General features: G+C 45.6%; 2 protein-coding genes across 2 annotated transcripts; both read left to right on the top strand.

Moving 5' to 3' along the window:
- Positions 1–41976: 41976 nt before the first annotated feature.
- LOC141148335 (interferon-induced very large GTPase 1-like) lies at positions 41977–103369 on the top strand. Its single transcript, XM_073635712.1, has 3 exons — positions 41977–42086; positions 61785–62081; positions 93671–103369. The coding sequence occupies exons 2-3, from the start codon at positions 61799–61801 to the stop codon at positions 98449–98451; spliced, it is 5064 nt and encodes a 1687-aa protein (XP_073491813.1). The 5' UTR covers positions 41977–42086; positions 61785–61798; the 3' UTR covers positions 98452–103369.
- A 5769-nt stretch (positions 103370–109138) lies between these two features.
- On the top strand, positions 109139–136889 carry LOC141148334 (interferon-induced very large GTPase 1-like). The gene is made up of 3 exons (XM_073635711.1): positions 109139–109244; positions 127950–128260; positions 131438–136889. Exons 2-3 carry the CDS (start codon positions 127969–127971, stop codon positions 136147–136149), a joined length of 5004 nt encoding a protein of 1667 aa, XP_073491812.1. The 5' UTR covers positions 109139–109244; positions 127950–127968; the 3' UTR covers positions 136150–136889.
- Positions 136890–144179: the final 7290 nt, after the last annotated feature.

The following is a 144179-nucleotide window of genomic DNA, read 5'->3' as shown; positions in this document are numbered from 1 at the left end:
TATCAAAAGAAAAGTATTCAAACCCTTTATCTAGCGCGTTAACTGTTTATAGGCCTGTGAGTGCTTGAATACAAACCAGGGAGACCAAGTTTTATGATATCTCTCGATAATCTCAGATGATTGTGCTGCTGTATCTTCCATCTCACAGATGTATGCAACTTTATGTAGCCATTCTTTTAGTGTGGGGGTGTACGTGGATTTCCAGTAAAGTGGAATAAGTGAATTGGCTGCATTTATTAGATGTTTAGAAAGAGAGCCTTTATATTTCTTATATGAGAAATTTGTTACATGCAGCAAGCAACAAGCCGCATCTAATTTTAGTTTGGTCTCCGTGATCTGCTGAATAACTTTTCTTACACCAAACCAGAATGCTTGTATCATATCACATTGCCAACATATGTGTAGCAATGTACCTCTAGCCTTATTGCATCTCCAGCATAAATCGGGTGTCTGAGGGTACCACTTATGTAGTTTATCTGGGGTGGCATACCAGTCGGTCAAAATCTTGTAAGCCGTTTCCTGCATCCGTGTACTGATCGATCTTTTATGAGACAGAATACAGGCTGCCTCCCATTGTTTATCAGTGAACTGTGTGTCCAGTTCCCTTGACCATCTCTCTCTGAACCTATCCATGTCATTATTCTTCAAATTCTGTAACCAAGCATAAGAAATAGAAGTAGATTTTTCCACTAGTTCTCCCTTCATGCATATTTGTTCGAATTCAGTAAGATCTCTCGAAAAGTTATTCCTGTGTAGAGCGGAGTTAACAAAACTGCGTACCTGGAAGTATGTCCACTTGGGTATGTGTGGCACTTTGTTATCTCTCCTAAATTGGGAAAGATCTTTTATTGTCTTGTTGGAGAAGCAGTGCCATGCAAGAAGAGACATTTTGGTATCTGTTGTTGTCAGTAGGTGATTACCTATGCCCGTGGGGAAGTCTGGGTTATCTTTTAGCTGGGTGAGAGGGCTTAGCGCTGAGGAAAATTTTGTCTGCTTTGCTAGGTTGTGAAAAATGTCCAAGGAAGTACCTATGAGTGGGTGTGTCTTCACGGTATGGGGGTATTTCAATTTGGAAACCCAAGGCGAGAATTGAAGTGGGGTTGAGCACATGTCATTTTCTATGGTGACCCAATCTTTACTTTTTGAGTGGCAGTGCCAATCAATGATACGGGCAAGATGTGTGGCATAATAATAATTTTTAAAATCAGGTATCCCTAATCCCCCTGAATTTTTGGGTCTCGTGAGAAGAGAGGCTTTAATACGAGGCGGTTTGTGAGCCCAGATTAATTTCATTTGTAGCGCGTGTAATTTTTTGAAAAAGTTGTGGTGTATTTTTATGGGAAGAGTGCGTAGTAGGTATAGAATCTTTGGCAAAACAGTCATCTTACATATGGCTGCCCTGCCAAACCATGAAAAATATGAAGTGTGCCAGTTTTGTAAGTTTTTTCAATAATTTTAAGAAGAGGTGGAAAATTACGCTCAAAAATCGAGGAGAGTTTAGGTGTTAGCCAGGTACCCAGATATTTTATTGCAGAATTCTCCCACTTGAAGAGGCTATTATTCTGAGCTCTAGTCAATTTGTCAGCCGGCAATGTGATGTTCATAGCTTCGGATTTTGAAAAATTAATTTTGAGGTTGTAGATGTAGCCATATAGGGAAAACTCTTTCATTAATGAGGGGATAGATATATGCGGGTCTGTCAAAAAAAATAAAAGATCATCTGCCTAAGCTGCGACCTTGAATTCTCTATCTGTCAGTTTGAAACCACTAATAGAGCTATTTAAAAGGATATGTCTGATAAACGGCTCCAATGCTATGATGAAGAGCAGAGGAGATAATGGACACCCCTGTCTAGTCCCATTTTTTATACTGACACTTTCTGATAACGTACCATTTATTTTAATTTTGGCTGAGGAATTTTGATACAATGCTGAAATCCACGTCAACATATGTGGTCCCAGTCCTATGTGCTCACAGGTCTTCATTATGTAGTCCCAAGCTACTCGATCGAAGGCCTTCTCCGCGTCGGTGGACAAGAGAAAGCCCTCGATCTTTTGCTGATGTGCTGCATATATCAGGTCTAAGGATTTTGTGACATTATCTTTGGCTTCCCTATTGGGGACAAAGCCCACCTGGTCCGGTCCAATTATGTCATGTAGTAGGGGTTTCATCCTATTAGCAATGATCTTAGCCAAAAGTTTGGCATCTAGATTTAGGAGTGAGATCGGTCGATAACTGGCGCAATGTGTTGGGTCCTTGCCTGGTTTGGGTAGTACTGTTCTGTGTGCTGCCAGGAAATCATGTGCAACGGTTCTCTGTTTAGATAGTGAATTCAATGCATTTGTTAAAGGGGAGGTCAGAATATCCGTAAATGTTTTATAATAAATGGCGCTAAAGCCGTCTGGGCCTGGGCTCTTTCCCGTTTTCAAGTCTTTGATAGCGTTTTGAATTTCTGAAGCTTCTATTTGTTTTTCTAACTGTGCAATGTCATCTGTAGCTAAGAGTGGGAGTTTAGATTCTTTTAGTTTTTACATGCCATATTTCTATCTCTCAATATGTTGATTGGCTTATGTTGGGGTGGGAGGTCATATAGTGCAGTATAAAATGCGTGAATGTGGTGTGCAATTTTATCCATTGCTCTATCAATTTTACCTGATTTATTTTAGAAAAATAGTGGAAAAAACTTGCGCTAATGAGCAATACGTGATAACAAATAAATGACAAATAAATAAAGTGCAGCTGCAAAAAAACCTTCAAATATCCATGAAGTGATAAACATATAAATAAAACTTTTGTGCGCTAGCAGTAATTAAATAAAGAATGCCCAGGAGACACAATGAGTGTGTGAATCCCAGCAAGAATAATAACAACAACAAGTGCATAGAATCATAAATCCAACAAAATATTAACATAAACCGAAAGTAAGTAGTCACACATCAAGGCAACTCATAATCAGTCCAAGACAGGATTCAAAAAACAAGTAGAAGGGAAAAAAGTCCACTTGATATATCTCCTCACTGGATCATGGGAAATAATGAGCTATAGTGAGCTGAAGAGACTCTTATCGGATGTGCATTGATTGCAGAAAAAAGAGTAAAAGATGTGCGCTTACCCCAATTGTTGGACCCCCTCTCTGGCAAGGTCGTATGGGCTTGCAGATATAGCCCTCTGCAGGGACAGAATGTTGATATCCGGGTCTTGACAGCATATACCACCGACTCCAATATGGTCCGGACACTCCAACTGCTCCAACATCAGAGGGGGGACTTATTTGGTAATAGTTTGTCTTAGCACTGTACCCTAAGTATATGGTTAACACTATTGTCCCATATTAGATTATAGGTAGGTGTTCAGCAACCTACCAAGTAGAATGAGACCAGTGTTAATGTAAGTGCAAAGCCGTCTTCTTTTTATTATCCTTAGATATCTGATCTCTCTGCCCCACTAAATGGGGGCTTCAAGCAGATTGTGGGATGTATGGAATCACAACCTCCAGCCTGGCATCCAAACCTGGATATGCAGGTGATGATGTCATTTCTGACGAAACGGCCATAGGATTGACACGCTCGTACCGACGGCGCATGCGAGGAGTTTTGTTTTAAAGCTGTATTGGTTCCTTGCAAGGAAAAGTGTTTTTATGGATGCCAGTGAGGCGACTTTTAATAAACAAGAGATAAAACGTTCTACACCATTGGAGTTTTCTCTTTTCTTTTAAACACTTCCATATCAGTGAGAGCTCTCTTCCCTGATTGTACCGCTGTCTGGAAGCCTGTGGCGATCATTTGTGGATCTACATCCATCATCCCAGCTAAAGTTCCAGCCGCTGTGGAGGGCAAACCCCAAGCTGTTAGCTCTATGCCTCTGATCAGAGGCTATCTGGTAAGCCTTCAATCTATACCAGGTGACGGGATTTCAACACGGTGACAGTCACGGATTTATTATTCATAGAAAGTCACATTTAATTGCTTTTTTGGACATTTGTTTTGACATAATTTTTGCATCTTTGGACTTTTTCTAAATGTGTGGATAAAAAACTGGGAATAGTCACGCATATATATCACTATAGTAAAGCATCCATGTTATTGTTCACGCATATATATCACTATAGTGAAGCATTCATGTTATTGTTTATTTTTATTTTTTTCTTTTACCACATATGAAAGTTGTTGGTGCTTTAATAGTAATATCAATTTTTGCAGTCTTGGTATATGATTCGTCTTGAAGTGTGTTTCCTGAAGGAAAACAAAACTGGGCCTACCTTTTTTTAATTCTCTGAGGAGAGTGGATCTTTTCTCAGGGATATTCAGACCGTTAACGTTGTGTGAGATGATAGTAGGGTTGCGTCCCAGACCTGAGTAAGCCATGGTAGGTATTCAGAGAGAGATGCTCAGACACTCCCGTATGCACTACTTGAGAGATAAGTGGAAAATAAAAATAAAATAAAAATAAAATAAAAACGTACAAATAAGTGAAAAATGTATAGGTAACAGATAAATAAATGTTATCTGATGATTCTATCACTTTATACAGATATATGTATATAGAGGAGAGATCAAAGTTAAAGATAAGAAGTAGGTTAAAGAGGTAGGTTAAAGAAGTAAGAATGGAGGGGATATAGGTACTTCTTCCTTGAACGAATAACGCGTCCTGGAAGATCAAATTTAGTGTGTGCGGATGAGCACAAGAGTAGCCCACCGTAAACACTACTGTGGGGTTGGGGAAGACACTCAGTGAGGGGAACCCCTTGAGAATAAATACCTGTCTATAAGTACACGTATGTGTCTAAATACTCTTTGGAATCAAGGTTCTATTCAACAGTGGGTAAACCAAGCCTGGCCAGACTACGGCCTAAAACTCTCATTTAGTGTGCTAAAAGGTCTAATCTGCACTAACAAAACTAATTGAGCAATATATAATGATGATCAATCGTCTACAAGCACCTTATTGCTACCTTGTCAATCAGATAAGTTCAACTACCTAAGGGAATATTAATAGTTATAAAATAATTGTTATAGCTATAGCTGAATTCTTGGTTGCTCTTGGGAAGCTGTAGGGTGAACATGAGGCCATCCTTTCTTCTCAGATATAACCGAAGCATGAGATGTAGTCTATAAGAAGCTTTATATGAGTTGTGCTTCGTTTCCCTGACTGTCTCATGTCAAGAGGGAGAGACGCAACAACCAAGAGCTCTTAAATGAAAAATGAAACCAAAATGGTCATAAAATAAACAAAAATGCTGCTGATTTTTCGGGACATCCAGTTACAGCTGGTGTATGTAGATCAGTTAACAAATAATCTACTCCTGAAGACCATATTGGTGTCTTGAAGTATGCCAAATAAACTGTATTTGGGCAGTTTTACCCAAGATCCTTAAAGATCTATAAAATGCGAGTATATCTCAACTCAACTTAGATCTTGTAGTGTTAGAACATAAAAGCATAGAAAACGTAAAACCGTAAAAAAGAACCAAACCGCTTGTAGGGAAGTTATCCGATAAAGACATTAGCAGGACGCAGTTTCATCAAGCATTTCTAGGCAGGGATGAAGCTGTTGCTATTACTCCCGTTCCTCCATCATGTTTCTAGCGGGGTGTGAGCGACTGCGTGGCGTGCCAGCTGACTGTGCCTCTTGGCGAAATTGCTTCTGTTTTTTAGGGTGGTGCTTCTCAGGTGTATTCAGAGGGGAGCGTAATGGACTCCGTTCCTGGGGTGGTATGATGAATTCCTGGTACCAGTCCGGAAGTTCAAGCAATCCGAGTTGAAGTGCGTCACAGAAATCTGGAAGGTCTTCTGGTGTGCGGAGCGTGTGCTGTCTGCCATCAAAAGTGACCAACAGGGCAAAAGGGAAACGCCATGTGTATCTTATCTCTTTCTCCCTTAGTTTGTCTAATAAGGGTCGCAGGGCCCTGCGATTTTTCAAGGTGATCTGGGATAAATCTTGAAATAGTTTAATGCATTCGCCGTTGAAAATTATTTGGTCGTTTCTGCGGGCTTTAAACATTATTTCCTCTTTGAGTGCAAAATTTTGCAGGCAGCAGATTATATCTCTAGGGGGTAAGGTGTCTGGACCCCTGGCCCTCAGAGCTCTATGCGCCCGAATAAATTCAATTTCTGTGTCTTCTGGTTTTTCTAAGAGGCTGTTGAAGACTCTTTGCAGGACTGAGGGGATTTGATCGGCCAGGACAGATTCTGGGATACCGCGGACTCTTATATTATTGCGTCTTCCCCTGTTGTCAAGATCTTCTAAATGCCTGTTCATGTCTATGAAATGGCGCGGATGAGAGGAGGTAACTTTATAAGTCTATTGATTCTAGTGTCTCTCTGCTTCCCTGCTGTTTCCGCTGTGGCCATCTTTTCTTGTAATACCAGGAGACTGGTTTTGAGATCTGTGATGGCAGCAGAAAACGAGGCCTTAATGTCAGCTGCAAAGCCTGACATGTCCTCATATGTAAGGGGGTGATCGGCTCGGGAGCTTCTCATACCGTTATCCTCTGCTGCTGACTGAGAATCTTCACTGAATTCGTCGTCCGCATGGGCCGGCGCCATCTTGCCTCCCTCCATGTTTCTCAATTCAGCGGCCTGGTTCCTGAATATGTCGGAGATATCTCGCCCAGCACTTGTGGCCATAGATCGCCGTGATCAGATGTGATGAGGGTGCTTGTTTTGTCTGCTCATCCTCCGTGCTGAGTGCAGAAAAGACGTGCTCGGGCCATGTGTCTGACGGAGCTCTGGAGTTAAGCTGCCATCCTCACTGCGTGCCAAGCCGCCGTGATAGTGTAGAGTTTGGTAACATAGGATTTAGTATAGGTAAATTTAGCCAGGTCTGCGTTTTTTTTACCAGGCCTGGTTGTTTTGATTCTGGGTTGGAAGTATCAGAATAGAGGGGGGTATGGCTGTCTACGCTTGGGCTCAGAGATACCTCCTCTGCCTGACGGTGAATTGTTCCAGAAGGAGCGTATTGAGTGGCAGGAAACTTATGTGAGAGTCCTGACCAATCATTAACTTGTTTGGTCGAAAGGAGGTCTCTCATATAAAGGGGGGTCACATGCTTCAAAGGGGGAGGGCCTGGGGGCCCGAGCGAGGAAGGAGGGCCTGGGGTCCGAGCGTGCAGAGGAAAAAGGGCCTTTGGCCCGGGAGAACAAAGAAGGAGGTTGAAAAGTGTTTCAGGAGGTTCAAGTTGGGCGCCTGGAATAGGGCAGAGCCAGCATGTAGCACTGGGGAAGAGCCGGACATTCCCATGTGGGTATGTTCCAGACGAGTGAGGAGGAAGTAGGAGTAAAGCAGAAGAAGAAGACTGGGTGATCGATTTTCTGTGAGTGAAACATGGACTGTTGATCGGGAGAGAACAGGTCAGTGGAAGCCCAGAGAAATGAGTGCAGAAGTGAGTGGAGTGACATGCTGTGGGCCTACGGACCCCAGTATAAACCTTAAGACAGTAACTTCCAAAGACTGTTGGGCGTAAGCGTGTGGGTCATGGAAATAGGTGGTGATGGCCTGTGACTCTAAGTTCAACACCCAAAGGGAATCTGTCGGTCAAGCAGAAGGAATTATTCAGAGTAATGCCCCTTATGTTTAACTTGGGAGTGCTGTACAAGAGGAAGCAATAGACTCGGGAAAGGATCGTCTTAGGGAAGTCCAGTAACAAAGCTACGGCTATGGATTACACCCTCCTAATAGTGGGGTCTGGTGGAGCATCTGATATCTCTCTATGAACAACCCCAGACTGACTCCACTAATAAAGAGTAATAAAACTTGAACTTTGACTGTTTGGTGTCATGTGCGTGTGATGGGAGATCGGGAGCGGAGTGATTGGCAAAATGATGATGAACAAACCAGCATCCCCCATGGGGGTACCGCTACACTTGGAGGTCCCACCAAGATTTGCCTTTACTGCCAACCCACTGGCCCTTGCCCATAACAACCAAACCGGACTTTTCCACCTAGTGCAGTTGACCCTAGCAACCATCACGATTGAAGCGGTCTGCGCACATCCTGCATCCAGTTGTATCATTGGATGCTCATTATGATAGGAAGTCCAGCATTCAGTGACTGTAATATGTACTGTCATACGTGGCAATCACAGCAGCATCGTGCCATCAAATTACAGGTGTCCGGCGTGGGTACAGCGTGGACAACCACACACTGTTTGCAAAAATTTGTCCTGCTAACACAGTTGAGAATGTGGAAGAGGCTTGTGGATGGGGCTGTTGCCCTGGGAAACATGGACACAGGGGGGTGTCATTGCACGGGGACTGCAGAGGGTCGGTCCCTTACAGTGGGACATCGCAAGTAGACATTTTCCTGTGTAATTAGAGACTCCTGCCAGTTAGCTTGCAATTCAACAGTGCCTGTCACCAGGTGTCACTGGGGAGCACAATGAAAATGTAGTGCTACAGTTCCTCGCACGCTGAGCCAACAAGTAGGGGATGGAGTCACGCCCCAGAGGAGAAGCTAATAAATTTCAGCGTGCAACGCCCAAACCACGAGGCGAAAGAAGATGGCGGAGAGTATTCAGAGTGCATCTGCCATGCAGTGGTCTACTGAAGAGCAGGATTGGGTGTTGGTAGATACCGGCATCCGTTTGGAGTTTATTGGAGGACTGGCTCTGGGAGTGATCGCTGGGGTGGAGAGGCTGTGCATGTTATGTCGGAATGTTGCCGGTCCACCGTTGGAGTTCGTGCCTGGGCCCGGTGCGGCCATTGCGGAAGTTCACTGACCCGGCTGGGATCAGTGCAGCGGGAGACGCAGTACTATACCGTCAACCCGACTACTGGACTTTGTGCACCACAGACACAGGTGGCCTGGAAAGGAGAGGGTCGTGTGTCGCCCACCCCTGCGAGGAAGGAGATGTCCCCAGCATCGTCTATCTCTGAACTCTCGGAGGCAAAGTCAGAAGGTAACGCTGGGGAGGCCTATGGCCAGGCCAGGGACCCGGAGGTTGTCACTGATAGTGGGCAGACTCCAGAGGATACCCCTGAGGAGCCGGTTGGTTCTAAGACCTTTGCTGTGCCGGTCTGTGCGGTCCGGAAGGAGCCGCAGTCACGGGAGGGAGATCCCTCGGGTGAGCCGGACCGGGTGAGCAAGGGCCGGGCTTTGGACTGGGGGTCCCCATAGATATTGGAGCAGTACGGTTCCATAGAGAACTTATTCGAGTGGTCATCCCCCGGGGAGGAATCGTCCAGTGAGGATGAACTGAGTAACCCAGTACAGCCCTCATCCAAGGGAGACACAGCAGGGGTGCTGGATGAGCCACTATGCTCACCATCTACCCTCTTCCAAACAACTAAGCATTCTTATAGCTCCCCAAGTATTTCATCGGGGGGAGCGTCAACATATAATAAATGGGTAAGCAAGTCAACAGACTCCTGTGTTCTGCCTGGGCGGGGAAGGCCCAAAGAACTAGCGCGGCTCTCACGGTTCCAGCGTGATGTGCAGAAGAGAGTTGCGCAGGAGTGGGGTCTGGATTACCTGTACTTTCCAGACCAAGTGATGAAGGTAATAGAGGACTCCCGGGAGCAGTGGGAGGATGACTTGGTCTGGGACTATTTCCATGTCCCAAAGCCAAAGCGGACATCGGATAGTGAGGTCTGGGTCCAGTTTCAGGACATTTGTAAGGAGTGGAAGCTCGGGAGAGCCATATACAAGGACAGGGTGCTTGTTATGAAAGCAGGACAGCATACCCGGTCTTACTCCATTTCTGTACGAGGAGAAGGGGACAGTCGGAGGAGATTGCCTGCCCCATGGTACTACTTATGATTGGGATTGCGGTTGAGATGGGTTAGGGTGGGTTTTCCCCTCAAGTGACTGTTCTTAAGCAGGAGGTGGCCACTCAGGGTGCCTGGTAAAGGTCAACACCATGGACACTAGGGTGTGTAATCCCTGTTAAATTTCCCTTTGCCATTTAAAAAAAAAAGGACTTCTGTTTAGGAGCCGAACAGAAAGTGTATTGGCCTACGGGCACATATGTGTTGTATCACTGGCATCTCTGCTCAGGTTGCACTCTGCAGGAGGTCTTGTAGACTCCTTTTGAGGGAGTGACGGTCCTGACAGGGAACTCCATGCCATCTTTTCACTTATGGTTCTGTCACCAGAGGGAGGATCATAACCCCCTACTTCTGGTGAAGTGTAAATGTCAGATACTTCATAGTTAGTTGTATATATTTTGTTTTCCCTTAGGGAAATCCAGGATGTGGCGGCTGTCTATCCTCATTATAAAGAGAAAGAAGAAGACCTGTGGTAAACAGAGTATTCCTCCCCAGGGAGCAGTGCTCTGGTTTCACTTGTAAGCACATGATAGTTGTAGGGATTTGTAGTCAGGATGTACAGTTTGTGAAAATGTAAGTGAAGATATGTGTTTGACGCTATGTAATTTCTTTCATGTAAATTCTTTTATTATCCCTTTTCCCCACTTTAACTCAGGTGATATGAGATGCTCTTCCTCTTTTAACAAAGAGGCATTTTTCAATTTGTTTTTTTCCACAACTGGGGACAGTTGTGATTTTTAGTGGGGGGTCTACTTAAGGCTAGGTGTGATAGTGTAGAGTTTGGTAACATAGGATTTAGTACAGGTAAATTTAGCCAGGTCTGCGGTCTTTTTACCAGGCCTGGTTGTTTTGATTCTGGGTTGGAAGTATCAGAATAGAGGGGGGTGTGGCCACCTACGCTTGGGCTCAGAGATACCTCTTCTGCCTGACGGTGAATTGTTCCAGAAGGAGTGGATGGGCTGAGACCTGAGTGGCAGGAAACCTATGTGAGAGTCCTGACCAATCATTTACTTGTTTGGTCGAAAGGAGGTCTCTCATATAAAGGGGGGTCACATGCTTCAAAGGGGGGAGGGCCTGGGGGCCAGAGCGAGGAAGGAGGGCCTGGGGCCCGAGTGTACGGAGGAGAAAGGGCCTGGGGCCCGGGAGAACAAAGAAGGAGGTCGAGAAGTGTTTCAGGAGGTCAAAGTGGGGCGCCTGGAATACGGCAGAGCCAGCATGTAGTGCTGGGGAAGAGCCGGACATTCCCATGCGGGTATGTGCTGGACGAGTGAGGAGGAAGTAGGAGTAAAGCGGAAGAAGAAGACTGGGTGATCGATTTTCTGTGAGTGAAACATGGACTGTTGATCGGGAGAGAACAGGTCAGTGGAAGCCCAGAGAAACTAGTGCAGAAGTGAGTGGAGTGACATGCTGTGGGCCTACAGACCACAGTATAAACCTTAAGACAGTAACTTCCAAAGACTGATGGGCGTTAGTGTGTGGGTCATGGAAATAGGCGGTGATGGCCTGTGACTCTAAGTTCAACACCCAAAGGGAATCTATTGGTCAAGCAGAAGGAATTATTCAGAGTAATGCCCCTTATGTTTAACTTGGGAGTGCTGTACAAGAGGAAGCAATAGACTCAGGAAAAGATCTTCTTAGGGTAATCCAGTAACAAAGCTACGGCTATGGATTACACCCTCCTAATAGTGGGGTCTGGTGGAGCATCTGATATCTCTCTATGAACAACCCCAGACTGACTCCACTAATAAAGAGTAATAAAACTTGAACTTTGACTGTTTGGTGTCATGTGCGTGTGATGGGAGATCGGAAGCGGAGTGATTGGCAAAATGATGATGAACAAACCAGCAGCCCCCATGGGGGTACCGCTACATTAATATAAACTTTTTAACATTTACAACCATATTAATTCTTGTCCATTTCATATTTATCTTTGCATTGATTTCTTTAGCACATTGCATGACAGCCACATATAAATTATAAATCATTACAAACATCATTATCCATAATGGTTTCATTCATATTCAATTTATTTTATATTTTACATTTTATATTTTATTATTTTTTATTTTTATTTACATTTTTTTTTCCTGCACTGCAATTTATTTATTTCATTTATTCATTCATTCATTCATTATTTTCCTTACAATACACCTTTTCTTTTTCTTGGTTTTAGATTGCAACATATTCTTTGCATTTAAATTGATGGGTTTATGCAACAAATGTACATTTGTATTCCATTACTTGTCTGTACATAAGGGGTTTATGTCACAAGAGCTGATATTCTCCTCCTCCTTACATCCACAAGCCTATTTAAATTTGCCTTTGCCGTCAGCGCCCGTGACTTTGACAAAACGCAGGCACATGAAACATGTTAGTCACGGTCACGGCAACACAACGGAGCTTGCGATCTGCCCAGCATTTGTCCTCTCCTCACTTCCGGCTTTGACCGTGGTTTCTGGCTCTCGGATTCACTGTGTATCATCCACAGTGCCGTCCTGGAAGCCAGGTCTCAGTTCGCCTGATCAGCCAGCCTGACTATGGGTATCCCTTGATGCGTTCTACAGGACACCTCCTGGTCACAGTGAGTCCGGTAATCCACGTCTAGCCACCTGTTGCACTGCATAGAGCGGTGTCTCTCTTATTCTATTTCTGTGCACACTGTATTCACAGAGTCCGCCATTGAGGATTGATACACAAAGCACACTTGCTGACATTAACCCCTTACAATTTGGATTTATGGCGGTATCATTTTTACTACCATTCGGAGTACTTCAATTCTGATAATGATCTGTCTTCAATCAGTTTGATTTTATCTTTTTATTGCCAGTTGTTGTTTTTCAATTTTTATGTGCATCCAATAAATTAACTTGACTGTTCACTCTACTCACAACCATCCTTTATTGCTGGTCCCATCAAGCGCTGCAATTTTTTTTCTATTATGTGGTTAATTTACAACTTGTGTGAGACTCTATATATTACTACAGCCGGTGGAGTGACGGAGACCGGGGTGACGGTAAATATACAAAATATTGTGTTAAAAATCTGTATCATTGGGTATTGCATTAACACTACCACACAGTTGTGCTTAGGGGGTCGAGTCCAATTTTCTGGGGTTGATAGGCAGAGTGCAGGCCCAATTAATTACCAGCAGCTCCTTTGGGGGTCAGTGCTACACGTGGGGGCTCGTCCAGGATTTCTGCGACTCTGCAATCAAACCCTCCCAAGGGTGCTCCTGTAAGCACCAGAATGTACCCAACCCCTGTAGTTCAGTGGTGCGAAGTGGAAGGTGCCTGCTCAGAGGCGAGCGTGGCAATTGAGCTCCCCAGAGAGGCCTGGGAGGAAAAACAAGTCAGGCAAGTTGTGAAGGCGCTGTCCCCTGACAGAAAGGTATGGGTGATTGCTGTCAGACCAGATCGTGGCACCTCTCACACCCATGCACTGTTGGAATGGAGAAAGGGGGTCCCTGAAAATTTCAAAGGTACAAGTGTGCAACTATCTGACAAAACCAAGTTTTACCTGACACACCCAGGGGGGCCAGATGAAAGCCCTACCAGCTCCAGACAATCAGAGTTGGTGGCCGGCAAAGTCCATCTTCAGTCGACTTCGAATAAAAGAGGGATAGAGCCATTCAAGAAGAAGAAGAGGGATCATGCTGAAGCACCCAGCACCCACAAGAAAGATCCTTAACCGGGGCAGCCGTTAGCCGAATTGAAGCAACAGTACCACAGTATCCAAAAGAGATTTCACGAGACCTCCAGACGGATGGTGGAGCAGATCGAAGGGCTAAATACCAAGAGCAAGAGTCCAAGGGACAGTCATTCAAAGCAAGGACCTGGTTCGGTCATGCAGAGACTTCCACATGGTAACATGCCAGAGGTGACGATCAGGAAAGACTTTAAAATTGAAGGTCAGATAGGTGAAAAGGAACAGAAAGACAAGCTGTCCTACACAAACCTAATGCATCAGATCGACGTGGGATTTCAGAGAGGATATCCTGAATCCAAGATTGTAGAAGCTGAAGTTAAAGCAATTAGCCCCGGCCTGAGCCTCAAAAGTATGCTGGATATGAAGAATGGCCTGACCCTAGTACAACTAAGGAGAATACTAAAAAGCCATTATAAGGAGGAAAGTGCCTCTGAACTGTATCACCAACTGATAAATATGGCACAGGACAGTAGAGAGATTCCTCAGAATTTCCTGTTCAGGGCTAGGGATGAGCTTCGTGTTCGAGTCGAACCCATGTTCGACTCGAACATCGGCTGTTCGATCGTTCGCCGAATTGCGAACGTTATGGGCCGTTCGCGCTAAATTCGTGTGGCGCGTCACGGCCCATAATTCACTGCGGCATCGCAGTGCATTGCTGGCTGATGATTGGCCAAGCATGCACTATGACCCGCATGCTTGGCCAATCACAGCGCTGTCAGTAGAGAGAGCTGTAATTGGCCAAAGCCAGGGTGGCTTTGGCCAATTATGGCTCAGGGGATTTAGTACACACCCCACACTATATAAGGCCGCCTGCACGGCGGCCCTGTGTAGTGTGTGTTCCGGTGTGCTGAGAGATAGAGAGAGAGAGAGAGACAGTGTCATTTGATTTGAGTTAGATAGATTAGGCAGAACAGTCAGTCAGTTAGCTGCACTTACAGTGTATTGTGTATATATATGCATCCCAGGTGTTGCATATATATATATACACTGTATTCAGTTTAGCTAGATCCGTTCCTGTTATCTTCTATCTAGACTATTTACATTTAATGCAGTGCGTCCTGCTCACAGTGTTCAGCTAGATCCGTTCCTGCTATTTACATTTAGTGCAGTGCGTCCTGCTCACAGTGTTCAGCTAGATCCGTTCCTGCTATTTACATTTAGTGCAGTGCGTCCTGCTCACAGTGTTCAGCTAGATCCGTTCCTGCTATTTACATTTAGTGCAGTGCGTCCTGCTCACAGTGTTCAGCTAGATCCGTTCCTGCTATTTACATTTAGTGCAGTGCGTCCTGCTCACAGTGTTCAGCTAGATCCGTTCCTGCTATTTACATTCAGTGCAGTGCGTCCTGCTCACAGTGTTCAGCTAGATCCGTTCCTGCTATTTACATTTAGTGCAGTGCGTCCTGCTCACAGTGTTCAGCTAGATCCGTTCCTGCTATTTACATTTAGTGCAGTGCGTCCTGCTCACAGTGTTCAGCTAGATCCGTTCCTGTTATCTTCTAGACTATTTACATTTAGTGCAGTGCGTCCTGCTCACAGTGTTCAGCTAGATCCGTTCCTGCTATTTACATTTAGTGCAGTGCGTCCTGCTCACAGTGTTCAGCTAGATCCGTTCCTGTTATCTTCTAGACTATTTACATTTAGTGCAGTGCGTCCTGCTCACAGTGTTCAGCTAGATCCGTTCCTGTTATCTTCTAGACTATTTACATTTAGTGCAGTGCGTCCTGCTCACAGTGTTCAGCTAGATCCGTTCCTGCTATTTACATTTAGTGCAGTGCGTCCTGCTCACAGTGTTCAGCTAGATCCGTTCCTGTTAAATTCCTACTGACCGGCAGGCTTGTCTGGTTACAGTATATAAAGCTACCTGAAGAAAATTACAGGTGTTCTATTTGATCCTATTAGTACCACGGTCAGGCAGCTAGACTATTTACATTTAGTACAGTGCGTCCTGCTCACAGTGTTCAGCTAGATCCGTTCCTGTTATCTTCCTACTGACAGGCAGGCTTGTCTGGTTACAGTATATAAAGCTACCTGAAGAAAATTACAGGTGTTCTATTTGATCCTATTAGTACCACGGTCAGGCAGCTAGACTATTTACATTTAGTACAGTGCGTCCTGCTCACAGTGTACAGCTAGATCCGTTCCTGTTATCTTCCTACTGACAGGCAGGCTTGTCTGGTTACAGTATATAAAGCTACCTGAAGAAAATTACAGGTGTTCTATTTGATCCTATTAGTACCACGGTCAGGCAGCTAGACTATTTACATTTAGTACAGTGCATCCTGCTCACAGTGTTCAGCTAGATCCGTTCCTGTTATCTTCCTACTGACAGGCAGGCTTGTCTGGTTACAGTATATAAAGCTACTTGAAGAAAATTACAGGTGTTCTATCCCAGCTTAGTGCAGCTACAGGCCATTAGTATGTCTGGAAGGCCAAGAAGGAGAGGCAGACAGTCACAAGCCAATAAGAGAGGGCAAGCAGGCTCTGTGTCTAGTGCTGGTCGTGGAGACGGTGCATCCTCATCAGCACGTGGCCATGGGACACGCTTGGCCTTTTTTTCGGCAGCTGGCCATGTTGAGCCGCAACATGCGGAAGACTTGGTCGAGTGGATGACCAAGCCGTCCTCATCCTCCTCATCCTCTCTCACCCATGCCCAGGGTGCTTTGTCTGGCAAAGCAGCGGCCTCTTCCCTCAGCTCAATGTCATCAGTGACTCCTTCCCTAGCTCCACCATGTCCTCATGAGGATTCCCTCGAACTGTTTGACCACAGTGTTGGGTACATGCTCCAGGAGGATGCCCAGCGTTTGGAAGGCTCTGATGACGATACTGAGCTCGATGAAGGCAGTAACATGAGCGCGGACAGAGGGGGTGCCCAAGAAGGACAGCAATCTGGCAGTCATGCTCCCCCTGCTGCAGCATACTGCCAGGTTTGCTCCAGTGATGAGGAGGGAGGGGATGATGAGGTCACTGACTCAACATGGGTGCCTGATAGGAGAGAGGAGGAGGAGGAGGAGGAGGAGGAGGCGGCAGCACATCACCAACGAGGCAGGATGCCCTCCAGGGGCCAGCCTAAGGGCAGCACATTGACTGCATCACACCCCAAAGCTCCACATGTGCAGGGCGCTGCAGTCTCTGCGCGTTATTCAAAAAGTTCTTTGGTGTGGGCCTTTTTTGAGACGAGTGCATCAGATCGCACCGCTGCTATTTGCAACATATGTCTCAAGCGTATCTCGCGTGGCCAAAACATCTCCCGCTTGGGTACCACATGCTTGACCAGACATATGTTGACCTGCCATGCAGTTCGTTGGCAAGCGTATCTAAAAGACCCACACCAAAGAACAAAGAGGATCTCTCCTTGCTCCTCATCAGCTGAGATTTCCAACCCCACTAGACCTTCAGTCCTCTCTGAGACCTGCAGTGAGAGGAATGAAGGTGTAGAATTAGGTGTGTCACAGCCAAGTACTTGTGGGCAATCTGCTTTTGGTACACCGACGTCAGATTGTACCAGGCAAATTTCCCTGCCCCAGCTGCTGCACCGCCGAAAGAAGTTTGCTCCCAGCCATCCACATGCCCAGCGGTTGAATGCTAGCTTGGCAAAATTGCTAGCACTTCAACTGCTGCCTTTTCAGTTGGTAGACTCTGCCCCCTTCCGTGAGTTTGTGGAATGTGCGGTTCCTCAGTGGCAGGTACCCAAACGCCACTTTTTCTCACGGAAGGCGATTCCGGCTCTCTACCGGCATGTGGAAGGCAATGTCCATGCCTCGCTGGACAGGGCGGTCAGCGGTAAGGTGCATATTACCGCTGACTCATGGTCCAGCAGGCATGGACAGGGACGTTACCTAAGTTTCACGGCGCATTGGGTGACTCTGCTGGCAGCTGGGAAGGATGCAGGACAAGGTGCAGTAGTGTTGGAGGTTGTTCCGCCACCACGCCTCCAAAATGCTGATTGTGACACACCTCTCTCCTCCACCCCCTCCTCTTCTTCTTCCTCCATGGCCTCTTCCTCGGAACCAGCGGTGCTCCGTAGGCATTCAAGGGGCTACGCAAGTACGCAGGCCAAAAGATGCCATGCGGTGCTTGAGCTGGTGTGCTTGGGGGACAGGAGCCACACTGGGGCAGAGGTTCTGTCAGCTCTGCAGGGGCAGGTTCAGAGGTGGTTGACGCCACGCCAACTTAAGGCAGGAATGGTGGTTTGCGACAATGGCACCAACCTCCTCTCTGCCCTCCGACAGGGACAAATGACCCATGTGCCCTGTTTGGCTCACGTCCTTAACTTGGTGGTGCAGCGGTTCTTGGGCAGGTACCCGGGCTTACAGGATGTCCTGAGGCAGGCCAGGAAAGTCTGTGTGCATTTCCGCCGGTCATATAATGCCAGTGCTCGGCTGACGGACCTCCAAAAGGAGTTTAACCTGCCCAAGAACCGCCTAATCTGTGACATGCCCACCAGGTGGAACTCAACGTTGGCCATGCTGCAGCGGCTGCACACGCAGCAGAGGGCCATCAATGAGTACCTGTGCGACTATGGCACCAGGACAGGGTCAGGGGAGCTTGTTTTTTTTTCCCCACGCCAGTGGGCCATGATCAGGGATGCATGCACTGTCCTGTCACCATTCGAGGAGGCCACGAGGATGGTGAGCAGTGACAGTGCATGCATCAGTGACACTGTCCCCCTTGTCCACCTGTTGGAGCACACGCTGCGTGGAATAATGGACAGGGCACTTGAGGCAGAACAGAGGCAGGAAGAGGAGGACTTCCTTAGCTCTCAAGGCCCCCTTTATCCAGACAGTGTTCCTGCGTGCCCGCCGATCACACAGGAAGAGGACGAGGAGGAAGAGGAGGAGGAGGAAGATTGTGTCAGTATGGAGGTGGAGCCTGGCACTCAGCATCAGCAGCAGTCTTTAAGGGATCAGTCCCAAGAAACACATGGACTTGTACGTGGCTGGGAGGAGGTGGCTGCGGACCATGTCGTTCTTAGTGACCCAGAGGACTCCGGACCGAATGCCTCAGCAAACCTACGCTGCATGGCCTCCCTGATCCTGCAAAGCCTGCGTAAGGATCCTCGTATTCGTGGTATCAAGGAGAAGGACCAATACTGGCTGGCAACCCTCCTTGATCCACGTTACAAGGGTAAGGTTGCGGACCTTATCTTGCCATCGCAGAGGGAGCAGAGGATGAAACATCTTCGGGAGGCCTTGCAGAAAGGTCTGTGCAACGCGTTCCCAGAGACTGGGAGGTTACAAACTCCTGTTTCTGGACAACGTGTTGCTGAGGCTTCGGTCAGTCAAAGAAGGAGCGGTGGAGAAGGTGGCCGTCTGACCGATGCGTTCAGACAATTTTTTGGTCCGCAGCCCCAAGGTATGATCGGTTCCAGCAACCATCGCCAGCGTCTGTTTTACATGGTGCAGGAATACCTAGGGGCAAGATCAGACTTGGACACCTTTCCCACCGAAAATCCTCTGGGTTACTGGGTCTTGAGGATGGATCACTGGCCAGAGCTTGCACAGTATGCAATTGAGCTACTGGCCTGTCCTGCATCCAGCGTTCTTTCGGAACGCACATTCAGTGCTGCTGGAGGCGTGGTAACCGATCACAGGGTGCGTCTGTCCACCGACTCGGTCGATCGGCTGACCTTCATAAAAATGAATGAGTCTTGGATCACCACCAGCTACCAAGCACCTGATGCTGATGTAACCGAATAATTTTTTTTGAAATCTCAGATCCCTTCAAAGACTGCCTATGCTGATGCTGAGTGACTATCCCTGAGTAATTATCCTCTTCCTCCTCAATCATCACGCTGATAGCTTGTAAGAACATTTTTGGTTCTGGGCGCCACCACCAGTGCCTAAGGCACAATTTTTCAGCCCCTGTTTAACAGGGGCGTGTAATTACAATTTTTGATGTAATACTTTGCAGCAGGGCTCGTTCCTGCATTCCAACTAGAGTGTCTGTGAGGGGTTGCAGTGTTGTGGCACCAGCACCAGTGCCTAGGGCCCAATTTTTCTGCCCCTGTCTAACAGGGGCGTGTAATTACAATTTTTGATGCAATACTTTGCAGCAGGGCTCGTTCCTGCGTTCCAACTAGAGTGTCTGTGAGGGGTTGCAGTGTTGTGGCACCAGCACCAGTGCCTAAGGCCCAATTTTTCTGCCCCTGTCTAACAGGGGCGTGTAATTACAATTTTTGATGCAATACTTTGCAGCAGGGCTCGTTCCTGCGTTCCAACTAGAGTGTCTGTGAGGGGTTGCAGTGTTGTGGCACCAGCACCAGTGCCTAAGGCCCAATTTTTCTGCCCCTGTCTAACAGGGGCGTGTAATTACAATTTTTGAAGCAATAATTTGCAGCAGGGCTCGTTCCTGCGTTCCAACTAGAGTGTCTGTGAGGGGTTGCAGTGTTGTGGCACCAGCACCAGTGCCTAAGGCCTAATTTTTCAGCTCCTGTTCAACAGGGGCATGTAATTACAATTCTTGATCTAATATTTCACAGCAGGGCCCTGTGAGGGCTTACAGTGTTGTGGCCACAGCAACACCTAAGGCCCAAATTTCTGCTGAGTATATAGGGCAGGACCCTACTTTCAAACATCTAACTTACAAACGACTCCTACTTGCAAACGGAAGGAGACAACAGGAAGTGAGATGAAATCTACCCCTAGGAAGGGAAATTCTCTCCTGTAAGAGTTAATATGGGAAAACAAGTTCTCCTTTCCACTGATGCTTTCCAATCCTTGTTCCACAAAAAAACCCAAATTTTCAAAAAACATTTTTCATTGGGACAAAAAAGTGAGGTGAAATCTTCTGAAGAGGAGGAAAGACAGCAAAACAAATGTCACAGGGGTGATAACCCTTCCCTATGTTTTCCAAAAAGCTTAGAAAAGATTTTTTGGCTGGAGCTAAACACGTTAAAAATGTTCAAAATTACAAACAGATTCTACTTAACAACAAACCTACAGTCCCTGTCTTGTTTGCACCGCCTGTATACTGCTGTTCAGAGTATATAGGGCCTGGTGGCCCCACACCTTTCCTTATTTTAATTTGGGTGCGGGGTTCCCCTTAATATCCATACAAGACCCAAAGGGACTGGTAATGGACTGGGGGGTACCCATGCCGTTTGTCTCACTGATTTTCATCCATATTGCCATGACCCGACATGACATTAAACCCGCAAGCAGTTTTAAATGAGATTTTTTCCTTTAAAAATGACATTTGGTGCAGGGACTGTTCTAAACATGGGAAACACGCGTCACTTTACAGGCATACTATAGACACCCCCCAGGTACGATATTTAAAGGAATATTTCACTTTTTTTTTTTTACTTTAAGCATCATTAAAATCACTGCTCCCGAAAAAACGGCCGTTTTTAAAAGTTTTTTTTGCATTGATACATGTCCCCTGGGGTAGGACCCGGGTCCCCAAACCCTTTTTAGGACAATACCATGCAAATTAGCCTTTAAAATGAGCACTTTTGATTTCGAACGTTCGAGTCCCATAGACGTCAATGGGGTTCTAACGTTCGTGCGAACTTTCGGTCCGTTCGCGGGTTCTGGTGCGAACCGAACCGGGGGGTGTTCGGCTCATCCCTATTCAGGGCTATTGAATTGAAGGACCGCCTATTAGTCTCACAGGGAGAGGACTCAGATGAACACTTCGGGACTGAACTGATACAAAATAAATTCTTAAGGTCAGTGAGTAAAGGACTGAGAAGTGACTACATCAACTTCCAATTAAGGCAGTGCTTGGACGATTCCTCCATCTCAGATGAAGTACTAGAGGAAAGTAATGAAGCAGCCAACATGGAGATGGAAAGGGAGAAGAAGCGGAGGAAAGTTCAGCCCAACAACTCGCTGAAAGGAAATGAATGTCAGCTGAATGTCTCCCAGTGTCTCCAAGAACCCGGTGTCCTGACAGTGACCACAGACCCAATGGTTTGGTCTCCTTGTACCCAGCATTCTTCAAGGAATGATTCTGAATTGGAGAATCTGATGCTTCAAATGCAAAGAGAGATGTTAGAAATGATGACTCTGGTGACCGAAAAACTAACTATTCCACAGAGAGATGAAGCTTCGGTACCCAAGAAGCCTTTGAAAATATACAGTTGCTCGGGTAAAAAAGCCAGACAACCAAGGGACCTGCTTCAACTGCGGAGGAGTTGGACACTATCGATGAGTATGCCCAAGCCCAAAGCCAGAGGCACTGCATCAAGGGCCGGCGGAAAACTCCAGAGGGCCCCAGGGAAGGAGTCAACCGGGCGCCCTGCTGCATTAGCTAACTCCAGAAAACCAAACAGCACTAAGAAGCAACGGGAGCAGTCAAAACCCTCAGAGAAAGTTCCCATTTTTGACTCTGAGCAACTCAGTGACTCAATGCCCACAACATGGGATACCCGACACCGGAGAGTCAATACATACCAGACTCCCAGAGCTCGACCTAAGCCCGAGCTGGACCGGAATCCCCGAAAGATATGACTCTCCGAACAGGCCCAACCTGCAACTTCCCACAGGTTCCCTGCCAAGCTAGTGGGACCTTCTCCAGTTGTCTCCATCCAGGTAGAAGGAATCTATACCAAGGCCCTCTTGGATACCGGAGCTCAAGTGACTCTTCTCTACAGGGACTTCTCCGACAAGCACCTCAAACACTTGCCGCTACAGAAGTTAGAAGAACTGGAGATTTGGGGCCTCGGGACTCAGAACTTCCCCTACGATGGCTACCTACCAATCAAGCTGGCCTTTGACCCCTCAGTAGCAGGAAAGGCAGAGAGCTTTGATACCCTGGCAGGGGTCTGTCCCTCCAGGGGCTGATAAATGTTCCCTCATTATAGGGACTAATACTGATCTTGTAAGAAGGCTGCTAGCACCTCTTATTCAAGAGCAGAGCACTTCAAATCCCAGTGTGCACCCCATGCTGAGACAAGTCTACCAGCACCTGGTGCAGGAAGAAAAGGCCCCAGCAGAAGAAGTGGGAAAGATCTGGCGGTTGGATCGGTGTGAGAAGACGTTACAACTCGGTGAGGTAGTTTGTTTGAGAGCGTCCGTCAAGTTGAATTGGAAACAGCCAGGCCCTTTTATTGTCCTAGAAGCGAACAGTCAAAAGGAAGACGGAGGGTTGGAGATAGTCCCAGAGGTGATCTCAACCCGGGCACTACAAAGAAGTCACGGAAGGGTCTCAGTTAGTATTCGCAACACAACAACCTCACCTGTGAAGATGCCAGCACGCATGTTATTGGGCCAAGTAAACCCAGCCACCCCAGTCTCCCCATGCAATTTGGGGTGTGGTAGAGGTGATGAAATCCCTGTAGAAGAATTCTACCCAAAGAACACCCCTCTCACACCTGCCTGGATGGAAAGGGCCAAGACTCAGCTCCTAAGATGGCGAGCTGCTTTCTCAAAGAGTGAGTTTGATGTTGGGCGCGCCAAAAGTGGCCAACACCAGATCCGCCTGGAGGAAGACAAGCCTTTTCGATAAAGAGTCAGACAGATTCCTTTGGGGGACTTGGAAGACCTGCGAGAACAACTGGCTGAACTGAAGAAAACAGGAGTTATCCGCGAGTCTCGGAGTTCATATGCCTCCGTGTGGTACTGGTAGTAAGAAAAAAATGGGTCGTTGCGGTTGTGCATTGACTACAGGACACTGAACTGAAAGACCATTCCTGACCAATATACCACCCCCAGGATAGAAGATACCTTACAGAGCCTGTCAGGGGCAAAGTGGTTCAGCGTGCTGGATCTAAAAAGTGGATACTATTAAATCCCCATGCACCCTAAAGATAGGGAGAAGACTGCTTTTATTACCCCTGTTGGATTCTTCAAGTTCGATCGCATGCCGCAAGGTCTGTCTGACGCCCCAGCCACCAGAGATTGATGGAGAAGACTGTGGGTGACATGAACCTGATTGAAGTGTTGGTATACCTAGACGATATCATCGTGTTTGGCAAGACTTTGGAAGAGCATGAAGAGCGCCTGGAGAAGGTCTTGAAGAGGCTTCATGACAAAGGCCTGAAGCTCTCTATGGAAAAGTGCCAGTTCTACCAACCTTCAGTCAATTACCTGGGTCACATTGTGTCTGCCGAAGGAGTGGCCACAGACCCTCAGAAGCTGGAAGCTGTCACCTCCTGGCCGAGACCCACTAATGTGACCGAGCTCAGGTCATTCTTGGGATTCTGCTCGTATTACCGGAGATTTGTTGAGGGATTTGCTAAGATAGCTCGCCCACTGACTGAGCTATTGAAGAAGGAGGAAGGCAATGATCCAGACTCATTCAAATCTGTAAAACCAGCAGGAGGGGCCAGGAAGCCCAAAGAGTCCATACAAGAGCAGTGGACCACCCAGTGTGAAGAGGCTTTCAAGCAGTTAAAGTGGAGCCTCACAACTGCTCCAGTTTTGGCCTATGCAGATCCAGCCAAGCCATACGAACTGCACGTAGATGCCAGACAAGATGGGCTGGGTGGAGTGCTGTACCAAGAACATGACAGACACTTAAGGCCTGTTGCCTACGTGAATAGGAATTTGGCACCTGCTGAGAGGAATTACCCCACCCACAAGCTTGAATTTCTGGCCTTGAAGTGAGCAGTAGTGGACAATATGAGAGACTACTTATATGGCGCAGAGTTTGAAATCAAGACAGACAACAACCCTCCCACATACCTGCTCACAGAGGCGGCTCTCCAATTATGCAAATTAGGCGATCGCCTCAGGCCTTGCCATCATAGGGGCCTCGCCATCGCCGAATTTGCCTGATATGTGCCGCCGGCAAATGACAGGAGCGGGTCCGAGGAGACCTCCTTCACCCCCCTGCTCGAGCCGCTGCTAAAAGACTGGAGGGCATTCCCTCTCTCTCTGCTTCCTACCCACTCCCCCTCCTTCCTCCTGTCAGAGTTGAGCAGAGCAGCAGAAAAACGGAGCAGCTGTCTGTGTCTGTGTGGAGAGAGAGAAGCTGCTGCGGGCTCTTCTCCCCCCCTCTCCTCCTCTCAGCACTGTACTCGTGTTTCTTCCCCCTCCTTCTTATTGGACAGGGGGAAAAAAACACTAAAATGAAACAGAGGAGGATTGTAGGAAATGTAGTCTTGAGTGGTGGACATTGCAAAACTAAGGGAAGAAACTGCAGCCCCCAGCATGCCCAGCTGAAGAGGAGGGAGAGAGATCCAGAATCCCGAGGGAATTTTGGGGAAGTGCACCCAGAACTCCATCAGAGAGAGAGAGAATCCCACTGCACTGCACCACCAGAGAAAAGTCCACACTGCCTAGAACCATCCCTTCTGAAGAAAGGCATGAAGTTATTTCCAGAATACAGATCTGGGCACTACCCAGCGGAGTCGCCACAGGCAACGCAGAACGAGCTAACTTCTGATCAGAGGAACCATTGTTGCTGTATCCCCAGGTCAGGTAAGAGGGCCAGTCGGCCATTATCTACTGCCATCTATAGGAACTGCCCACCCTGGTATTCTTTGTCCCTAATACTGCCCGCAGGTCCTATTCACAGCTGCAAGAGATAAAGATTTAGGACTTAGTGCTAGTTCACACTGCAGCGATGTTCAACATCGGATGTGATTTGTACCACACTGCAGTGCAAATCATATGCGACTTCTATGCGATTTCAGCCATACAGATTGTATGGCTGAATTCCTATTGCATTCGGACCAAACTCGCACAGGACCTCTTTTCTGATCTGCAGCAGAATCGGAACGCATGGGTGTTCACATCCATGTGATCTGATTCCTGTCCGAATTTGCAGTTCACACTGCGATATGCAAACTGATTTGTATTGACACTCCAAACAGTTCGCATAGGGCAGTGTGAACTGCCACCGGGAGACATACGATGCGGGAACCCGCAGCGGATTCACAGGGTTCCCACATCGCTGCAGTGTGAACCAACACTTAGGCTCGGTTCACACTGGTGCGATGCGAGAACCCTGTGAATCCACTGCCACTTCCTGCATCACACCTGACTCGGTTCACACTGCCTTATGGGAACCGCTGAAAGTGTCAATACAAAGTTAATGACACTCCCAGATCGGTTCACATATTGCTGTGTAAACTGTCAATTTAGACATAAATCAGATCGCATGGGTGTGAACACCCAATGCGATCCGATTCTGGTGTGGACCAAAAAAAGGGTCCTGCATGACGTTGGTCCAAATGCGATGCAAATTCAGAAATACTATCGGTATGGCAGAAATCGCATAGCACAGATTTCACATGTGATTTGCACTGCAGTGTGGTGCGAATCACATGTGAGGTTGCACAGTACACTGGTGTGAACCGAGCCTAAAGACTGCCCTATAACAGTAGTGGCCCTAGGGCTATGGCCAGCACTACCATATGGTGGCTTAAGCAGCCACCTCAGGGCACCAGGATAGGGGGGCAGTAAAATCCTAATCACCAGCCCCTATAGCAGCTCGAAGTGTGTGTACTATAGTAAAGCTGACTGTCGCCTTTCATCTGGAAGTGTTACAAGTGGCTGGGAAGCCGCCTATCACTTCCACCACTGACACAATGTGCAACCCCCTTCACCATATTTACTGTGCACCACTGTCCCACCTGCGGGCCCGGTGCTGTCATAATGTGTGGCACTGGGAAGGGTGGCCGTAGCTCAGCAGACCTTCATCCACTCAGCCACCCTCCTGTACACAGACAGGGAATTGTCATGTATGACGTCAGGGGCAGGTTGGGCCAGGGGGGCAGAGTGCCCCCTAGGCCACTCTAATCTATGTTGAAAACAGCTGGCAGCTGCTGCCCGCTGCCTTTTTTTTTTCTTCTGTAGAAAATTGGGCCGGCGGCCCAGCCGGCTGCTGTTGCATTTCGGGAGTTGTAGTCCGCGCTCAAGCTCCCGATCAGGGCAGAGGAAACTACAACTCCGGTGAGTCTGCATTGATGGGCACTGATGAGGCTGCATGGATGGGCACTGATGAGGCGGCACTGGGGAGACTGCATTGAAAAACCAGGTGTGCATAGATGAGCTGATTTGGTGGTTCAATGGGCCACTTGACTGGACAGGCTGCCAGCCCTCCCCTGTATGACATCACTTCTTGGACCAGGAATAAGTAAACAAAAATCCTTGCACTGGCCATGCACAGTTTGTTGTTGCCATTTAAAGGGGGACCCCACCTTCTCTCATTTTTTCAAGTGCACTCGAAAACAATTAGGAAACTGCTATTCCTTTAAACACGTTTAGATTACAGTTGTGTTGCTAAATATTGATTTACCTTTTCTCGTATTGATTTTTTTGCTATTGATATAGAGCTGCTTTTATAGATATATTTGTTTACCTTTATTACCTGAGGGTAGTTCTACTTTGCTTTGAGAACTGCATTTTTTATCATTTATGCAAGTTCCTAATTCTAGACAAATAGTGTCTACCACTAAACACGTGTGTAATTGTTTATTGCCTATATCCTACAGTAAGGTGAAAGGTACTATACGCTATGTGTGTCTGTAGTGATTCAATCAACCAGGTGTGTCAGAGGGGCTGAAGGTGTTCTTGGAGTTGAGGTGCAGAACAGGGAACCCAAAATTACCAAGCGGCTCCTTCAGGGGTAGTTACATTACCCCAGTTTTGATTGACAGGGGACCTTAACACTGCTGTGCTCAGGCAGCATTAAGAGCCCTGTCTCACTTAAGCATGCCGAACATCTGATATGCAGCCCTTTATTTTAGAGATGAAAGGACATCTTAATGCCGCTGTATGCAGGCAACGTTAAAAGCCCTGTTACACTCACTTCTCGCGTAACCTAAGACTTCTGATGTTCTGCCTACCAGCCAATAAGGAGTGATGTTGCGTCTGCGCACGTCACTTTTCCCATCCACCGCACGAGCATCCCAATCTGGGAAGGCCTGCTGCATAGTTCGAGGGCATCAGTGGGGTCTCATGTCGAAGTTTTGCCTAAGGCCTCACAAAGCCTAGAGTCACCTCTGCCTGCTCACTACTGCAAAGCTGGATGCCACGGGCCATAGATGGTTGGCCGCCCTCTCTGATTTTACCCTCAGTTTGAAGTACCGGCCGGGAGTCGGGAACAAGGATGCAGATGCTTTGTCAAGAAGGCCCCACTGTTCCAGAGACTCCCAACAGGAGTGGACCCAGCTTACTCCTGAAGGAGTAAGAGCCCTTTGTGAGGGGGCAGAACAGCAAGCAAGAGGTTGGGCCAGAGCTGAAGAGATTGGAGTGACAGCTGCTGGAGTGCCCAGAAGCTACTGCAACGTCACCCAAGTTGAGGGTGAAGGTCTGCCAAAGCTATCCAAGAAGGATCTGCGAAGGGATCACCTGGAAGATCCTCTCTGCAGCCTAGCATTGAAGGCCTTAGGGAGTCAGCGCCCTGAACTGCTTCTCACTAACTCTCTGAAGAAAGCCCGGTTGCTACACAAGGAGTGGGATCGGTTGCAGCTACAACAAGGGGTGGTCTACCGAAGGGGCCCCTCTGAAGATCCTGAAGGAAAATGGCAACTGTTCTTACCAAAGAAACATAGAGAGAAGGTGTTGATCACTTTACATGATCATCATGGCCATCTAGGGTCTGAAAGAACTTTCAAACTTGTGAGAGACAGATTCTATTGGCCTCATATGAGGACTGAAGTCGAGAATTACTGCCATTCTTGCCTTAGGTGTATACAAAGAAAGACTTTGCCTCAATGAGCCGCCCCAATAGGCCACCTGGAGAGTCAAGGCCATTGGATCTGGTGTGCATTGATCTTCTATGGAGTCTGACCTGAGTGGGCAGGGAAACGTTCTGGTGATAACTGACCACTTCACCCGTTATGCCCAGGCATTTCCTACAAGAGATCAACAGGCATCTACGGTGGCCAAAATCCTAGTAGAAAAATTTTCGTCCATTATGGCCTACCACAGCGTATCCACTCAGACCAGGGGAGAGACTTCGAGAGTAGCCTCATTAAAAGACTCTTAGATTTGTTTGGCATCCAAAAATCTACAACTACTCCTTACCATCCCCAAGGAGATCCTCAACCAGAGAGGTTCAACTGAACTCTCTTAAACATGCTGGGAACTCTAACCTCTGAGCAGAAACAACACTGGAGCAAGCATATAGCAGCCATAGTACATGCTTACAACAGTACTACAAGTGATGCCACAGGATACTCCCCATATCACTGATGTTTGCCCGGCTACCAGTGGATCTATCTTTTGGCATATCTCTGGACTTTACCTCAGTAACTTCACACAGAGGGTATGTGGACAGACTGCGGAGAAGCCTGAAAACCACCTATGATAAGGCCCAAGCTACATCAGATGCCAGAGGACAGAGGAACAAGAAAAATTGTGACCTCAGGGTGCGAGTACAAGACTTACAACCAGGAGACAGAGCGTTGTTGAAGAATCTGGGTATACCCTGGAAGCACAAATTGGCTGATCGCTGGAATTCACAGCCCTATGTAATATGTAAGCGACTCCCAGTGCTGCTGGTGTACCAGATTCGGCCAGAAGGAAGTACAGGGCCATTAAAGATTTGGCATCAAAACCTCCTTCTGCCTCTATCAGAAGCAGTCCGGGTAATTCCCCAGCAGGATTTACATCCACATCCACAACCTCTCAGAGACCTCGACCAGTGACTAGCTCCCAGTCTAGGCCTCTTGCTACAAATGATGAAAGCAGCGAGGAAGAAGAGATGGGAATATGCTGGTTGTGGCCATCTAGCATGCCAGAGGTTGGTACCAATCTGTTTCCTCACACAAAGGTGACAGACAGTGGAATTCTTCAACCAGAGACCCCTGAGTTTGTGCTACAAAATAAGCCTTCTAAAGATCCTGAAGATTCTCCACACTCTGTGCAGGAAACAGACTCTGAGGGTTCTTTGTCCTCCAGGGAAGCGGAAGTACCAGAGGCTGCAGTGGAGAAGGACAGTGTCAGTGTGCAGATACCACCAAAACCCAAAGAACAGAGAGCAAAGAGAATTATCCAACTACCCAAGAGACTGACCTATGATGTGCTGGGAAAATGCTCCGAGGAGACTTGTACTTTTGCAAAAAGAACTTCCTAAATGCCTGGTTCCTCCTCTGCTGATTTAGTGGAGGGCAACCCCATCTCACCCCCTGGCACATCTATACCAGACACCACGTTGTCAGCTGCAGGTGTACAGAACAGTCTCCCTTCATGTGATAATTGTTGGGAGGCTCCTCTGTCAGTTCTATGTCATCGCCTAAATGCAAAAACATGCAACAGGTCACGAATTTTGAATATCTTTGGGGACCAAAGATTCAAAGCAGGGGGAGTATGTAGCGCAGGGGGTTTTGCCACCTGAATTACTATGAAAATATGTGATGTTTTTTAAATCAGAGTTTTGCTCCCTCTAGTGTCCTTTCTCTTTTGTATATAATGTTATTAAGGCTTTTGTTTGGCTTCTGTGTAGCCACACTCCAATGCATTGTGGGGGATTTAGTGCTGGATCAGCGTGTGGACGGATTGGAGGGATAAAGATAACCCGAAAGTCTCCTGCATTACAGTCACCGGTCATCAGACGGAGAGTGTGGTGTGACGGCGCCAGCTTGGAGCGGGACTGAAATATCAGAAGCGGAGCAGTACAAGCATCTGGGCCCTGTGTGGTGAGCGGGCACTTGCCCAGATTGATATAATACTTTGTTGCTGTGCAGATGGGTTCCAAACGGTTGTTGAGACCTGTAGTCCCACAGAAGGGTTTCACCTATTTAGACTGTGTACAGTGAGGCCTCAGAGTTTGTCCTTATTTTACTACAAAGTGAATGTGGTGTTGTATCCTTCAGTAAGGAAGAAGTTTCATAAGGGTTCTATATAACAAAGCACACAGATACTTATACATCATTGTTACTGTATTTACTATTTACTCATTTCCAGGATTACAAATACTGCAGTATAATAAACTAGCTGAAGAAAGAAGACCAAAGACTTTACTACTCACTATAAAGCGTTCTTACTTTTCTTTATATACACTCTGAGAACTGCATTACAACCTAGGGGGAGCCCTTGAGTATATGTACTGTAGTGCACTGCAGCAAAGTGTTTGATAGTGGACTGCAGGTTTAATGTGTGTGTATGCTTTGAAGAGGGAGTGGAATGTGTTCAATATAAAGAATCTACCATGTTGAGTACAGATTCCACTTTTAGCCTGTCGGCATATGCTCTCAAGTGACCATTGAGTTTGCAGGTTTTTTTTCACACGCACCCCGATTGTTCGTACTGCTATTTTTCTTGTATCAGAATTACCTCTGCGATGAATGTATTTAATCAAGTTCTCCCAGTAAACGGTTTATGTGGTTAATTTACTTGTGTGAGACTCTATATATTACTACAGCCGGTGGAGTGACCGAGACCGGGGTGACGGTAAATATACAAAATATTGTGTTATAATTGTGTTACTCTGTATCATTGGGTATTGCATTAACACTACCACATGGTTGTGCCTAGGGGGTCGAGTCCAATTTTCTGGGGATGATAGGCAGAGTGCAGGCCCAATTAATTATCAGCAGCTCCTTCAGGGGTTAGTGCTACATATATTATAGCAGAAAGTAAAAAATATTGTTTTTTTTTTAAATTGTCGCTCTTTTTTTGTTTATAGCGCAGAAAATAAAAACCGCAGAGGTGATCAAATACCACCAAAAGGAAAGCTCTATTTGTGGGGAAAAAAGGACATACATTTTATTTGGGTACAACGTCGCACGACCGCGCAATTGTTAGTTAAAGCCGTCATTAAGGGGGTAAAACTTTCCGGGGGTGAAGTGGTTACCTAATTTATCGGTGTATAACACAAACTTTTTTCCCCTTAAAATCAGGGGAAAATCGTGGGTGCGTGTTATACGCGGATCCCCGCTGTCAGGTGGAGCGAGCACTGCCGATGTACACCTAGCCGAGTGTACTGTGTACTCGGCTCCGCTCGGCTCTGCTCTCAGTCATGCCCAGCCCGCCATTGGACTTGTGTTATGTCCATCATAGGATCTGGGCCAAGGAGCGGACTGGGCGGGACTGCGAGATGAGCCGAGAGGAGCAAAGAGAAGCCGAGTACACAGGACATTCGGCTCTGTGTATGTTGGCGGCGGTCATTTTAAATGATGATAATAAGGCTGCAATGACACTGGGCAAGAAGGCTGCAATCTGGGCAAGAAGGCTACAATGACACTGGGCAAGAAGGCTGCAATGACACTGGGAAGAAGGCTGCAATGACACTGGGCAAGAAGGCTGAAATCTGGGCAAGAAGGCTGTAATTAAATTGGGCAAGAAGGCTGCAATGACACTGGGGGCAAGAAGGCTGCAATGACACTGGGCAACAAGGCTGCAATCTGGGCAAGAAGGCTGCAATGACACTGGGCAAGAAGGCTGCAATCTGGGCAAGAAGGCTGTAATGACACTGGGCAAGAAGGCTGCAATGACACTGGGCAAGAAGGCTGCAATGACACTGGGCAAGAAGGCTGCAATCTGGGCAAGAAGGCTGTAATGACACTGGGCAAGAAGGCTGTAATGACACTGGGCAAGAAGGCTGTAATGACACTGGGCAAGAAGGCTGCAATGACACTGGGCAAGAAGGCTGCAATGACACTGGGGGCAAGAAGGCTGCAATGACACTGGGCAAGAAGGCTGCAATCTGGGCAAGAAGGCTGCAATCTGGGCAAGAAGGCTGCAATGACACTGGGCAAGAAGGCTGCAATAACACTGGGCAAGAAGGCTGCAATCTGGGCAAGAAGGCTGCAATCTGGGCAAGAAGGCTGTAATGACACTGGGCAAGAAGACTGCAATGACACTGGGCAAGAAGGCTGCAATCTGGGCAAGAAGGCTGTAATGACACTGGGCAAGAAGGCTGTAATGACACTGGGCAAGAAGGCTGCAATCTGGGCAAGAAGACTTTAATGACACTGGGCAAGAAGGCTGTAATGACACTGGGCAAGAAGGCTGTAATGACACTGGGCAAGAAGGTTGCAATGACACTGGACAAGAAGGCTGCAATGACACTGGGCAAGAAGGCTGCAATCTGGGCAAGAAGGTTGCAATGACACTGGACAAGAAGGCTGCAAACTGGGCAAGAAGGTTGTAATGACACTGGGCAAGAAGGCTGCAATGACACTGGGCGAGAAGGCTGCAATCTGGGCAAGAAGGTTGCAATGACACTGGGCAAGAAGGCTGCAATCTGGGCAAGAAGGTTGCAATGACACTGGGCAAGAAGGCTGCAATCTGGGCAAGAAGACTGCAATGACACTGGGCAAGAAGGCTGCAATCTGGGCAAGAAGGCTGCAATAAATATATAAGAACCAGTGCGCAAAAACCCAATGTACACAGAGAGTTACCAAACTGACGGTAAAATACCAGATAGAGAGCTGCCAACATAGATAGGTAAACTCAATTCCCCAAGATAGATAATGGATAAAGATATGTGGCGCTACTCCATCAATCAGTGATAAATAAATAATCCAAAATCACAACTAGAATGAACTATGCTGTCGGACGCCGGTTCAGTCTCCTTGGGGGATCCTCGCGGTGCTGGCGTCTCGGCGACACTCGATGGCGTTGATCTAAAAAATGATATGGTGTTCTCTCTCGTTCGTGTCTTTCTGGTTGTCGTTGTTTGTAATACCAGGGTGACCTACCACCATCATCGTACCTTTGCAATTGTTCATATCTATTGTATGTAGGTACAGCATAATGATCAAAACGCGGAGGGGAATCCCTTCTTCTCCTTTCATCTCTCTCATCTCTCAAAGGTCTTTCTTCTCTTCTTATTCTATCTGGGTAATGATTATTTCTGTCGCCATTGTTCTCATAATTTTGCCATCTCCGATAGGGAGATCTTCTATCCCATGGGGACTGATGGTGAGGTCTTCCTTGGTAATTATTAGAATTTCCACTATTTTTCCAGAATGGTTTATTCCAATTATTGCCTTTCCATCTTTGTTTCTGTTGGGGGGTGTTATAAGTGTTATAATTACCCTGAATGCCCCTACTGGGCAGAGGTTCCTCATTCTTCCTTTCATTTATATTCTCTATCACTTTTACTTCTTTAACCGGAGTACTATTGTTAGAATTTATAACAGTCTCTTCAATTTTATTCTGCCACTTAAACACCAAATCATCATTGAAATCTTTTATATCTCTCTGATATTTTTTCCTTTTTCGTGTAGCTGTTTCCTTGTCTTTCAATTCCATGTCATGATTCAATTGTTTAGACAGTGTCTTAAATTCTGGTAATTCTTTAGAAGGTTCCAGAGTGGTTTTAATTTCCTCAATGGTTTTATTTAGGAGTCTGATTTTCTTTTGTTTCCTTTTCCTCAGGAATTCCAGTAACTCCAAACCCTTCTCATTGAAGAAGTGGAACCATTCATCTGTAGACTCCTTGTCTAACAGACCATCATTTATAGGTACATCCCAACGGAGCCTCCTGGGTACTATTTTATCCTTGATGTATTTTTCATGGGTTACCATATCCCACCATGCATTAATCTTTTTCTCCATCAGATGTCCTATCTTTCTAAAACCACTTTCAACATTTCCTGCCTGATTGGTTTCCTGTTTAGTAAATACTGTATCTATGTCTAAAGTTCTATTATCTAGAAACTGGAAGACTTCCATGGTATGCAGCACTAGTAAGATTTGAGAGTAAACAGAAATAAATATATAAGAACCAGTGCGCAAAAACCCAATGTACACAGAGAGTTACCAAACTGACGGTAAAATACCAGATAGAGAGCTGCCAACATAGATAGGTAAACTCAATTCCCCAAGATAGATAATGGATAAAGATATGTGGCGCTACTCCATCAATCAGTGATAAATAAATAATCCAAAATCACAACTAGAATGAACTATGCTGTCGGATGAAGTACACACAATGGGCTCCACCTTGTATATAGTTATAGGCCTAGAGATGAATATCGCCGTACATAAGTAAATCAAAGAAAAAAATATGCAATAAACACAATAAACGGTGAATACCAGTAATCAAAATGCTTAGAATCAAATATGTGGTTATAGTGCTCACATGAGTTGAATAAAAATAATAATATCAACCACCTCTCAACAGGTTTATTTTTGCCACCTGTTGAGAGGTGGTTGATATTATTATTTTTATTCAACTCATGTGAGCACTATAACCACATATTTGATTCTAAGCATTTTGATTACTGGTATTCACCGTTTATTGTGTTTATTGCATATTTTTTTCTTTGATTTACTTATGTACGGCGATATTCATCTCTAGGCCTATAACTATATACAAGGTGGAGCCCATTGTGTGTACTTCATCCGACAGCATAGTTCATTCTAGTTGTGATTTTGGATTATTTATTTATCACTGATTGATGGAGTAGCGCCACATATCTTTATCCATTAAGAAGGCTGCAATGACACTGGACACTGATCATTCTGCAATGATGGACAAGGCTGCAGATAGACACTGATAAGGCTGCTTCGATGGCCATTTAAATGTAAGTTTTTTTCTTTAACCGGTTCCCGACCGGCGCACGCCGATGTACGTCGGCAGAAAGCCACGGATAGGCGAAAGGGCATACCTGTAAGTCCCTTTGATATTGGCGCCGTGCCATTGCGTGCGCGCCGCCGGCGGCGCACGCGCCAGCCAGGAGCTCCGTGAGTCGGGTCGCGGGTCCCGCGGACTCGATCGCCGCGGGGATACCCACGATCATCTCACGGAGAGGAAGAACGGGGAGATGCTAAGGTAAACAAGCATCTCCCCGTTCTGCCTAGTGACAGTGTCACTGATTTCTGCTCCCTGTCATCGGGAGCAGAAATCAGTGTGTGCCACAGCTAATTCATCCCCCCTACAGTTAGAACACATTCCTAGGACACATTTAACCCCTACAGCGCCACCTAGTGTTAACCCCTTCACTGCCAGTCACATTTACACAGTAATCAATGCGATTTTAATCGCACTGATCGCTGTATAAATGTGAATGGTCCCAAAATCACGGCAAAATTGTCTGACGTGTCTGCCATAATGTCGCAGTCATGATAAAAATCGCTGATCGCCGCCATTACTAGTAAAAAAAAAAAAAATGCCATAAAACTATCCCCTATTTTGTAAACGCTATAACTTTTGCGCAAACCAAAAAATAAACGCTTATTGAGATTTTTTTTACCAAAAATATATAGAAGAATAAGTATCGGCCTAAACTGAGGAAAAAAATGTTTTTTTATTTATTTTTGGGCGATATTTATGATAGCAAAAAGCAAAAAATAATGCATTTTTTTCAAAATTGTCGCTCTTTTTCTGTTTATAGCGCAACAAATAAAAACCGCAGAGGTGATCAAATTCCACCAAAAGAAAGCTCTATTTGTGGGAAAAAAAGGACGCCAATTTTGTTTGGGAGCCATGTCGCACGACCGCGCAATTGTCAGTTAAAGCAATGCAGTGCCGAATCGCAAAAAGTGTTCTGGTCAGGAGAGAGGTAAATTCTTCCAGGGCTGAAGTGGTTAAACTTCCCTCCTAAAAGTTTTTTCCTGGGGGCGCATGCGCGAAGCTCAGCATGGAGGACGCTACCTCTTAGAGCTCCGCATTCCCCGCCACAGAGTCGGGATCGCATAGCGTATTCTGACCGCCTAGCCAAACCAAAATACCGGCGATCATCCCCAGCGTCACCCGAGCCACAACCGGGATGGTTCTGATGGGCCACAGAGGCAAAAATAAGACCAAAGATCAAAGAGGCCCTGGCCCGCGCCTCATCCAAGATGGCGGCGAAAGCCCTTGCCAAACAGCACGCTGCATCTCCAGCTAGAACGGAGCAGGCAGACAGTGAGGAGGATGACGCCACAGACCCTGTATACAGCGGTTCTCCCATCCCTCCACAACAAGGTATGTCTCAGCCTGATTTCTTGAAACACATGGAGAAGATGTTAAACAAGGCCCTGAAAGCTACATCTGACCAAATCACTAATAGACTGTCATGGGAGATAAGGGAACTAGGTCAGCGTACAGCAGATTTGGAAACCAGGGTGGATGATATAGAGCTTACTATACAAGAACATGTTCAGGAACAGGCGGCCCTCCGTGAGGAAAATGCCACATTACTCTCACGTTTGGAGGACGCCGAGAACCGCTCACGCAGGTCCAATTTACATCTCCGGGGTATCCCTGAAGTGGTTGATGATAAACAATCTTTTACTATCCCATGAATAAGTCAACCTATGACGAAACGTCGGGGGCGTGGCTGTGAGACGTGACGTGCAGCACTGTGAGCCACACTGAAGGAGAGGAGCATTGTTTACACGGAGGGACGGAGGACATCCAAGGGAGGGGTGAGATTGATAACCCTGCACCAGCACACCTCGGGTCTGCCGTGACCACTTGTTTTATTTGGATCCACTGGAATTACGTTTGATGTGATTTGCACTTTATTTGAGCTGTATTTTATCATTTTACATGTGAGTGTACTGATTGAAGATTGCAGTGATTTTAATAAATGTGTGATACTGGTTTACACTATTGGAGCACATATTATTTTTTTCATGTGGACCGGGTTGGAAACATTCACTGTGGAACAACGATTGATCCTACTACCTTGGTGTATGGTAGATAAGCGATTATTGCCTTGCATGAGAGTGCTGGCAAATTAAGTCGGTGAGTGTAGGTCTTGAGGGAGTGGAATCACTGCACACAAGAGGAGAGGTGGAGGAGACACAACATCACCTGTACTTTATCAAGATTTATTACCACTTTATTTGGACACATTTTTCTCACGTGTGTGGTCACGTTTTATTGTGGACTGATTTATATATTTTTGAAGTTAATTTGTATTTTGTATTTTTTATTTTTTGATATATTTTTTTCATGTACAGCATGATATGAAGTGGCAGGATAGGTTTATCACTGGAAATGTATTGAGATATGTATTTCCTAAGATTACACTGCATGTAAGGTTTATACACATTAACCCTTTCATGACTAAGCCTATTTTTGAAATTTGGTGTTTACAAGTTAAAATCCATATTTTTTGCTAGAAAATTACTTAGAACCCCCAAACATTATATATATATTTTTTAGCAAAGAATCTAGAGAATAAAATGACGATTGTTGCAATATTTTTTATCACACGGTATTTGTGCAGCGGTGTTTTAAACGCAAATTTTTGGAAAAGTGACACTTTCATGAATTTTAAAAAATCCAAACAGTAAAGTTACCCCAATTTTTTTGTATAATGTGAAAGATGATGTTACGCCGAGTAAATAGATACCAAACATGTCACCCTTTATAATTGCACGCACTCGTGGAATGGCGACGAACTACGGTACCTTTGAATTTCCATAGGCGATGCTTTAAAAAAATTTTACGGTTACCAGGTTTGAGCTACAGAGGAGGTCTAGGGCTAGAATTATTGCTCTCACTCTGACGATCGTGGCGATACCTCACATGTGTGGTTTGAACACCGTTTACATATGCGGGCGCGACTTCCGTATGCGTTTTCTTCGCTGCGCGAGCTCGCGGGGACAGGGGCACTTTAAAAAAATTTTTTTTTTTTTTTAATTTAATTTATTTATTTTTGTACTTTATAAATTGTGTTTAAATTTTTTTTTTTTTTTTTTACTTTTATTGCTGTCACAAGCAATGTAAACATCCCTTGTGACAGTAATAGGTGGTGACAGGTACTCTTTATGGAGGGATGGGGGGTCTAAAAGACCCCCCATCCCTCCTTTACACTTCAAAGTATTCAGATCGCCGGCGATTCTGAATACTGTGTACTTTTTTAAATTCGGCGCCATTGGCAGCCGAGTAAATGGGAAGTGACGTCATGACGTCGCTTCCGCATTTACAAGAAGAAGGCTGGAACGAAGCCGCTCGCAGCTTCGTTCCAGTCCGCCCCCAGCCGCCGAAGGCAGCAGACCGGACACCGGGCCTCCCGATCGCACGGGAGGCCCGGTAACAGCGGCGGGAGGCGGCGGGAGGGGGGGATGTCCCCTCCCGCTCCTCCGGTATAACAACCGAGCGGCTTCGTGCACCTGCGTGCACGCATATTTGTCCGACGGCCACTGATATGCCCCTGACACCTGTCCTATTATGGGAGGCGCACAAACCCGTGATTCGAGGGACCTGCATATCCGTATCCACTCACCTCAAAAGAGATAAAAAAACTCAGAACCCAGAAATTGGAGGCAGATTTTCACCGCCTCTTCCTCCAATTCCAATCCACCCCAACTGAACCTCATAGAATTTTGTTAGAAAAGACGAAAATAGAGTTGGACCTGCTCTTGGCTGAATCAGCAGACAAAGCCATTCGTAGATCCAACCACACAATTTATACTAAAGCTAATAAGCCGGATACCTTCCTTGTATTGAGACTTCGTCGACCGGAAAGGGTACACAATCCCATCAGACTCAAACTGGCCAAGGATAATTTCACGAGTAACCAGGTGAAGGTGTTCTCTGAATTCCGCAGAAAGTTGGCTGAATTATATACCCCAACACGCACCTTCTCGGCAACACAAGCTGAATCATTATTTCAAAACAGAGGCCAATAGAGAATCTATGGAATGCCCCGTTACGTCCGAGGAAGTTCTTACTGCTATAAAGTCTCTTAAACCACACAAAAGACCAGGCACCGACGGTCTCTCTAGCTCCTACTTCAAAAAATTTGCTCCCATCCTAGCCCCCCTTCTCACCAACACCTTTAACGCCCTCCTTAAACAACACTCCTTTGGTCGAGACACGTTGACAGCCATCATCTCCATGATACCCAAGCCTAACACAGACAATTCTCTGTGGTCCAATTACAGGCCCATATCCTTACTCAACCTGGATATAAAGATCCTAGCCAAAATTATGGCGTTACGCCTCAACCCAATTATAGGTGGCCTTATACTCAAAGACCAAGTAGGCTTCATCCCAAAACGTCAGGCCAGTGATAACATCCGTCGTGTCATTCTGCTCCAACACCTAGCTCGAACTCACCAAATCCCTATGCATCTTCTCTCTCTTGATATTCGTAAGGCGTTTGACACTGTCTCTTGGCCTTACCTCCACTATGTACTACAAAGATGGGAATTTGGCCCTAACTTTCTACAATGGGTAGACTCCCTTTACAACCAACCGCAAGCATATGTTAAATATTCAGGATACCAATCTGACTGTTTTCAGGTACAAGACAAGGGTGCCCCCTCTCCCCCCTAATGTTCGCATTAGCGATTGAACCACTAGCAGCTCTCCTTAGAGCAAATCCAAATATTAAAGGCTTAGATATAGCCTCTACATCACATAAATTATGCCTATTTGCCGATGATGCACTACTATTCGTCACCTCTCCACGAACCACACTCCCGAACCTAATCTACCTTCTAGACAAATTTGCTCTAATATCAGGATTGGAATTCAACCAATCCAAATCTAAGGCCCTCAACGTGTCCCTACCACACTCAGAACTTGAACACATAGGAGAACTCTTCCCCTTCACCTGGTCTACAACCTCAATAGCCTACCTTGGTATCAAACTAACTAGCGACCCGGCCCACTTATTTAGAGCCAACTACCTCCCTATGTTAAAACACCAAACAACCCTATTAGAATCCTGGCGCCCGATATGTATCTCTTGGCTAGGCCGGATAGCGGCTGTAATGATGTCTATGCTTCCAAAACTGCTTTATTTATATAGAGTCCTTCCGATCCCTATTCCCTCATACTACCACCGCATTATTCAGACAAGAGTGTCCAAATACATATGGGGCTCCACTAGACCTAGGGTATCTAAAGCTATATTACTTCGTAGTAAACTCAAGCGGGGGTTGGGTCTGTCTAACTTTTTGGGATACTACCACGCTGCTCAGCTAGCCCAGATAACTCTATACCATGCAAAAAATGAAATTCCACTTTGGGTTAGTTTGGAAGCCATAGACCTTCACCCCCTCAAAGTGTCTAACTTATTATGGTTGCCCCCCTCAACCCGTGGTCCAATCAGTAACCCCATTACAGGACACTCCCTTAAGTTATGGGATAAACTCCGAGGCCCATTTAAGTTACAGTCTGCTCATTCCCAGTTACTCTCGTTCCTGGATCATCCGAAATTTTATCCGGCTCAAATCAACCCAAGATCATTTCAAATCTGGCTTAGGGCTGGACTATATTGCATATGTGATTTTGCTTCTGGATCCACTATTAAGACGTTCTCTTCGCTACAAAACCAAGCTGACTTTCCCCCTACAGAAGTCTTTAGATATCTACAGATAGCCCACTTTATCCATACAACTATAGGCACACACACCTCAGTAGATGATCTATCCATTTTTGAAGGGATTTGCAACTCTGACCCTCATGCCCCGGGACTAATTTCCCTCTTATATACCCATCTGACCTCTCCCCCAACCAACCTTCCCTCCTATGCTGTGCAGTGGTTCAAAGACTTCTCATTAGATCTTGATGCAGAGAGCTGGTCTGATATCTGGTCCAATACGAAAATATCATCCCACAATGTAATCGCTCAAGAAGCGAACTACAAAGTACTCATGAGATGGTACCTGGTTCCTGCTAGGATCTCCAAATTTCTCCCAAATTATCCTGCTACTTGCTTCCGTGGCTGTAACGAACGGGGTACCCATACACATATATGTTGGACGTGCGCAATAGTACAGGAATTCTGGGCTGCAGTATTCCGTATGGCCTCCACCTTATTTCAACATCCTATTGATCCTGCCCCGGCTGTTGCATTGTTGAATCTTATCCCCTCAGATTTCACCAGATCCCAGACCCGCCTTCTCCTTCAGCTCACAACAGCAGCCAAACAGACGATAGCCAGGGCCTGGAAAACTCCAAAACTCGCTCTAGCTGAAGTTAAAAACAGGGTCACTCAAGCTATGATCCACAGTAAAATTGAAGCAACAATCCTTGATAGGATTCCCCAGCACCTTAAAATCTGGAATTCTTGGGCTGAACACTTTCTACCCCCGGACTTCGATAAGCACCTTCTAAAACCCTAACCAGGTCACAACAATATTAGACAGACTTAATGGTACTTCGTTGGTTTGTGCGTCCCCCCGACCATTCCTCCCCTCTACACTCCCTACCTCTAGTCTCTTTCTACCTCTTCTTTATCTACCACTCTCCTCACTCTACCTTTTCTACTTAATGTTTCTCCTTCAGATATATCAATGGTAATGTTTTTTACAATTTACAAAACGATTACCAGATTTTGACTTTGTACATACTCGCAGATTTACTTTTCGAGCAAACGAATAAAACTTTAGTTTTTGTTTTAATTTCTCTTTAATTATAAATGGAAACAGTTATAATGCGTCCACAGTTATCTCTGCGAGGAATATCTTCTGGACATTCTGTTTTTGATATGTTCCTGATGTCTGCTGTAATACATATGTCGCTGAAAAAACCTGTATAAATCTCATTGTTACATGTCGCATAAATATTGCCTGTTGAATTCTATGTCTGCTTTTCAATAAAAAACTTTGAACAGAAAAGTTTTTTCCTTAAAATTCCCTCCTAAACTTGGGGTGCGCGTTATACGCAGATAAATACGGTAATAAGAAGTCTGACTGATAGATATTGTTATGTTGTTTTGCAGCACTGAACAAATAACAGGATAAAGACTAACCAAACTTTCAGTTCTGTTTTTAACAACTGGTTTCCCTCTGCCAGCCCCCTTTCTTACTACCTAGGTGAAGCGCTAACTCACATCAGTTGCTGCGATCTCTGCTCACCATACACATACCACGGCTCCAAGGTAAGGAGAAACCTTGTCATTAAGAATAGTGCTAATCCATGTATCCAGAGTGTCTCCTCAGCTATAAACTGACAGTTTGTATTTCTGGAAAAAAAAAGTGAACACTTTAAAGAGGTTTGTACCAGTGTTAAAGAATAATCATGTGCAGGAGTACTAACATGTGTGTCATATTATTGCTACTACAACTCTTGTTTTTTTCTTCTTTTTACTGTTTATTACATCACCCTGTTCCAGCGCTTGCTTGCTGTGCTGTGGAAGTGTTAGATGACTTAAGTTGTGTACTAACTATGCTGTCAGATCTCCTGCTACCTGTTCTTAGTTTGGAGAGATATTGATATGTAAGAGACAGAAAGTGTGGCTGTCCTATACATGTAAACTAACATCTGTTTTTACTGTTTCTTTAAACAGCTGATTTTAGGCTAGCGATGTGTTTGTTACTTTTTTAGTTGTTGATTTTCTTTTACTCGGGTGCATTACACTCCATATTGGGTGTGAGCAGTGGCCATTTTGTAAGCTGAGCCTGTATAAGGAAGGCCAGAAGCCATTTTGTGGCTAAAGATTTATTTCATATTTCTAAGTGTTCTGTCACTAATTGAAATATTTTGTTTCCATTATTCTCTGTGGGCATTCCATTTTGTTCCATTATTCTCTATGGGTATTCAATTTTGTTCCATTGGGCATTCCATTTTGTTACATTATTCTATATGGGCATTCCATTTTGGTACATTATTCTCTAAGGGCATTCAATTTTGTTCCATTATTCTCTATGGGCATTCCATTTGGGCACTCCATTCTGTCATTTCTTTTAGTATGTCCCCATTTTGTAGATGTACTAAACTGCATATTGGGATGATGGGATGATTGGAGTATTGGCTGCAATACTCAGCACTCTCACTAGGTGTCCAGGAGAGGTAACAAGTATAGTACATAATTGTAACCAAATAGCAATGTATAGCGAAGAGTTAAACAATATGTGCGCATACTATATTTTCATATAACATATATACAGTGGGGAGAACAAGTATTTGATACACTGCTGATTTTGCAGGTTTTCCTACTTACAAAGCATGTAGAGCAGTAGTTCTCAACTCCTGTCCTCGGGACCCACTAACAGGCCAGGTTTGCAAGATAACTGAAATACATTACAGGTGATATCATTTGCTGCTCAGTGATTGCAGTATTCTAGTCTGCATCTCCCCAATAGGGATGAGCCGAACACCCCCCTGTTCGGTTCGCACCAGAACATGCGAACAGGAAAAAAGTTCGTTCAAACACGCGAACACCGTTAAAGTCTATGGGGCACAAACATGAATAATCAAAAGTGCTAATTTTAAAGGCTTATATGCCAGTTTTTGTCATAAAAAGTATTTGGGGACCCGGGTCCTGCCCCAGGGGACATGGATCAATGCAAAAAAAAGTTTTAAAAACGGCAGTTTTTTCAGGAGCAGTGATTTTAATAATGCTTAAAGTCAAACAATAAAAGTGTAATATCCCTTTAAATTTTGTAGCTGGGGGGTGTCTATAGTATGCCTGTAAAGGGGCGCATGTTTCCTGTGTTTAGAACAGTCTGACAGCAAAATGACATTTCGAAGGAAAAAACCCATTTAAAACTACTCGCGGCTATTGCATTGCCGACAATACACATAGAAGTTCATTGATAAAAATGGCATGGGAATTCCCCACAGGGGAACCCCGAACCAAAATTGAAAAAAAAAAATTGACGTGGGGGTCCCCCTAAATTCCATACCAGGCCCTTCAGGTCTGGTATGGATATTAAGGGGAACCCCACGCCAAAAAAAAAAAAAAACGGCGTGGGGTCCCCCCAAAAATCCATACCAGACCCTTATCCGAGCACGCAACCTGGCAGGCCGCAGGAAAAGAGGGGGGGACGAGAGTGCGGCCTGAACCGTACCAGGCCACATGCCCTCAACATAGGAAGGGTGCTTTGGGGTCCCCATGTTGATGAGGACAAGGGCCTCATCCCCACAACCCTGGTCGGTGGTTGTGGGGGTCTGCGGGCGGGGGGCTTAACGGAATCTGGAAGCCCCCTTTAACAAGGGGACCCCCAGATCCCGCCCCCCCTGTGTGAAATGGTAAGGGGGTACTTACCCCTACCATTTCACAAAAAAACTGTCAAAAATGTTAAAAATGACAAGAGACAGTTTTTGACAATTCCTTTATTTAAATGCTTCTTCTTTCTTCTATCTTCCTTCATCTTCTTCTTCTTCTGGTTCTTCTGGTTCTTCCTCCGGCATTCTCGTCCAGCATCTCCTCTGCGGCGTCTTCTATCTTCTTCTCCTCGGGCCCCTCCGCACCCATGGCATGGGGGGAGGCTCCCGCTCTTCATCTTCTTCATCTTCTTCTCTTATTCTTTTCTTCTCTTCTTCTCTTCTTCATTTTCTTCTCCGGGCCGCTCCACATCCATGCTGTCATGGAGGGAGGCTCCCGCTGTGTGACGGTTCTTAAATAACGTGGGGCGGGGCCACTCGGTGACCCCGCCCCCCTCTGACGCACGGGACATGACGGAACTTCCCTGTGGTATTCCCCGTGACGTCACAGGGAAGTCCCGTCAAGTCACCGTGCGTCAGAGGGGGGCGGGGTCACTGGGTGGCCCCGCCCCTCGTTATTTAAGAACCGTCAGACGAGGAGACGCCGTCACACAGCGGCCGGGATCTGGGGGTCCCCTTGTTTAAAGGGGGCTTCCAGATTCCGATAAGCCCCCCGCCTGCAGACCCCCACAACCACCGGCCAGGGTTGTGGGGATGAGGCCCTTGTCCTCATCAACATGGGGACAAGGTGTTTTGGGGGCTACCCCAAAGCACCCTCCCAATGTTGAGGGCATGTGGCCTGGTACGGTTCAGGAGGGGGGGGCGCACTCTCGTCCCCCCCTCTTTTCCTGCAGCCTGCCAGGTTGCGTGCTCAGATAAGGGTCCGCTATGGATTTTTGGGGGGACCCCACGCCGTTTTTTTTTTTTTTTGGCACGGGGTTCCCCTTAAAATCCATACCAGACCTGAAGGGTCTGGTATGGAATTTAGGGGGAACCCCACGTCATTTTTTTTTTAAATTTTGGCTGGGGTTCCCCTTAATATCCATACCAGACCTGAAGGGCCTGGTAGGGAATTTAGGGGGACCCCCACGTCATTTTTTTTTTTTTAATTTTGGTTCAGGGTTCCCCTGTGGGGAATTCCCATGCCATCTTTATCAATGAACTTCTATGTGTATTGTCGGCAATGCAATAGCCGCGAGTAGTTTTAAATGGGTTTTTTTCCTTCGAAATGTAATTTTGCTGTCAGACTGTTCTAAACACAGGAAACATGCGCCCTTTTACAGGCATACTATAGACGCCCCCCAGCTACGAAATTTAAAGGGATATTACACTTTTATTGTTTGACTTTAAGCATTATTAAAATCACTGCTCCTGAAAAAACGGCCGTTTTTAAAACTTTTTTTGCATTGATCCATGTCCCCTGGGACAGGACCCAGGTCCCCAAACACTTTTTATGACAATAACTTGCATATAAGCCTTTAAAATTAGCACTTTTGATTTCTCCCATAGACTTTTAAAGGGTGTTCCGCGGCATTCGAATTTGCCGCGAACACCCCAAATTGTTCGCTGTTCGGCGAACTTGCGAACAGCCAATGTTCGAGTCGAACATGAGTTCGACTCGAACTCGAAGCTCATCCCTACTCCCCAAGGTAATACTTAAATTCTGGCCTGTTAGTGGGTCCTGAGGACCAGAGTTGAGAACCACTGATGTAGAGGTCTGTGATTTTTATCATAGGTACTCTTCAACTGTGAGAGACGAGATCTAAAAAAAAAAAAAACATCCAGAAAATCACATTCACGTATGATTTTTAAAAAACAAATTTGCATTTTATTGCATGACATAAGTATTTGATTACCTACTAACCAGTAAGAATTCCGGCTCTCACAGACCTGTTATTTTTTCTTTAAGAAGCCCTCCTGTTCTCCACTCATTACCTGTATTAACTGCACCTTGAGCTTGTTACCTGTATAAAAGACACCTGTCCACACACTCAATCAAACAGACTCCAACCTCTCCACAATGGCCAAGACCAGAGAGCTGTGTAAGGACATCAGGGATAAAATTGTAGACCTGCACAAGGCTGGGATGGGCTACAGGACAATAGGCAAGCAGCTTGGTGAAAAGGCAACAACTGTTGGTGCAATTATTAGAAAATGGAAGAATTCCAAGATGACGGTCAATCTCCCTCAGTCTGGGGCTCCATGCAAGATCTCACCTCGTGGGGCATCAATGGTCATGAGGAAGGTGAGGGATCAGCCCAAAACTACATGGCAGGACCTGGTCAATGGCCTGAAGAGAACTGGGACCACAGTCTCAAAGAAAACCATTAGTAACACACTACGCTGTGATGGATTAAAATCCTGCAGCACACGCAAGGTCCCCCTGCTAAAGCTAGTGCATGTCCAGGCCTGTCTGAAGTTTGCCAATGACCATCTGGATGATCCAGAGGAGGAATGGGAGAAGGTCATGTGGTCTGATAATAAAAAATAGAGCTTTTTGGTCTAAACTCCACTCGCCGTGTTTGGAGGAAGAAGAAGGATGAGTACAACCCCAAGAACACCATTCCAAAAGTGAAGCATGGAGGTGGAAACATCATTCTTTGGGGCTGCTTTTCTGCAAAGGGGACAGGACGACTTCACTGTAGAGGGGAGGATGGATGGGGCCATGTATCGCGAGATCTTGGCCAACAACCTCCTTCCCTCAGTAAGAGCATTGAAGATGGGTCGTGGCTGGGTCTTCCAGCATGACAATGACCTGAAACACACAGCCAGGGCAACTAAGGAGTGGCTCCATAAGAAGCATCTCAAGGTCCTGGAGTGCCCTAGCTAGTCTCCAGACCTGAACCCAATAGAAAATCTTTGGAGGGAGCTGAAAGTCTGTATTGCCCAGCGACACCCCCAAAACCTTAAGGATCTGGAGATCCTAGCGGCCGAAAACCTCCGCAAAATCTATGGTAAAGTGCCGCTAAAAATAGTGGCGCTTTACCGCTGATGCCCCCAACGCCCCAGTGTGAAAGTAGCCTAAGGGACTGAACATAATAGAGATTCTAATTACTATTTGGAAGCCTATATAAAAACCAAAGATCCCATTTTAAGTCAAAAGGTTTTTTTGAATTATGTAAGGCATACCTCCCAACTTGTGAGATGGCAACCAGGGACACCTATTAGCAAAAGTATGTAGGTATAGGACACACTTCCTTAACCGCTTGCGGACCAGCCACCGCAGTTTTACTGCGGCAGGTTGGCTCCGCTGCGCAAAATCACGTTATTGTACGTGATCTCGCGGGGCCTGGATAGCAGCTCTGTGAGTCCGAACGCAGGTCCCGCGGACTCGATGTCCGCGGGGATACCCGCGATCGTCTCACGGAGAGGAAGAACGGGGAAATGCTAATGTAAACAAGCATTTCCCAGTTCTGCCTAGTGACACTGTCACTGATCACAGCTCCCTGTAATTGGGAGCGGTGATGAGTGTCCTGTCACACGTAGCCCCTCCCCCACAGTTAGAATCACTCCCTAGGACACACTTAATCCCTACAGCGCCCCTTCCTGGTTAACCCCTTCACTGTCAGTCACATTTACACAGTAATCAGTGCATTTTTAATCGCACTGATCACTGTATGAATGTGAATGGTCCCAAAATAGCTCCAAAAGTGTCTAATGTATCCGCCATAATGTCACAGTCACGATAAAAATTGCTGATCGCCACCATTACTAGTAAAAAAAAAAAATATTAATTAAAATGCCATAAATCTATCCCCTATTTTGTAGATGCTATAACTTTTGCGCAAACCAATCAATATACGCTTTTTCCGTTTTTTTTACCAAAAATATGTAGAAGAATATGTATCGGCCTAAACCGAGGAAAAAAAAATTTTTTTATATATTTTTTGGGGATATTTATTATATCAAAAAGTAAAACATAATGCGTTTTTTTCAAAATTGTCACTTTTTTGTTTATAGCGCAAAAAATAAAAATCGCAGAGGTGATCAAATGCCACCAAAAGAAAGCTCTATTTGTGGGCAAAAAAGGAAGTCAATTTTGTTTTGGAGCAACGTTGCACAACCGCGCAATTGTCAGTTAAAGTGTTGCAGTGCCGAATAGCAAAAAGTGCTCTGGTCTTTGGCCAGCCAAATGCTGCTGAAGTGGTTAAAGGAGAATTATACAAAAAATGATTAGTTAAATCCACAAGTGCTTTTTTATGTATTTATTATTTTTTTTTTTTTACCACAACTATTCCTTTATATTGGCTTTTGACTTTTACAAATGCAGCAATTTAGAAATTGGATGAAAGATTTAGCATTGGGAAACACTTTTTGAAAGATAAAAATTGCATTTAACTATATAGACCAGACCAAAATGAGGGACAAATGTGGAGGAAAGAGGGACAAGGTGGACTTTGTTCCAAATCAGTCACAGTTGGGAGCTAGGATGTAAAGTACCGTATATATTTTTTTCCATAATCATAATATTATCCAATCTTACAATAATTTGTGGAAATGCAACGGTTGTTGATTTCCAGCGAAGCGCAATAGCTCATTGTGTGGCTAATTGAGGAAGAGGATAATTCTGGGATATTATTAAAAATTAAGCAATGTTTGTAGGTTAGTTTAACCACTTGCCTACTTTCACGCCAAACTAGAACACTTTAGCAAAAAAGGAGGAACGCTGTGGACTCTGGTGTAAAGGGAAACTCTGATGGAAGGGGGTTTCTGCTCACCAAACCTCCCACTTACATCAGAGTTCCCAGCATTCCCTGTCAAATTAGGGTTCCCACAGTCCCCCTTAAATTAGGGTTCCAACAGCCCTCAGTACTCACTCACTTGGAGGCCGGAGAGAGAAGGAAGGGAGGGAGTGGGGGAGACTTCAGTCACAGACAGTGGAGGGTGAGCTCACTCACCCGAGGATGGGGGCTCAGGCATCGACACCTTTCATCCATGATGTATCTGCCGTTTGCTGAGCTTCATGCTTCCAGCCTATGCATCCCTTTCCTGAGGCACAGAACGCTTGGGATTGGAGTGTGGGTGGGCAGACAGAGGGGTAGGGGCAGGAAGAGGAGAAGCAGATCAATCCCTCTCTTTTTTCCTGTCTGTGTGTGGGGGTGGAGCCTGTGTGCACATCTATTTACTCAGTGGTTGTGGTACTTGGTTACTTGGGGAGCCACAGTCCATTCTGAATATTGTGTCAGGGTTTTATTAAGTCTAAAACCCGACACACGATTCAAAACCCGGACTGTCCGGGTTAATCCCGGACAGGTGTCAACCCACTGGTCAGTAGGTTGTAACGCAGAGTTGACTTGTTCCTGTAGAAATATGTGGGTAGTATGTACTTACAGGACACGGCAATATGCAGTAGCAGGGTGGTCAGTGAGTGGCATGTGGTGACAGTGAGCATACAAAATCCTGAAATTGCTGCTGGAGAAGCCTCTCTCCATCTGCCACTTACCAGACCACTGAAGATGAGAGAGAGGGAGACTTCCAGGGCTGTTTTCTCCACACCTTCATCTTCAGCTGCTGGATTATCCATAGCAGCCATTGTGCGAGGAGTGAAAGAGGTGGCCACATCCCTGGTCCTGCCCAACACCTCCAGCTGCAGAGGGAGAAGCTGAGGGAGGAGAGCTGCATATGAAGGCAGAGGTGAGGAGAGCGCCCCCGCTGACCAGTTCCTCCACATCATCTGTGGAGGCAAATGAGGGGAACCCAAGTACGCTGGGTGGGCTCCCGACGGCCTCCTTAGCAACCAATGACGTCATCGGTTGGCAGGATGTGGGCGGGTAGCCAGCACAGTTTAGGGGTCCCGTAGGAGATTTACTGCGATTTTAAAAGGCACAGGACCGGCACTGTGATTAAAAAAAACTTGAAGCGGTAGTTAAGAATATTTCATTTAACTGCCTTACTTAGTTGGGGCAGTTTTTGTGCTCTTGCTGTGGCACCATTGAAGACTCTTCGTGGCACCCCAGGGTGTCATGGCACCAGGGACGTGCGGTGAGGTGAGTGGCTGGTAAGGCACTGGCTAGTACAAGAGCAAGATACACACAGGTTATATACGCTACGAACATTAGAGCGAGAGCAATAATTCTAACCCAGGTTCTCCTCTGTAATGCCGCGTACACACGGTCGGACTTTCGGCAGAAAAAGTCAGATGGGAGCTCTTCATCGGATATTCTGAGCGTGTATATGCCCCATCGGACTTTTTTCTGTCTGTATTTCTGACAGACTTATGCCCCGTACACACGGTCCGACGGAAAATGTGCGATCGGAGCGTGTTGTCGGAAATTTCGACCGTGTGTGGGCTCCATCGGACATTTTCCATCGGATTTTCCGACACACAAAGTTTGAGAGCAGGATATAAAATTTTCCGACAACAAAATCCGTTGTTGGAAATTCCGATCGTGTGTACACAAATCCGACGCACAAAGTGCCACGCATGCTCAGAATAAATTAAGAGATGAAAGCTATTGGCTACTGACATGTTTATAGTCCCGACGTACGTGTTTTACGTCACCGCGTTCAGAACGATCGGATTTTCCGACAACTTTGTGTGACCGTGTGTATGCAAGACACGTTTGAGCCAACATCCGTCGGAATAAATCCTAGGATTTTGTTGTCGGAATGTCTGATCAATGTCCGACCGTGTGTACGGGGCATTAGATATAGAGCCTGTTTTGAATTTTTTCCGTCGGAGATGCCGACGGAGTTTTGCCCGATGCAAAGTCCGACTGTGTGTACGCGGCATAACTCTAAACATGTAACCTGTAAAAAAAAATTAAAGCGTCGCCTATGGAGATTTATAAGCACTGAAGTTTGGCGCCATTCCACAATTGTGCACAATTTGAAAGTGTAACATGTTAGGTTTCTATTTACTCGGTGCAACATCATATTTCATAGTATACAAACAAAATCTGGCTAACTTTAGTGTTTTTTTTTTTTGTTTCTTTTTATTCATGAAACAGTTTCTTTAAAAAAAAATGCATTTGAAAAATTGCTGCGCAAATACCGTGTAACATAAAAAGTTGCAATGATCACAATTTTATTCCCTAGGTTGTCTGCTAAAACAATATATATAATGTTTGGGGGTTCTGAGTAATTTTCTAGCAAAAATGATGATTTTTACATGTAGGAGAGAAGTGTCAGAATTGGCCTGGGTGGCAAGGGGTTAATTACCACTAGTAAGTAATATACAAATAATTATTATATAATGTTTTTTAGGTAATTTACTATATTTTCAAAATCTGTACTCAAGCAGGTATCTTAACGGACAAATTACTGAATTTTGAAGTTATAACTTCCAACCAGTAATTTCACAGTAAATACATAAATAATAAATTATTATCTTATAACATATAGCATAATAATAAATGATTTAGCTTGTACCTTTTCAGCAGGCAGTAGATTCTCATTCTCCCTCTTAACTGTGTGAGAAAAACATGGGATTGTGGGTAAATCCTATACCCATAAACACGTTTTTCCTTGTAGTTAAGAGGGCTGGGCTGCAAGGGCGCATTTGTCTTTTGGACACATGACCCTTCTATGACACTGCAGTGAGAGGCGTGCCTCCACTGCAGCGTTTTTATTGGACAGCTGGGGCCAACGGTACTTTACCATTGGTCCAAGACTCCAAGCTATCCATTGAGCTCAGTGCCTCTGACAAGACGTGAGGAGAGGCACTGTGAGCTCATCCTCAGTCTGCTGCAAACAGAGTGTGCCAGCTTGTATATAAACTGGCCACTCTGTATGTAGCTTCTGATAGGCTGCACAAGGAGCCCCGTATCTCCAAAACCATGGAGGATAGGAGCCCCAAATTTTGGATAATAGTGGGATGGGACTTCAGTTACCTACCTAATTTGGGGTCTCTGTAACCCCAGGGCACTGAGCTATGACCCTCAAAGTCAATCTTTTTTTTATTTTTATGTTCATGGCAGGTGAGGCTCTACCTCACCTGCCTCGCCCTGACTGCACGTCGCTGCGTGGCACCCCAGTTGAAAAACCCTGATCTAGAGAAATGTGAAACCTTTATAATACATGGTCCAATTATCTTTATTGGTAAACATACTTCTCTCCGGACTCCTAAATCCCTGGATTAATTTTACTATGTATATTGTGCAAAAGTAGGTAACCCCTTACATTTAGTTTTTTAAAAAAAATCATTGAACTTTTTTTAATGGCTTCTACTAGAGCTGCACAATTAATCGTTAAAAAATCGTGATCTCGATTCAACCCTCCTGACAATCTGTATTGCAGAGTTTGCCGAATTCTTTCATATAACAAGTGGAGAGACTTATCTGCTCACTTAGCTGTCAAAAGAAAACTACCGGGCAGACTGCCAAGTTTTTAACATGAAACATTTTAACTAACGCTTCCTTCTTAGATCAAAGGGATAAACTTCTGTGTGTAAAGAAAAAATCTGGGCAGCCTGACAAGTTTTTAACCAACGTGTAAATGCAGGAAATTTAACCACTTAAAGTCTAAATCTTTTTCTGACACTTCTTTCTTAAGTTAAAATCAATATTTTTTTCTAGAAAATTACCTGGAACCCCCAAACATTACATATATTTTAGCAGAGACCCTAGGGAATAAAATGGCAATTGCTGCAATATTTTATATCACACTGTATTTGCCCAGCGGTCTTTAAACCGCAATTTTTGGTAAAAAATTACATTTCAATGAATATATATATATATATATATATAAAAAAAACAAAACAGTAAAGTTAGCCCAATTTTTTTTGTTTTAATGTGAAACATGTTACGCAGCGAGAATCGTGAGAGAATCGTGGTCTATCTTCTAAGCAAAAAAATCGTGATTCTCATTTTAGCCAGAATCATGCAGCTCTAGCTTCTACCATGGCAGGCTGCATGTTTGTAGAGAAAGCATGGTTACACAACAACCATACTTTAAAATTTTGCTATAAGACCAAAAAGTGGATAATTCAGGGGCTTCCAAAAGGTAAGCTGCTTTGGACTATTATGATATTACACTTCAAGCTGGTGAGATTGTATCATATTTAGTAATCTAACAATTTGTGGAATATTGTATTAGGTAGCATTTGAAAGCGTTTAAACGTACCCCCTATTCAACTCAAGGCACTCTTTTCTTAAACTTTCCTGTCCTCGCTCCTCTGAAACCTTCACTGTGTGGAAGCCATAGAACTGAAAGTCTGCCAGTGGTGTCTACTTTATCCAAACATACACAACACAATCTATTTTTATTGCTATGGCAGATCAGCCACCACTGAGACTAAGAACATATTTTGCAATATTACTGGGCATCCAAATATGAATATACCTTTATTGGGATGGCTACAGATAATTTTTAACCCTACTGACTAGGGATGAGCCAAACCCCCCCCCCCCCCCCCCCCGGTTCTGTTCGCACCAGAACCTGCGAACGGACCGAAAGTTAGCGCAAACTTTAGAACCCCGTTAAAGTCTATGGGACTCGAACGTTCAAAATCATAAGTGCTAATTTTAAATGCTAATATGCAAGTTATTGTACTAAAAAAGGTTTGGGGACATCCCAGGGGACATGTATCAATGCAAAAAAAAAGTTTTAAAAACGGCCGTTTTTCCGGGAGCAGTGATTTTAATGATGCTTAAAGTGAAAAAATAAAGTGAAATATTCCTTTAAATATCGTACCTGGGGGGTGTCTATAGTATGCCTGTAAAGTGGCGCGTGTTTCCCGTGCTTAGAACAGTCCCTGCACAAAATGACATTTTTAAAGGAATAAAAGTCATTTAAAACTGCTTGCGGCTTTAATGTAATGTCGGGTCCCGGCAATATGGATGAAAGTCAGTGAGACAAACGGCATGGGTACCCCCCCCCAGTACATTACCAGGTCCTTTGGGTCTTGTATGGATATTAAGGGGAACCCCGCACCCAAATTAAAAAAAGGAAAGGTGTGGGGCCCCCAGGCCCTACATACTCTGAACAGCAGTATACAGGCGGTGCAAACAAGACAGGGACTGTAGGTTTGTTGTTAAGTAGAATCTGTTTGTAATTTTGAACTGGTACATTTTTAAAGTGTAGCTCCAACCAAAAAATCTATTTTTAAGCTTTTTGGAAAACATAGGGAAGGGTTATTACCCCTGTAACATTTGTTTTGCTGTCTGTGCACCTATTCAGAAGATTTCACCTCACTTTCTGTCCCAATGACATATGTTTTTTGAAAATTTGGGGTTTTTAGTGAAACAAGGATTGGTGATAAAGCGTCAGTGGGGAGGAGACACGTTTTTCCCATATTAACTCTTACAGGAGAGAATTTCCCTTCCTAGGTGTAGATTTAATCTCACTTCCTGTTGTCTCCTTCTGTTTGCAAGTAGGAGTCGTTTGTAAGTTGGATGTTTGAAAGTAGGGGCCTGCCCTATATACTCTGCAGAAATTTGGGCCTTAGGTGTTGGTGTTGCCAAAACACTGTAAGCCCTCACAGTTACTCTTGGTGGGTGCAGGAACGGGCCCTGCTGTGAAATATTAGATCAAGAATTGTAATTACATGCCATTGTTGACCAGTGGTAGAAAAATTGGGCCTTTGGTGGTGGTGCTGGTGCCACAACACTGTAAGTCCTCACAGTTACTCTTGGGCGCTGGAACGGGCCTTGCTGTGAAATATTAGATCAAGAATTGTAATTACATGTCCCTGTTGAACAGGGGCAAAACAATTGGGCCTTAGGCACTGGTGCCACAACACTGAAACCCCTCACAGATGCTATAGTTGGAGCGCAGGAATAATCCCTGCTGCAAAGTATTGCATCAAAAGTTGTAATTATACGCCCCTGTTAAACAGGGGATGAAAAATTGGGCCTTGGGCACTGGTGCTGGTGCCACAACACTGCAACCCCACAGATACTCTAGTTGGAGCGCAGGAATGAGCCCTGCTGCAAAGTATTACATCAAAAATTGTAATTACACGCCCCTGTTAAACAGGGGCAGAAAAATTGGGCCTTCGCCACTGCTGCCACAACACTGCAACCCCTCACAGATACTACAGTTGGAGCACAGGAATGAGCCCTGCTGCAAAGTATTGCATCAAAAGTTGTAATTATACGCCCCTGTTAAACAGGGGATGAAAAATTGGGCCTTGAGCACTGGTGCTGGTGCCACAACACTGCAACCCCTCACAGATACTATAGTTGGAGCACAGGAATGAGCCCTGCTGCAAAGTATTGCATCTAAAATTGTAATTACATGCTCTCATTAATAAGGGGCAGAAAAATTGGGCCTTAGACACTGGTGGCGGTGCCCAGAACCAAAAATGTTCTTACAAGCTATCAGCATGAAAATTGAGGAGGAAGAGGATTGTCACTCAGCATAACAGGATCTCACACTAAAAAAAAATTATTCGGTTACATCAGCATCAAGTGCTTGGTAGCTGGTGATCCAAGATTGATTCATTTTTATAAAGGTCAGCTGATCGACCGATTCGGTGGACAGGCGCACCCTGTGATCGGTTACAAAGCCTCCAGCAGCACTGAATGTGCGTTCCGAAAGAACGCTGGATGCAGGACAGGCCAGTAGCTCAATTGCATATTGTGCAAGCTCTGGCCAGTGATCCATCCTCAAGACCCAGTAACCCAGAGGATTTTGGTGGGAAAGGTGTCCAAGTCTGATCTTGCCCCTAGGAATTCCTGCACCATGTGAATCAGACACTGGCGATGGTTGCTGGAACCGACCATACCTTGGGACTGCGGACTAAAAAATTGTCTGAATGCATTGGTCAGACGGCCACCTTCTCCACTGCTCCTTGTGTGACTGACCGAAGCCTCAGCAACACGTTGTCCAGCAGGACCAGGAAATTGTAACCTACCAGGCTCTGGAAACGCGTTGCACAGACCTTTCTGCAAGGTCTCCCGAAGATGATTCATCCTCTGCTCCCTCTGCGATGGCAAGATAAGGTCCGCCACCTTACCCTTGTAATGTGGATCAAGGAGGGTTGCCAGCCAGTAATGATCCCTCCCCTTGATACTATGAATACGAGGATCCTTCCGCAGGCTTTGCGGGATCAGGGAGGCCATGCAGCGTAGGTTTGCTGAGGCATTCGGTCCAGAGTCCTCTGGGTCACTAAGGACGACATGATCCGCAGCCACCTCTTCCCAGCCACATAAAAGTCCATGGGTTTCTTCAGACTGTAAATGATCCCTTGAAGACTGCTGCTGATGCTGAGTGCCAGACTCCACCTCCATGCTGACACAATCCTCCTCCTCCTCTTCCTGTGTGATTGGCGGGAACACAGGAACACTGTCTGGATAAAGGGGGCCTTGAGGGGTAAGGAAGTCCTCCTCTTCCCCCCTCTGTTCTGCCTCAAGTGCCCTGTCCATTATTCCACGCAGCATGTGCTTCAACAGGTGGACAAGAGGGACAGTGTCACTGATGCATGCACTGTCACTGCTCACCATCCTTGTGGCCTCCTCAGACAGTGCATGCATCCCTGATCATAGCCCACTGGCGTGGGGAAAAAAAAACAAGGTCCCCTGACCCTGTCCTCATGCCATAAACGCATAGGTGCTCATTGATGGCCCTCTGCAGCGTGTGCAGCCGCTGCAGCATGGCCAACGTTGAGTTCCACCTGGTGGGCATGTCACAGATTAGGCGGTTCTTTGGACGTTAAATTCCTTTTGGATGTCAGCCAGCCGAGCACTGGCATTATATGACCAGCGGAAATGCACATAGACTTTCCTGGCCTGCCTCAGGACATCCTGTAAGCTCGGGTACCTGCCCAAGAACCACTGCACCACCAAGTTAAGGACCTGAGCCAAACAGGGCACATGGGTCGGTTGTCCCTGTCAGAGGGCGGAGAGAAGGTTGGTGCTATTGTCGCAAACCACAATTCCTGGCTTAAGCTGGCGTGGCGTCAACCACCTCTGAACCTGCCCCTGCAGAGCTGACAGAATCTCTGCCCCAGTGTGGCTCCTGTCCCGCAAGCACACCAGCTCAAGCACCGCATGGCATCTTTTTGCCTGCGTGCTTGCATAGCCCCTTGGACGCCTACGGAGCACAGCTGGTTCCGAGGAAAAATCAACACAGGAAGAGGCCATGGAGGAAGAAGAAGAGGGGGTGGAGAAGAGAGGTGTGGCAGAATCACCACTAGTAGAATTTTGAAGGCGTGGTGGCGGAACAATCTCCAACACTACTGCACCCTGTCCTGCATCCTTCCCAGCTGCCAGAAGAGTCACCCAGTGCATGGTGAAAGATAGGTAACCTCCCTGTCCATGCCTGCTGGACCATGAGTCAGAGGTAATATGCACCTTACTGCTGACCGCCCTGTCCAGCGAGGCCAAGACATTGCCTTCCACATGCCGGTAGAGAGCCAGAATCGCCTTCTGTGAGAAAAAGTGGCGTTGGGGAACCTGCCACTGAGGAACCGCACATTCCACAAACTCACGGAAGGGGGCAGAGTCTACCAACTGAAAAGGCAGCCGTTGAAGTGCTAGCAATTTAGCCAAGCTAGCGTTCAACCGCTGGGCATGTGGATGGCTGGGAGCGAACTTCTTTCGGCGGTGCAGCAGCTGGGGCAGGGAAATTTGCCTGGTACAATCTGACGTCGGTGTACCGATAGCAGATTGCCCGCAAGTACTTGGCTGTGACACACCTAATTCTACACGTTCATTCCTCTCAGTGCAGGTTTCAGAGAGGACTGAAGGTATAGTGGGGTTGGAGATCCCAGCTGATGAGGAGCAAGTTTGTTCTTTGGTGTGGGTCTTTTAGGTACGCTTGCCAACTAACTGCATGGCAGGTCGACATATGTCTTATCAAGCATGTGGTGCCCAAGTGGGTGATGTTTTGGCCACGCAAGATACGCCTGAGACATATGTTGCAAATAGAAGCGGTGCGATCTGATGCACTCGTCTCAAAAAAGGCCCACACCAAAGAACTTTTGGAATAACGCACAAAGACAGCAGCGCCCTGCACATGCGGAGCTCTGCGGTGTGATGCAGTTAAGCTGGCCCCTGGAGGGCATCCTGCCTCATTGCAGATTTGCCTCCTCCTCCTCTTCCTCTCTCCTATCAGGCACCCACGTGGAGTCAGTGACTTCCTCATCATCCCCTCCCTCCTCATCACTGGAGCAAACCTGGCAGTATGCTGCAGCTGGGGGAACATGACTGCCAGATTGCTGTCCTTCTTGAGCACCCTCTCTCTCTGGGCTCACATTACTGCCTTCCTCTAGCTGGGTACCATCATCGGAGCCTTCAAAACGCTGGGCATCCTCCTGGAGCATGTACCCAACACTGTGTTCAAACAGTTCAGGGGACTCCTCAGGTGAACATGGAGGGGCTAGGGATGGAGTGACTGATGCCATTGAGCCGAGGGAAGAGGCCGCGTTGGCACCCTGAGCCTGGGTGAGAGAGCATGAGGAGGATGAGGACGGCTTGGTCATCCACTCTACCAAGTCTTCGGCATGTTGCGGCTCAACACGGCCAGCTGCCGAAAAAAATGAAAAGCGTGTCCCACGGCCACGTGCTGATTAGGATGCACCGTGTCCATAACCAGCACTGTTGCCTCTAGACACAGAGCCTGCTTGCCCTCTTTTATTGACTTGTGACTGTCTGCCTCTCCTTGTTTGTCTTCCAGACATACTAATGGCCTGCAGTGAGATGTAGCTGCACAAAGCTGGGATGTATATATATATATATATATATATATATACTGATATGGCAGCTAGTAGAATCAACTGCCTGTCTGTAGTATTATTAGTATGAGAACACCAGCAATTGTCTTCAGGTAGCTTTAGGTGCACACCGTGCAAAGGACAAAGTACACCAACTGTAAATACTGTAGCTGCCTGCCTGTGGTATTATTAGGAGCAGAACAACAGCAATTGTCTTCAGGTAGCTTTAGGTGCAAACTGTGCAGAGGACACAGTATACTAACTGTAAATACTGCAGCTGCCTGCGTGTGGTACTAATAGGATCAGAAAAACACCAGCAATTGTCTTCAGGTAGCTTTAGGTGCACACTGTGCAGAGGACACAGTACACTAACTGTAAATACTGCAGCTGCCTGCCTGTGGTATTAATATGATCAGAACACCAGTAATTGTATTCAGGTAGCTTTAGGTGCACACTGTGCAGAGGACACAGTACACTAACTGTAAATACTGCAGCTGCCTGCCTGTGGTACTGATAGAATCATAAGAACACCAGCAATTGTCTTCAGGTAGCTTTAGGTGCACACTGTGCAGAGGACACAGTCCACTGTCAATACTGCAGCTGCCTGCCTGTGGTATTATTAGGATCAGAACACCAGCAATTGTCTTCAGGTAGCTTTAGGTGCACAGTGTGCAGAGGACACAGTACACTAACTGTAAATACTGCAGCTGCCTGCTTGTGGTACTAATAGGATCAGAAGAACACTAGCAATTGTCTTCAGGTAGCTTTAGGTGCACACTGTGCAGAGGACACAGTACACTAACTGTAAATACTGCAGCTGCCTGCCTGTGGTACTCATAGGATCAGAAGAACACCAGCAATTATCTTCAGGTAGCTTTAGGTGCAAACTCTGCAGAGGACACAGTGCACTAACTGTAAATACTGCAGCTGCCTGCCTGTGGTATTAATAGGATAAGAACAACAGCAATTGTCTTCAGATAGCTTTAGGTGCACACTGTGCAGAGGACACGGTACACTAACTGTAAATACTGCAGCTGCCTGCCTGTGGTACTAATTGGATCAGAAGAACACCAGCAATTGTCTTCAGGTAGCTTTAGGTGCACACTGTGCAGTGGTCACAATACACTAACTGTAAATACTGCAGCTGCCTGCCTGTGGTATTAATAGGATCAGAACACCAGCAATTGTCTTCAGGTAGAGCTTTAGGTACACACTGTGCAGAGGACACAGTGCACTAACTGTAAATACTGCAGCTGCCTGCCTGTGGTATTAATAGGATAAGAACAACAGCAATTGTCTTCAGATAGCTTTAGGTGCACACTGTGCAGAGGACACAGTACACTAACTGTAAATACTGCAGCTGCCTGCCTGTGGTACTAATTGGATCAGAAGAACACCAGCAATTGTCTTCAGGTAGCTTTAGGTGCACACTGTGCAGAGGACACAGTGCACTAACTGTAAATACTGCAGCTGCCTGCCTGTGGTATTAATAGGATCAGAACAACAGCAATTGTCTTCAGGTAGCTTTAGGTGCACACTGTGCAGAGGACACAGTACACTAACTGTAAATACTGCAGCTGCCTGCCTGTGGTACTAATAGGATCAGAAGAACACCAGCAATTATCTTCAGGTAGCTTTAGGTGCAAACTCTGCAGAGGACAAAGTACACTAACTGTAAATACTGCAGCTGCCTACCTGTGGTACTAATAGGATCAGAAGAACACCAGCAATTGTCTTCAGGTAGCTTTAGGTGCACACTGTGCAGAGGACACAGTACACTAACTGTAAATACTACAGCTGCCTGCCTGTGGTACTAATAGGATCAGAACACCAGCAATTGTCTTCAGGTAAATTTAGGTGCACACTGTGCAGTGGTCACAATACACTAACTGTAAATACTGCAGCTGCCTGCCTGTGGTATTAATAGGATCAGAACACCAGCAATTGTCTTCAGGTAGAGCTTTAGGTACACACTGTGCAGAGGACACAGTGCACTAACTGTAAATACTGCAGCTGCCTGCCTGTGGTACTAATTGGATCAGAAGAACACCAGCAATTGTCTTCAGGTAGCTTTAGGTGCACACTGTGCAGAGGACACAGTACACTAACTGTAAATACCGAAGCTGCCTGCCTGTGGCACTAATAGGAACAGAAGAACACCAGCAATTGTCTTCAGATAGCTTTAGGTGCACACTGTGCAGTGTACACAGTACACTGTAAATACTGTAAAAACACCTGCCTGCCTGTCAGTATACTAGGAAGAGAATAACAGGAACGGATCTAGCTAAACTGAATACAGTGTATATTTATATATATAAATATACACACACAACACCTAGGATGCATATATATATATATATATATATATATATATATATACACACAATACACTGTAAGTGCAGCTAACTGACTCGCCTGCCTACTCTAACTAATCTAACTTAAATCAAATGACACTGTCTCTCTGTCTATCTCTCTCGCTGCAACACACTAAACAAGGCCGCCACGCAGGTGGTCTTACATAGTGTGGGGCGTGTACTAAACCCCCTGAGCCATAATTGGCCAAAGCCACCCAATTACGGTTCTCTGTACAGATGGCGCTGTGATTGGCCAAGCATGTGGGTCATAGTGCATGCTTGTCCAATCATCAGCCAGCAATGCACTGCAATGCAGCAGTGAATTATGGGCCGTGACGCGCCACTCGAATTTGGCGCAAACGGCCCATAACGTTTGCAATTCGACGAACAATCAAACAGGCGATTTTCGAGTTGAACACGGGTTCGACTCGAACTCGAAACTCATCCCTACTACTGACCTATAAAAATAAAAAAACACACTAAGCAAGAGGGCCTAGAGGCAGGGTACCTACAAAAGCATATGTACTTTCAGCAATATAGCGTGGAGGAAAAATACTTACTTTGTTTACCCTATGCACGTTTCCTCAATAATGTTGCAGAATAAGGTAAACTTAAATAAAATTTACACAAATGAGGAACTTGTGATTTTCAACACCAATTATTTTATCTTTTACATGATCATTATACTTTTTTCTTTCAGAATTCCATGAAGCCATGGCTACAGACAGATCTGCGTTATCGATCATTGCCAAATTGAAGGAAGAATTACCGGAAATACTGGATAAAGATGTGAGCTGGTTATATGAAGATCACTCCATCACTCAGGAGGACCGACAAGTTCTGGATGCAGTAGAGACCCCAAAAGAGAGGAACAAAATGTTACTACGCATTCTACATGACAAAGGAGAAGCGGTCTGCGGTACATTTCTCAGTAACTTAAAGAAATTGACACCCAGTTTTCCTGAACTGACCGGATTATCAAAATACATGAATGACTGTGAGTAATTTGTGGCTACTGACATATAAAAGTATCTGTTTAAGTGCTATAGAACTGTCTCAGATAGATAGATAGATAGATAGATAGATAGATAGATAGATAGATAGATAGATAGATAGATAGATAGATAGATAGATAGATAGATAGATAGATAGATAGATAGATAGATAGATAGATAGATAGATAGATAGATAGATAGATAGATAGATAGATAGATAGATAGATAGCAGAGGAATTAGCGTGGTTGTATTATAGAGGGAACACACTGCGTGGTATTGTAAATTAAGTAATTTTAATTGCCAGATAAGCAGCAGTGGAAAATGATATTTACAAAAGTGGAGTAAACAGTTCTATTGTTAGCATATACGGCACAGATTCACAGTACAGTGACCAAAGATACAGAATGCAGCTTAATAAACTGGCACTTTAGTTATTATTCCTCTCTTCAGGCACATACAGTATGTGGTATACAAGGCACATTTTGATTACTTGCCACAGGCTGGTGTCCATAAGCAGGTTCCACCAATGCAGCAGAAATGATTTAACAGAAAGATACACTGTCTCTGGTGATCTTCTATCACAAGCACAGCAGCAGTGCTGATAGGCAGGACTCCTGAGGATCCCTGTTTTGTCACTAGAGGCTGGAACACTCTCCCTGAGTAAGGCCTAACTTTCCCTCACAAGCAGTGTATATTTTCCTCTCTAATTCCACACATGTCTCAGTGACTGTCCTGTCACAGTTAACTGTATGTGAGGAGGCTACCTACAGATAGATAGATAGATAGATAGATAGATAGATAGATAGATAGATAGATAGATAGATAGATAGATAGATAGATAGATAGAGACTTTCTTCCATTGCTCCGTGGTCCAGTGCTGATGATCACCTTGCCCATTGTAGGCACTTTTGGCTGTGGACATGGGTCAGGATGGGCATCCTGAATGGTCTGTAGCTACACAGCCCCATAGACCACAAACTGCACTTCTCTGTGTGTCCTGACACCTGTCTATCAGAACCACCATTATTTTTTTCAGCAATTTGAGCTCCAGTAGCTCTTCTATTGGATAGGACTACACAGGCCAGGCTTTGCTCCCCACATGCATCAATGTGTCTTGGCCGCCCATATTGCTGTCGTCATTTTTCTTTCCTTGGACCCCTTTTGGTCGGTCCTGACCACTGCAGGCCGGGACCATCCCACAAGAGCTGCAGTTTTAGAGTTGATCTGACCCTGTCGTCCAGCAATTACAATTTGACCCTTGTCTAAAAAGCGCAAAAGCTTATGTTTGCCCATTTTTTCTGTTTTCAACACATTATTTTCAGGGACAACATGTTTGCTTGCTGCACAATATATCCCATCCATTATCAGGTGACATTTTCACGAGATAAACAATGTTATTCACTTTACCTGTCAGTTGTCATAATGTTATGGCTAATGGGTAAGCAACACTTTAAGGCCCAGATACCAGTCCAGTGATATAGTGACAAACAGTGCAGTGTTTATTTGTGCTATTTACAAGGCTATATACAGATGCTGTACAGTGCTCCAAAAAGAAACCGTTCAAAAACTTCCACAACAAAATCCTAGCCCTATCCCGGTGTTCTATGCATTAGTGCCCTCTGTCGAAAAGTGCTTAAACATGCGCAGAACGGAAGGGCACTCCAGTTGATTTGGCGATCAGCTGGCGTGACATCACCATAGCGCATGCGCACATCATAGGAGACATTTTTCGTCGGGAGATACCATTTGACTATGCAAACAGTGGAGGGACACCGTAGCTGTCAGATTGTCCTGGGGCGGATTTACAGTGTGCTCAAGGTCGGCTTTAGTCTGTGTTGCAGGGCGGGTTTGGTGTGTTGAACGGCGGGTTGCAACACAGACAAAACCCGCCCTTCAACACACCCACAACCCGCCCTGCAACAGCGAGGCTCAATCTGACAACTACGGTCTCCCTCCGCTCTTTGCATAGCTTTCAATTATGCCGTCAAATGGTATCTCCCATCGAAAAATGCCTCCTACGAGGTGCGCATGTGCCATAGTGATTTCACGCCAGCTAATTGGAAAATCAACTGGAGTGCCCTTCCGTACTGCGCATGCGCAGGCACTTATCGACAGAGGGCACTATTCGATAGAACACCGGAACTAACTACAAAATCACAGTTGTAACTATCAGACTGTCCTAGCCAAACACTTGTCAGTCTCCACTTACACAGTTTTACAGTTTCAACAGACCTGAACTGTCGGCTCCCCAGGCTGTAAAGCACTGACTGTCCCAGGTGAGTCTAAATTGCCAGAAGGGAGAGGTGCAAAACCAAAAATAGACAGAGGATCAGAGGTTTTGAAAGGTGTATGAGAGGAACCTGGGAGATGTGTAAATCCCAAACAGGACTTTTCCAGGCTCCCTTCGAGACACTCTGCTACATTCCCCTAACCTTTTTCAACTCCTGGGGTTGGAACACTTGTAGCCCAAGTAGAGTGAATGTAGGACAGGACATCTACATTTCCCATCTTAGTGCCTAGTCTGTATTTTACTGTGAAGAAATAATCCTGTAGAGCCAAAAACCACTGGTACGCTCATCTATTTGTTTTTTTCATCTGGGCCATCAATTTGAAGGGAGCATGATCAGTTACCACTTCACAATAGCACCCTAATAATTAGTATCTTAGAGCGTCCAAAGCCTACTTTATCGCTAAACATTCTTTTTCAATCACTCCATACTTCTTTTCATGTTCATTAAGTTTTCTACTCAGGTATACCACAGGGTGTTCTTCCCTATCGTGTACCTGTGACAATACTGCCCCAAGACTAACATTGGATGCATCCATCTAAATCGCAAAATCCTTTAAAAAAAAAAAATCAGGGGAATACAGCACTGCCTGTGCGCAGAAGGCCCTCTTCAGGATTTTGAAAGACTCTGCTGCCTTTGGGGATCATTTTACCATTGCTACGTCTCTCCCTTTTGTAAGGTCAGTCAATGGGGCTGCCAGGGTTGAAACATTTTGGATAAATCTCTTATAGTAATCCATGATACCAAGGAAAGCTCTGATCTGGTTCTTGTTTGTGGGGAATTATAATTAATGGGTGGTTTCTATTTTGTTAAGCTGAAATTTCACAATTCCCTGACAATAGTGTAACTGAAGTACCTGGCTTCCTCTAAACTAATGACACATTTTTTGGGGATTTGCCATAAACCTTTCTTGAGGTTAGCCCCCAAAACAGCCTGGACTGGTGACAAATGAGACCCCCAGTCAGTGCTATGTATCACCATATCATCCAGATACTCTGCTGCATTTTGCTGGTGAGATCTTATAGGGCGTACACACGGTCGGACTTTGTTCGGACATTCCAACAACAAAATCCTAGGATTTTTTCCGACGGATGTTGGCTCAAACTTGTTTTGTCTACACACGGTCACACAAAGTTGTTGGAAAATCCGATCGTTCTGAACGCGGTGACGTAAAACACGTACGTCGGGACTATAAACGGGGCAGTGGCCAATAGCTTTCATCTCTTTATTTATTCTGAGCATGCGTGGCACTTTGTCCGTCGGATTTGTGTACACACGATCGGAATTTCCGACAACGGATTTTGTTGTCGGAAAATTTTATCTCCTGCTCTCCAACTTTGTGTGTCGGAAAATCCGATGGAAAATGTCCGATGGAGCCCACACACGGTCGGAGTTTCCGACAACACGCTCCGATCGGACATTTTCCATCGGAAAATCCGACCGTGTGTACGGGGCGTTAGGGTTCTGTCCATGGCACTGAGAAATGTCACAGGGCAAATGTATCCAAAAGGCATCTTTCTATATTGAAACAAAAGGTTTTACAAATGCATCTTTTCTTTGGTACTTTTAGTCAAGTCCTAAGTGGTCAGATATCGGGCCTTCCCAAGTCTGCCTTTGAGCTTTTCTACCCTGATCATGGCGATACATGTCATATTTTGTCATTGAATTAAGCTTTCTGAAGTTGTTATAAAACTTCCAACTACTGGCTCGTTTTGGGACTAAAACAACGGGACTAGACAAGTCACTACTGGACTCTTCAAATATATCTAGCTCAAGCAGCCTCTTAACATTGTCACTGATGTCTTTTCTCCTAGCTTCAGGAATTTTTCATGGTTTGAGTTTTTCACACAGCCCAGGCTCAGTAATAATGTCATGCTGAACCCCTGAAGTCATGCTAGGCAATTCTGAAAAAAATTCTCTGTTTCTTATCAGGAACTCTCTGGCTTCCTGTGAGACAACTTTTCTGCAACTTTAAAGTCAGGGACCAGAATGGACTCAGTACTTAGAGGAAAAGCTACAGGGGCAGACTCTATAGTTAGTACCACCCTGTCCTTCCAGGGCTTTAGCAAGTTTGTATGGTAAATTTGCTCAGGACTTTTTAATTCACTTCCCCAACTCTTTCAGTCACTTCAAAAGGACCCTGACACTTAGCCAAAAACTTACAGTGCCTTGCAAAAGTATTCACCCCCATTGGCTTTTTACCTATTTTGTTACATTATAGCCTTTAGTTCAGTGTTTTTTTAATCTGAATTATATGTAATGGATCAGAACACAATAGTCAAAGTTGGTGAAGTAAAATTAGAAAAATATATACATAAAACGATTTTTCAGAAATAAAAAACTGATAATTGGCATGTGCGTATGTATTCACCCCCTTTGTTATGAAGCCCATAAAAAGCTCTGGTGCGACTTACCTTCAGAAGTCACATAATTAGTGAAATGATGTCCTGTGTGCAATCTAAGTGTCACATGATCTGTCATTACATATACACACCTTTCTGAAAGGCCCCAGAGGCTGAAACACCTAAACAAGAGGCACCACTAACCAAACACTGCCATGAAGACCAAGGAACTCTCCAAACAAGTAAGGGACAATGTTGTTGAGAAGTACAAGTCAGGGTTAGGTTGTAAAAAAATATCCAAATCTTTGATGATCCCTAGGAGCTCCATCAAATCTATCATAACCAAATGGAAAGAATATGGCACAACAGCAAACCTGCCAAGAGTGGGCCGCACACCAAAACACACGGACCGGGCAAGGAGGGCATTAATCATAGAAGCAGCACAGAGACCTAAGGTAACCCTGGAGGGGCTGCAGAGTTCCACAGCAGAGACTGGAGTATCTGTACATAGGACAACAATAAGCCGTACGCTCCATAGAGTTGGGCTTCATGGCAGAGTGGCCAGAAGAAAGCTATTACTTTCAGCAAAAACAAAATGGCACATTTTGAGTTTGCGAAAAGGCATGTGGGAGACTCCCAAAATGTATGGAGGAAGGTGCTCTGGTCTGATAAGACTAAAACTTTTTAGCCATTAAAGAAAACGCTATGTCTGGTGCAAACCCAACACATCACTTCACCCAAAGAACACCATCCCCACTGTGAAACATGGTGGTGGCAGCATCATGCTGTGGGGATATTTTTCAGCAGTAAACTGGTCCTGGGGATCACTCCAACTTTTAATGTAGCAGTTCCTGCTGGCATGGAACAGGTTACCCAGGCCACTGGATAGTGTTTGACATCACCATGCATGCAGATGTTCTCCTGGTATCAGCTTTTCATGCAACCTGTCAGAACGAAGCTGGGTGATCACACTTCCTGTGTCAAGAAGTGCTACAACCTCTATTCCATTGACCTGCACCACACACTCATGTGGATTCAGACTGTGTGCAGCATATCCTGCATAAGCATACATCAAGGGTCATCAAAGCTGGGCCTGTGCCTGCGAATTACCCAGTATTAATTGCTTAATCAGTTCCTCCATTGTTTATTCAGATGCTTTTATAGCCTATGTGGCTTCAACCCAGGACATGGGACTGGCCTGCACCCCTCAAACGGCCCACTGCATCCTCCACCAGTTGTCAGGATCAGAGGGGTAAATAGGCTCTTGTCAGACACTTCAGTAGACTTAAAGTCCGCTTTATTCATCACCAAACAGAAAATAACAGGCTTTATCTTCAGCTTCAGCTCAAGCAAGAAAGGTAAGTCTTCCCATCAGTACAATACACAGTCCAGTCCCAGTGTCTCAGTGTGTTCAGCTACAGCACATGCAGTATTTAAATATCGTACCTGGGGGGTGTCTACAGTATGCCTGTAAAGTGGCGTATTTTCCCGTGTTTAGAACAGTCCCTGCACAAAATGACATTTCTAAAGTAAAAAAAGTCATTTTAAACTGCTTGCGGCTGGAATGTAATGTTCCCCCCCCCCCAGCCCATTACCTGGCCCTTTGGGTCTGGTATGGATATTAAGGGGAACCCCACACCCAAATAAATAAAAAAGGCATGGGGCCCCCTGGCCCTATATACTCTGAACAGCAGTATACAGGCAGTCCCCGGGTTACAAACAAGATAGGGACTGTAGGTTTGTTGTTAAGTTGAATCTGTTTGTAATCTGGAACAGGTACATTTTTTAAGTGTAGCTCTAGCCCAAAAATCTAGTTTTAAGCTTTTTGGAAAACATAGAGAAGGGTTATCACCCCTGTAACATTTTTTTTGCTGTCTGTGCCCCTGTTCACCTCACTTTCTTTCCCAATGACAATTGGATTTTTGAAAATTTTGGGTTATTAGGGAAACACGGATTGGTGATAAAGCATCAGTGGAGACACCTTTTTCCCATAATAACTCTTACAGGAGAGAATTTCTCTTCCTAGGGGTAGATTTCCTCCCACTTCCTGTTGTCTTCCTCCATTTGTAAGTAGTAGTCATTTGTAAGTCTAATGTTTGAAAATAGGGGCCGCCTGTATATACTATACGGCCTGCCCTATACACTCTAGGTGTTGGTGGTACCAGAACACTGTAAGCCCTCACAGTTACTCTTGGTGGGCGCTGGAATGGGCCCTGCTGTGAAACATTATATCAAGAATTGTAATTACATTCCCCTGTTAAACAGGGGCAGAAAAATTGGGCCTTAGGCGGTGGTGGTGGCACAACACTGTAAGGCCTCACAGATACTCTTGTTGAGCGCAGGAACGGGCCCTGCTGCAAAATATTAGATCAAAAAATATAATTACAATACAATTGCTACTACTTTTCTGGTGGTGTACACAATACAGTGTAGTGTTGCAAAACAAAATATACATCATGTCCAGAAGGCCACCAAGGAGAGGCAGATTCTCACAGGCCACTAAAAAAGGGCAAGCAGGCTCTGTGTCTACAGCCAACAGTGCTGGTCATGGACATGGTGCATACTCTGCCGGTGGCCGTGGGGCACACTTGTCCCTTTTCTCTGCTGCTGGCCGTGTTATTGAGCCAGAATGTGCAGAAGAGTTGGTGGAGTGGATAACAAAGCCGTCCTCATCCTCCTCATCCTCTGTCACCTGGGCTCAGAGTAGTTCTCCTTCCTATGCAGCTGCCAAAGCGGCCTATTTCACCGGCTCCTTGTCCACAGTCACTCCTTCCATAGCCCCACCATCATGCACGGAGGAGTCCCCCGAACTATTCGACCACAGTGTCGGGTACATGCTGCTGGAGGATGCGCAGCGATTTGAAGGCTCAGATGTTGGTTCCCAGGTTGAGGAAGGGAGTAACGTCAGCCTAGAGAGAGGGAGTGCCCAAGAAGGACAAGAAACTGTCAGTCATGTTCCCCCAGCTGCAGCATAGTGCCAAGTTTGCTCCAGTGATGAGGAGGGAGGGGATGATGAGGTCACTACTTGGGTGCCTGATAGAATAGAGGATGAGGAGGAGGCACAACTCCAACGAGGCAGGATGTCCTCTAGGGGGCAGCTTAAGGGCAGCCACCCTACTGCATCACAACGCAGAGCTCCGCAGGTGGAGGGTGCTGCTGACTCCCCGCTGATTTTGAAAAGTTCCTCTGTGTGGGCCTTTTTGCACACGTGTGCAGCAGATCGCACCATTGCTGTTTGCAACCTATGTCTGAAGCGGATCAAGCGTGGCCACAGCAGCAGCTGCTTGGGCACCACAAGCTTGACCAGACATATGACGACATCCCATGCAGCCTTTTTTCCGTATACTATATTTGAGATTTAATATCTCTCAGATATGATTTGGGTTAAATGAGAGTTCTTTGACCATGAGTGAAAGCTTTAACACAATTAAAACATTAATCTGCAAACATATTTAGTTACAAGTAAAATGCAGACCTTTCCCATAATTACCCTTTGCACCAAGGTTCCTTTCTGATGGTTGCTCTCCCATAAAAGTGTGTGTTTCCCTCACATCTAGTCTGTGTATATCATTACATGCTGATGCCTCATTGGTTGGCATAACAATGAGGTTTGGATCCCATTGTTTGTATACACAAGCCTAGTGTCAGTGTTGAGGCTAGGTGACAGATGCACACCGTTGGGATCAGGAGTGCACCGCAAGGCAGTGGACCCTACGGCTGACTGCTGCAGATGGGAGTCCGGGTATAAGGAAGGCAGGGTCGATGGAACACAAACACGGATCCCACCGGGGTTAGAGCGTAGGATTCCCTGGGGCGCGGAGTCTAAGAGCCAGCAGGTTTTCACCAGAGCCTCTGATGGTGAGGATGGACTGGGCTGCAACTGGCTCCAGGTCGCGACCCCCAGGGTCCCCCAGCTCACACCCACAGTAGGCAACAGAAGGATAAGGATAGTAAGGAATAAGCCAAGGTCAGGGCCACAAGCAGGCAAGGACAACAGAGTACACGCCAAGGTTCAGGGTCACAGGCAAACAGGGATAGTCGGGGACACGCCAAAAGGTCAGGGTCACGAGCAGACAGGAATAGTATAGAACACGCCAAGGTCGGTAACAGAAATAAATGTAGAGCACACGGCAGGCAGGAACAGGAAGCCAAACACACAAAGGTTGATCAGCAGGGCTGACCTGCAGTGCAGAGGTTAATATAGAGTTCTCTGATAGGAGCTGGGGTGGAGCCATGCTAGAGGAGAGTTAATAAAAGCAGTCAGGTGAGAGACAGCTGGTCTTAGGAGATGAACACATGGAAACAGGTATGCTGACAAACAACCTCTATTGCATAACCATGACAGTACCCCCCCTCTTACGAGGCCTCCCCTTCCCCACCTGGGACCAGGTTTAGAAGGGAACTTCAAATGAAACTTCCTCAACAGACGAGGTGCAAAGACCTCAGGACCAAACCCCTTCCAATGCACGAGGTACTGGAGAATGCCTCTACAGAATCGGGAATCCAAAATTTGGCTAACCTCGTACTCCTGATTATCCTCAGAGACCGGCACTGCGGTAGAGAGAGGACGAGAGAACTTATTGAGGACTAAAGGCTTCAGAAGGGCAACATGGAAGGAGTTAGAGATTTTGAGGCTTTTGGGAATCTGGAGCTTGAAACAAACCGGATTCAGTTTAGAAGTTATGGTGTACGGACCAATGAATCTTGGGGCAAATTTGAGAGAAGGAACCCGGAGTTTGATGTTCCGGGTGGAGAGCCAGACTTTGTCTCCTGGCTGAAGAGAAGGCGGCTTACGCCTGCGACGGTCAGCAAAACTCTTGAATTTGTTGGCAGCTTTCTGGAGGGAATCATGAACGTCAGCCCACATGGAATTGAATGATTCCTGAACAGTAGCCAAGGCTGGAATGTTGGAAGAACAGGTCATAGGAAGAGGGAGTTGAGGATGTCTTCCATAAACAGTGATAAAGGGTGTTTTCTGAGAACTGACGTTGACATGATTGTTGTGGGAAAACTCTGCCCACGAAGTAGTGATGCCCAATCATAGTGATGAGCCGAGACCAAGGTACGGAGAAAGACCTCCAACTCCTGATTAACCCTCTCAGTCTGGCCATTGGATTGGGGATGGTAAGAAGAGGTAAAATCCAAAGTAATGTTGAGGGATTTGCAAAAGGCTCTCCAAAAACGGGACGTAAACTGAACACCCCTGTCCGAAACGACATGGGAAGGAACACCATGAAGGCGGAAAATCTCTCGTACGAAAATGGGAACCAAGGCAGAGGCAGAAGGGAGACCAGGAAGAGGAACAAAATGAGCCATCTTGGAGAACCGATCGTTTACCACCCAAATGGCTGTATTATTCTCCGACAGTGGAAGATCAGTGATAAAATCCATGGCGATGTGAGACCAGGGCTCCTTAGGAATGGGCAAGGGCATGAGAAGACCAGCAGGGGCTAGTGTGGAAGATTTAGACTGAGCACAAACATGACAAGCCTTAACATACTCTTTAACATCCGAACGGAGGTTAGGCCACCAGTAGAGACGACTGATGAGCAGGAAGGATCGGAGGAACCCAGCATGACCTGCCACCTTGGAATCATGTCCCCAACGAAGGATCTTAGCTCTTAGTTCCGTGGAAACAAAGGTCTTGCCAGGAGGAATTTTTGATTCCAGGGTGGTGGAATGGGCAACAATGCATGAGGTCGGAATGATCGGCTCAGGATCAGGGGTGGACTCCTCATCCAAAGTGTCAAATGACCTAGAGCAGTGTTTCTCAACTCCAGTCCTCAAGGCACCCCAACAGGTCATGTTTTCAGGATTTCCAATATTTTGCACAGGTGATTTGATTAGTTTCACTTCCTTAGTAATTACCACAGCCTTTTCATCAGAGGGAAATCCTGAAAACATGACCTGTTGGGGCGCCTTGAGGACTGGAGTTGAGAAACACTGACCTAGAGAGCGCATCAGCCCGACCGTTGCAGGAACCAGGTTTGTACGTAATCGTGAATTTAAAACGGGAAAAGAAGAGACTCCCCCTGGCCTGTCTGGGGTTCAGACGTTCTGTAGGTATTGTAGATTCTTGTGATCAGTAAAGATCGTAATGGAGTGAGGGGAACCCTCCAAGAGATGACACCACTCTTCCAACGCCATTTTAATTGCGAGAAGTTCCCGATCACCAATGGCATAATTTCTCCCTGCCTGAGAAAATGTTTTGGAGAAGAACTCACATGGTTGACGTCTCTTCTCAAAGAACTGAAGAAGCACAGCTCCCACCCCCCTCGAAGAAGCGTCTACTTCAATAAAAAATGGATCCCCAGGATTTGGTCTCCTCAAGAGAGGTCCAGAAACAAAGACCTGTTTCAGATCGTGAAACGCAGAGACAGCCTCGGGAGGCCAGTCTTTGGCATTCGCACCCTTCTTGGTTAAAGCGATAATAGGCGCGGCAATGGAAGAGTAATTCCTTATAAACTGCCTATAATAATTTGTGAAGCCAAGAAAGTGCTGTGTGGCCTTGAGGCTAGCAGGAAGGGGCCAGTTGGTAATGGCCGAGACCTTTCCGGGATCCATGCGAAGACCCAAACTAGAAACAAAACATCCCAGAAACAGGACCTCAGGACATTCAAAGGAACATTTCTCCAGTTTGGCATAGAAATTATTCTCTCTAAGGCGCTGAAGAACGGAGGGGACATGGTTTCTGTGAGCAAGCAGATTTTCGGAAAAGATGAGAATGTCATCCAGATAGATGACAACAAACTGGTACAGTAGATCCCTGAAGATTTCATTGACAAAGTTCTGGAACACAGCTGGAGCATTACACAAACCAAAAGGCATGACCAGGTATTCGTAATGCCCGTCCCTAGTGTTAAACGCAGTCTTCCATTCGTCACCCTCCCGTATTCTAATGAGATTGTATGCACCTCTGAGATCCAACTTGGTGAAAATGGAAGCCCCCTTCAACCTGTCGAATAGCTCAGATATTAGAGGTAAGGGGTATCGGTTTTTGATGGTCACTGCGTTTAACCCTCAATAGTCGATGCAAGGTCTGAGGGTACCATCCTTTTTAGCAACGAAAAAGAACCCTGCTCCTGCAGGCGACGAGGACTTCCGGATGAAACCTCTCTCCAGATTCTCAGCGACATACTCAGACATGGCCTGGGTCTCTGGAATGGACAGAGGGTAGGTACGACCCCTGGGCAGAGTTGCTCCAGGGACAAGGTCAATGGCACAGTCGAAAGATCTGTGGGGAGGAAGCACCTCAGCAGACTTCTTACAGAACACATCCCGGTAATCGCTGTTTGCCGCAGGAAGATCAGAAGATACGGATGTGGTAGCAATGGAAAGTCTCTCCTTGGGGACCACCTTGAGAAGACAGGACGAGAAACACGAAGGACCCCAAGCCAGGATCTGCCCAGAGACCCAGTCCACATGTGGATAGTGGAGCTGTAGCCAAGGAAGGCCCAATACAATGGGGGTAGAGGCCTTGGGTAGAATGAGGAAGGAAATCCACTCCTGGTGGAGTATCCCTACCAACATCCTAATAGGTAGCGTCTGGAAACGTATAGGACCCCCTGGGAGCACAGTGCCATCAATTGCCAAAACTACCAGTGGTGTAGCGAGGGGAGAAAGGGTAAGCTTCATAGAAGAAGCAGTTCTCCAGTCCATAAAATTGCCGGCAGCCCCGGAGTCCAGATATGCTAGGACCGATTGGGGAGAAGAGCCTACATGGAGGAACACCGGAAGAAGAAGACGAGAAGGTGATGTTTCTGGGTCCAATACTCCACCTTCCAAACGTATTGGACCCTGAGCATTTCCCGGACGAAGCGAGCAGGAGTCAGGAAAATGACCCTTGCCCCCACAATAAAGACACAAGCCTAGAGTTCTGCGTCTAGCACGTTCTTCGGGGGTTAGTCTAGTCCGGCCCAGCTGCATAGGTTCCTCAGCAGGCAGAGGATGCTCCACAGAGCGACGGGGGAAGAGTTCTGGCTGACTAGGCAGACCTAGAGGGTGCTGGTGTCTTTTTTCTAGGGACCTCTCCTGGAAACGAATGTCATCCTGATTGCACAAGGAGATTACATCGTCCAGACCGGCGGGAATGGCTCTTCCTGCTAATTCGTCCTTCACTCGGTCAGAGAGGCCATGTAAAAAGGTTGCGACCAGGGCCTCATTGTTCCAGCTCAATTCAGCTGTGAAAATACGGAACTGAAGCGCATATTGTCCCACTAAACAAGATTCTTGGCGAAGGCGTAAAAGGGCGCTAGCCGCTGAAGAAACCCGAGCTGGCTCCTCGAAGATATTACGAAACAGCTTCAAGAAGTCGAGCAGGCTGGAAACCACCGGGTCATTCTTCTCCCACAGGGGGGCAGCCCAAGCTAAAGCTTCACCAGAGAGGAGGGAAATGATATAGGCTACCTTAGCCCGATCAAACAGAAAGTTTTGAGGCGGGAGCTCAAAATGAATGGCGCATTGGCTGAGGAAGCCCCTGCAGGCCTTGGAGTCCCCAGAAAAACGGGACGGAGCTGGCAGTGAATATGAATGTGTGGCTGCGACTGGTGCGATAGGTGCAGCTGCTGATTGTACTTGAGGCTGCAGGTTTGGGTTTCCCAAGGAGGCCTGGAACTGCTCGAAGCGGGAAGCCAGATCCTTAAGGAATCGCATGACCTGAGTCTGATTAGATTCCTGGGCCTCGAGTCTGCGAACTATGCCCTGCAATGGATCGGCTGCAGGAAGCAACACGTCAGCCGGGTCCATAGGCAACAGAAGGATAAGGATAGTAAGGAATAAGCCAAGGTCAGGGCCACAAGCAGACAAGGACAACAGACTACACACCAAGGTTCAGGGTCACAGGCAAACAGGGATAGTCGGGGACACGCCAAAAGGTCAGGGTCACGAGCAGACAGGAATAGTATAGAACACGCCAAGGTTGGTAACAGAAATAAATGTAGAGCACACGGCAGGCAGGAACAGGAAGCCAAACACACAAAGGTTGATCAGCAGGGCTGACCTGCAGTGCAGAGGTTAATATAGAGTTCTCTGATAGGAGCTGGGGTGGAGCCATGCTAGAGGAGAGTTAATAAAAGCAGTCAGGTGAGAGACAGCTGGTCTTAGGAGATGAACACATGGAAACAGGTATGCTGACAAACAACCTCTATTGCATAACCATGACACCTAGGCACCGACTTGTCTGGTCTACCAGAGATTTCTGTGAAGATAATATGTTCTGTCCTACATAGATAAAAGCTAAATTAAATATATTAATTAAATATAAATAAATTGAATATAAATAAATATAAAATCAATAAATATAATTAAATATAAATTAAATATAAATTAAATATATTCATATTTCCAATATTTTACAGCTATTATTGTAGATTTCACATAAACTCATAAGGCAACAAGTCCGTAGACCCACATCAACGAAAAAGGTGGACTTCTCCTTGCTCCTCATCTGGGATCTCCAACCCTATTCCAGTCCTCTCGAAAACCTGCACTGAGAGGAATGAAGGTATAGCAATAGGTGTCCCAAGTACTTGCAGCCAATCTGCTAGCAGTACACAACCATCTGATTTTAACAGGCAAATTTCCCTACCCCAGTTGCTAAACCGTAAAAAGAAATTCGGTCCCAGCCATCCACATGCTCACAGTCTGAGTGCTAGCTTGAATGCCAGCTTGGCCAAATTGCTAGCACTGCAACTACTGCCTTTTCAGCTGGTAGACTCTGCCCCCTTTTGTGAATTTGTGAAATGTGCTGTACCTCAGTTGCAGGTTCCAAAACGCCATTTCTTTTCATGGAAGGCCATTCCAGCTCTCTACAGGCTTGTGGAAGGCAATGTTTTTGTCGTGTTGGACAGGGCGGTCAGTAGTAAGGTGTATATTACCACAGACTCATGGTCTAGCAGGCATGGGCAGGGATGTTACCTTTCATTCACGGCGCACTGGGTAACTCTGCTGGCAGCTGGTAAGGATGCAGGACAGGGTTCAGTATTGTTGGAGCTTGTTCCGCCACCACGCCTCAAAAATGCTAGCGGTGATTCTGCCACAGCTCTCTCCTCCACCCCCTCCTCTTCTTCTTCCTCTATGGCCTCTTCTGTAGAATTGTTCTCTGAACCAGCGGTGTTCAAGGGGCTACGCAAGCAAAAAGATACCATGCGGTTACAGTAGTTACATAGTAGGTGAGGTTGAAAAAAGACACAAGTCCATCAAGTCCAACCTATGTGTGTGATTATATGTCAGTATTAGATTGTATATATTATGCGGTCATTCAGGTGCTTATCTAATAGTTTCTTGAAACTATCGATGCCCCCCGCTGAGACCACTGCCTGTGGAAGGGAATTCCATATACTTGCCGCTCTTACAGTAAAGAGCCCTCTACGTAGTTTAAGGTTAAACCACTGCTTAGGGGACAGGAGCCACACTGGGGCAGAGATTCTGACAGCTCTGCAGGGGCAGGCTCAGAGGTGGTTGATGCCACGCCAGCTTCAGCCAGGAATGGTTGTATGCGACAATGGCACCAACCTTCTCTCCACACTCCGACAGGGACACTTGACCCATGTTCCATGTTTGGCACACATCATGAATTTGGTGGTGCAGCAGTTCTTGAGCAGGTAACCAGGCTTACAAGATCTCCTGAGGCAGGCCAGAAAAGTCTGTGGTCATTTCCAATGGTCATACAATGCCAGTGCTCGGCTGGCTGACATTCAAAAGGAATGCAACCTGCCCACCAACCGCCTCATTTGTGACATGTCCACCAGGTGGAAGTCAACGTTGGCAATGCTGCAGCGGCTGTATATGCAGCAGAGGGCCATCAATGAGTACCTGTGTGAGTATGGCACCAGGAGAGGGTCAGGGGAGCTTGGCTTCTTTTCGCCACACAAGTGGCTACTAATCAAGGATGCATGCACTGTCCTGTCACCATTTGATGAGGCCACGAGGATGGTGAGCAGCGACAATGCAGGCATCAGTGATACTGTCCCTCTTATCTTCCTGTTGGAGCACACGCTTCATTGAATAATGGACAGGGCACTCGAGGCAGAACAGTGTCAGGAAGAGGAGGACTTCCTTACCTCTCAAGGCCCCCTTTATTCAGATATTATTCCTGCAGGCCCGCCAAACACACAGGAAGAAGAGGAGGAGGATTGTGTCAGCATGGACGTTGAGGATAACACTCAGCAGCAGTCTTCAAGGGATGGTTTTCAGTCCCCAGAAACCCAAGGAGTTGTACGTGGCTGGGAGGTTGTTGTTACGGATCATGTGATCCTTAGTGACCCAGAGGACTCAGAATCGCATGCCTCTGCAAACTTTTGTAGGCTTTGCAGAATCAGGGAGGCCATGCAGCGTAAGGACCCTCGGATTCATGGTATCAAAGAGAAGGAATCATTACTGGCTGGCAACCCTTCTTGATCCACGTTACAATGGTAAGGTTGCAGAACTTATCCTGCCTTCGCAGAGGGAGCAGAGGATGAAACATCTTCAGGAGGCCTTGAAGAAAGGTTTGTGCAATGCATTTTCAGACCCTGTGAGGTTACAATTTCCTGGTGCTGGACAACGTGTTGCTGAGGCTTCTGTCAGGTCACCTGAGGCCAGGTGACAGATGCACACCATTGGGGTCAGAAGTGCACCGCAAAGGTAGTGGACCCTACGGCTTACTGCTTCGGATGGGAGTCTAGGTGGCTAAGGAAGGCAAGTCCGCTGGAACACCAACACGGATCCCACAGGGACTAGAGTGTAAGATTCCCCAGGGCGCGGAGTCTAAGGTGTTCACCAGAGCCTCTAGTGGTGAGGATGGACTGGGCTGCAACTGGCTCCAGGTCGTCATCCCCAGGGTCTCCCAGATCAGGTCCACAGTAGGCTGCAGGAGGGAAGAGATAGTAGGGGAATAAGCCAAAGGTCGGGTGACTAGCAGACAAGGATAAACATAGAACACGCCAAAGGTCAGGGTCACAAGCAGGCAGGGATAGTTGAGAACAAGCCAAGATCGGTAACTGGAATCAGACGTAGAAGACACAGAAAGCTGCACACAGAAGCTAAACACACAAAGGTTGATCAGCAAGGCAGGCTTGCAGTGCACAGGTTAATATAGAGTTCCCTGATAGGGGCTGGGGTGGAGCCATGCTTTGAGGAGAGATTATTTAAGTAGCCAGGTGAGAGTGGCTGGCCTCTAAAGGTGAACACATGGAGGAGAGGTAAGCTGACAGACAAAGATTACTGCATAACCATGACAGCTTCATTCAGTCAGAGGAAGAGCAGTGGAGAAGGTGGCTGGCTGACCGATGCATTTAGACAATTTTTCAGTCCTCAACACCAAGGTCTGATCAGTTCAAGCAACCATCGCCAGCGTCTGTATTACATGGTGCAGGAATATCTAGGGGCAAGAGCAGACTTGGAGACATTTTCAACAGAGCATCCACTGGGTTACTGGGTCTTGCAGATGGACCACTGGCCAGAACTTGCTCAATATGCAATTGATCTACTGGCCTGTCCTGCATCCAGTGTTCTTTCTGAACGCACATTCAGTGCTGCTGGAGGGTTTGTAATGGATCATAGAGTGCTCCTGTCCACAGACTCCCTTGATAGGCTCACTTTCATAAAAATGAATCAGTCTTGGATCAGCAGCAGCTATTAAGCACCTGATGTAACTGATTGATTTTTCTATGAATGTGGGATCCCTTGAAGACTGCCTATGCTGAGTGACTATCCTATTCCTCCTCAATCTTGATGATGCTAGCTTCCAACAATATTTTTGGTTTAGGGCACCACCACCACTACCTAAGGCCCAATTTTTCTGTCCCTGTTTAACAGGGGCATGTAATTACAATTTCTGATCTAATATTTCACAGCAGGGCCCGTTCCTGCGCCCAACAAGAGTATCTGTGAGGGGTTACAGTGTTGTGGCACCACCACCACCAAAGGCCTAATTTTTTTGCCCCTGTCCCAGCAGCAGAAAAAAAGGACAAGCGTGCCCCACGGCCACCTGCAGAAGATGCACCATGTCCATGACCAGCACTGTGGACTGTAGACACAGAGCCTGCTTGCCCTCTTTTAGTGGCCTGTGAGCGTCTGCTTCTCCTTGGTGGCCTTCCAGACATAATGGGGATTTTGTTTTGCAACACCACACTACACTGTATTGTGTACTGTGTACACCACCAGAAAAGTAGTAGCAACTGCACTATGGGTGCATGGTATTGTGTACACCACCAGAAGTCTAATAGTAACTATTGGTGCACTGTATGTATTGTGTACTGTGTACACCACCAGAAAAGTAGTAGCAACTGCACTATGGGTGCACGGTATTGTGTACACCACCAGAAGTCTAATAGCAACAAGCACACTGAGATTTTCTGTGGATGTAGGCTCATCCACAGAAAATCTCAGTGTGCTTGTATATATCCTCCCCAGCCATCAGTGTAATCCGAGGTTGAGAAAGGAACGAATGAAGGTTCCGAAACGCGTCCCTCTTTGATGACATCACATCCCCTCTCTGGCCTTTTGTTTGCGGTTCAGGCTGGTCACAGAGCCGCTCATCGGATGACATCACTTCCGGGTTCGCAGCCCTCACGCGCTGACGACGCCGGCTTCACAGCTGTTCCCTGTGTTTTACACCGCTGCTGACAGTGACTATATCCATCCTCCTGAAGGCTTCCTCTTATCGTGACCCCCTTCTATGCAGCCTTACCCACGATGTGCCTGTTTACTACTCTCATTCTGTAAGTGTTTTTAACCCAGTTGGGGTATTAAAATTGTTTATCTTCTGCACTTAGAGGCGCCTTTGTTTGTTTTCATGTCATTTTAGACCCTGCTTCAAGTCTTTTAAAGTTGCAGCCCTTTTTGCTGAAGATCACTACCCTTTCAACCAACATTTCTCCTGTTCATCTCTTGGACTATCGACCCTTTATAGAGACATCATTTGGACTACGCTAGTCCTGTGCGCCCTATACCACTTTTTATTTCCATTAATAGCAACTATGGGTGCACTGTATGTATTGTGCACTGTGTACACCACCATAAAAGTAGTAGCAACTGCACTATGGGTGCACGGTACTGTACACTGTGTACACTGCCTGAAGTATATTAGAAACAGTACACCAGGAACGGCCTGCAGTGAGATATAGCTAAACTGTATGCAGTAGATATATATATATATACACACACACACAAGACTATCTGTATATATATATATATATATATATATATATATATATATATATATATATATATATATAAAAAATACACTGCAGCTAACTGAATTACCTGCCTGCCAGAAGTATATTAGAAAGAGTACACAAGGAACGGCCTGCAGTGAGATATAGCTAAACTGTATGCAGTGGATATATATATATATATATATATATATATATATATATATATATATATATATATATATATTGTGATAGTGTGGTACCCCACCAGTGTATTGGTCCAGGATTCTGAACCAGGTAGGCTGAGGGGCTCCAGGGTATTTGCTTGTTTGAGAGGAAACTGGCTTTTCAGTTTCCTCATTATTTAATAAGGTCCATTTTGGGACCTGGAGCCCGGGGATTTCTTAGAGATCTGGGTGGGATGAAATCCCCAGTCCTGGGTCCAGGATTTGGGACTCACCAGCACACTGATTGTTCAGGTGTGTGTGGGCCTGATAGCAGAGTCAGGACTATGATTCTGGGCTCCACCCAGAGAGACAGGAGGTCTCCAGGAGTCCAGGCTTGCAAGGGAGAACCCAGAGAGTGCAGGTGTGCACTGAAAGCGGGGGTCCACCTATCTATCGTTTTTTTTTTTTGAGTTCATTCACAAACTTTTCTTCTCAGCATTACATACTCACATATTGTGTGTAATATGTCCGCCTGTGTCAGATTTCGTCGTAAAGAATAACTTATATTATTCACGGCAGGCGGTTTCCATCTTCATTGTGGGCATTTGAAGCCCACAAGCATTTATTTCCTGCATGTGGTGAATGCTGTGCTCCCAGCATTCACCGCTCGTTCCCGCACATGCTCAGTGGCATCCTGGGAAGCCTGAGACTAGCTCCCAGGAGTCTGGGAGAGGCTAGAAACACGCCTACTCCCACGGGAGGAGAACCAGGAAGTACAAAGAAGAATAGAAAAATAAAAGGTAATTACAGCGATTAAAATTTTTTTAAACGGCATGTCAGCATCTAGGCAAGGAAGAGAATACATACAGATATTGTTCAAAATTTGGGTGGAACCCCGCTTGAAGTATCCAGAGAGTGCAGGTGTGCACTAAAGTATCCAGAGAGTGCAGGTGTGCACTAAAGTATCCGGAGAGTGCAGGTGTGCACTAAAGTATCCAGAGAGTGCAGGTGTGCACTAAAGTATCCGGAGAGTGCAGGTGTGCACTAAAGTATCCAGAGAGTGCAGGCTGTAAGGTAAAAGCCAGAGACGTGAGTCTGAGGTCGCTGACAGTAGTCAGGAGAGCTCCATGTGGGAGCCTGAGCAGTGGTGCATCTGCTGCTGAAGAGAGCCAGGTGACTCTGTATTTTGTTTGCAATGCTGCATGTGTAAGCCAGGAGGCTAAATATCCTTTTATTTAAAGCTGATGGTGAAAACCCCCTGCGAGGGAAACTACTTTTGTTTTAATTTCTGGAACTTTGCTTTTCTTTTATAAAAGTGGGCCAAAAAAGCCCTGAAAAGGAATCATCTGTGTGGACTGTTCTCGCTAGCGGGTGCTACACTTGAGCTAAACAACCCCCAAACCTCACAAGTGGTGTTCAAATGCGGGCAGAACTGGAGGTCCCCTGGAAAAGCTTTAAAGTGACAGTGCTCCATTTTGTTGCTGAACTGCACAAAAGTGTTGTGGAGTGACTGTGAAGATGAAGCAAGGGTTTGAGCCTGCTGGTGAGTATTGCAGACTGTTTTTTGCTTCACCAACTCCAGTTAAAGGGGAAGAGCATGCTGTTGCTGCTGGCAACGCTGGTGCAAGCAGGCCAGCTTTCAATCTGCAGAGGCCTAAGTTTGAAAGAGGATGCAATTGGGGAAGCCCTGTTAAGGCTCTGAAGCAAGAGTGCTGTTTGCGGTGCAAAGAGTGGGGTCACGTTGTCTCCAAGTGCCCTTTGTCTCAGTCTCCACCAAGATAAGGTGACATGGCCAGACAAAGGTCTGCAACAATATTTGGGAAGCCTGATTTGAATGCCAGGAGTGACCAACAGGCTTACCGGAAGTTTGAGAGGTATGTGGTTGCTCATAGAAACCGCAGTGATGTCATGTCTGCGGCCCACATGAGAAACGTATTGCCGACAGAGGATCAAGGCAAGTTGAAAGCAACAATGCTACAAGGAGGGCAAAGTCGCTGTGTTTGGGAGAGTCAGCAAAGTACAGCTGGAAGAGTGCCATCTCTCTTAGCAACGAGAGATCAGGTGTTAACCGGAAGGAGGAGCTACATTGGAGATGTGGAGCAGCGACCCACTAAAGATATGTGCAGAAATGTACCTGGAATGTGGTCAACTGGGGCATGGAATCTTTTCTTGTCCCAGGTTGTGGAACATAGGTGGTGATAGTGCTACTGGTCAAAAGTCTTTTTCTGCAAGCCCAGGTTCCTGTTTAAAAATGTTTTCAGTCACCTCTGGCAACAGTGAGGAAGTACCAGTTGTGCCTGCAGGGGGTGCTATAGAGTCAGAAATGGCTGCTGCAATTTCATCCCATGGCCACCAGGGAGAGTTGGCCAGTGAAAGTGCAACAAAGGATAGACCACGTACTCAAGTGAACATGCCAACTCCTGTAGAAGGGACTAAGTATATGACTGTGCACACTGGAGTGGAGGTGACTCCCACATGGGAGATCCACTGTCTGTGTGGAAAAGGACTTGCCTCGCTGCAGTGCCCTGTCCAGTGGGGAGGCAAGTGGTAAACTTGAATGTGACAATATGATGGGTAAAACTGCTAATATTGTGTTGGCTAAAGTTGATGGTCCAGTTGCTAATGAGCTATTGCAGCTCACTAGAGGTAAAAACATTGTTATGAATGCGGTTAAAGATGTGCTATCTCCCCTAGCAACGGTGTCGAATGCCACAGAGGTGTCCCTAGAAACCCCCAGGGAGCTCTGCGTTTTGGAGCCAGAAGTTGCCTGGGACAACTATGGTGCTGCTCTGAGGGATAAGAGGGTACCTGAACATGGTGATAACAGCATGTTAAATGTTAAAACTGAAATGTTTGAAAACACTCATGGTGGAAATGGGTTAATGCAGTCTGGCAATGACAGATATGAAAGTGTTCAGAACAAGGTGGTGAAGGTGTGGTATTGCAGTCTGCTATGGTTAAAAATGTAGTGCCACAATCCTTATGTGAACCAAAGTGATATGTGCAATGTGTCTGTTGCTGCATCACTCTGTCCCTCTGGGTCTCCTTGTGCAGTAGGAGCGGTACTGAGTGGTACCTCTGGGAGCACGGAGATAACAGACTGGGACAGGTGGGCAAAAAGCCTGTTGGCTTTGTTGGAAAAGGCCTCTGTTGGTATAAGTGGAGCAGGCATGATTTCTGTGGTGCCAGATGAAGTACCTGCAGAGCCACTTATATGCAAGGGTGTACTTGCTACTACAGACGATGTTGCTCATGAGATTGAAACGCCAAGTAAGGGCGAACGCACAGAAGAGGTCATGTCTGTGATCCACAAAGGGCCTAATGATGTGGTAATTGATAATGCCGTGCCAAATGAGCTGGTGTTGGTGGAAGTGCCAGATGGCACAGCAATACATTAAGTGATTGTAGTCACAGGTCCACATGTTATTTTATGCGAAGATGGTCAGGAGTAGGGATGAGCTTCGAGTTCGAGCCAGTTTGCCAAGCAGCGAACAATTCGGGGTGTTCGCGGCAAATTCAAAAGCCGCGGAACACCCTTTAAAAGTCTATGGGAGAAATCAAAAGTGCTAATTTTAAAGGCTTATATGCATGGTATTGTCATAAAAAGTGTTTGGGGACCTGGGTCCTGCCCCAGGGGACCTGTATCAATGCAAAAAAAAGTTTTAAAAACGTCAGTTTTTTCGGGAGCAGTGATTTTAATAATGCTTAAAGTCAAACAATAAAAGTGTAATATTCCTTTAAATTTCGTACCTGGGGGTGTCTATAGTATGCCTGTAAAGGGGCGCATATTTCCTGTGTTTAGAACAGTCCCTGCACAAGATGACATTTCAAAGGAAAAAAGTCATTTAAAACTACTCGCGGCTCTTAATGAATTGCCGCTCCGACAATACACATAAAAGTTCATTAATAAAAACTGCATGGGATTTCCCCACAGGGGAACCCCGAACCAAAATTTTGAAAAAAACTGGCGTGGGGGTCCCCCTAAATTCAATACCAGGCCCTTCAGGTCTGGTATGGATTTTAAGGAGAACCCCGCGCCAAAATTAAGAAAAAAGACATAAGGGCCTTCCTCAAAATTCATACCAGACCCTTCAGGTTTGGTATGGATTTTAAGGGGAACCCTGCGCCAAAATTTAAAAAAAAATTGGCGTGGGGTCCCCCCCAAAAATCCATACCAGACCCTTATCCGAGCACGCAACCTGGCAGGCCGCAGGAAAAGAGGGGGGGACGATAGAGCGGCCCCCCTCCTGAACCGTACCAGGCCACATGCCTTCAACATTGTCCCCATGTTGATGTGGACAAGGGCCTCATCCCCACAACCCTTGGCCGGGGGTTGTGGGGGTCTGCGGGCAGGGGGGCTTATCGGAATCTGGAAGCCCCTTTAACAAGGGGACCCCCAGATCCCGGCCCCCCCCTGTGTGAAATGGTAAGGGGGCACAAATGTACCCTTACCATTTCACAAAAAAACTGTCAAAAATGTTAAAAATGACAAGGGACAGTTTTTGACAATTCCTTTATTTAAATTCTTCTTCTTTCCATCTTCTTTCTTCTATCTTTCTTCGGTTTCTTCCTCCATCTACTTCTGGTTCTTCCTCCGGTGTTCTCGTCCGGCATCTTCCTCCGCGGCGTCTTCTTCTCTTCTTCTCAGGCCGCTCCGCATCCATGGGAGGCTCCCGCTGTGTGGCGCTTTGCGTCTTCTGACGGTTCTTAAATAATGGAGGGCGGGGCCACCCGGTGACCCCGCCCCCCTCTGACGCACAGGGACTTGACAGGGACTTTCCTGTGGCATTCCCTGTGACATCAGAGGGGGCGGGGTCACCGTTACGTAACAGGTGACCCCCTCTGACGTCACGGCGAATGCCACAGGGAAGTCCCCGTGCGTCAGAGGGGGCTGGGGTCACCGGGCGGCCCCGCCATCCGTTATTTAAGAACCGTCAGAAGACGAGAAGCGTCACACAGCGGGAGCCTCCCATGGATGTGGAGCGGCCCGAGGAGAAGATGAAGAGAAGAAGACGCCGCGGAGGAAGATGCCAGACGAGAACACCGGAGGAAGAACCAGAAGAAGAAGAAGAAGTATATATAAACTGCAGCCAACTGAATCACTTGCCTGCCTGAAGTATATTAAGAATAGTACACCAGGAATGGACTGCAGTCAGATCTAGCTAAACTGGATACAGTGGATACAGTGGCCCAACATGCAGGGAGCACCTTTAGGCTTTCTGGAGCACCCAAGCCTATTCTGACATTTCTCTCCTACATGTAAAAATCATCATTTATTTGCTAGAAAATTACATAGAACCCCAAAACATTATATATGTTTTTTAGCAAAGACCCTAGAGAATACAATAGCGGTTGTTGCAACTTTTTATCTCGCACGGTATTTGCGCAGCAATTTTTCTAACGCGTCTTTTTTGGAAAAAAAGCTTTAAAAAAAGCTTTAAAAAAAACCAAAACAGTAAAGTTAGCCCAATGTTTTTACATAATGTGAAAGATGAAGTTACGCCAAGTAAATAGATACCCAACATGTCACCCTTTAAAATTGCACACGCTCGTGGAATGGCACCAAACTTCGCTACTTAAAAATCCCCATAGGGGAGGCTTTAAAATTTTTTACTGGTTACATGTTTTGAGTTACAGAGGAGGTCTAGGGCCAAAAATATTGCTCTCGCTCTAACGTTCGCAGCGATACCTCACATGAGTGAGGCCCGGAGCGATAATGACTGAAAGGAGGGGTAGTGTAGGGCCGGGCATGACAGTGTGGCTAAGGGAGACACTGAAGGGGTTAATTCTGAAAGGAAAACGTGGTAAGAAAAGGGGAGGTAAGAAAACAGTCTTTGGAAGGAAGGGGGAGGAGTTATATTTAAAGGAGGGTGGAGCAAAGGATCAGTGTGAGAAAGAGTTAGACGAAGGAGGCAGTTTTTTCTCACTGCTCCTCCACAAAATGGCTGACATAGATCTAATCCTTGCCAGACTGAGAAGAGCAGCTGCTGAAAAAGGACCAGAATGGCTGCAGAGTCAGGTCGGGGACCTCGTCGCTGATGAAGGGGCGGATCCACTCCAGATGAGGTGTCCCATCGCACACGGAGGTCACGACCTCCGGCGCACTTTTCACCAGGGCCTGCACCTTGGCCCGTTAGGCTCCCCAGAAGTTCGGTCCCCCTGGCTAAGAGACAGCAGCGGGAAGTAGCAGCACCCCCTGGGGGTCTACACGTGGCCTGTCAGTGTCGGGGGGCAGGGCCACGGGCCGCGATGGCGCCGGTTCCCCGCCTGTGGATCGGGGGTCAAATTGCAGAGCATCCCCCCTCAGAACAGCGGTCAGACAAGGGGAGTGAGGAGGGATGGTGAGACGAACAGGAGCGGTGCAGGAGAGGCCAGGATGAACAGAAGACTCGGGAGGGGGCGGCGCCTACCGGCACAGCGTGCAGCAAGACAGGTCAGTGGAGATGAACTCATACCTGCAAGCCAGGAGCCCGTCAGGTCAGGTAATAGACGCCTGTCTGATGGTGTGGGACTTCAGAACGCTAGCCAGGAAACTGTCAGGTCAGCGACGCCTGTCTGCTGGGGGCGGAGTTTCGGGGGGTGAAGAGGGCCCCACCATTATTGCACAATACGGCCTCAGGGACATCGTCTCAGGGGAGGCTTGCAACGCCGCCCATACTGGAACAGGATGAGCGGTCGGAATGAGAAGTGTCTGAGGAGGAAGAACAACAGGTGCCAGCGAGGGAGACCAGCGTGGCGGCTGTGGGGCGAGTTCCCGGTCAGCCCGGTAAATCAAACAATAACCTGTCTTTATCTGATGCTTTGCAGGATTTGTTGGGGGTGGTTACAGCAGGTTTGGTAGGGCCAGGGGGTGCCGGGGTGCAATCAGGAGGGGTCCTGCCGGACCAGCAATTGGCAGGGAATATGCCTGCCAGTGCGGGGTCGGGCACGCAAATGTCAGACTTGTTGCAGGGATTGCGTGCACTACTAGGCAGATTTGAAGGGGGACGGGGCAGCCACCTCAAGTGGCCCCATGGACGGTACCGGTGAGTGGTTTGGCTGTAGGGGGTACTGGGGGTGCCGGGGTGGGAGTGCCGCCGGTGAGTGTGGTCCCCAGTCAGGCTGGAGATGGCACGGAGAAGGCAGGGGATAAGGGGACCACGGAAAGGACTGACTTGGTCAGGATTGCAGACGCGGCGAAATGTGAGGTTTGCGTTTGCTTCGAGGGCCCCTTGGGAGCTCATCTGAAACAGGAGGTCCGTGACAAGATTCACAAGGGTGAGTATGTGGAGATATTTTCACTACTGCCTTTGGAAAAGTTTAATTTGGATAGGGTAAAACCTGCGGATTCCAAAAAAGAGGATGAGGAAAAGAGGAGGTACCGGTTGATCCCACGTACGTTTGTTAATTGGCTGCAAGCGTTCGCCATCATGGCGAGCGTGGTGGGCGAAAAGAATCCAGAACATTGCTCGGCTTTGTTCTGTTATTTAGACGTGATTGGTGAGGCACATAGGGTGTACGGTGGGTCGGCTTGGCTGCGTTATGACGAGCAGTTCAGACAGCGGAAAGCTGTCTGCCCATCATTACGTTGGTATCACAAAGATATTAGCCTCTGGATGAGGCTTATGTCTTCAGCGCGGGCCCCGCCTCAGTTTTTTCAGGGGGGGGGGGTCGGGCGGGGGTACAAGTTCCTCAGGACTGCCGGCCGCAAAAAAAGTGGGGAGTGTGCTGGCATTTTAACGAAGGTTCCTGTAAATTGGGGGGGGGCTTGTAAGTTTAAGCACGAGTGCTCAGGGTGTGGGGGAACCCATGCTTTGTCAAAATGTTTTAAGAGGGGAAAACGTGCCAGTGACTCTACGTCAAAGAGGGATGACGCCAGTGAAGGTGGAAAAGATGCTGCCTTTTCTAAGTATCCGGATTGGGGTGCTGCGAGGTTGTTGGCGGCTGGTTTTACGGATGGTTTTCAGACCCCATGTTCATTGGCGACGGTTCCGCCTATGGCAAGGAATCTGAAATCGGCAATGTAGCATCAGGAGGTGGTTGGGGAAAAGTTACACAAGGAAGTGGCACTGGGGCGCATGGGGGGGGCGTTTCCCAAGAAACCTTGGCCGGATTTGGTGGTGTCACCTTTGGGGGTGGTGCCCAAGAAGGAACCAAACAAGTTCCGATTGATACACCACTTGTCCTTTCCGAAAGGGGGTTCAGTCAATGATTTCATTGACCCTGAAGATTGCACAGTGTCCTACACTTCATTTGATGCGGCAGTCAAGTGGGTGAGGAGGTTTGGTCAAGGTGCACTCATGGCAAAAGCGGATATAGAATTGGCGTTCCGCTTGTTACCAGTGTATCCGAAGAGCTTCAGGCTGCTGGAATGTCACTGGCAGGAGCAGTTTTATGTTGACAAATGTTTGCCTATGGGCTGTTCTGTTTCATGCGCCATGTTTGAGGCGTTTAGCTCATTTTTGGAATGGGTGGTAAGGGAGGTATCGGGCCTGGACTCAGTCATACACTATCTAGACGATTTTCGCAGAATTGGGAGATGGGAGTCCAGGAGATTCCGGTCTTATAATAGACCTCATTTGGTTGTGGATTAAAATATTAAAAATAAATTAAATAAAACCCAAAATAAGGGGGTGAGTGTGGTTGAATAGTTGTGCCATTTTAGTGTTAGGAACGGGTATGTTGCTATCTTTGTGTTTTGTTTTTCGTTTCAGATGGAGGTTTAGTGCGCCTCGTCTGGATCATTGGTCACTCCTACGTTTGTTGGGGGGCCAGGAGAGGTGACGTACGTCCAGATGGCAGACAATTGGGAATTTCCAGGAGGGAGGCTGACATACGCTGGATGGGGAGACCAGGGATGTTGTGGGGTAGAGTAATGGTGGAAGTGGAAAGGTTCGTAAGATTGAACAGACCTCCTGACGTATTGGTTATCCATGTGAGTGGTAACGACTTAGGGATCCGGCCAGTCAGGGACCTGCTTGCTGACATAAAGAGGGATTTTATGCAGTTGCGCGAAAAATTCCCGGGGACACTTTTGGTATGGTCTGACATAGTGGCTCGAACAACATGGCGCTGGGCTAGGTCAATAGCGAGCATTAACAAGATATACGAGTCAACAAAGTAGTGGGGAGGTTTGTGGTACAGAATGGAGGGATTGTTATAAGGCACAGAGAACTGGAGGTGAATGTAGGTCTCTATTTACGGAAGAATGGTGTTCATCTATCCGACGTAGGGATTGATTTATGGTCTATGGGTTTGCAGGGGGGATTCAACAGGCCCTGAGGGTGTGTAGGGGCCCTCAAGTGTAAGGTTGTCACACTTTTGGGCTGTGGCTGTGTTCTTCTGGTGGTCTTTGACGGGGGCAGTAAAAGGAGGGATAAAATAATGGGTGGGGGGCTCATCATTAGCATGTGCCCCTCCGGTGTATTCCTGAACGTTGGAGGGAATACTGATTTTGTGGCACTGTGGGAAGCGGTTGTCTCCGAGCAGCTGGAGGCCTATTAGTTTGGTAAATATCCCGCAGTGCGTTGGTGTTATACGATGGTATACGTTGGTTATATTTGAAAGGTGGGTCACCGTCAGAGACCATCAGACTGGGGTTAACAGTTTAGGTTATTACGTTATTATTTATGTTTATTGGTTATTTATTGGTTATTTATTGGAGTATTATTTGGAAGTGTTTTAATAAAAGAGGCTGTTATGGCCATTTTACTCCAACAAAGAGAAGGTGTGGTCTCATTATTTTAGGTGGGGAAGATATGGGGTTGGAGTATTATGGTGATTGAATGTAGGGGACATTGGTTTTACACTGGTCATGTGGTTTGAACATCATTTTCATATGAGGCGGGACTTACGTATGCGTTCGCTTCTAATTTTTTTATCACTTTTATTCCTATTACAAGGAATGTAAACATCCCTTGTAATAGGAATATCACATGACAGATCCTCTTTACAGTGAGACATGGGGTCAATAAGACCCCACATCTCACCTCTAGGCTGGGAAGCCTGAAATAAAATAAAAAAATGATCCTGGCTTCGATCATAGTGGTGAGACGGTAGAAGCACCAGAGGGCCGGCGGGAGGGGGGGGAGTCCCCTCTCGCCTCCCGTAAGAGTGATCAAGCAGCAGAATAGCCACTATGATCATTCTTATGGTGTAGGGAATCGCCAGCTGAAAAAGCTGATATCTGAATGATGCCTGTAGCTGCAGGCATCATTCAGATATCCCCACACAAAGTCAAGGACGTCATATGACGGCGGGCGGGAAGTGGTTAAAACACATTTTTTTTTTTTTGACACAAAGTTGTCCATTTATACAATATTTCTAACACATAGCATGTACATACCAAAAATTACACCCCTAAATAGATTCTCCTACTCCTCCTGAGTACGGCGATACCACATGTGTGAGACTTCCACAGCCTGGCCACATACAGAGGCCGAGTACAGCCGAATATGGCTGAGCATGGCTGAGCATGGCTGGGTATGGCAGGGTATTGCAGGGTATCGCCGAGTATGGCTGGGTATCACCGAGTGTTGCACTGTAGGGCTGGGTATTGGGGGGTATTGCAGAGTATTGCAGAGTATTGCAGAGTATGGCTGGGTATTGCAGAGTATTGCAGGGTATTAGAGTATGGAGGGATGGTTGAGCATGGATAGATGGATGGCTGGATGTGACTGCAATTGTCACAGAGCAGCACTGTGGGCACTACAGATCCAGCCCACAGCACTGCTGCCTTCCCTCTCTCCTCTCACACTGCACCGATCGGTACACAGAGGGGCGAGAGGAACCGCCGTCATGACATGACGCCGGTTTGTTTACAAGTGATCGCTCCATCATTTGACGGAGCGATCACATGGTAAACTTCCGCAATCAGCGGTCATTTACCGTGATCCGCCGGGTCCAGAGGATGTTCTCGGGTGCGTGCCCCAGGGGGCGCGCGAGAGTGGGATTCTGGTAGGATGTCACTGTACGCCCTCCCAGAGTTATGCAACCGCCCTGTAGCCATCATTCGGCTATGGGCCGGTTGTTAAGTGGTTAAGGCTGATTTTCACCTGATTTCTGGTGAGTGTAACATCTTAAGGAAGCAGTGTCCCATGTGGTGTGGTGAAGGAATGGAGATTCTGAGTAATTATAATTAAAAATATTTCAACACTCCCCCACGCACTGTTGGTTATTTTGTTACAGCTGATTACTCTACAGAGACTTTTTTATTCTTGTTTATAAATGAGGACATTGTGCTGTTTATATACAGTGGAACCTCGGATTACGAGCATAATCCGTTCCAGGAGTATGCTTGTAATCCAAAGTACTCGCATATCAAAGCGAGTTTTTCCATTGAAGTCAATGTAAACGAAAAAAATTTGTTCCGCATTGACTTCAATGGGATGCAATACCGCATGCGGCCAGAGGCGGGGGGCGCCGGAGAGCCTCGGAAATGGCCGAAAAGGCCCGAGCACACTTCGGCGGACCTTGGCAAACCTGGGAAAGACTCCGTTCACGAGCCTTTCCCAGGTTTGCCGAGGTTGGCCGAACTGTCCTCGGGAGTTTCCGCGCATTTCCAAACGCCGATGATCAGCGCCTTTCGGCTCTGCTCGGCTCCGGCGCCCCCCACCTCAGGCCAAAAGCGGTACTGCACACCGCTTTTGGCCTGAATCCTGCTCGTCTTGCAAAACAACACTCGCAAACCGAGTTAGGATTTTTAGAAATACAGTGCTCGGTTTGCGAAACGCTCGTTAACCGCGTTACTCGCAAACCGAGGTTCCACTATATATATATATATATATATATATATATATATATATATATATAATGTGCTTAAAATTATTACCCTTCGGAATCGATACAAGAGTATAGCTCTGCTAATGCCTATATCTCCTTAGGGCGTGTAGACATATTACTTCCTGATTCACTTAATAGCAGCATCTGAAGGGTCTGTGACCTGATTATTTGAACAGATTCATGAGTGCTGAGGGAAAGTGGATGTTTGCTGTTTAGTGATTATTTACTTTTATTGTTTTCGACATATCATCTATGTACTGGGGTAAAATAATTACATGATGTATCATGCATGATTTTATTATTTCCACGCTATACGTGTCAATATGTGTCTCAGCATGTAACATATTGTTTATGGGATGTCTGACCAAATAACTGTTTGTAAGATTGTCAACCACACCTGACATTTCCTACACAAATGTATTATTTGTAAATTATTTTATTTTTTTGTTCTAATAAAGAACTGTTTAGAGTGGGAAAAAAATCATATTGGTCAATTGCAACAGCAAACTCGATCACAGGAGCAGAATAAACTGATTATACACTTTACAATCTGATATTTTAACCTCCTTTGGATTTACCAAAAACTATGCAGTGCAAGGAACTGCCTATATGGATATGTGAACATTATAGAGTCAATGGTAACTTTAAACACAATTGTCCAAAGACTGTAAAATCAGATCGTAATGACCAGATTATGTCAAACAACCCATAGAGTAGATTTTTCTCAGATTGGCCCATCCTTGTTTCCTGTGAACATTTATATGTAAAACGTCTTTCAGATATTTTTTTTTTTTTTTCCAATTCAAAGATTTTTATTGGATTTTTCAGATATTTGTAAAACGTCTTTCAAACAGGATTTTTTTTTGTATTGAACACTAATATGTGCTCTCGTGTTTTGCAGACAGAAGAAAGATTTTCCTAGACCTCCTAACACAGCTGAAATTGAACGGTAATGAGGAGTCAAAACTAACATTGAACAATGTTCTTTGCATTGATCCAGAGAATCTAGATAATAGGAAACCCCAGAAGATAGAAGACCTTCCCCAACATGTTCTACAGAAGTTAATGGCTGTGAACATAACTGCAAGAAACACAGTCATTGAAAATAATTCAAGTGTAGACGCAAATGAAGATGATAACTCATTAGACTTCTTAGATATACAAGTTAAACGTTCCACACCATCAGTTCACCCCTTGGATGTCCTGTGTGCTCTTCTTCATTGTTCAGACAGTTTTCTACAACAAGAGATTGTAACCAAAATGGCCATGTGTCAGTTTGCTGTCCCTTTGCTGCTCCCTTCTGGTGACGGGTCACACTGCACCCTCATGCTTTGGGCAATGAGAGATATAGTAAAGAAATGGAGACCTCAGTCAATAGCTGACAGTAAAAGGTTCAAAGAGGAGAATTTGGTGAATATTTCTATGTCCATTTTCTCTTTTGTTAGGCTGGGGGAAAACAAATTATCCAAATCTACAGTCCTGAACAAAGTTCTTAATCCAGTTCAACAATGTAACAGCTACTTCATTTGCCATGATATAGCAGGGGGAAACATTGAGAGGAAAATATCTGATGGACTGGTGGAAATGTCCTGGTATTTTCCCTGTGGTAAGTCTGATGTTTTCCCAGAGCCCATCGCAGTGGCAAACTTACGCGGAGACCTGGAGTCCAACTGGGACCAGTTCATGTTTCAGACTCGAGTCTCATCAGCTGTATTTATATTCATTGAGAATATTTCTGAGGGACAGTTCAGGCTGTTATCATCCTGCAAGAATACTCACAGCCATTTTTTTCTGATTTGTCCTCCAGGATATCAAATGAAGCCAGAGACACGGCAATATCTAAAAAATCTGATGTCAGAGTTAAGCATTGATAAAACAAATGTAATAGTAAATACAGACACAGGAAATAATACAGAGCTTGCTAAGAAAATACAACAATGCATTTGTTCCTCAAACAACAAAAAACAAGTAACCTTGGAGAATGTGAGTAAAGAAATAGGTGAACTTTCAATACTTGTTGATGAAAACTCTCCTGAATCTCAAAAAGCAGCAGAGTTTGCCCGTAATATTTTCTCCACAATAGGTGATGTTGAAGAGTTTAAGAAGAAAACACTGATACAAGGACATCCATGGAAAGAATTGTCTAAAATAGAAAAGGAGATGTGCAGAATGAAAAAGCAAGGAGGAAAAGATACAGAAGAATATAGATCTGAACTGGAATCACGTCGGTCTTTATTACGCACTGCGCAACATGAGCAAGACATACCAAAGAGCATAATGTTGTTTATAAATGCAATAACTCATTTGAATCAGAAAGAGAGACAATTCTTTTTAAAATGGACAAAGCTTCTGTTGAATTCAATGGCTAGAAATAATTTTTTTCAGTTACAAAAAAAATATATGGAGTATACCAGGCTGAACAGCGAAGAACTGAAGCAGCTAGATCAAAGTATCTATAGCAGCTCTTTAGGAATCGAACACTTCATACGGGAGATAGGACAAATATATGAGGCTGAGTGTTACGCAACTAGATGCATCAGTGATCTAGAACAGGAAAAACAATTTCTGAGACTTCCAGGAATAGTTGCGGATCTCTTGATGGAAGGATTTCCAGTGGAGCTGGTTGATGGAGATGTTTCTAACATCCCTATACAATGGATAACTGATATTCTGACTGAGCTGGACAAGAAGACAGGAGGACAACGCAAAATGGGAGTGATATCTGTACTGGGAGTGCAGAGTACTGGGAAGTCCACCCTTTTGAACACCATGTTTGGTCTGCAGTTCCCGGTGGCCAGTGGACGATGCACACGAGGAGCCTTCATGACCCTTCTAAAAGTGAAAGAGAGCTTCCAGGAGGAGCTGGGCTGTGACTTCATTCTGGTGATTGACACTGAGGGGTTGAAAGCTCCAGAGTTGGCCTATTTGGAGGACAGTAATGAACATGACAATGAGCTGGCCACACTGGTGGCAGGTTTGAGTGACATTACCATATTCACCATGGCCATGGAAGCCAGTACAGAAATGAACGACATTTTACAGATTGTGGTCCATGCTTTTCTTCGGATTAAAGAAGTAGGAAGAAAACCCAACTGCCAGTTTGTACATCAGAGTGTCAGTGACATATCTGCTCATGATATGAACATGAGAGACAGGAAGAAAATTCTTGATCTCTTGGACAAAATGACAGAAGTAGCAGCAGAAATGGAAAAGAAGACTGATATAATGACTTTTAGTGATGTCATGGATTATGATTTTGAGAAACACAACTGGTACTTTCCAGCATTATTTCAAGGAGTGTCGCCTATGGCTTCAGTCAATATTGGCTACAGTGAGCATGTTTTTGAGTTAAAAAATTCTTTATTTGACTTCATGAAAACTGACAAATCTAATTTCAAACCACTCAAGATTCATGAATTCAAAACCTGGATGGAAGATTTATGGACAGCAGTTAAGTATGAAACATTTATATTTAGTTTCAAAAACACCCTGGTAGCAGATGCTTACAACAAACTGTGCATTAATTTCTCTCAATGGGAATGGCAACTGAGCCAAAAGGTGCACAACTGGTTTAGCGGCACATACACATTTATTAAAAATCAGTCTACAGACACTCTTAATGCAGAGACATGTGATAAATACAAACAGGAACTTCAAGACGTTCTACGAGAAGAAAAAAAAAACATGCTGAAATTGCTAGAAAGCTATTATGAAAATAAAGCAGAGAATTCCCATCTAATAGAAGAATTCAGGACACGGTTTGTCTTAAGTATAACTTCTCTAATAGAGAGTCATGAAAACAGCACACTAAAAAAGTGTGAAGAGGCTGTTTCTATCCAGAAAGGAAAGATAGAGATTCAAAATATGCAGAACAGATACCAGAAATTAATTGAAGATAAAATCACAGAATTACTGCAAATCAAAAGTAGGAAGAAAGAAGTCAGTGACAAAGAATTACAGAAAGAGTTTGACACAATGTGGGGAAGTACACTGTCAGGTTTACACTTTGACAAAATAAATCCAAGCAATGTTAGTGGGAAAATGTTATCGGAACTTAAGCTGGACATGAAGAATAAAAGTACTGCTGTACAAGAAGAAATAAAACAAATTAACAGTTTAGCGACCTATAAAAAAACATTTGAAATGAAAAAAAAGTATATTGATTCCTCCAGGACCAAAAAAACATTGGAAGCTGTAGCAAATTATTTTCCACGTCTCTATAAAAAATCTGAAGATTTTGCACAACTATTGATTGATAGTTGCAATAAATATGTGACAGGAAAGATAAACAGCTCTGAAGATTATACAGATGTGTACTGTAAGGATTTGCTGCACATGATCAATGAAAAGTTTGAGGAAACTGACAGTAAAAAGCTAAAACTCTCTACAAAATTTGAGCTGGATATCAAACTTTACATTTTAGCAAATGCAGCTCAAGAGTTTGAAAAGATGCATGAGAAATTCATAGAGGAGAATGACCCTAAAATGTGCCTGAATAAACTGAAGACTCAGTATTTTTTAATGTTTCAGAACATTTTCCGAGAAAAAGATGAATGTCATAGCAGAGCCAAACTCTTCTATGAGAGCTATCTGGAGCCGGCTATTGTTAAGTACATTTTTAAACAGATTGGTGTAAAAATTGTTGATGATATTCTAAGCAGTTCTGACAAGGAGGTCTTCACCAGCAGAAAATGTTTTCAGTTTACCGTCTTGCAGAGTCTCCTGGAAGAAATGTCATTTAAGAAATATCTCCGCTACATTCAGTCATATGAAGAATTTTTAGTTGACTGGATACTACAGTACATCTTAGACAAATACCAAAATTCCTCGACTCTCACAAGATTCAGAGAGGAAATTTTCAATTCCATTAAGAATAGGATCACAGTTGTTCTTAGTGATAAAAAGTGTCTCCATAGTAAAGATATAGGCAAATATTTAGACAATGTTTGTGGGATGCTAAACAGAGAATTAGTAATTAGCAAGGAGGGATTGAAGCTGATCACATTCCACAGCAAAGCAAATGTTGGAGAGTTCTCATCATACATCAAGTCATTGCTAAAGGAAGAAACAAAAAGTATTTTGTCAGATGTGCAGGCTATAAAAATTGAGTGTATACTTGAAGCGGTCACTCCGAAGCCTCAGGAGGAGCTGCTCAAGAAGGTGATTGGTTGCAGGAAGCAGTGCCCATTCTGTAAAGCTCCCTGTGAGGACGGAGGCAAAAATCATCAAAAACACTCTGCTTTTCTCCACAGACCAGAGGGATTGGGAAGATTAAAAATGGATGAAACAAACACACTGGCCACTGGGATCTGCACCACTTCTGTGTCTTCCAGTGACAAATTCAAGAATCCAGATACAGAGTGGAAATTTCACGAATATAAAAAGTACAAAGAGATTTACCCAGATTGGGAGATAAGACCTTTTACGTACATTTGGGCAACAGACTACTGGAAGTTCATTTTCGTGAAATTTAATGAGAAGTTTGCAAAGGAATATGAATGTGAGCCAGCTGTACTGCCTGAATACTGGAAGAAAATAACCAAAGAGGAAGCTCTTTACAGCTTAAAAATGGTGTATCGTTATGCATCTGATGCATATCTTCACCCATTTAAAATGTATTTATTTCTTTCTCTAGAGAAAGAGCTAGCGAGAATCACAGACAAAACACTCTCCCAAGAATAATCCACCTGTCACTGATTGTTTTATTTACAATTTCAGTTCTTCAGGGCAATTAAGATGATAAAATTATGTGAGCTAAAGTACAGGCAGGCATGCTTAATAAGGATTTTGCTGACAACAAAGCATAATCCATCCAGGTGTTCCTACAAATCAGAATGCAGAAGTGTTAGAACCCTAGTCTGTTTTTTATTGCTGGAAGGGAAGATAACTGAACCCCCGATCTGTATCTATTTCCACCTGATGGTGTGGAAATGATGAAAATATGATAGTGTTCTCCTACTTTAAAGACTCTCATGGACTGTGACTGGAGAAAGATATATGGACTGGAGTTCCACTCCTAAGAACTGAAACCAAGAAAACAAATGCATTTCCTTAAATGTGGAATCCAAATAAATATCCAATGCAGCCAACAGCTGCTGTTAAGTATAGCCTTTCCTAGACCAAGTCCAATAACTAAGACTCTCCATTTATTCTCAAGTTCTAAAGAAGGGGTACCTTTGAACCCCTGAAACCCATTGAATATTTGTACAGATTCTACAGAACTTTTATTGGAATAAACTTATTTTTGGACTTTAGTTCATCAGTGTGGAGCTCCAGTCTGTTTCACTTTCTCTGGTGTTTATTGTTCTCTGTCGCCTTTCTAGGGAAATTCACCCTCTCCATGAATTGTACTATTAAAGGGATGAAAAATCTAAATTGTTACAGTTGTTACTAGAATAGAAATAAAGGGGAAACCTGCTTCAAGGACAACTAAAATGGGATTTAATTTCAATTTGAAGAAATGTCCATAAACATCATGCTTTGTACACAGAACAAGAAGTAAAATCTCCCAAATAGGACACAAATAGGAAAATAAAGTAGAGATTCTAACCATTCACTGTTCTATGCAAACCATAAAAAAGGCTTGTCTAGGGAAGCACTGTAAATCATGACAAATAGAATATATGTTCATTTCTAAATTCTGCGTTGGAATTTCTCTTATTAATAAATGTAAGTAGAGAAATATTGTAGTAGTTTAATGTCTTCTTCTTATTATTGTTATAATTGTAGTCGTTTTATTTTGTTCATCATGGTACTGATGGCTGGAACACTTTTAATGATAATGATGATAAACCAGCTTGAACACAATGGATGCATGTGCTTACTGTTGTAGACTGGTGTTGCCTTGAAACTGCTTATTTACAATTATATGACTAAATCACGTAGACATTTTCATCTTTATATCTGTTATAATTCCTGAAAATGGAGCTTTAACCACTAGAAGACCATATACTGCGGCAAGTTGGCACTCCTGGGCAAATTGCCATAGCTAAACGTTGGCCGCTTTAAGACCACTAGGGGGCGCGCACCCACGATCGCTCCTGAGAGAGACAGAACAGAGATCTGTCAATGTAAACAGACACATCTCCATTCTGTCAGGGGAGAGGAGACTGATCTGTTGTTCATACTAAGTATAACAAGGATCGGTCCTGTCACGGAACGTCCCACACTCCGCTTGAGTGCTTCCGTCATATACCACTAACTCCCAGTCTGTATACAGATATCCCAACCTCTGCGAGCACAAACAAGGCGACACTTGCTTGTTGCTACCAAGAACTCACTTTATTCAGAACCAGAATACAGTCTTATATACACAGGAGAAGATTACTTTAACAATACAAACGTAACCTAATTAACATGAGCTAATTATCTAATCCTTTATACAGCCTAGGTGAGTGAAACATGACCTTTCGCCCAGACTTGTGGTTACCGAGCTTCACACAGTTATATCAACACAATAGCAGTCGTCCCGTCTCCTACATTGTATAGAGGACAATATCATTAGCTCATTCAATTAACATAAACACAGGTTGATGACACCAGTATCTCCTCACAGGATGTGTCCCAACAGAATGAATCCATTGAAAATCCAGGGCCCATAATCAAAAGGCAACAGGCTTGCATACAGTCCTCTCCAACAGCCTCTGTTCTGGCTAGAACTGTGACATTTCTCCCATTTCGGCAGGAGACTAACATAGGAGGAGACCCCAGACGGGTTGACTCCGAAGTTAGTAAGTAGTTCCGGTCCTCTACTGCCTGTACCCACACAGTACCCCAAATAAATTGTTCCAAACAGAGTATTACTCACCCAGCCAACCTCTGCCTCTCTCAGAGAACATATCCGCCGCTGGGGAGAGGCCCGGACTGGCCCTTCTCCCTGGAATCCTTTCTGCCGCTGGAGAGAAGACAGGGGGACTGGGCTCACTCCATCCTGCTGTTGGGGATCTGGGCCGACTGCCCAGCATCCCTGGGGTATACAGGTGGGAACTGAAGCCCCATCAACCGACACCAGATCAAGCTGCAGTTGTGAGGTGATGATTGCATTCTCTCCTTGGATCCTGATCTGCAGCTTGCGATAGACTGCCATCTCCTCACCTTGGGCCTCCACAATTGCTGCAGGTGTGGGGCAGAGGTCTTGGACCCTCTGTCCGGTTGCCAGCACTTCTGCTGGGGGTTTGCCAGGTGGTTCCTCCTCTACAGAAACGTCTATTAAATCCCCAGTCTCTGGCATTGGTAAAAGTATGGGACAGAGGTCTTGGACCCTCTGTTCAGTTACCAGATCTTCATCTGGAGAAGTTTGTTTTAACTCCATAGATGCTGCTGGCAGAAAATCACATGTCCCTGTCAGTGTTGTGGGAGAAAGGCCGACTACCTCTTCTCTCAAGAAGGCCGAAGCCACTGTTGGTGCTGGGCAGAGCACAGTGAACTTTGGCCCTGATAGCAGCTCTTCTGCTGGAGGCTCATCAGCTTGTTCTTCCTCAGCAGAAAAGTCTATCAAGTCCCATGTCTCTGCAACTGATGTCTGGGGATATAGGTTCACCATCTCCTGTCCATGGAACCCAGAAGATGTTATCAGTGCTGGGCAGAGGTTAGCAGAGCTCTGCCCTGTTGTCAGCACTTTAGGTTTGGGGACGGCAATCTCCGGATTTTCCACTGCCGATTCTCTGGCATGCTGCTGAACGTGTTCTAGCAGTTTCCTGTATGCCCTTTCCAGATGCTGTTCCTTCCTTAGCAAATGGTCCAGATCAGGTTTGAGCTCTGAGACCCCTGCAAGACCGAGCATAGACTCTCTATAATCTCTCAGGTCCTCAAGGTCAGGTTCCCCTTCATCGCCAAACATAAAAAGATCTGTAAGGTTCTCCCACAGCAATCCAGGGCCGCCAAAGTCATATCCCTCTGGAGAGCATTCTGTCATCTCCCCTAAATATCCCTCCTCTGCGTGCCATTGCAGAGCCCGATAACGATTGTCCAGCTCTATCTCCTGCTGGACCAACCTGTCCAACTCAGTCACCCATTGCTCCTGGGGCTGCTCTCCCAGGAATGCCATCCGTAATGCCCGTTGGTCACTGGCCCGTTGCTCTTGGGTTGGAAAGCACTTGCCCTGTTTTATACCAGCGAGACGGAGGGCTGCAATCCAGAGCTCCACCCGAATTTGCTGCCTAAGCTCCAGGTATTCATCCTCAGACACAGTCCTGGTGTATGTTGAAAGGATGATCCGCAGCAGCCCCGGGAATTCTGATGCCAGGTCCATATCTCCGCTGGGGTGACTGAATTCTGCTATGCTGATCTTGGATCCAGTTGGAGGTTTGGATGTCCCAGACTTCAGGAAGCTTTCCCGCTGCTTGCCACCAATGTCACGGAACGTCCCACACTCCGCTTGAGTGCTTCCGTCATATACCACTAACTCCCAGTCTGTATACAGATATCCCAACCTCTGCGAGCACAAACAAGGCGACACTTGCTTGTTGCTACCAAGAACTCACTTTATTCAGAACCAGAATACAGTCTTATATACACAGGAGAAGATTACTTTAACAATACAAACGTAACCTAATTAACATGAGCTAATTATCTAATTCTTTATACAGCCTAGGTGAGTGAAACATGACCTTTCGCCCAGACTTGTGGTTACCGAGCTTCACACAGTTATATCAACACAATAGCAGTCGTCCCGTCTCCTACATTGTATAGAGGACAATATCATTAGCTCATTCAATTAACATAAACACAGGTTGATGACACCAGTATCTCCTCACAGGATGTGTCCCAACAGAATGAATCCATTGAAAATCCAGGGCCCATAATCAAAAGGCAACAGGCTTGCATACAGTCCTCTCCAACAGCCTCTGTTCTGGCTAGAACTGTGACAGGTCCCATCCCCCCAGAGTTAGAATCACTACCTAGGACACACATTTAAACCTTTGATCACCCCCTAGTGTTAACCCCTTCCCTGCCAGTGACATTTATACAGTAATCCATGGCTATTTCTAGCTCTGATCGCTGTATAAATGTTAATGGTCCCAAAAAAGTGTCAAAAGTGTCCAATCTGTCCGCCGCAATGTCGCAGTCCCCCTAAAAATCGCAGATCGCCACCATTGGTAAAATGCCATAAATATATCCCCTATTTTGTAGACACTATAACTTTTGTGCAAACGCTTATTGAGATTTTTTTACCAAAAATATGTAGAAGAATACATATCTGCTTAAACTGAGGAAGAGATTAGTTTTTTATATATTTTTGGGGGGATATTTATATAGCAGAAAGTAAAAAAATATTGCTTTTTTAAAAAAAAATTTTTTTTTTTTGTTTGTAGCACAAAAAATCAAAACCGCAGAGGTGATCAAATACCACCAAAAGAAACCTCTATTTGTGGGTTAAAGCGAAACAGTGCCATATCGCACAAAATGGCCTAGTCATTAAGGGGGCAAATCCTTCTGGGGATGAAATGGTTAAAGTGGTAAAAGCTTTTATTTTTTTTATTGTGTTTATTTAGCCACTGAAAGCTTTCATTTTGACTATATTATACTTTTCTTTATGTATTCTTGAAACACAAATGGACTTGATAACGATGTAATAAACATAAATAAAAGATGTCACGCAGTTAAAGTGTCTTGTCTTTTATTCCAGTTCTATGCTGACATTCAAATGTCACAGGTAACCAGGGATGGACTGGCCATCGGGACTACCGGGACTTTCCCGGTGGGCCGATGGCTCAGTGGGCCGGTTTCAGCGGTCTCCTATTGCCTCGGAGGTCCGGGGCGATCTACCCATCAATCGCCGACAGCTGGCGCCTGACGATCGAGAGCCAGAATGCAGAGTAGCGCAGGAAGCGTCTGTCTGTAGTAAGTTCTCTCTCTCTCATGTCATGCAGCGCTGCTCGCTCCCCGGCGGCCCCTCCTCTCCTCGTCTATCCCATATGATGTCACAAGCGAACGGGGATAGACGAGAAGAGAGGAGGGGCCGCCGGGGAGCGAGCAGAGCTGCGTGACATGAGAGAGAGAACTTACTACTAGGGATGAGCTTCGTGTTTGAGTCGAAAGCCATGTTCGACTCGAACATCGTCTTTTCGCCCGTTCGCCAAATTGCGAACGATATGGGCCATTCGCGCCAAATTTGTGTGGCGCGTCACGGCCCATAATTCACTGTGGCATCGCAGTGCATTGCTGGCTGATGATTGGCCAAGCATGCACTATGACCCGCATGCTTGGCCAATCACAGTGCCGTCAGTAGAGAGAGCTGTAATTGGCCAAAGCCAGGGTGGCTTTGGCCAATTATGGCTCAGGGGGTTTAGAACACGCCCCACACTATATAATATATATATATACACACTGTATTCAGTTTAGCTAGATCCGTTCCTGTTATCTTCCTACTGACAGGCAGGCTTGTCTTGTTACAGTATTTACAGCTACCTGAAGAAAATTGCTGGTGTTCTTTTGATCCTATTAGTACCACAGTCAGGCAGTTAGACTAGTTACAGTTAGTGTAGTGCGTCCTCCTCACAGTGTTCAGTTAAAGCTACAAGTTAGTTTAGTGTGACCTCTGCACAGTGTTCAGCTAAAGCTACAAGTTAGGGTAGTGCGTCATCCTCATAGTGTTCAGCTAAAGCTACAAGTTAGTTTAGTGTGACCTCTACACAGTGTTCAGCTAAGGCTCGGTTCACACGGGGGCGACTTGTCAGGCGACCTAGTCGCCTGACAAGTCGCATCCCGTTCTGTACAATGGAACCGTTCTAAGGGGAGCGACGCAAGTTGCTCCAACTTAGAAAAAGATTCCTGTACGACTTTGGGGGCGACTTGGGGCGACTTGCATAGACTTCTATACAGAAGTAGTTTTGCAAGTCGCCCAGGCAGTCATGTGCAGGTCGTGCCGCCTCTGGTGTGAACCGAGGCTAAAGCTACAAGTTAGGGTAGTGCGTCCTCTGCACAGTGTTCAGCTAAAGCTACAAGTTAGTGTAGTGTGTTCTCTGAACAGTGTTCAGCTAAAACTTCAAGTTAGTGTAGTGCGACCTCTGCACAGTGTTCAGCTAAAGCTACAAGTTAGTGTAGTGCGTCCTCTGAACAGTCTTCAGCTAAAACTACAAGTTAGTGTAGTGTGACCTCTGCACAGTGTTCAGCTAAAGCTACAAGTTAGTGTAGTGCGTCCTCTGCACAGTGTTCAGCTAAAGCAACAAGTTAGTGTAGTGCATCCTCCTCACAGTGTTCAGCTAAAACTACAAGTTTGTTTCTTGCGAGCTCTGCACAGTGTTCACCTAAAGCTACCTGTCGAAGGTTGGTGGTGTTTTCCTGATCCTATCACTACCGCAGGCAGCTAAATAAGCTACAAGTTAGTTTTGCAAGCTCTGCACAGTGTTCACCTAAAGCTACCTGTAGAAGGTTGGTGGTGTTTTCCTGATCCTATCACTACCACAGGCAGCTAAATAAGCTACAAGTTAGTTTTTTGCGAGCTCTGCACAGTGTTCACCTAAAGCTACCTGTAGAAGGTTGGTGGTGTTTTCTTGATCCTATCACTACCGCAGGCAGCTTAATAAGCTACAAGTTAGTTTTTTCCGAGCTCTGCACAGTGTTCAGCTAAAACTACAAGTTAGTGTAGCGCGAGCTCTGCACAGTGTTCAGCTAAAGCTACAAGTTAGTGTAGTGCGTCCTCTGAACAGTGTTCAGCTAAAACTACAAGTTAGTGTAGTGCGACCTTTGCACAATGTTCACCTAAAGCTACCTGTAGAAGTTTGGTGGTGTTTTCCTGATCCTATCACTACCGCAGGCAGCTAAATAAGCTACAAGTTAGTTTTTTGCAAGCTCTGCACAGTGTTCAGCTAAAGCTACCTGTAGAAGGTTGGTGGTGTTCTCATACTACAGGCAGGCAGTTGATTTTGCTAGCTGCAGTATCAGTATATATGTAGCAATAACTCTCGGTGGAGCTGCTGGTTTAAGCGGGCCTGCCCTCTATGCTCTTCACCCTTCTTAAATTGTTCAACCCCCTTGACACAACTGTAGTGCAGTGTTGTAACAATATGTGTATCAACTTTTACCCACAATACACTTATCGCTATAGTTACCTCTACCTGGGTGCTGGTAGCTCCAACTGCAGGAGAAATGACAACACTGCACACAAACCAGTAATAACCAAAAAATAACTTCGGTCTTTGTGTAAATAATATTTTAATATATATAAAGAGTTATTACACTGAATATACTATCACACCAACGTGATGTGACAGTATAAGAAATGGTTATGACAATCAGTAACAGACAAAAATATATCTAATTGTATACAAATGTACCCGGGAGCCCCCCCCCTGCTCTAGACCTTAAAGTCACTATCCTTTGTAACTAAATGCAGGGCCCTGCAATGAAAAGGTAGTCCTGACGTCTTCAGTCTTAGTTAGCTTTTATAATTGTAATCCGCAAAGGGGTTCCTCCTGTGTGTTGCGCAGTGTAATGTAACACACTAAAACAATTGTAATCCAGCAGATTGACTAAGTGTTCTCATATGAAGAAAACAAACATCTAGCATCCGTTCTTGAATACTGAAGTCTATTCAGATGTGAAGTTCTCCAACTTAACTTGGTCCGTGGGACTATCTGTCCCAGCAACACTCTGTACAGTTCTAAATGTGTGTGTAGTATTTAAATAAACTTCTGGGTGTTAACCCTCTCACCACACAGGATCCGGGCAGGTAGATGCCTCAATTTCAGCAGTTCTCAGTCAGTATGGAGCCACCACCTCGCTGTCACACTGTTCCGTTCACTAACGACCAGGAGTTCTCGATTATCTCCCCACGGGTCTCTGGAAGGATCACTTCTGCTGTTCTAGCACACTGTAATGCGATGGCAGGATCCTTGCAGCTGCTCCGCTCCTTCGCAAAGTAGGCCGCAACCCTGTGGGACACACACACCCACAGAGTTCTGCTGGCAGGCCACGCGTCCCAGGAACAAGAGACCTAAAATGGCCGCTCCTTACCCTTTTATATCCTCCCACAATGCAGTTCAGTTCTCACCTTGTCCAGGAGCATTGTGGGTGGGTCATAGCTAAAGTTCAGAAGTAAACAATAAATCACTTCCATGTCACTTCACTTAATAATGAAACGTAAACATATTGTACTTTCTCAATTGTCCACAAGATGGCACTAACGTACTGTATAACACACATATGACTAGAAACACAAGTTGTCAGCGCTACATACTCCCCCTGCTTTAAATCTTTGGTCCCCAAAGATATGTAAGCCCTTGTTCCTGCTACACATCTTAGCCTCTAAACGAGTGCACAGGACCGACAGAGGAGCCTCTCACCAATTCTCAGGTGTTCAAAAGCTACTCTGTGTACCCACAACTGTCACTTTAGTATCAGATACAGGTGTGACAAGGGGTGAAACAGGGCTCTCATTGTCCAGATTGACTGAGGAGGAGCTAGACTCATCAACATTCCTTTTGCTGGTAATCTTTGTTGTTTCAGAACACTCGCCCAATGCATAGTATGTTAGTCTCTTGGGTGGGCGAATGTTCCTCTTTTCCCTTTGTTTTTTTGGTGTGTCCCCTATTTCTGGATGGACACCATTTTATTCTACTTCAGTGGGAGATAAACACTTTTCAGCTTTCCCAGACAATGGCACAAACTCTGGAGCTTCTGGCCTGAGAGCCTCACTACTCTCCTCGGCTGTGGGTGAGTGATGAAACATTCGCTTCAGTTTCGGGTATATTAGATGACCACAACCAGCTAATGTCCATCTCTCTCTCCTCACTGTCTTCAGTTGTCAATGCCCCAGATTGGGACCTAGTTACAGGCTGTTGTGCAACTTCTGATGTAGATGATAACTCCTCCTCGGAGATTATCCTGACTACATCAGTAAGGGGCAAAAGGTGATTCCGATGCCAAGTCTTAGTTGGTCCAGCACTTCCTTCTGGACTGATTTCAAATACTGAAAGTCTTGGGAGCTGTTTACACACAACGTATGGCTGTGATCTCCAGCGATTCGCCAACTTGTGTTTGCCAGGAATACAGTAGGTGACCGCGATATTGTGTCAATTTTACACCTGTGAGCCCCGTCGCGGGAGCCAGCGCCGAGATGGCTCACTCCCAAATTTTAAATGAAAAAACCGGCGTGGGTCCCCCCCCAGGAGCATACCAGGCCCTTAGGTCTGGTATGGATTGTAAGGGGAACCCCCTACGCCGAAAAATCAGCATAGGGGTCCCCCCAAAATCCATACCAGACCCTTATCAGAGCACGCAGCTCGGCCGGCCAGGAAAGGGGCTGGGGACGAGCGAGCGCCCCCCTCCTGAGCCGTACCAGGCCGCATGCCCTTAACATGGGTGCTTGCAGGCCTCCCCTCCCCCAAAGCACCTTGTCCCCATGTTGATGAGGACAAGGGCCTCTTCCTGACAACCCTGGCCCTGTTGGGGACTGCGGGCGGGGGGCTTATCGGAACCTGGGAGCCCCCTTTAATAAGGAGGCCCCCAGATCCCGGCCCACCACCCTATGTGAATGAGTATGGGGTACATGGTACCCCTACCCATTCACCTAGGGAAATGTGTCAATAAAAAAAAAACACAGTACACAGGTTTTAAGAGTAATTTATTAGGCAGCTCCGGGGTCTTCTTTCCGACTTCGGGGGGGGTCTTCTTCCGACTTCTCCCGGTGTTCTGCCTCTTCTCCTGGGCCCCTCCGCTATCTTCTTCCAGCTCTTTTGCCAGCGGGGGCCCGGTCTGCTGCCGCTGTCTTGTTGCCGCTGTAAATTCCGATCGTGTGTACACGGATCTGACGCACAAAGTTCCACGCATGCTCGGAATCAAGCAGAAGAGCAGCACTGGCTATTGAACTTCATTTTCCTTGGCTCGTCGTACGTGTTGTTTGTCACCGTGTTCGGAATTTCCGGCCAAGTTTGTGTGACCCTGCGTATGCAAGACAAGTTTGAGCCAACATCCGTTGGAAAAAAAACATAGTTTTAGTTTGTAAGAGGGAGAAATTGTAGAATGAAATTTGCACATTTTGTCTTTCAGTTGTTTTACAACCTATCACTACTTGAAATAGAAAGAAGTATTTTTCTTGCTACTAACTGACCTTAGAATATATAGAGATTGCTAATAGATAACCTTATTTGTGCCTAAAAAAATTCTGGTATGTGCATTACTTTGGCATTGCTGAATCAATAGGTGCATAGCTAGATTGTAAAAATGGATCTGGTCCATACAGAGTGTACAGGTGCTGCTGGAGCTCAAATGGTTAAGAAACTTCAAAACACTTGCAAATATCTTCTATAGTCACAACTATTATCTTCAGAAGAATGAATGTGACCAGCAGAGCTGGTTATATTGCTGTTTGGATGGATGCTATCAGTGCAAATTCTGAGTTTCGTTTCTCTTTATTTGCATTGACCCCACCTACATTTCACATTTTATAAAGACCAGGAAACCGTGAAGCTCATCAGTGTTGAGATTTCTACCTGGCTCTACTCTTATTATCCAACCAGGACTACATGTACAAGGTAAGTAGAAAGCATGCAATTATAATAAAATGTGCAGGGTGATAGCCAGCATTGATTTATGAAGACCAAAATTGTCAAAAAATCTATATTCTTTGTATGAAGAAGAGAGCAAAACACAAGGATGGCTGTCGATATATTTATGTGGTAGTATATTTGGACTTTGGACTGGGTTTTCCACAAATGGCGAATGTGTATAATGAGATCTATTACCATAGAAAACTCACTTTGAAAATGGATAATGTAATGCTACCCCTGCGGGAGACGCTGGATAGGAAGCATAAAAGGCCATAGACTTTCTTGGTTGTAGCTGCCCCCGTACTGACTGAGTAAAAGAAAATTGTGATATATGTAAATACTAACACAACTGGTGTCAGATTCTGGTTTTCCTGGTTTTCCTGGTGACGTTGCGTCCAGTCCTGTCCTGGACTGTGTTGGAGCTTCTGTCCTCTACATTTTTAACCTCTTATTATAAAGCGGATGCATTCTTTATTTATGTAAGTGCAATTTTAATCACTTATCCTAAAGTGATATTAAAGTCTTGTTTTTTTTTTAAATAACAAACCTGTTATACGCTATATTACCAAAACTATTGGGGCACCTGCCTTTACACACACATGAACTTTAATGGCATCCCAGTCTTAGTCCGTAGGGTTCAATATTGAGTTGGCCCACCCTTTGCAGCTATAACAGCTTCACCTCTTCTGGGAAGGCCGTCCACAAGGTTTAGGCAGAGGCGTCCCATCCTAAGGGTGCACAGGCGCCGCCTCTTCTCTCCAACCACCCCTCTCAATGTAGAATGCCGCCTTTTCGGACGCCGGGTGCCTGAATTACAGCGGGGGTGTTTTTTTGAAGCACCTGACTAGAGCCATAGGTTTAAAAAAAGGTGGATTCGGAGCACAGAACATTGCGCTCAGAGCCCACACAGGTGTGTTAGAAAAGCAAATGAATATTTGCTTTTCTAACACTGAACTGCCTCTCCGCCAATCAGGTAGCACGCGTCTGATACCCGACACCTGATTGGCTGAAAGGACATGTGCTGCTATTAGTCACCTAGCAGGAAGACGAGACACACGGGGGACACAGCTCGCCGCTGCCTGACCCGCCACCAAGATAAGGTAAGTCGGTCAGACAGCAGGCGGGCGGGGGTCACAGTGGCTGCATTTGATAGGGCACAATGGTGGCATTTGATGGGCACAGTGGCGGCATTTAATGGGCACAATGGTGGCATTTGATGGGTCACAGTGGCTGTATTTTATGGGGCACAATGGCGGCATTTGATAGGGCACAATGGTGGCATTTGATGGGCACAGTTGGCAGCATTTGATGGGCACAGTGATGGCATTTGGGCACAGTGGCAGCATTTGATGGGCACAGTGGTGGAATTTGATGGGCACAATAGCGGCATTTGATGGAACAGTGGCTGCGTTGATGCCACAGTGGCTGCGTTGATGCCACAGTGACTGCATTTGATGGCACAGTGACTGCGTCTGATGGCACAGGGACTGCATCTGATGGCACAGTGGCGTTTTTCGCTGCTTTTTGACGTTTAACATTTTTACAGCTGAAAACTGCCTCTCAGAACCCTCTAGTTTTGGGGGTTTTTTTACAGCCAAAAAACGCCCCAGCCAAAAACAGTTGATAACAGCCTATGTGTGCATGGACAAATAGTATAACATGCTGGAGAGTTTATTGACTGTAGAAAAAAAAACGTCTGAAGCCAAAAACAGCAGCTGTAAAAACGTCCAAAAACGTCCAGTGTGCATGAGGCCTAAAAGCCTAGAATAAAGGCTTACCTTTAGGTACTGTAAATATCTCTTAACGTGCGCCGTTTAGGAGATATTTACTGTTTACTGCTCCGATGATGTCATCGGTGCATGCGATTTGAAGGAACGGGTGCTTGTGCCGTTTCTTCAGGAGCGTATGCCGGTACCGGCAGCTCCCGTACGCATGCGCGAGAGTGACGTCACGCAGCTCCGGCCGGTCACACAGCCGGAGTCCGCGGCCCCCGGAGGGAAGACGGGTGAAGATGGTTACAGCCTTCAGCAGGGACAACGCAGGCTCCATTTGCAGGTAAGTGTCACATACTAGCCCATTATACCTTTACTTTACAGGGAAGAAAAAAAAATAAAAAAAACACAGAGTTTACTTCCTCTTTAAGATAAAAGAATTTCTGCCTTTACAACCACTTTAATAATTAAGTTACTACACTTGAGATTTCCCTCTCCCCCTTTGATTTCTATTATTGGAAGTGGCACTGCCCTTCGTCTGTAGCCATATACCCCACACCATTGGATCACCACAGGTATTTGGAGGACGGTTGAAGAGCAGGAAGGAGACATCCCTCACCAGAAAAAGCACATTAGACTCTTAAGCTTAATAGCAGAGGGTCTATCTTGTCTGGTGAGTGCGGATAAAGGAGGAGTACTGGTCACCCACCACATTATGGCGTTTGAGCACTAAGGCATTTTATGATTTATGAGCACGAAGCATTTTATAGAGGAAGACTCACTATAAAAGTGGAAATATTGCACTGTTTAGACACTAATAAATAAAATAAAACTAATAATAAAAAAAAAAAAACTGTTCAACAACTGGGGGAAGACTTGGGAATAACTCATTAGGGTTCCCTTTACATGAGGGGGTGATATGCATTTCTTGCAAGGGCAGTTGCTGGCAGTTCCATTTCTACTGATATACACAGAGATGTTTGTATGTTGGGAAGGACAGAGATAAGCAGAAATAGGTGGAGTACTCTAGTCTAATAGGCAGAGCTGACAATGCTAGTTTAGATTTTACTGTAGCAATCATGTTTTTTTTTATGCTGCCGGGACATGTACTTTAACTAGTTACGGACCGTCCGCCGCAGTTGTACTGTGGCAAGTTGGCTCCCCTGCCCTGTGCGAAACGCCGTCATTGTACGTCGGGCGTGTACACTGCGATTTGTGGGCGCACGCAAATTCTCGATGTCCGCCAGCCACCTGCGATCGCTTCAGAGACAGGCAGAACGGGGATCTGTCAATGTAAACACACAGATCCCCATTCTGTCAGGGGAGGAGAGAGAGAGAGAGATCTGCTGTTCCTAGTAATTAGAAACAGCGATCTCTCTCCTCCTCCAGTCAACCCAGCCCCCATACAGTTAGAAACACCTCCCAGGGAACACATTTAACCCCTTGATCACCCCCTAGTGTTAACCCATTCCTTGCCAGTGCCCTTTTATACAGTGATCAGTGGCTATTTTTAGCTCTGATAGCTGTTTAAAAGTCAATGGTCACAAAAAAAGTGTTAAAAGATTCCGATATGTCCGCCGCAATGTCGCAGTCCCGCTAAAAATCGATGATCACCGCCATTGCTAGTAAAAAAAAAATAAAAAAAATAAAAATGCCATAAATCTATCCCCTATTTTGTAGACACTATAACTTTTGCGCAAACCAATCAATATACGCTTATTGCGATTCTTTTTACCAAAAATATGTAGAAGAATATATATCGGCCTAAACTGATGAAGATTTTTTGGATATTTATTATAGCAAAGAGTAAAAAATATATATTTTTTTAAAATTGTCTCTTTTTTTGTTTAAAGCGCAAAAAATAAAAAATGCAGAGATGATCAAATAATACCAAAAGAAAGCTCTATTTGTGGCAAAAAAAGGACATCAATTTTGTTTGGGTACATCGTCGCATGACCGCGCAATTGTCAGTTAAAGCGACACAGTGCCAAATCGCAAAAAATGTCCTGGTCATAAAAGCGGAACTTCAGTAATTTTTTCATCTTTCCATCAATTAAATCTTCTGCCCTTGTTGTTGCTTTAACTTTTGGATAATAAAACATTTTTTTTCTGCCAGTAAATCCCTTATACAGCTCAAGTCCTGTTTCTTGTCTGGTCATTAGCCTAGGCTTCTGACATCATGCACAGCTCTCTCTCTCACTCTGGTGAGAGTTTGCCAGGAAGGAAGGGGGGATGAGTCATAAGAGGGCCAATAAGAGCTGCAAAGCTGGAGGTGTACCTCTGTGTGTCTGTGTAAATCCAGGAAGTGAACAGGCAGCAGCTTGAGCTGCCCACGGTTAAAATGGCTGCAGCCAGACTCAGTGGTGGGAGATTTCTGCAGCATATTTAGCAAGTACAGAATCACAGTATATAGAAAATAATATGCAAAGTGGTTGGAGGGAAGCTTTAGAATGGCAAAGAGGTTTTATTACAAATTATGTGAGCAGACTGCAGTTCCTCTTTAAGGGGGCAAATCTTCCGGTCCTTAAGTGGTTAAAGCAGTTGTAAACCCCATTCATGAAATTTGACCTAAGCACATATATCTGTAGTGTTTAGTTATCTCTCTCCAAAGCTCTAAGTGCCTTTTATCTCTGGTGCTCCATTCCTCTGTTATCAGCAGAGTCACTTCTGACACATTGACAGTTCTCTGACACATGAGATAACAGCATCTGAAAATTTGTGTCGGGGACGGAGCTTAGAGGTAGATAAGCATGGAGCTTGTCTATTCAGACTGCAGCTCTGCATGTTCCTTCGTTCCTCTGCCTATGTGAGGGGGGGGGGGGGGGTGTCCCTTTCCTCCAATCAGCTCACACACAGTGTAAGCCAAGACTCCACACACACCCCATATGCTGCTGAAACAGGAAGAAAGATTTGTAACATGATCTTTCTAAAGAGTGTAGAATGGAAAAGACAGTACATATACTTATACTTATGTAGGGAGATTTAAGAGTTATGAGACACAATGTACAGGGATAGGGACAATTGAAGACACTCACTCAGGTTGAACTGGATGGACTGGTGTCTTTATTCAACCTTACTAACTATGTAACTATGTAACCCTCCCCAAACAAATAAAGTTGCCAGTACCTCCAACTAGGGTAGGGGATTCCCTTCCTGGGGTTGGCCAGTAGCATACAACATTAATCAAATGCATAGTTGTACACCAGTAGGTAAATAATACAAGCTTTATATAATAAAAGATTAATAACAGTGCACACATCCATTGTAAAAACAGATAATATCAGCAAAGGGCTCAACGAGAGTCCTGGTGGAATTATGCACATATGTTCGAGTATCATAGGCGTGCGCAGCCTATTGCATTAGGGTGTGCACCCTTGAACTCAAACACACATGCATGTGTATGTGCCTACATATATATGACCCCGGCACATTGATCTCCCTGCCGGCACAGTGAAAGAGAAGAGCATAAACACTTTACTTATGGCAGAGCAGGTAAGAGGGAGATCTTTACCATGTTCCTGCTGCTACACAGAGCAATAACACTAATGCGCATGGGGTGATTAGGGTGTGCCTGGGCACACCCGGCACACCCTGCGCGCATGCCTATGTCGAGTATATACAGTTATTAATGAAGATACTATATCTCCAGATAAATGTTACAACAAAGTCCACTAGGGATGAGCTGGATGTTCAAGTCGAACGTAAGTTCGACTCGAACACCGGGTGTTCGCCTGTTCACCGAATAGCCAAATAATCACTGAATAATTTGGGGTGTTCGCGTCAAATTCGAAAGCCGCGGAACACCCTTTAAAAGTCTATGGGAGAAATCAAAAGTGCTAATTTTTAAGGTTTATATGCAAGGTATTGTCATAAAAAGTGTTTGGGGACCTGGGTCCTGCCCCAGGGGACATGTATCAATGCAAAAAAAAAAAGTTTTAAAAAAGGCTGTTTTTTTCAGGAGCAGGGATTTTAATAATGCTCAAAGTGAAACAATAAAAGTGAAATATTCCTTTAATTTTCATACCTGGGGGGTGTCTATAGTATGCCTGTAAAGTGGCGCATGTTTCCCATGTTTAGAACAGTCCGAGAGCAAAATGACATTTCTAAAGGAAAAAAGTCATTTTAAATTACTCGCGACTATAATGAATTATCGGTCCCAGCAATACAGATAAAAGAAGTCATTGAAAAAAATGGCATAGGATCCACCCAGTCCATTACCAGTCCCTTTGGGTCTGGTATGAATATTAAGGGGAACCCCGAACCAAAATTAAAAAAAAAATTGCGTGGGGGTCCCCCCAAATTCCATACCAGGCCCTTCAGGTCTGGTATGGATATTAAGGGGAGCCCCGTGCCAAAATTTAAAAAAAAATGGCGTGGGGGTCCCCCCAAAAATCCATACCATACCCTTATCCGAGCACGCAACCTGCCATGCCACAGGAAAAGAGGGGGGATGAGAGAGCTCCCCCCCTCCTGAACCATACCAGGTCACATGCCCTCAACATGGGGAGGGTGCTTTGGGGTAGGCCCCAAAGCACCTTGTCCCCATGTTGATGGGGACAAGGGCTTCATCCCCACAACCCTTGCCCGGTGATTGTGGGGGTCTGCGGGCGGGGGGCTTATCGGAATCTGGAAGCCCCCTTTAACAAGGGGACCCCCAGATCCCGGCCTGCCCCCCTGTGTGAAATAGTAACAGAGTAAAAATGTACCCCTACCATTTTACAAAAAAGTGTGAAAACGGTAAAAATGACATGACGCGACTTGGGACAAGACCTTTATTAAAAACCAGACCCCGCCCCCCTCTGACGCTACGGGGAACCATATGGAAGTCCCCGTGTGTCAGAGGGGGCGGGGTCACCCAGGAACATCACCGTGCGGCCCCACCCTCATTTACAAAAGAACTGTCACCTGCGAGGACGGTCATTACGGTGGGAGCCTCTCATGGAGGGGGGTTGGTCGCGTTTTTTATTTTTTTTGGTCCGTCGGCGGAGCAAGAGAAGAAGAAGAAGACTTCATGGGACATTTTTATTTTTTTATTTTTTAATAAAGGACTTGTCCCAAGCCGTGTCATGTCATCTTTACCATTTTCACACTTTTTTTGTGAAATGGTAGGGGTACATTTGTACCCCATTACCATTTCACACAGGGGGGATGCCGGAATCTGGGGAACCCCTTGTTAAAGGGGGGTTCCATATTCCGATAAGCCCCCTGCCCGCAGACCCCCACAACCATCGGGCAAGGGTTGTGGGGATGAGGCCTTTGTCCCCACCAACATGGGGACAAGGTGATTTGAGGGGCTACACCAAAGCACCCTCCCCATGTTGAGGGCATGTGGCCTGGTACGCTTCAGGAGGGGGGGCGCTCTAAGGGTCTGGTATGGATTTTTGGGGGGACCCCACGCCTTTTTTTTTTAATTTTGGCACAATGTTCCTCTAAAAATCCATACCAGACCTGAAGGGTCTGGTATGAATTTTAAAGGGGGGGACTCCCACGCCATTTTTTTCTAAATTTTGGTGCGGGGTTCCCCTTAATATCCTTACCAGACCTGAAGGGCCTGGTATGGAATTTGGGGGGACCCCCACACAATTTTTTTTTTAATTTTGGTTTGGGGTTCCCCTTAATATTCATACCAGACCCAAAGGGCCTGGTAATGGACTGGGGGAACCCATGCCATTTTTTTAATGACTTCTTTTATCTATATTGCCGGGACCCGACAATTCATTATAGCCGCGAGTACTTTTAAATGACTTTTTTTCCTTTAGAAATGTCATTTTGTGCAGGGACTGTTCTAAATACGGGAAACATGCGCCACTTTACAGGCATACTATAGACACCCACCAGGTACGAAATTTAAAGGAATATTACACTTTTATTGTTTTGCTTTAAGCATTATTAAAATCACTGCTCCCGAAAAATGGGCCATTTTTAAAACTTTTTTTTGCATTGATACATGTCCCCTGGGGCCGGACCCAGGTCCTCAAACACTTTTTATGACAATACCATGCATATAAGCCTTTAAAATGAGCACTTTTTATTATTCATGTTAGTGTCCCATAGACTTTAATGGTGTTCGCGTGTGTTCGCGAAGCTGTCAAACTCTGGCTCAAACTTTTTGAACATCAAATGCAGCTACTTGTGCCCATTATATGCAGCCACTTGTGCCCATCATATGCAGCCACTGTGCCCATCAAATGCAGCCATTGTGCCCATCAAATGCAGCTACTTGTGCCCGTCATATGCAGCTACTTGTGCCTGTCATATGCAACCACTTGTGCCTGTCAAATGCAGCCACTTGTGCCCATCAAATTCAGCTATTTGTGCCCATCATGTGCAGCCACTTGTGCCCATCAAATGCAGCCACTGTGCCCACCAATGGCAGCCACTGTGCCCATCAATGGCAGCCACTGTGCCCATCAATGGCAGTCACTGAGCCCATCATATGCAGCCACGTGTGCCCATCATATGCAGCCACTTGTGCCCATCATATGCAGCCATTTGTGCCCATCATATGCAGACACAGTGCCCATCATATGCAGCCACTTGTGCCCATCATATGCAGCCACTGTGCCCATCATATGCAGCCACTTGTGCCTGTCAAATGCAGCCACTTGTGCCCATCATTTGCAGCCACTTGTGCCCATCATATGCAGCCACTTGTGCCCATCATATGCAGCCACTGTGCCCATCAAATGCAGCCACTTGTGCCTGTCATATGCAGCCACTTGTGCCTGTCATATGCAGCCACTTGTGCCCATCAAATGCAGCTACTTGTGCTCATCATATGCAGCCACTTGTGCCCATCATATGCAGCCACTGTGCCCATCAAATGCAGCCACTTGTGCTCATCAAATGCAGCCACTTGTGCTCATCAAATGCAGCCACTTGTGCTCATCAAATGCAGCCACCTGTGCCCATCATATGCAGCCAGTGTGCCCATCAAATGCAGCCACTTGTGCCCATCATATGCAGCCACTTGTGCCCATCATATTCAGCCATTGTGCCCATCAAACGCAGCCACGTGTGCCCGTCAAACGCAGCCACTGTGCCCCTCAAATGCAGCCATTTGTGCCCATCATATGCAGCCACTTGTGCCCATCAAATGCAAAATGCAACCACTTGTGCCCATCATATGCAGCCACCTGTGCCCATCATATGCAGCCACTGTACCCACCGACCCCCCCCCATGGCTCTGGCAGCACCCACCCCCCGTGCTCAGCTCTAGCAGCACATACACCCGAAACCCCCCGAAAGCGTGGCTCTGGCAGCACCAAACCCACCCACCCCTCGCGAGCACGGCTCTGGCAGCACCGAACCATCAGGTCTGCCGCCCTGCCTCCTGATTGGCGGGGAGGAAGGTTAGTGTGAAAATGGCGAAAATTAATTCGTTATCGTCGCACAATTGAGTGGGATCAGGGTGCATTCTCTGCGCCCCGAGCCCACCCAATTTTGAAGCCTATTAAAGCCTCTGGCTCTAATAAGGTGCTTCAAAAAGTACCACCCCCTCCCACCCCCGCCATAGGAATCCATGCATCTGGCATCCTGAAAGGGGCAGGGCGCATGGATGCGGGGGCAGCGCCCGTGCGCTCACAGTGCACGGGCTGCAACTGGCCCATCTGCAGCCTTGCCAATCTTGGCAGTCTGATCAGTGCCTATCTGCAGCCTTGTCCATCAATGCAGCATGATCAGTGTGCATCTGCAGCCTTCCCTCCTTCCCCTCCGAGGCAGCGTTCGGCGTATAACACGCACACACGATTTTCCCCTGATTTTAAGGGGGAAAAAGTGCGTGTTATACACCAATAAATATGGTAATTTCAGTATTTCGATTCAAAATTGAAACTCATATATTTTATATAGATGCGTTACACACAGAGTGATATATTTCAAGCATTTTTTTTTTTTTAAATGTTGATGAATATGGCTTACAGCTAGTGAAAACCCAAGATTCAGTATCTCAGAAAACCTGAATAATACATAAGACCATTAAAAAAAAAAAAAAAAAAAAAAAAAAGGATTTTTAATACAGAAATGTTGGCTTACTAAAAAGTACAGTATAGTATGCACTTAATACTTGGTTGGGGCTCTTTTTGCATTAATTACTGCATCAATGTGGCGTGGCATGAAGGCGATCAGCCTGTGACACTGCTGAGGTGTTATGGAAGCCCAGGTTGCTTTGATAGCACGCTTCAGCTCGTCTGCATTCTTGGGTTTGGTGTTTCTCATCTTCCTCTTGATAATACCCCACAGATACTATATGAGGTTTAGGTCAGGCGTGTTTGCTGGCCAATCAAGCACGGTGATACCATGATCATTAAACCAGGTATTGGTACTTTTGGCAGTGTGGACAGGTGCCAAGTCCTGCTGGAAAATTAGATCAGCCATAGGCATGCGCAGCCTATTGCATTGGGGTGTGCACCCCAAAACTCAAACACACATGCGTGTGTATAATAATATATATATATATATATATATATATATATATATATATATATATATATATATATATACACACACACACACATATACTGTATATACATATACAAATACTCACATATATATATGTGAGTTTTATGTATATGTACATAAAACCACCCATTTATGTGCCTGCCTGACCCAAGTGCCTTTGTTCAACTTTTTATTAAAAAATAATAAATGCATAGAGGTTTACGCTTTTAACTCCTGCTAGCGGCTGAAGAAAGGGTTAAAACCGGCCATGTTGCGGCGCTGCCGAAGCGCTTTGCAGGCGCTTTGCCAGCGCTGCCAATTCATTCCAATGGGCACTGGGCGGTTTACAAGCAGTGTATACAGCGCTACCACACCACCCTAAAGATGCTGCTTGCGGGACCTTTCCTAACGTCCTGCAAGCACACCGCCCCTGTGTGAAAGCACTCAGGCTTTCACACTGAGGAGGCAGTTTTCAGGCACTTTACAGGCGCTATTTTTAGCACTAAAACACCTGAAAAATACTCTAGTGTGAAAGGGGTCTTAAAGTGGAACTTCCACTCATCTGATTCCTCCCCCCCTCTGGTGCCACAATTGGCACCTTTCAGGGGGGAGGGGGGTGCAGATACCTGTATAATACAGGTATCTGCACCCACTTCCAGGAATAGCTAGCTGCAGATGCCTGCCCCCCCCCCCCCCCCGTTGTGGTCTGGGAAACACACAGTTCCCACAACACAATGGGGACCAGTGAAGACGCGCAGGGCGACAGTAAAGCCGCAACGCTTCACTTCCTGATTCCCTGAGCGAGGATGCCGGTGGGGGCAGCTGAAAACCGAGCGATTGCTCGTCATCTGCTGCCGACATCGCGGGCGCCCTGGACAGGTAAGTGTCCATTTATTAAAAGTCAGCAGCTGCAGTATTTGTAGCTGCTGGCTTTTAATATTTTATTTTTTAAGGTGGAGCTCCGCTTTAAGTTACTGGCTGTGGTCACACTCCAGCCTCCCCATCATACCATACAGGGTTAATGTCCCTGTATGGTATGTGATGATGTCACGGCTTTGGGGTGAAGGAAGAGACATTAGAGTCAGGTAAGTGAAAGAGGTTACCCCCCTCCCCTCCCCCCACACACACTGCAAGGATAGACTTTTTTACTGTCCTGGAGTTGGGGTGTATTATTATGATAAGAGTTTTTGATAGGTTAGGAATTCCTGGTACTTCAGAGGTGCTACATAGATGTATTCTATACACACACACATTATATGTTATTAAAAAAATAATAATTTTAACGGGATATAATGTGTATGTGGAATACATTTATGTAACACCTCAGAAGTCCCAGAAATTCCTAACCTGTTGAAGAATGTTACTTTCTCATTCAGTAAACCTGTTTTGCAAAGTGCAGGGCAGGTTTACAGCATAGAATTGTATAGTGGCAGGCAGAGAAGGTCAGTACTCACAGGTCTCACAGGTAAAAGGCTGCTATCTGTCCTCTGAGCTCTTCCATCATCCCCGGGGAGAGCTGTGCTGTGTGCTGGACAGGAGGAAAGTGATGGAGGGTGCACTGTGATATCACTTCCTGCTCCTCCCACCTGTACTGGAGCTGTGAAAGCCCCGACTCAGCCAGACAGGAACCCGAGGAGGAGAGAGACAGTTTTCATCCAAATGCGGCATCAGAGAGGAGTTCGGCAAGCTGTCTTCTGGCACACAGGGGATAGGATGGAGGGTGACTCCTGTAAGGACTGCAGCCACAGCTGTAAATAAGCAGTCAGGAATTATCTGATGCTCTCTGAAGTTCACATGCTTCATCTCTGACAGCTGGCGGCGGTGTGATATTCAGCTGACAGGGATGCTGTAGCCGGAACTACAGAGTCAGCATTGGAAAATGCGGCTGACTGACTGATTACTCCGCAGCCAGTGGCTGCAGTTCACACAGGAGTTGTACACATCCATGACAAATAGTCTAATGCCGCGTACACACGAGCGGACTTTCTATCCTACTTGGTCCGGCACACTTTCCGACGGACTTTGTCCGCCAGGTGCGCCGGACTTTAAAACGAACGGACTTGCCCACACACGCCGGGATTTTCCGGCGGGCTAAGTCCGCCCGTCTTTCCGACGGACTTTCGCCGGAGTTCCGGCGGACTTTCAGAATGAACGGACTTGCCCACACACGGACAAGTCCGTTCATTTTGAACGTGACTCAGGTGCGACGGGACTAGAAAAGGATGTCAATCTTGCCGCTTTTATCGGCTAGATTGACACCTTGCGAGCCCCGTCGCGGGGCATACCAGGCCCTTAGGTCTGGTATGGATTATAAAGGGGAACCCCGCTACGCCGAAAAAACGGCGTGGGGTCCCCCTAAAATCCATACCAGACCCCGATCCGAGCACGCAGCCTGGCCGGTCAGGAAAGGGGGTGGGGACGAGCGAGCGCCCCCCCCCCTCCTGAACCGTACCAGGCCGCATGCCCTCAACATGGGGGGTGGGTGCTTTGGGGGAGGGGGGCGCCCTGCGCCCCCCCCCCCCAAAGCACCTTGTCCCCATGTTGATGAGGACAAGGGCCTCTTCCCGACAACCCTGGCCGTTGGTTGTCGGGGTCTGCGGGCGGGGGCTTATCGGAATCTGGGAGCCCCCTTTAATAAGGGGGCCCCCAGATCCCGGCCCCCCACCCTATGTAAATGAGTATGGGGTACATGGTACCCCTACCCATTTACCTAGGAAAAAAGTGTAAGTAATAAAACACACTACACAGGTTTTTAAAATATTTTATTAAACAGCTCCGGGGGGGGGATCTTCCTCCGGCTTCGGGGGTCTTCTTCCGGCTTCGGGGGTCCCTCCGCTTCATCTTCTCCCGGCGTCCGGTTGGTTCTTCTCCGCTCTCCGGCCTCTTCTCCAGGTGTCGCAGGTCTTCGGCCGGCCCCTCCGCTCTCTTCATGTAGCTCTATTGCGAGCGGAGGTCCGGACTTCTGGGCTTCTTGGCTTCTTGGCTTCTTGGCTTGGCTTGGCTTCTCTTCTCTTCCCCCAGATGTTGACACGACGCTCTCTCCGGCTGGACTGGTTTCTGAGGGCTGCGTTGTGACTTATATAGGCGGAGACCCCGCCCCCATATGATGTCACAGTCCCTGGGCATGCTGGGACTGTGACGTTTTAGGGGGCGTGGTCGACCACGCCCCCCGACCACGCCCCCTAAAACGTCACAGTCCCAGCATGCCCAGGGACTGTGACATCATATGGGGGCGGGGTCTCCGCCTATATAAGTCACAACGCAGCCCTCAGAAACCAGTCCAGCCGGAGAGAGCGTCGTGTCAACATCTGGGGGAAGAGAAGAGAAGCCAAGCCAAGCCAAGAAGCCAAGAAGCCAAGAAGCCCAGAAGTCCGGACCTCCGCTCGCAATAGAGCTACATGAAGAGAGCGGAGGGGCCGGCCGAAGACCTGCGACACCTGGAGAAGAGGCCGGAGAGCGGAGAAGAACCAACCGGACGCCGGGAGAAGATGAAGCGGAGGGACCCCCGAAGCCGGAAGAAGACCCCCGAAGCCGGAGGAAGATCCCCCCCCCGGAGCTGTTTAATAAAATATTTTAAAAACCTGTGTAGTGTGTTTTATTACTTACACTTTTTTCCTAGGTAAATGGGTAGGGGTACCATGTACCCCATACTCATTTACATAGGGTGGGGGGCCGGGATCTGGGGGCCCCCTTATTAAAGGGGGCTCCCAGATTCCGATAAGCCCCCGCCCGCAGACCCCGACAACCAACGGCCAGGGTTGTCGGGAAGAGGCCCTTGTCCTCATCAACATGGGGACAAGGTGCTTTGGGGGGGGGGGGCGAAGGGCGCCCCCCTCCCCCAAAGCACCCACCCCCCATGTTGAGGGCATGCGGCCTGGTACGGTTCAGGAGGGGGGGGGGGGCGCTCGCTCGTCCCCACCCCCTTTCCTGACCGGCCAGGCTGCGTGCTCGGATCGGGGTCTGGTATGGATTTTAGGGGGACCCCACGCCGTTTTTTCGGCGTAGCGGGGTTCCCCTTTATAATCCATACCAGACCTAAGGGCCTGGTATGCCCCGCGCTCGCCGCAATAGGAAGATTTGTTTTTCCTATTGCAGCGAGCACGAGATGCAATACCATCCCCTCGTGTCGTATTTGGTCTGTCGGACCAGCCTACACACGAGCGGGCTTTCCGTCGGACCAGCACACACACGAGCGGACTTTCCGCCCGAAACTGAGTCCGACGGAAAGATTTCAAACATGTTTGAAATCTAGGTCCGGCGGGCTTTTGGGAAGAAGTCCGCCGGAAAAGTCCGCCGCCGCCCACACACGGGCGGATTGTCCGGCACACTCTGGTCCGCCGGACCAAGTATGCCGGAAAGTCCGACCGTGTGTACGCGGCATTACTCGCAGCAGTGTCATTTAGAAAAAAAGAATTCATAAAACATTTTGGCAGCAAAAAAGCCCTGGGGTGTGTTGGATGTGCCTGGGCATTAGGGTGTGCCTGGGCATTAGGGTGTGCCCAGGCACACCTGGCACACCCTGTCGCACGCCTATGAGATCAGCATTGGCATAAAGCTGGTCAGCAGAGTGAAGCATGGACTGTGGAAAATTTGGAATTTCATTTGGAAATCAAGGTCCCAGAGTCTGGAGGAAGAGTGGAGAGGCACAGAATCCAAGTTGCATGAAGTCCAGTGTGAAGTTTCCACAGTCAGTGATGATTTGGGGAGCCGTGTCATCTGCTGGTGTTGGTCCACTGTGTTTTATCAAATCCAAAGTCAGCGCAGCCCTCTACCAGGAAATTCTAGAGCACTTCATGCTTCCCTCAAGAAGTCAAGAGGAAGATGAGACACAAGACCCAACAATGCAGACGAGCTAAAGGGCGCTATCAGAGCAACCTGGGCAACCATAACACCTCAGCAGTGCCACAGGCTGATCACCTCCATTCCACGCCGCATTAATGCAGTGATTCAAGAAAAAAGAGCCAGGACCAAGTATTGAGTGCATACTATACTGTACATTCTGTATAAAAAATACTTTTTTTATTGGTCTTATGTAATATTCTAATTTTCTGAGATATTGAATTTTGGGTTTTTACTAGTTCTAAGCCATAATCATCAAAATTTTTTAAAAAAAGCAATTCTTGCAATTTATCACTCTGTGTGTGACACATCTTTATAAAATATATGAGTTTCATTTTTTGAATTGAATTACTAAAATAAATTAACTTTTTGATGATATTCTAATTTTATGGGATGGACCTGTTCATATACCCAGAAGCTAAAGGCGACAATAGTAAACTATTAAAGTGACATTAAAGGCATTTTTTAAAAAAACATGTCATACTTACATGCTCTGTGTATTTGTTTTGCATAGAGCAGCCCCGATCCTCCTCTTCTCGGGTCCTCCGCCGGTGCTCCTGGCCCCTCCTGCTGAGTGCCCCCTAAGAGAGCACACAAGCAAGCTTGCTCCTGAGCTGCAGCTCTGCATGTCCATTCACACACAGAGCCACTGCTTGGCCCTCTCTCTCCTCATTGGATTACTGGTTGTGATTGACAGCAGCTGTGGCCTCACAGCACTGGAATCAACAGCCGGTCCGTTTACACCTGTCCACCCATAGAGCAGTACGGGATGTGTCTATGTCTGCTCTGCATAAACTAAGCAGATATACGAACCTATCATCTGCCCCCTCTGCTCTGCTCAGAAGGGGATCAGCGGACAGATTCCCCCGCTGAGAAAAGCAGATTCTTCCGTGTGAATGGGGCCTTAAACTTGAAATCTGCTTAGGGAGATTGCTCCACCCTGAAATAGGATCTCTGTGCATGGCAGACTGGGGAGCAGCAAACAACCTGTGTGGTTAGATTAGCTGTGGTTGCACACTGATCTGCTACAATTAACCTGCAGCACGGGTGTACAGCAGTGTACCCATGTATTTCGTGGGAGTTGTCTACTCTTTCCCTAATGCCGCGTACACACGATCGGACTTTACGGCATACTTGGTCCGGCGTACCGGATTTCGTCGGACAATTCGAATGTGTGTGGGCTCCAGCGGACTTTGTTTTCTCAAAAGTTTGACGGACTTAGATTTGAAACACGTTTCAAATCTGTCCGACGGACTCGAGTCCGGTCGAAAAGTCCGCTCGTCTGTATGCTAGTCCGACGGACAAAAACCGACGCTAGGGCAGCTATTGGCTACTGGCTATGAACTTCCTTGTTTTAGTCCGTTCGTACGTCATCACGTACGAATCCGTCGGACTTTGGTTGATTGTGTGTAGGCAAGTCCGTTCATTTGGAAAGTCCGTCGTAAAGTCCGTCGAAAAGTACGCCGGACAAAGTCCGATCGTGTGTACACGGCATAAGACTTCTATTAGCTTGGGTGTTTTTGGTGCTTTTTCTGAAAGCGCACCAACAGTCCTGTGTACTGCATCTTTGGTGCGCTTTTCAGAAATTGCACCATATCTAATAGACGTCTGTAGGAAAGTGCAAGTAACCTGTATGAAAACTGTGTGTAAACTGTGCTGCACTTGTGCAGCAGAGAAACCACAGTGGATCAGTGTGTGATTTGTGACAGTTAGGTGCCTGTGCACCAGTTAGGTTGCTCCAGGACAGTTAGTGAAGGACCAGTGTTTGAGTAAGGCCCTGTTCACATCTAGCGCTTTGGGATTGCAGTCAGAATCATCGCGATTCTGACAGTGATTCCAAATTGCACTGTAATGCTGCCAAAACGCAGCACGCTTTTTTGGGTGGCATTCATTTTCAATGGCACCTAAATGCGGTGCAGTTTTGCTGCGATTGTCACTCCATAAATCACGCTGAAACCGTGTCAAACTGCATCATGTGAAGCATGTCAGACACATTTGCCACGATTGCAGCACAATTTATCACACCAAACCTGCACAGTGTTTAGGTGCCTTTGAAAATGAATGGCACCCGAAAAAAAGGGTACTGCGTTTTGTCAGCATTGCAGTACAATTTGGATTTGTGGGCAGAATCCCGGCAATTCTGCCCACGATCCCAAATCGCTAGATGTGAACAAGGCCTTAGTCACCCAAAGTGCCAAAGATTTATTGAATGGTATTGTTTTGTCTTGTGGTTTTGATGCCTGTACATCATGGAAACAGACTACACATGTGTCATGTGCCTGGTAAGGACTGAACTGATGAGAGACCTCTCCCTAAAGCCCATACACACTATTAGATTTTCTACAGATTTTTGTCTTCAGATAAAACCATGTAGCGCAAGGGCCTGCCTGATTGCATACAAATTGAAACTCTTAAGGTTTGACCTCATAGTATATGGTTTTGGTAAATCTGAAGACAAAAATCTGCAGAAAATCTAATAGCGTGTATGTGGCTTTACACCTCCTGTCCTGTTTGTCCCCAAGATTGATAATAGGGTAGGACAGGACAAGGAGTGACAGGGTTATCTGTGGTAAGTCAAGGCCAGCAGAGGAATTGGATCTTGCGGTAAAGTAGAAGGAACTCGTGCCGGATGTCGTCATAGGGCATGCAGAAGCAGAAGGCAGGAACATGGTCGGACAGGCAGAAGTTGGTAACAATTGGGCAGCAGAGGTACACCTTTAGATATAAGAGAATGTGCCAAAGCAACAAGCAGGATGTGGAGTCAAGAAACAAATCAGAGATTAGGTACTGGAGGCATCAGGATAAGACTTAGAAGGCAAACCGGGTATATCAAAGGAACAAGCAGGGTCTGGTCATGGGTCACAGGAGCTGACGACCACTCAGCAATGATCCTGAGTCTTGCAGTGCTTTAAATAGACCACTGAGCGCCAGTGGTGGCTGCTCCATAAGGGAAGCAGGGGCGCCGCCCCCCGATCTATGTGTCTGGCCCCATAATCTACATGCGGGGCTCTGGACGCATGGATTCCTTTGGGGTTTTTTTTTTTAAGCACCTGATTAGAGCCAGAGCCTCAGATTGGCTTCAAAGAAGGGTGGGCTCTTGTGTCAATAGCGAGTGAATATTCGCTATTGTCTTCCTCATTTTCCTCCCGGGCAAATCAGGAAGCCCCTATTGGTCAGACTCTCTAAAGACTCCCTGGCCAATCATGTCTCAGGACACACTTCCTGTTTCTGTTTGGCCGGGAGGAGAATGTCTCCCTGTGTGCTCGCCAAAACGGGTCCGGCTCTTCCTTCTCCCAGCCTCCATAAGGTAAGGCAGCTTTCTCAAATGGCATATTATCAGTGAATCAATGGCTTCCGTCTCCCGAGGGTGGGGGCGGTGAGGGGGTTGGAAGATCGCCACCGTACGAGCATTGTTCTGTGCACTGTTCCGCATGCATGTGCAGTTCTTTGACCATGGGCATGGATTGGTTTTCCTGATGTTCAGCAAATGGCCAAGAATGGGGTGTTCGGCCGCCCACTGGAGCCAGATGTTCAGGTTGGTGGGTTGCTGAACATCTCATTTAGTTTGCCCAAATGCTGAACATGTACAATTCAGACTAAACATGGGTTCAGTCCACATTTGAAAGCTCCTTTCTAAATATTATATTTAATGGCTTACAAAAAATGTATTAAAGATTTATTTGTTCTTCTTTACTTGCAGGCTTTGAATACAGCACAACATGTCTTCTACTGAGGAAGCCTCGCAGACTATAAGGAATCTGAAAAATAAATTAATAATTATATTTGAAAAGAATGTCTATGGTTTCTATGAGGTGCTTGAGTCACTCGATCTTCTATCATTGGACGAAGTCTTGGAACTCTTTAATGAGAACATTCCTGTCAAAAGTGGGAAGATGATAGATATTATACTACAGAAGGGAGAATCATCCTCAAAATTATTTCTGGACCATCTGCAGCTCATGATTACCAGGTTCCCTGCATTGTCCAGTTTGCCTCTCTTCCATCAAGAGGGTAAGTCATTTCCTAAGGAGTTTTTAACTCCCCCCCCCCTAAAAAAAAAGCATTATTATATTGCATTATTATATTGCATTATTATATACGCCATAAATGTAATGGCTGCTCCTTTTTCCTTTTTTTTCCTGGTGATACTGCAAGTAACATATAGCTGCCCTAATGCAATCACACTCATTCGCCATAATGTATCTATGGAAGAGTAGCATTGTCACCCAAAGACTAGATGTGTTTCAGAACTACAGAGCACCTGTCTCTCTTATCCATAGCATAAGAGATATGTTTTGTAGTACACAAATATACTATAGTTAAAACAATGCTAAGCGCACTCAGCAGACGCAAAGGATGTAGTCAGCTCACAAGATGTAAACATTTTTTTTTTCACTGATTGAGCAGATAAAAGGGCATTGTATCAAAAATGAAAAAATCTGCACTTTATTACCAACTTGTGATATCAAAAGTATTGGGACACCTGACTTTACACTCACATGAACTTTGATGGCATCCCAGTCTCACTCCAAAGAGTTCCACATTGAGTTGGCCCACCCTTTGCAGCTATAACAGCTTCAAATATTCTGGGAAGGCTGTCCACAAGGTTTAGGAGTGTCTATGGGAATGTTTGACCATTCTTCCAGAAGAGCATTTCTGAGGTCAGGCACTGATGTTAGACGAGAAGGCCTGGCCCACAGTCTCTGCTCTAATTCATCCCAAAGGTGTTCTATCGGGTTGCTGTTAGGACTCTGTGCAGGCCAGTCAAGTTCCTCCACTCCATCATCCATGTCTTTATGGACCTTGCTTTGTACACTGGTGCGCAGTCTTGTTGGAACAGGAAGGGGCCCAAACCGTTCCCTCAAAGTTGGGAGCATGAAATTGTTCAAAATGTCTTGTTATGCTGACGCCTTAAGAGTGCCCTTCACAGGAACTAAGGGGCCAAATCCAACTCCCGAAAAAGAACCCCACACCATAATCCCCCCTCCACCAAATGATTTGAACCAGTGCACAAAGCCAGGGAACTCTTAAGGCATCAGCATACCAAGACATTTTGGACAATTTCATGCTCCAAACTTTGTGAGAACAGTTTGGGGATGGCCCCTTCCTGTTCCAACATGACTGCCCACCTGTGCACAAAGCAAGGTCCATAAAGACATGAATGATAGCGTTTGGAGTGGAGGAAATTGACTAGCCTGCACAGAGTCCTAACCTCTACCTGATAGAACACCTTTGGAATGAATTAGAGCGTAGAGTGTGGGCCAATCCTTCTCGTCCAACATCAGTGCCTGGCTTCACAAAACCGCTTCTGGAAGAATGGTCAAATATTCCCATAGACACACTCCTAAACCTTGTGGACAGCCTTCCCATAAGAGTTGAAGCTGTTACAGCTGCAAAGGGTGGGCCAACTCAATATTGAACCCTACGGACTAAGACAGGGATGCCATTAAAGTTCATGTGTGTGTGTAAAGGCAGACATCCTAATACTTTTGGAAATATAGTGTATTATAAATTAGAAGACCTGGCATTTAATAGAGGAGGCCTAATACCCTGTTTCCCTGAAAATAAGCACTACCCCGTAAATAAGACCTTGTCTTATTTTCGGGGATGGCTGCAATATAAGCCCTACCCCGAAAATAAGCCCTAGTTAAGGTCATTGTAAAAACATGTAAACTGTTTTGTAAAAAGATTTGAAAAAGAGAAGCACTAAATTGCCACGTCCGTAAATTGGGGAGAAAAAAAGGGGAGTGCTACTGAGAGTACTACCAAAAGGTCGGACTTTGTAGGCCAGGAAACAATGGAGAGATGACAAAAAATATTCTTCATCACATTTATTGAAAAATACAAAATATAAACATAATATTCAAAAGGAGGATAAAAACATGGTATCCGTGCATATGTTACAGTTTGTACAGTGAGCCCTTGTGCGTTTCGACGTTAGGCTTCTTCAGGACTCAGGGTTCAAAGGCGTAGCAAGTAAGAGACAAAAGAATGAATCTCACTTTCTTAGATTGAAAGATGCTTAGAAGACCTATAATAGGAAGTGCAGGAATATATAGAGCTCAAGTAGGCCGGAAAATTGTTCCCAAAAGTATGAATATTGATTAAGTTTCAGGTGTTTGAAAAAAAAAGGGGCAGGAGAGACCTTAAATCCAAAAATGTAGGAAGCCAGCAAAGCAATGGTATATAAGGTCCAATATATATACAGGGAACAAACCCTTAGTAGGACTGAGCAATGCCAGTGGCAGATAGAGCCTAAACTAGCATGCTATACATGGAAGATAAGGCATACGGACGTGCCCCTGGGAGATAGCCGAATGCTGTACACTTTTTTGGGACCAGTGATTTTTATAGAGCGATCAGTGCTATAAAAATGCACTGATTACTGTATAAATGACACTGGCAGGGAAGGGGTTAACATCAGGGGGCGATCAAGGGGTTAACTGTGTTCCCTGGAAGCTTTTTCTAACTGTGGGGGGGAATGGGACTGACTGGGAGTACAGAGAGATCGCTGTTTCTGATCACTAGGAACAGGCGATCAACTCTGTACTTCCCTGACAGCACGGGGATCTGTCTGTTTACACTGACAGATCCCCATTCTGGCTCTCTGTGGAGCGATCGCGGGTGGCCGGCAGACATCGCGGCTGCCAACCATGCGCATCGGCTCCAGCGCTGCGCAACGAGTGCGTGCCCTCTGTAGCTGTCAAAGGGACCGGCGTACAGCTATGGCGATTCACGGGAAGGAGCCGACCTGCCACCGTATAATGATGGCGGCTGGTCGGTAAGTAGTTAAAAACTTTTTATTGTTTTATTCCAGGTTTTTTAGAACATAGAGAGGGGTAAATTACACAGCACAAGGACTGTTCTATCCATCATGCTTTAAAGGATCAGGATATATATATATATTTTAGAATTACAACCACTTTAAGATCGTCACAATGACATGACTGTATATGAATATATGTTGATTGTTGTACATACTGTAAATAAATAAGACATCCCCTGAAAATAAGCCCTTGTGTGTTTTTGTAGCCAAAATTAATATAAGACCCGGTTTTATTTTCAGGGAAACACGATATATACAGTATCTCTATTTCAACATATTGTCTTAGGTTCAGTGACAATATTCATAAGATTTTAGAGCACAGTATTTTGTGAAACTTTTATTCAATTTTTTTTTACTCGTAGAAAAGAAAAGCGAATTTCAAGAACTTGTAGAACAGCTGAATATGAAAAATTACTTGACTTCTAAAGTGACCTTATCTGATGTCCTGAGCATTGGATCGGAAGATCTGAAAGATGTTGAGCTTCACAATATTAACGAAATTCCGTGGCACTTCTTGAGAAACCTCATGGCTTTGAATAGGTCCTCACGAAGCACTCAGCTGAAAAAAGATCCAGCTAGTCAAGAAGATAATGATGATGATAATGATATGTTTGATGTACTTAAAGTTGTGCATGATACCTCAAGTACTATCCACCCATTGGATGCCCTTTGTGTTCTCTTGCATTGCTCAGACCACTTTCTACAGCAAGAGATTGCAACTAAAATGTCCATGTGTCAGTTTGCAGTCCCTCTGCTGCTCCCCCCAGTAGGTGACGGGTCACCCTGCACCTTCTTGCTGTGGGCAATGAGGGGCATTGTAAAGAAGTGGAGACCTCATTCATTATTGGACAGTAAAGGGTTCAGAGAGGAAAATGTGGTGAATATCCCAATGCCAACTGTCTCTTTTGTCAGATTAGGGGAAAATAAATTATCCAAATCTAAAACCCTGAACCAGATCCTTAACCCAGCCCAACAACAACATAACTTCTTTATCTACCATGATATGGAAGGTGGTAACATTAGTAGAAAAATATCTGATGGGCTGGTGGAAGTTTCATGGTATTTTCCTTGTGATAATTCTGATGTTTTTCAAGAACCCATCTCAGTGACCAACCTACGTGGAGACCTGGAGTCCAGCTGGAACCAGTTCACATTTCTGACTCGAGTGTCGTCAGCTGTCTTCATATTTGTTGAGGACATTTGTGAGAACCAAGTCAGACTGTTGTCCACCTGTAATAACACTGACTCTGAGTTTTATTTCATTGTTATCCCAGGTCCTGGCAAAGAGATTAACCAAGAAACTCAGAATTGTTTGAAACAATTAATGGAAACATTACATGTTAGTAAAAAACAATTGATAATCAAACGAAACAATCTAAATGATGCTGCATTTGTGAAAAAGATACAAAGCATCCTTAAAAACCTAATACACAAAGAGAGACAACAACCATCATTAGAAAGTATGAAAACGCAGACAAATGGGCTCAAGATAGATGTGGATGAGAACTTTCCTGACTGTCAAAAAGCAAGAGCATGTGCATGTGTTATTACCTCTACAATAGGCGATGTGGAAGGGTATAAAAAAGAAACGCTAAAACTACAGGGAGATCTGTGGAAACAGTTGTCCAAAGTAGAGAAAGAACTTTGCAGAATGGTAAACCAAGGTAACAAAGATGGCCAAACATATAAAAATGAACTGGAACAAAAACGTATTGCACTGCACAAAAAACAACATGAACATGATTTACCCAATCCTATAATGCTCTTTGTAACTGCAATCACTCATTTGTCTCAGGTGCAGAAACAATATTTTTTGAAATGGATGAAATTAGAACTGGATACTATCGCTAGGAAAAATCTTACTGCCTTACAGGTGGAGTACAAAGAGAAATGCAAAAGCAAGTCAAACAGTTCTGGGGAACTCAAAGAGGTTGACCAAAAAATATCCGACAGCTCTTTAGGAATTGAACATTTCATCCGTGAGTTAGGACAGTTTTATGAGGCTGAGTGTTCTATGGTTAAAGAAGAAATTATTCCAGCAGAGAGAGCACAGTTTACAGAACTTCCAAAAATTGCTGCTGACCTTCTTTTGGATGGGTTTCCATTGGAGCTTATAGATGGAGATGCCTCAAACATCCCCATGAAGTGGATAACTGATGTCTTGACTGAATTAAGCAACAAGACAGAAATGAAAAGTCAAATTAGAGTGATAACAGTCCTAGGAGTGCAGAGTACAGGAAAATCCACCCTTCTGAACACCATGTTTGGTCTGCAGTTCCCAGTGGCCAGTGGACGATGTACTAGAGGGGCTTTTATGACTTTACTAAAGGTGAAAAAGGATTTTGAAGTACAACTACGCTGTAAATTCATTATAGTGATTGACACTGAGGGTCTGAAAGCTCCAGAGTTGGCCTCCCTAGAGGACAGTTATGAACATGACAATGAACTGGCCACACTAGTAGTTGGGTTGAGCGATATCACTATCATCAATATGGCCATGGAAAACTCAACTGAAATGAAAGATATTTTGCAGATTGTGGTCCATGCTTTTCTTCGGATGAAGAAAATAGGGAAGAAACCCAATTGCCAGTTTGTACACCAAAATGTGAGTGACGTGTCTGCTCATGAAAAGAACATGAGAGATAGGAAGAAACTTCTGGAACAACTGGATGAAATGACCAAAGTGGCTGCAAAAATGGAGAAGCAAGATGGAATCACATCATTTAGTGATGTGATAGACTACGATTTGGAGAAACACAGCTGGTACATTCCTGGTCTGTGGCAAGGGGTCCCTCCAATGGCTCCAGTAAACTCTGGTTACAGTGAAAATGTGCTAAAGCTGAAGAAGTATTTATTTGAGTTCATGGAAACCCAAAATGCAGCTTGCAACATAAATGGATTTATTACATGGATAGAAAGCTTGTGGAAAGGAGTAAAACATGAAAAATTCATCTTCAGTTTTAAGAACAGTCTGGTAGCTGAAGCTTATAACAATCTGTCTATGCAGTTTTCCCTTTGGGAATGGGAATTCGGCAAAAAAGTCTACAACTTTGTCACCAGCACAGAAAATAATATAAAAAATCAGTCGGCTGAGAGTCTGGAGATGCATGTCAGTGAAGAGTACGTGAAAGAACTTCACCAGCTGGTTTTTGAGGAGGAAAACAAAATGCTGGATTTACTAGACAAATATTTTGACAGTAAGTCTGGAAATGTTCATCTTATAGAACGTTATCGAGAAGAATTCAGAATGAGTGTACAGTTCCTAAGGCGAGAACTTGAAAGAAATGCTCTGAATAAATGTAACAAGACAGTTTCTATCCAGAAAGGGAAGTTTGAGATCCAGAACATCCAGAGTCAATATCAAAAGTTAATAGAAAAAAAAATTAGTTTTCTTTTAGAAACTGGTAAAAAGAATAAATCTAAACTACCGGTAAGTTCTACGAAATTAGAACAGGAATTTGAGTCAATGTGGAAGAAGACATTGAAAGATCTGAAGATAAAGAAATTAGAAAGACACAATATCGATCATCTGATTTTACAGAAACTGAGACATGACCTGAGCAATAGGGGAGCTGCTGTACATGAAAAATTAAAGGGCATAAACAGTCTACAAGATTATGGTCAGCAAACTTTTAAAATGGATGAAAAGTATATTGATCACTCTTGGTGGGATCGGGTCAAGAACACATTGGGCATTGAAAGTCAAACTTTTGAAAGAGTAGAGAATTTTGCTGTCTCTCTAATAGATATGTGCAACAAGTATGTTAAAGAAAAAGCTGATACTCCCGAAGATTACGATGACACTTACAGCCAAGAATTGCTGTACAAGATCAATACACAACTTGAAAGTACTACCAAACTTCATGTTTCAAGAGAACTGGAGCTAGATATCAAACTGATCACTCTTGGAAATGCAGCTCAAAGGTTTCAGCAACTGCATGATACATTTATCAAAAATAATGACCCAACACAATGTCTGGAAAGCCTGAGACCTCAATACTTGTCAGTATTTCTCAGTATTTTTCAAGAGAAAGGTGAAAGCCAGAACAGAGCTAAACAATTCTGTGAACGATGTATCAAACCGGCAATTACTAACTATGTCTATAAACATCTTGGGGAAAAAATTGTGGATGACATTTTACACAGTTCTGAAAATATAATTTTCAGTAGCAGAAGCTTTTTTCAGTGTAAGATGCTTGAAAAGCTATTGGAAGAAATGTCTTTCCAGAAATATGTTGAATACATTCGTTCATATGAAAAGTTTTCAGAATCATGGATACTAAGTTACATCACCAAAAAGTACACGAGCTCAGCCAAGTTAAATAATTTATGCAAAATACTTGTCTCCTCCATAACGATGGAAATAGATACTGTACTTAAAGAGAAAGCATGCATAGAAATGCCTACTATATCATCATTTTTAGAAAAAGTTTGTGACATGTTACAAAAGGAACTGGTAATACCACAGAATGAGATGAAGGTTATCACTTTCCATAACACAACTGCAGTTGAGCAATTTTCATCTGACATTCAACATTTCCTCACATTGACAGAGGAACAAATTCTAACAGAGCTGGGATCATTGGATATCGAGTCTGTACTTTCCAAACTGACACTGAAGCCTCAGGATGAATTGTTCAGGAAGGTGATTGGTTGTGGCAAACAGTGTCCATTCTGTAAAGTCCCTTGTGAAGCAGGAGGTGGAGAACATATACATCACTTTGCATCTATCCACAGATCAACAGGATTGGGACAATATAGGTGGCAAAGTGATGATACTTTATCAACAGACATTTGTACCACACTTGTTGTATCTACAAACAACTTTAAGAATTCAGATACAGAAGGAAAATGGCACCCATACAAAGAGTACCGTACATATTATCCAGACTGGGCCATTCAGCCTGACCCCAGCATTGAGTGCTCAGACTACTGGAAATGTATATTTGTTCTGTTTAATCAGCAGTTTGCAGAAGAATACAAAGCAAAACCTGCCAAACTTCCAGAAGACTGGGAGAAAATCACAGAAGTTCAAGCGCTTAACAACGTAATGCAAGTGTTCAACATGGACTAACATCCCTATGTTACCAACAACCATTGATAAAGCAGTAAGAAACTGTCCACCTACTACATGTATCAAAACTGATTCTTCAACTTGGTATACTGCATGCTTCCAGCTTCATGTATACATATTACTACTACTGACTTGTACCACTTAACAATTAGATTCAATTAGATGAGCCTAGATCTTCATGGAAGTATCCTATACCACTGGTGGAACCAGAAAGGACTCTGCATATTATGCAGGTGTTTAACATAAACTATCACAGCTTGCTGTAATTTTAAACCTTACTGCATACTTCATTGGTAATATGTATGAGTGGTCTACACAACATTCACATTCAATGGGTGCCTTACTAGTTGAGATTGCAGACCAAAAGCAGCTATTATCTCCCTTTATTGGATACTTTGCTTCGTTGGAGTTCAGACTTTTTGCCACTCATGATGATTTTGGTAATTTCTAGGATCCAATGGTGATCCTCTTTTTAAGCGCACAGGGGCCATTTTCCTCCTAACAAAGTGCTATACTTATTTTATAGGTGTCCCTTCTGTCCCTCTGACTCCCACTTTTTCTGGAAGTGGGGATACATTTTCCTGATGAGGACAGATAGTAATAACATTTTTACTGAAGTTCTAATCTGATACTACAATGTATAAGTGTGAAGCACTGAAGTTTTTGTTTAGTGTTTTTGAAGTTAAGTGTTTTTCAGAAACATTTTAAACTGATAAAAAATAAAATCTGTTTAAACCATATTTTGGGTCATTTATATAAAAATGTTTATGAAAATATAAAAAAATCAAACATAAGAAATAGATACAATGGCCTCAACCAATATAAATTTGCTACACAGTAACTTCAAATTACCTTTATTTACATTTATCTTGTGCAATCAATGTTCTGCTTTACATGCCGTGAACTGTGGGAATGCAGTCATCTCTATGCAAAGTACGCATTGGTAATGAGAATCACGTGACGTGACGTCACGTGAAATAGGTCCTGTACCAAGAACAACTGTCTTATGTTCTGGAAGCTGAAAACGAATGTGTTGTGAAATTCCATGATACATAAAAGCAAATAGACTGTTCTCTTTGCAAGTGAATATTCCCCCTTAGTGAATGAGGTACAGTTCTGCCAACTTCCATCATCCAATCATGTGGAAGCAAAAATGCTGTTTTTTATTTTCCTTGCATGTGATTGTGTATTTGTTGCAAAGTAAAACTTCACCACATTTACAGAGCTCTGAGGAAAATTTCCTTGCAATGTGCACCTCCCCGATGCCAAGTGAACAGAATATTTTCTTAGGTAAATCAACCCCATCTTCTTCAGTGCTATAAAAAAAAAATTATACAAATGTTCTGAATACAAATTGTGTGCTAGGAGTGAGGTTTGCTTAGCAAGAAAATGTATTTTGCCTTTTATTAAAGGGATTGTAAAGTCAGAAGGTTTTTTTATCTGAATGCATTCTATGGCGTCCAAGATTATCCCTCCTGATTGGCTGAGGCACAGCAGCGGCGCCATTGGCTCCCACTGCTGTCCATCAAAGTCAGTTAGCCAATCAGGAGAGTGAGGGGGTGGGGACGGGTCTCAGCTCCATGTCTGCATAAACACAGGGAGCTGTGACTCGGCTCGGGTGCCCCCATGGCAAGCTGCTTGCTGTGGGGGCACTGAACAGGAGAGAGGGGCCAGGATCACAGAAGAGGGACCCAAGAAGAGGAGGATCTTTACAATCGAGACTTTACAATCACTTTAACTACTTTTTCAGAAAACCGTCCGTGACTTTGTTTTTTTGTTTTATTGAGGGTAATAATTCGGATAGGGATCAGAGGTTTGGGATGCCCATTTGACTTCAGAACAAACTTCAGGGACAATGCTTCCTATATACAGCTTCTATATACAGCCTCTATATACAGCTCATCTTCTTCCTTCAGCACTCACTTGCTTACAGAACCCAGCTGGAACACTGTAAATTATCCAACAGTCACCTAGTTAGATGAAGCAATTGCCCATTAGAGACAGGAACCTGAGGCCCCTTGGTTGTGTAACAAAAGTTCAGTGTCCAGCATACATTACACCTGTAGCCACTAATCCCAGCCCTCCTGGCTGCAGCTGCCCCTTTCACTAGCCCTCCAGGCTAACTTCTTCCCACAGTCCTCCAGAATGACACTCACCAGCCCTGGCTAACTCTCAGGAGATCTCCCAGACATGCTGACCTTCTCCCGCTATCCTCTCTTCTTGCTCCTGTGCCTCCAGGAAGAGATTTCTCCGTGTGTTTTAGGGGGAATCTCCCAGCACCTGAGCCCCAGACCCGAGGTCACACCCCCCCAGACTAGGGGGCGCCCTGCAAGGGCCTCCGACAGCCTCGTCAGCACTCCATCTCCAACTTGCACCCCACTGCCCCTGCTGGCATGACTCATCTCTATTTATGAGGTGACCTGCCCCCTTCCAGCCCCTTTCTGCTGGGGATTGGTCTAGGTCCTCATAAATATGCATGGCAGCTCCTCCTTACTCCCACCCTCCAGTTCTGGAAATTTCTACCAACTTCCAGACCAGGGGGGAAGTGCCAGAGAGAGCTGCCAGATGAGTCATCCTGCCCCTGAGTCACTGAACCCTGACCCAGATTTACAACCCAAGCCTGGTCCTCAGCCAAGCTAAATTTTCCTACACCAACAACTATTTCTAGCACACACTAGAGGGTGCTACATAGTAAAAAAGGAATTGTTTTTTTACTGGAAATAGATACAAATTTGATTATACATATAAACCACTAAAACTTGCTAAACATATTTGCAAACTGGTTTTGCATAAAATGAAGAAACATGAAAGAACTAAATAAAGAGAAACATTAAAAGATCAGAATGACATACATTTTTGCCAACATTAATAACTAAAGTCAATAAATTCAGTTATGCAACTAAACAAAAATGGCAACCACCCCAATTGATAACTAGCTTTTCGAGCAGCCTTTCTCAACCCTCATACCCTAGAAGAACTTTTGAATTAATTTTTAGGTCTCAGGGAACCCCTGCTAAAACTAGCTAAGTGAAGGCCAGCGGAAAAAATGCCTTTACATTGGTGGCCATTGAGAAGGATGCCCCTCTTACAGTCATGGTCAGAATGCCACCCTTACAGATAGCTGAAAAGGCCATTGGTGCCATGACACTGACTCTGCAAGTGGTGTTGATCCTGTAACTATGCAGACACCATCAACTGAAATGTCAAGCAGCCACAGCTCAAGGAACCCATAGAAACCCCTGGTCGCACCTTAGAGTGCACAGAACCCTGATCGAAAATGGCTGTTTCAGAGGAAGGTGCACATGGCAGGGCTTTGCAAAGAGTAACCAAAATAAAGTGCATTTCCCAGTAAACTTACCAGTTAGCCAGTGAAAAAAAATACACTGTCTAACCCTTTTTAGTTAAAAGCAGCTGCACAACATTTGCAAATATATTTGGAAGTCACACTGCCTTGCCAAGGCCCTTCTGAGGACTGTGGTCTTAACTCTAGTCTATGAGAGCTTACATGCTGTAACATACATAACAACTGATAAACTAAATGCAGGTATGGCTTGAAGGAGCCCATTCCTCCTTATAGAAGAATTCCAGGTATGGATATTTTATGCATAGTTACATTGACCAGCTTGGACCAATGTAACTTTTTATAACATACCTGACTGGTACTCCTGGAAGTTAAAAATCACTTAAGTAGACACCGCTACTCCAGTGATCTCCACCTGCTTCTGGGACCTGGATTAATCGACTGCTCTGCTGCAATCTGAGCACAGGAGGTTGGCTGCTCAGAATGGGCATCATTCAGAGAATACTTTGCATGAAAGTAATCCCGTCCCCCTCTGTGTTGCCATCCGTTGGTGTTTTTACGGGCAGCCTGTAAAAACGGGGCTATTTTTTCATGTCGGTGAAAATCCGTAAATAAAAAATCTTGCCAGTAAAAATATGACGGTCCTGGCTTGGAACTGCGCACCTAATTTTACCACAAAAAACTGGGAAAACTTATTGACTCGAGTATAAGCCGAGAAATGCAGCAGCTACTGTAAGTGTAAAAGTGGGTCAACAATACCCATTTGCATGCCTCACTGTGCCCATCTGCATGCCTCCTCACTGTGCCCATTTGCATGCCTCCTCACTGTGCCCATTTGCATGCCTCCTCACTGTGCCCATCTGCATGCCTCCTCACTGTGCCCATCTGCATGCCTCCTCACTGTGCCCATTTGCCTGCCGCCTCACTGTGCCCATATGCCTGCCTCCTCACTGTGCCCATATGCATGCCTCCTCACTGTGCTCATCTGCATGCCTCCTCACTGTGCCCATTTGCCTGCCTCCTCACTGTGCCTATATGCCTGCCTCCTCACTGTGCCCATATGCATGCCTTCTCACTGTGCTCATCTGCATGCCTCCTCACTGTGCCCATTTGCCTGCTGCCTCACTGTGTCCATCTCCCTGCTGCCTCACTGTGTCCATCTCCCTGCTGCCTCACTGTGTCCATCTCCTTGCCGCCTCACTGTGTCCATCTCCCTCCTGCCTCGTGTACCTTGATCTCCAGCACTGTGACATGCAGTCAGTCTAGTCGGTGGCCAGTGTAACAAAGCCCCGCCTCCGCCTCCTCCTCGTCCCTCATCCGTGACGGAATACTGATTCAGTTCTTCCAAGCAGTGAGTCAGTGTCCCGCCTAACACAGGCGAGGATGAGGAGGAGGTGGAGGCGGAGGTGGGGCTTTGTTGCAGTTAATCTAGTCGATGACCATGCAGTGTAACAAAGCCCTGCCTCCGCCTCCGCCTCCTCCTCTTCCTTGCCCATGATAGGCGGGATTCTGACTCACTGCTTGGAAGAACTGAATCAGTGTTCCATTACGGACGGGGGGGAGGTGGGGCTTTGTTACATTGGCCAACGACTAGACTGACTACATGTCACAGCATAGGGAGATCAGGCGCATGAGGCTGCAGATGGACACAGACTCGAGTATAAGCCGAGGGGGGCATTTTCAGCACAAAAAAAGTGCTGAAAAACTTGGCTTATACTCGAGTATATACGGTATGTTATATATTTGTAAGATTTTTAATAAACAACAATTTACACTCTAATGTCCCCCCACAGTCACACAATATTATTATTATACATTTATATAGCTCTGACATATACCGCAGTGCTGTACAGAGATCCCTGAGCCAATCATATCAGTTTCTGCACCAAAGGAGCTTCTTCACCAGGTGGTGCTGTTTTGCAGGATGCTGTTGGCTCATTCTGCTGTGATCTCAGCTGAAAAAAGCAGCAAGCCTGGCCCTCTCATGCAGGCTTTTCCCAGGCAAGCATGGACCATCTTGGCGAAGACGAAGGTGGAGGCTCTCCAGAAGCACTGAGGCCTACTCCATGTGCTCAAGCTGCAATGGATCCTGGGCCTGTTCTTATGCAAGAGTAGTCCTTACCAGGCTTCCATGATAAAGTGATGAACAGACTTCGCCGCATTGCTAAGGAGGAACAGAAAGTTTCTGTCATGAAAGAAGATCTTAGGAAAAAGAAATCCCTGCATAGTAAGTCTGGAAACAGTAAGAGGGAAGTCTCCAAGCTGAAGACTCTGGAAGAGGCATTGAAAAAGCTGGTCGCCTCTCTGAAGGAGAGCAGCGGTGTGTTCAGAGAAATGTGTGAGAATGAGAAGAGATGCCAACAGATGAAGGAGAGTGCCTGTGCCAGTACCAGCCAGAGGGAGGATGCCATAGCAACGGCGACAGTATGGATGGGGGTAAGGAAGTGTGGATTGGGGGGTAAGGAAGTATCTGTCCCCTCCCTCCCCAGCGGCCTGAGTCATCTCAGGAGGAGGAAAATGGCGGATTGCTGCAGGCCATTACAAAAATGGAATCTCCCTTGAGTGGCACTGACTCATCAGATGAAGATCATGGGAATGCAGGAAGAGATGCCATGTATCCAGACAGAGAAGTTTCTTCTGGCTGTGAGGAGTCCCACATGGACACTAACAGTGCAGAGCAGGAATGTCGCATGAACATTGAAACTGCAGTGCAGGAATGTCACATGAACATTGAAATTGCAGAGCAGGAGGGCCGTAAGAATGCTGAAACAGCTGGTGTTTTTTCTAAACAGAAAACTTTACTTGATGATGGGACTGCTGGTAACTGTGGTACTTCTGGGTCTCTGGTGAGCGGGACTGTTGTGCTGGAGGGGAGGAGGGAGGATCAAGTGGTGGGTAATTTACCAAACCAGATTTCAGAGGTTTCTATGCAGCCAGTTAATATTCCTATGCAACCAGTTAATGTGTCATCTGTCCCAGTTAGGAGTTATGCTAAGGCTGTCGGGACAAAGTCATGCTACTGGTGGTGGAAGGAAGCCAGTTGTGTGACTTTCAGCTAACTCACCTTCTTCCATTAAATGCAGGAATGTGGTACAGCTCAGGTGGGAAGGAGGAGGTATTCCACCTATCAGGAGGGTGGTTGTGGATAAGATCCTAGCCATGGGTTTTAAGGCAGAGGATATTTATGCTTTCATCAGTCTGGCTGGTTTCTATGAATATGAATTATCATTTGTGTGTCCAGAATTGCTGGATCTGTTTTGGGAGTGGTACGAGCATGTATATGGGGGCCAGCCAGACTGGAAGGGGCTTGTCCCTAAAGTTGTCTCAAGACAGCCGTTGATAAAAAATGTGACTATCCTGACAAGGAATGAGTCTATACCCCCGAGGATTTATGGGTCTGGTTGAGGAGGTTTGGTGAAACATTGTGTCCCCTAAAAAGATTGTGGATGATAGGCGAATCTGGACGGGTGGGTGGTCAGTATCAATGAGGTTGAGTGTGTGTGTGGGAATGTAGTCCAGCATTTGCCCTCCTCTGCCTTTATTGGTAGAGATAGAATTACCGTCTTCTTCCCTGGTCAACCTAAGCTGTGTCATAAATGTGGAGTCAAGGGACATTTCTCCTCTAAATGTCCAGAACAGAAGTGCTCTTTGTGCCAGGAACTGGGGCATCTGGCAAGGGACTGTAACATCATTAAATGTAACCTATGTGATAAGGTTGGTCACCCTTATAGCTGGTGTTCTGAGGCTTTGCACAATAAGCCAGAGTTAGTGGAGGAATTCTTCCGTCTGGATAGAGAAGAGCCTAGGTTGGCAGAGGTTGTACCAGGGAATCCTAGTGTGTCTGTCCTGTCAGAATCTGTGTCTGTGAGGCCCTCTGTGGTGTCAGTGTCCCCCCAGTGGGAAGGGAATGAGGGTGGCTGGTGCAGAATGCAAGGTGAATGATGTGGAGACGGGGTGAATGATGTGGGGGGGGGAGGGGTTAATGCTTCCTGATGGCGATTAAATCTCAAAAGGTTTCTTAGCCTGGATTGTGTTTAGGTTGAGTTTCGGGGTTTGTAGTCTCTTTTTTGTTGTCATTAAAATATGTTTCTTAATATGTTATCTTTTCAGGAAATGTTTTTCTTTACTTGATGATGTAAGCATGCTTGTTTTAGTTTAGTTGTTGTTTATTTTTGTGTAAATATGTTTTTATTAATGAGCTGTATGTTTGTATGATTTTTTTTAATAAAAAAAAATTACACTTTACCCTCTTGCTTACTGGGCACTTAAACTCCCTCCTGCCCAGACCAATTTTCAGCTTTGAACGCTGTCGCACTTTGAATGACAATTGCGCGGTCATGCTACACTGTACTCAAATGAAATTTTTATAATCTTTTTCACACAAATGGAGCTTTCTTTTGGTGGTATTTAATCACCACTTGGGTTTTTATTTTTTTGCTAAACAAACAAAAAAAGACAGAAAATTTTGAAAAAAAAAAAAAAACATGTTTCATAGTTTCTTATAGAATTTTGCATTCTTCATTGATATTCGCTGATGAGGCTAGAGTGATAGGCACAGATAAAGCAACACTGATGGGCACTGATAAGACGGCACTGATGGGTGGCACTGACGGGAGGCACTGATGGGCACTGATAGGTGGCACTGATGGGCACTGGTAGGTGGCTCTGATGGGCACTGGTAGGTGGTATTGATAGGCAGCAATGGTCATGGGGCACTGATTGGTGGCAT

Source organism: Aquarana catesbeiana, linkage group LG06 (assembly GCF_042186555.1).
Source record: "Aquarana catesbeiana isolate 2022-GZ linkage group LG06, ASM4218655v1, whole genome shotgun sequence".
Classification (NCBI taxonomy): domain Eukaryota; kingdom Metazoa; phylum Chordata; class Amphibia; order Anura; family Ranidae; genus Aquarana; species Aquarana catesbeiana.
The sequence above is the reverse complement of the archived record's forward strand: the minus strand, read 5'-3'. Positions and strand labels throughout refer to the sequence as shown.

Bases quoted from the DNA above. Each gene is read 5' to 3' on its own strand.
- LOC141148335 (XM_073635712.1), top strand. From the start codon at position 61,799: ATGGCTACAGACAGATCTGCGTTATCGATCATTGCCAAATTGAAGGAA. The intron at 62,082-93,670 runs GTGAGTAATTTG...CGTGTTTTGCAG, and splicing joins ATCAAAATACATGAATGACT to ACAGAAGAAAGATTTTCCTA.
- LOC141148334 (XM_073635711.1), top strand. From the start codon at position 127,969: ATGTCTTCTACTGAGGAAGCCTCGCAGACTATAAGGAATCTGAAAAAT. The intron at 128,261-131,437 runs GTAAGTCATTTC...TTTTACTCGTAG, and splicing joins GCCTCTCTTCCATCAAGAGG to AAAAGAAAAGCGAATTTCAA.